Below are 121,896 nucleotides of genomic sequence, written 5' to 3' on the forward strand. Positions count from 1 at the left end.
GACTGCTGTACAATTTATGCAGTGTAAATTTGTTTCGTGATTTTAAGAAAACTGTCGATTTCGGGAATAATTATGATAGTAACTGTAAACCCCTGCAGCAGTTTTAGGTCGACATGTTAACACTCATGGCGGCACAAATGTTTTAATTTTCATAAAAGACAATATGAAAGAATATCGTCCTTTATGTAGCAACTTCTACCAGCAGTGTGGACGATTTGTCAATCTGAACCAGAAGACCAACTGACTGAACGAGTGCTAGTTTTACAGAATGGTTTAGTACCGATATCTGTGAAGTACTGCCTATTCAATAGAAAACACCAGTGAACCATTTAATATATATTATGATAAGGGTCATATAAGTTAAACTTGTCATAGATAGGTACACCATCTTTTGTACAATAAACTGATAAAGGGAATTACCCCCAGATAACTGTCATCGATATCACTCTGTGACATCAAATACTTAATTAAACTGGTTTTAGCATTTCCAAGCTGTAAACGTTTGTGTTCGACACTTTTATGATGAATGTGTTCTGCGCATATGTCCTCAGTGTATTGTACTATGTAGTATAAAGTGGAGTGAATTGCGTGCCCCATCCATTGCGCGCCTGGTACCATTCGTTATCATTCATACACTCATGTCCGTCATTTCATAATACTGTCAATTTAATTTAACTTTGATTCCAGATATGCTATGACCCCAAACTCATTTTTAACTAATGTGCCTTCACGTAAATAGTCGTGTATATGTAAATAGGATCAAATTAAGATTTCAAAGTTGATAGGTATTGTGCCGACACAATGTGCCTAATTTTCGATGAAACATTGAAAAGGAAAATTAAATACCTGTTCTCAATATCGATATAATATATTATATGGTGAATATTATTTAACTTGCAATTGTCAAACGGTGTTTTGTGGACCGCCAAGGTGTCCCGTGCCTAGCACTCAAAGGGCTATCACTTCCCTATCAACCCCACACGTAATGACGTCACAAAATGGGTAGATGACACCGCTATTCTGACTTTAAGTTCTTAAAAAACAAAATTCATAGTCTACACGAAAATATTGCTCGGTGAAACGCGCACATTGAATATAAAGTAATAACGAATAGAAAGAAAACTGACGAGATGCTACTTTAAAATGAAATTATGATATCCATTGAATTTGTCGAAGTTGAAGTTTTTTTCCAATTGTCTTATAGATTTGTACACTTTATGTTAAGGAACAAAAGCTTGTTTTTTCAAAATATGTTTAGACTTTGGCATTCACGTCAAGCACTACTCATGCTAATATTCTTAGTTTGGGAAATGTAATACTTAACGCTAAATCGTGCAAAGGTTTTGGAATACTGTTATGGCGTAAAGCCTGATGCATCTATTTTTCGCATGAAGAAAGAATTCATTAAGATAGTGAAGTTGGCGAAGAGACGATAAAAAATATCAAACCAAGGAAGAAATATTGAACAAAAAAAATCCAATTCAAAACAAGTACGCGAAGATAAGCATTTGCGGATTCAAATATATGTTTTATATATTAGTTTACCGAGATAATTCTTCGCAACTTTTTCTCTGATCGCGAAATTCTCGAAAATGAATCGTACGCGAAAAACAGTTGGTTTACAGTGATCATTTAAACTCCTTCATCATCATGATATAACACAGTAAACATCCAATCTAGAACACATGACAACAAGAGACAAAGCAGGCACGTGTGTTACTGTGTACCGCTGACGAATAGCTTTTCGCTATCAAACACAGGAGCAGACAAACTAGGAATTTTCTTCAGTTACAACAATTACTTACTCTACACCATTGCCTCCGTTATTTTACTTTAAGATTTAAATATTAGAAAAATAATTAATTGCGTCCCGAAAAAACTCCGTGACGCTATGTCCTATATGGAATTACGTACTGATTGCGCATCCACCAAGAGCAAAATAAAAATTATTTCATATGTACTTTTATTTCAATTAGACACATACATACACAATCAAACATCAGTTATTGTGAAAATAATGAATATTGTCTGAGGTGGAGCATCTTTAAAAAACTTTACCTAGGACTCTCTTACATTATTGTTCTAAATCGTTTTGAGCAATTTTACCTATAAAACGAAACACAAATCGATATCGACTATATTGCACAACATGTTATCTAATTAACTGTATGAGTTATGAAGCAAAATGCTACTGAATCGTCAAGACCATAAAACTTAGATGTACGCCTTACAATGCTTGCACTTATGAATATAAGTATGGTATCAGGTTGTCTACCCCTCAGATCCAAAAATGGCATTTACCAAGCTTGGTCAGATCTTTATATATATTGCTATAACCATCAAAGTCTTACAAAGGCCAGGGTGCAGTTCGCCCCGTGCAATTACGTAATCGTTGTACGTTTTCCTTCAATAATATTATAATAGACAATTTTCTTATTTTTTCTTTTTCTTTTTGGTTACATCAGGCACTTCCTGAGGTGTTCAATAGTGTGTAATTCCGTGGGTCTATTGCAAATTGGTATCGTTGTTTACATCAGACACTTCCTGGCGTTTTAATAGTGTGTCATTTCGTCGGTCTGTTGAAAATTGGTATCGTTGTTTACATCAGGCACTTCCTGAAATTTTTAACAGTGGGTCATTTCGTGGGTCTGTTGAAAATTGGTATCGTTGTTTACATCAGGCACTTTCTGAGGTTTTTAACAGTGTGTCATTTCGTGGATCTGTTGAAAATTGGTAATACTTCTATTGATTTCGTGTATAATATAATTTTCATAATTTTATTTCCTGCAAATCATGTGGTAAAATAAAAACGCCAGATAAAGAATCGCGTGCATATCAAATTTATTGGACTATCTGTCATTTTATTTTATCACTTAAAATCCATCAAGATGGATATGTTCCCTTGATAACTTTGTTGAAATGAAAAGATACATGCAGACAATTTTGTGTTCATGACAGTTATGATACATTGCGCATGCACCGATGTTTAGGGGTAACCAATTCTGATTCAACAATCACGTGACATGTGGACCAGGGGAGCTCCCATAGAGACGGGTACCGCTGAAATCTCGTGAGGAAATCTAACATTATTTCATAACTACAGTTTCGAAGGCGCCAACAGAACCAATTGTTCCGATATTTGCACCGTGCATGCCACGATTCCTTGGTTTAGTCTCGCCATTTCGGAGGTAAATAGCGTTAGTACTGACATTTCAAAATTGGTCGCTGCTTCTTGAAACAAACAAAACCTGATTAAATGTAAATAATCGCCGCTGGCATCACTTCGTGGTCGGAGATTGGATTTTGATGCTTACTCATGCATTTTCACATGCTCCGCGTTTTGGTTGTTGATAATAAATCATGCTATCTAAACAGAGCAAACAAAACGCAAAAGTGATAAGCATTTGGAATTAACAAAAGTGCTTCAATCAATTGATACAGTCACATAGGTATACATTCCGATGGATTCATTTCTAAATTGATACAGGATATCGGTATGATATCGGAGATGAGATTTTCTGTTCACCCGATGTCGTGATAATCCACACGCTACCTATCACGGCCTGACACAGAACTTGTAATAATGAAGGTTCAAAAAGCAATCAAAGTCATCAAGATTATCAAAACAACATTAATTAATTGTTTTAGGAGATATTTGATTGTGAATGCTACGACTGTAACCATCAGCAATTAAAATAATATCGAGTGTCACGAATACCGATGGTGTTCTCCTCCGAGACTTACAATTGTACCACCAGATGACACCACGATTACCCGGATGTTCTTTCTTTCTTCAACCTATGTGACCATAGTGAGTACAATGTGAGTTATGTTTGACCGTGGTGCGCACCTGAACACAAATATTAAATTGCATCAAATTAACAATGTTACGCTTTAATTATATAATATAAAACAGGCGGACAATTGCGTATCTGTTCCAACAGTAAGAGAATGCATGATAATCCTTCAGAAACCTATCGACGGGCTATCATACAATAATGTAGTTATCACTATAAGTTGGAATAACTTGTTTTAAACGAAATACTTTAACGTGAGTTTTGGTTTTGTTGGTTTTTAGTATCGACAATGGTAAATGTAAGAATTCTGCGACACTGCATGTTATATCGCTTATCATTGCAACAAATAACAATACCAATGTGAAGGTAGCATTTCATTTTAGAGTTGTCAGAAATCAGTCATCTAGAAAACTAGCACAATTATTGGTCGCTTTCTAAATGAAAGTGCTAGAATTTTACATGAGTCCGTTTGATCATTTGGATAGTTTAGTAAAACAGGGCCATGAATGAATTTGTAGTTGGGGAAAGACCATCCGCTTCGTGTTTTGCAAATCAACCATAGTCCAGTAAGTTTATTTTAAAAATTTCAAATACTGTATCTGGTTTTTTTTAAAATTATATTCCAGCCGTTTTTAACCTACAGCTCGTCTAAATCACATTTGGGGATTTGCAGTAATCAACATTGCACGACTCTTGAAAATGGTTTAAACTTAAAAAATATTTTGAACAACTAAAAGTGCTGTTCTTTTTCCCGGTAATTTAAAGTTATAATACAAATTTAAATAGAACATTGAAATAATTGGTGCAGTATAGTCAATGACGAGCAGGGAAACAAGGAAGCACGGGGTAGTTGTTTCATCTGATTACATATTTTGTATCGTATGAAATGATTTAAAGGGACACTACCTTTCCGAAACGGCTTTTAATTTTTAAAATAGGAATGTAAAACGAGATCAATAATTTTGTAAAGTCGCAGAAGTTATTAACTATACGTTTACTAGCACACTTATCATCACCTTCAGAACTGTTTAATTAGAATAAATAAAATGTTAATTTTCATAACGCGGGTCGTTTTATGTTTCCCGCCGTCGTCCTAAATGCCGCGCGGTAGTTGACTATCACTGCGCCAGACGGCAAAACAGCGAAATGAATCTCCACTTTTATCGTACATTAGACAGGAAATCTTGCATATGTTTGGTGTTGTAACCTCATCTTAAGCCATCGATATATATTTTCTTTTTTATTAAAGGCCCACTACCTTTCCGGAGCAAAATATAAAGATTTCTTAAAAACATTAATTACCTCCGAAAAAAATATACCGATGGCCTAAGATGAGGTTACAACACCAAACATATGCAAGATTTCCTGCGTAATACATGATAACAATGGAGAGTCATTTCGTTGTTTTACCGTCTGCCGCAGTGATAGTCAACTACCGCGCGGTATTTAGGACGACGGGGGGAAACATAAGACGACCCGCGTTATGAAAATCAACATTTTGTTTATTTTAATTAAATTGTTTAGGAGGTGATAATAAGTGTAGTATTAACGTTATGTTAATAACTTTTGCCACTCTACAAAATTATTAATCTCGTTTTACATTCCCATTTTAAAAATCAAAAACCGATTCGGAAAGGTAGTGGGCCTTTAATGTTTTTAAGAAACCTTTAAATTTTGTTCCGGAAAAATTTTTGTTCTCGTGCACGTGAGGAACGGGTAAACCAAATGTAGGACAGTCGCCCAGACGACCCCGGGACGGGCAATACACAAACTGATCAACTTCATGTTGGTTTTTTGAACGTCTGCGGGTTAAAATCAAAGTTAAATAACCCTGATTTTCTGTCTTTGATTACAGAATATGACATTTTTATGTGTGTGGAGACGAAAACCGATAACCTTGATGAAATTGTAGTACCCAATGGTTATAATTATCATTTGACAAATAGGATGAAGTGTAAAAAAAAGTCCGGAGGAATTATTGTTATATATAAGCAGATATTGGCTGATGTTTTGCATTTTCATAAAACCGAATCGGAGTTTGTACAGTGGTTTGAAATAACTAAAAACAAATCATTAATACATAACAATGTTTTATTTGGATGTGTGTACATTCCTCCAGAATATTCCAAATATTCGTCAGAAAATGCCTTTACCGATTTGGAAGATGAATTGATAGCACTTTCTAAACATAATCATAACATAATATTAACTGGTGATTTTAATGCAAGATCAGCGACATTATCTGATTATATTGTACCGGATGAAAATCTTTTTGGTATACTAAATATTTCTGATAATAATAATGATAGCAATAACATGTATTCAATTCAACAGCTTCTTGATCAAAATGTTCCTTTAACTAGATATAGCATGGATAACAGTAATCCAAACAGGTATGGGACACGACTTATTGAGTTATGTAAGCGATGTTCTATATTTATAGCTAATGGACGTATAGGAAAAGATATATTTATAGGAGAAACGACATGTCGAGATGTAAGCGTGGTAGACTATCTTCTTTTGTCAGCTGCAAGTTTTAAGTTTGTATCTGACTTTGAAGTCTGTGAATTTAATCCGATGTTCTCCGATGTTCATAAACAACTTCACTTCAAAGTAAATATTAACTATGAAATTTGTTCGCAATCTAAAAACCAAGTAAGTAATTGTCCTAGTATTAAGTGGAATTCTATGAAAACAGACGATTTTGTATCTGCTCTTAATTTAAATTCGAATATTGAATTACAAGATATTAATGCAAAACTAAATGAAATAGTGACACTTACTGATGTAAATCATACAGATATTAACAATATTGTTGAGGACTTGAGTAAAGTTCTGACGTCTACAGCGTCAAATGTATTTGGTGTAAACCAAGCTCACAAAAGTAAAGCTTGTAGTAAACTAAGTAAGCCATGGTTTAACAAAGAATGTAAAGTAGCCCGTAACGCATTTAATTATATTAAAAATATCTATAAAAATAATAAGTCGAGAGAAAACAAAACACAATTAAATAAAAAGGGAAGAGAATATCGAAAGACAATTCATATTAATTTTAAAAAATATCAAGAGAAATGTGCGAAAGAACTGAGAACGCTATCAAGATGTAGTCCTAAGGCTTTTTGGAAAACTTTGAATAAATTTAGTCAGTCGACAAAGAAATCCCCTTGTATTCCCTTAGATATTTTCTATAGATACTTCAAAAAGATTAATCGTGGTGATGATGATGATGATGATGATGGAAGTGTGATGATGATGATGATGATGATGATGATGATGATAATGGTGATGATGATTATGATGATGGAAGTGGTGATGATGATGATAATGATAATGATGATGGTGATGGTGATGATGATGATGATGATGATAGAAGTGGAAGTTATGATGATGATGATGATGATGATGATGAAGTTAGTAGTGATGCTGATGATGATGGTGACGTTGATGATGATGGTGATGATGATGGGGATGATGGTGATGATGATGATGAGGATGATATATTGAATAGTGAAATAACCGAACTTGAATTACGTAATGCTATTAAACAGTTAAAAAACAATAAGGCCCCTGGTATTGACATGATATTAAATGAATACTTAAAAAACTCTCCGCCTGAACTATTAACTATATATTGTAAACTTTTTAATGTCATTTTGGATACAGGATTATTACCTGAGAGTTGGACTATTGGTATTATAAAACCCATGTACAAAAATAAAGGAAGTGAGCAAGATCCGGATAATTATAGAGCAATAACCCTTATAAGTTGTCTTGGGAAATTGTTTACTTCTATCATAAACACAAGGTTGAATAAATACTCTATTCAAAGAAACCTCATTTCAAAAAATCAGGCAGGATTTAGAAAGAATCACTCCACGATGGATAATGTTTTTATTTTGCAATCTCTGATATCTCTATATCTCGCTAATAATAAAAAGCTGTATTGCACTTTTGTTGATTTTCGAAAAGCATTTGATACTGTGTGGCGTGTAGGTTTATGGAAAAAGATTAGGAAAAGCAAAATAAAGGGAAAATGTTTTAAAGTAATTTATAATATGTATGATAATATAAAATCTTGTGTACAATACAATGGTCAAATATCTGATTGTTTCCCGTGCCTAGTTGGTGTCCGCCAGGGTGAAAATCTATCCCCATTTCTTTTCTCAATATTCCTAAACGATTTAGAACAATATATGGAGGTTGCAGGAGTTAGCTCCCTTGAGACTATCGAACAGAAAATGTCTGATAAATTAAGCATATTTTTGAAAATATTCATATTACTTTATGCAGATGATACTGTATACTTTCCGAAACACCAGAAGGTATGCAAAACGCACTAGATATTTTTCAACAGTATTGCGATACATGGAAACTTCAGGTAAATATTAACAAAACTAAAGTGTTAGTTTTCAGCAAGAGGAAAACTAAACAGGTGTATAATTTCGTGCTTAACGGTCATGTCTTGGAAACAACAGATACTTTTACATATTTAGGCATCACTTTTAAATATAATGGTAATTTTTCCAACGCTATTAACAGATTGGTTGACCAAGCCCAAAAATCAATATTCGCTATATATAAAAAGGTGCGTAACCAAGCTATTCCAATAGATTTACAACTAAAATTATTTGATTCGTTAGTTGAACCAATACTGCTATATGGTTCCGAAGTTTGGGGGTATGGGAATTTAAAGTCAGTCGAGCAAACACACCTGAAATTCTGCAAACGAATACTTAAAGTCAGAAGTAGCACTCCAGATTTTTATGGTGTATGGGGAACTGGGAAGATTCCCACTCGAAATAAATATCAAACTGAGAATGCTGTGTTTTTGGAATAGACTTATACAAAATGAAAATAAATTAAGTAGTATACTTTATAAACTAATCTCGAAGTTACATTTCGAAGGAATATACACATTTAAATGGATATCTTTCATTAAAAATATTTTTGATGAATCTGGTCAGTCAATTGTCTTCCTCAATGAAATACAAATGATTAACAGTTTTTATAAAAGTTTTATGAAACAGCGCCTTCAAGATCAGTTTATACAAAAATGGTTCTCAGATGTGGAAAATTCCTCAAGAGGGCAAACTTATCTAATATACAAAAAAGAATTTGGATTTGAAAATTATCTTATAAAATTATCGGAAATGAATAGAGTATACATAACTAAATTCCGTACATCAAATTTAAAAATTCCAATTGAGACTGGAAGATGGCGTAATGTTGAGAAACGTGAAAGAATATGCCATTTATGCAATGAAAATATCGGGGATGAATTTCACTATCTTTTTGTATGTAAACACGAAGAAATAAAAAATATACGTATTAAATATATCCCACAGTATTATTATAATAATCCCAGTCTTTATAAGATGGGTGGCCTTATAGGTATTTGTAATATCCAATTATTGAAGAAGGTGTCTCTATTCATTAGAAAAATGATGGTATTTTTGTAAATGTGAATAAAAGCTATGATAGTAGTACGGTATAAATATTGTTAATTTCCAAATTAATTGTCCATATTTTAGTAATTGGTAATGATATATATTGTCCATCCTGCCACGTGCAGTTGAAAATGTAACTTGTAATTTTATAATCCATGTAACACATTTTAATGTGTCTGGGAGACTATAATAAAATCTTTGAAATCTTTGGAAAGGTAGTGGGCCTTTAAGAGTTATAAGAAAGCATTAAGATGTCGAAGCACAGTAATTACATTAAGAACTATCCACGCTTCCTCAATTTTAGAGAAAGTTGGAAACATTGCCAATGTGTTCAATAACCGTGCCTCACACTCACATGAGCCTTTCGTCATCGTTCCTTCTGAATGAGACTCGTAAATACAAAACTATCCTGGTACTGTTACACAAGGTTTTTTTAACTTGTAAACTGTAATTGTGTTTTTTTTTCAGAAAGGGGTGTGGTTATCGTTGACAAAAAGAACAGCCTTCGGCATTCATTGTTTAGGCCCAGTATCATTCTCAATATATCTATATCATCATAGTTTATTGTGGAAACATAAACAATCTCAGAGAAGACGTAAAAGTATAGAATTGGTTATCCAATTGGTTCAAAGTAATAACTTAAAGAAGAACTGAACTGAAGTCGAAATGGTCAGTTAATGTTGTCAGTACAGCAAACGACTGTGTACATAATTATAATCCGCGAATTCAGACAGGAAAGTTATTTTTTCCTAAATGAACTTGTATAACAATAACTCGATTAACTGACTTTCCAGAGTGCCAGTTTCACCGTGCAAGAAGGACCGGTCAACGTTACTTCAGGCAGCCTATGTTCTACATATCGTGACACCCCGATGCTGCAGTTTTCAACCTTATGATAAGTCTAGCAACTGTCCAGCGTCAGTTTTAGAATTTTCAAAAATTCAATACAATGTTCGTTTGGTATAGATTAATGTAAAGTTTACTGTTGTATTTTAGATTCATTTATATGTTTGGATTATTACAACTGCCTTTACCTTGACCTAGCTAGTATAGGTGTAGTGGTACGCATGTTGCCATGACGACCATCGCGTCCATGTTCACCTTATCTGTTGATCGTGAGACAGCTTTTAACATCTATAGATACGGTTTTGTTCCTTTGAAGATGCGGCAATCTATAATTCATTATAAAACGAGCAGTAATCACCGCTCATCTACAGCCAATGCATAATAATGAGCAGAACAAATCTCTGGCTAATTACCAAGCACGTGACTTTGGCCTTCTGCATCTGCGCACTGACCGTTTGGTTGCAGAGGGAGGCGATTGTGCGTGCTGACCCGCTAAAAAGCAGGATAACGCGCTCGGACATTTCCCGTGTCGTATACGTGTTGCGATGACCCCGAGGGACACGTGCGCGTGCAGACATTTTATTGGTACTTTCTAATGTCTACATGACTGTCTCAATGGGAGATGGCTTTGTACAGTTGTGAAAATGAAATGAAGCAGGGAATGAACCATAAAATTAACAAAAGAAAACAAAAAAGAGGTGTTTTAAAAAGACAACAAGGCTACAGTAGTTCCTTATTTGTAAGAAAATCTCAAAGAGACTGAATGGTTTTTAAAGAAAATATAGTTTCGATGAAGATGTTAGCATTTATGAAAAGCGGAAATTAGTACACTCTGCATGTATCAGTATGATGTGTTATTGAAAGTTGTGTTATAATGTGTACTAGCATCTGTGTTTAACATTGAAGCTGTGTTCACGTTGTCCATATAGATACAATTGTGTAATGCTTTTAATCAACGTATTGTACGTAGGATATCTAAAGCATATTGTCAATTTTTCTTGTATACAGAATAACCAGCTTTAGGTATACATTCATTTTCACAAATACCAACAGCTAATAAAGATAGTAAAAAAAGCAAGCGTCCTTTGTTTCATCTTCATAACTTGCCACTTCTGGAACAGAGAACAGATTCCAGGTGAGTGTTCTATAAAAGGCATTCAAAATAATTAGGCAAAACAAGCCTTAAAATAGGCAGGTTTAGCGGACTATCTGCCGACCCGCCACGACTTCACACATACATGTAATAAACAAATACAATAAGGAGATACGTGTATTCTTACGTTATAATGTAGGTTAGTGTTAACACAGAGTGGAGAGAATTCCTCCGCGATATATCACTAACACAGAGTGGAAAGAATTCCTCGGCGATAATCACTAACACAGAGTGGAGAGAATTCCTCCGCGATATATCACTAACACAGAGTGGAGAGAATTCCTCCGCGATATATCACTACAAAGAGTGGAGAGAATTCCTCCGCGATATATCACTAACACAGAGTGGAGAGAATTCCTCCGCGATATATCACTAACACAGAGTGGAGAGAATTCCTCCGCGATATATCACTAACACAGAGTGGAGAGAATTCCTCCGCGATATATCACTAACACAGAGTGGAGAGAATTCCTCCGCGATATATCACTAACACAGAGTGGAGAGAATTCCTCCGCGATATATCACTAACACAGAGTGGAGAGAATTCCTCCGCGATATATCACTAACACAGAGTGGAGAGAATTCCTCCGCGATATATCACTAACACAGAGTGGAGAGAATTCCTCCGCGATATATCACTAACACAGAGTGGAGAGAATTCCTCCGCGATATATCACTAACACAGAGTGGAGAGAATTCCTCCGCGATATATCACTAACACAGAGTGGAGAGAATTCCTCCGCGATATATCACTAAACAAAGAGTGGAGAGAATTCCTCCGCGATATATCACTAACACAGAGTGGAGAGAATTCCTCCGCGATATATCACTAACACAGAGTGGAGAGAATTCCTCCGCGATATATCACTAACACAGAGTGGAGAGAGAATTCCTCCGCGATATATCACTAACACAGAGTGGAGAGAGAATTCCTCCGCGATATATCACTAACACAGAGTGGAGAGAATTCCTCCGCGATATATCACTAACACAGAGTGGAGAGAATTCCTCCGCGATATATCACTAACACAGAGTGGAGAGAATTCCTCCGCGATATATCACTAACACAGAGTGGAGAGAATTCCTCCGCGATATATCACTAACACAGAGTGGAGAGAATTCCTCCGCGATATATCACTAACACAGAGTGGAGAGAATTCCTCCGCGATATATCACTAACACAGAGTGGAGAGAATTCCTCCGCGATATATCACTAACACAGAGTGGAGAGAATTCCTCCGCGATATATCACTAACACAGAGTGGAGAGAATTCCTCCTCCGATATATCACTAACACAGAGTGGAGAGAATTCCTCCGCGATATATCACTAACACAGAGTGGAGAGAATTCCTCCGCGATATATACTAACACAGAGTGGAGAGAATTCCTCCGCGATATATAACTAACACAGAGTGGAGAGAATTCCTCCGCGATATATCACTAACACAGAGTGGAGAGAATTCCTCCGCGATATATCACTAACACAGAGTGGAGAGAATTCCTCCGCGATATATCACTAACACAGAGTGGAGAGAATTCCTCCGCGATATATCACTAACACAGAGTGGAGAGAATTCCTCCGCGATATATCACTAACACAGAGTGGAGAGAGAATTCCTCCGCGATATATCACTAACACAGAGTGGAGAGAATTCCTCCGCGATATATCACTAACACAGAGTGGAGAGAATTCCTCCGCGATATATCACTAACACAGAGTGGAGAGAATTCCTCCACTTTAACACAGAGTGGAGAGAATTCCTCCGCGATATATCACTAACACAGAGTGGAGAGAATTCCTCCGCGATATATCACTAACACAGAGTGGAGAGAATTCCTCCGCGATATATCACTAACACAGAGTGGAGAGAATTCCTCCGCGATATATCACTAACACAGAGTGGAGAGAATTCCTCCGCGATATATCACTAACACAGAGTGGAGAGAATTCCTCCGCGATATATCACTAACACAGAGTGGAGAGAATTCCTCCGCGATATATCACTAACACAGAGTGGAGAGAATTCCTCCGCGATATATCACTAACACAGAGTGGAGAGAATTCCTCCGCGATATATCACTAACACAGAGTGGAGAGAATTCCTCCGCGATATATCACTAACACAGAGTGGAGAGAATTCCTCCGCGATATATCACTAACACAGAGTGGAGAGAGAATTCCTCCGCGATATATCACTAACACAGAGTGGAGAGAATTCCTCCGCGATATATCACTAACACAGAGTGGAGAGAATTCCTCCGCGATATATCACTAACACAGAGTGGAGAGAATTCACTAACCAAGTGGAGAGAATTCCTCCGCGATATATCACTAACACAGAGTGGAGAGAATTCCTCCGCGATATATATCACTCCGCGAATATCAACACAGAGTGGAGAGAATTCCTCCGCGATATATCACTAACACAGAGTGGAGAGAATTCCTCCGCGATATATCACTAACACAGAGTGGAGAGAATTCCTCCGCGATATATCACTAACACAGAGTGGAGAGAATTCCTCCGCGATATATCACTAACACAGAGTGGAGAGAATTCCTCCGCGATATATCACTAACACAGAGTGGAGAGAATTCCTCCGCGATATATCACTAACAAAGAGTGGAGAGAATTCCTCCGCGATATATCACTAACAAAGAGTGGAGAGAATTCCTCCGCGATATATCACTAACACAGAGTGGAGAGAATTCCTCCGCGATATATCACTAACACAGAGTGGAGAGAATTCCTCCGCGATATATCACTAACACAGAGTGGAGAGAATTCCTCCGCGATATATCACTAACAAAGAGTGGAGAGAGAATATCACTCCAGAGTGGAGAGAATTCCTCCGCGATATATCACTAACAAAGAGTGGAGAGAATTCCTCCGCGATATATCACTAACACAGAGTGAGAGAAGAATAATTCCTCCGCGATATATCACTAACACAGAGTGGAGAGAATTCCTCCGCGATATATCACTAACACAGAGTGGAGAGAATTCCTCCGCGATATATCACTAACACAGAGTGGAGAGAATTCCTCCGCGATATATCACTAACACAGAGTGGAGAGAATTCCTCCGCGATAATATCACTAACACAGAGTGGAGAGAATTCCTCCGCGATATATCACTAACACAGAGTGGAGAGAATTCCTCCGCGATATATCACTAACACAGAGTGGAGAGAATTCCTCCGCGATATATCACTAACACAGAGTGGAGAGAATTCCTCCGCGATATATCACTAACACAGAGTGGAGAGAATTCCTCCGCGATATATCACTAACACAGAGTGGAGAGAATTCCTCCGCGATATATCACTAACAAAGAGTGGAGAGAATTCCTCCGCGATATATCACTAACACAGAGTGGAGAGAATTCCTCCGCGATAATATCACTACAACACAGAGTGGAGAGAATTCCTCCGCGATATATCACTAACACAGAGTGGAGAGAGAATTCCTCCGCGATATATCACTAACACAGAGTGGAGAGAATTCCTCCGCGATATATCACTAACACAGAGTGGAGAGAATTCCTCCGCGATATATCACTAACAAAGAGTGGAGAGAATTCCTCCGCAATATATCACTAACACAGAGTGGAGAGAATTCCTCCGCGATATATCACTAACACAGAGTGGAGAGAATTCCTCCGCGATATATCACTAACACAGAGTGGAGAGAATTCCTCCGCGATATATCACTAACACAGAGTGGAGAGAATTCCTCCGCGATATATCACTAACACAGAGTGGAGAGATATATCCTCCGCGATATTATCACTCACTAACACAGAGTGGAGAGAATTCCTCCGCGATATATCACTAACAACAGAGTGGAGAGAATTCCTCCGCGATATATCACTAACACAGAGTGGAGAGAATTCCTCCGCGATATATCACTAACACAGAGTGGAGAGAATTCCTCCGCGATATATCACTAACACAGAGTGGAGGGAGAATTCCTCCGCGATATATCACTAACACAGAGTGGAGAGAATTCCTCCGCGATATATCACTAACACAGAGTGGAGAGAATTCCTCCGCGATATATCACTAACACAGAGTGGAGAGAATTCCTCCGCGATATATCACTAACACAGAGTGGAGAGAATTCCTCCGCGATATATCACTAACACAGAGTGGAGAGAATTCTCCGCGATATATCACTAACACAGAGTGGAGAGAATTCCTCCGCGATATATCACTAACAAGAGTGGAGAGAATTCCTCCGCGATATATCACTAACACAGAGGAGAGAATTCCTCGCGATATATAGTACAAGATGGAGAGAATTCCTCCGCGATATATCACTAACACAGAGTGGAGAGAATTCCTCCGCGATATATCACTAACAGAGTGGAGAGTGGAGTGAGAATTCCTCCGCGATATATCACTAACACAGAGTGGAGAGAATTCCTCCGCGATATATCACTAACACAGAGTGGAGAGAATTCCTCCGCGATATATCACTAACACAGAGTGGAGAGAATTCCTCCGCGATATATCACTAACACAGAGTGGAGAGAATTCCTCCGCGATATATCACTAACACAGAGTGGAGAGAATTCCTCCGCGATATATCACTAACAAAGAGTGGAGAGAATTCCTCCGCGATATATCACTAACAAAGAGTGGAGAGAATTCCTCCGCGATATATCACTAACACAGAGTGGAGAGAATTCCTCCGCGATATATCACTAACACAGAGTGGAGAGAATTCCTCCGCGATATATCACTAACACAGAGTGGAGAGAATTCCTCCGCGATATATCACTAACACAGAGTGGAGAGAATTCCTCCGCGATATATCACTAACAAAGAGTGGAGAGAATTCCTCCGCGATATATCACTAACAAAGAGTGGAGAGAATTCCTCCGCGATATATCACTAACACAGAGTGGAGAGAATTCCTCCGCGATATATCACTAACACAGAGTGGAGAGAATTCCTCCGCGATATATCACTAACACAGAGTGGAGAGAATTCCTCCGCGATATATCACTAACACAGAGTGGAGAGAATTCCTCCGCGATATATCACTAACACAGAGTGGAGAGAATTCCTCCGCGATATATCACTAACACAGAGTGGAGAGAATTCCTCCGCGATATATCACTAACACAGAGTGGAGAGAATTCCTCCGCGATATATCACTAACACAGAGTGGAGAGAATTCCTCCGCGATATATCACTAACACAGAGTGGAGAGAATTCCTCCGCGATATATCACTAACACAGAGTGGAGAGAATTCCTCCGCGATATATCACTAACACAGAGTGGAGAGAATTCCTCCGCGATATATCACTAACACAGAGTGGAGAGAATTCCTCCGCGATATATCACTAACACAGAGTGGAGAGAATTCCTCCGCGATATATCACTAACACAGAGTGAGAGAATTCCTCACGTGGAGAGAATTCCTCCGCGATATATCACTAACACAGAGTGGAGAGAATTCCTCCGCGATATATCACTAACACAGAGTGGAGAGAATTCCTCCGCGATATATCACTAACAAAGAGTGGAGAGAATTCCTCCGCGATATATCACTAACACAGAGTGGGAGAGAATTCCTCCGCGATATATATCACTAACACAGAGTGGAGAGAATTCCTCCGCGATATATCACTAACACAGAGTGGAGAGAATTCCTCCGCGATATATCACTAACACAGAGTGGGAGAGAATTCCTCCGCGATATATCACTAACACAGAGTGGAGAGAATTCCTCCCCGATATATCACTAAGACAGAGTGGGAGAGAATTCCTCCGCGATATATCACTAACACAGAGTGGAGAGAATTCCTCCGCGATATATATCACTAACACAGAGTGGAGAGAATTCCTCCGCGATATATCCCTAACACAGAGTGGAGAGAATTCCTCCGCGATATATCACTAACACAGAGTGGAGAGAATTCCTCCGCGATATATCACTAACACAGAGTGGAGAGAATTCCTCCGCGATATATCACTAACACAGAGTGGAGAGAATTCCTCCGCGATATATCACTAACACAGAGTGGAGAGAATTCCTCCGCGATATATCACTAACACAGAGTGGAGAGAATTCCTCCGCGATATATCACTAACACAGAGTGGAGAGAATTCTTCCGCGATATATCACTAACAAAGAGTGGAGAGAATTCCTCCGCGATATATCACTAACACAGAGTGGGAGAGAATTTCTCCGCGATATATCACTAACACAGAGTGGAGAGAATTCCTCCGCGATATACATGTATCACTAACACAGAGTGAAGAGAATTCCTCCGCGATATATCACTAACACAAAGTAGAGAGAATTCCTCCGCGATATATCACTAACAAAAAGTGGATTTAACGTTTTCCACTTTTTCTTCTCAATCCTTGCTAAATTGTTTCTACTGAACACTCTTAGAGAAATTGAATAAAGTTGATATCAATATGATGTTGTGTGGGTTTTGATGTTTGAGAACTCGGTCATATTAGTCGAAGACCTATGTCACACAAAATGTTCATGGTGTTTTATCAATTCGGATATTTTGCGACGGAAGAAAGAAAATTGCCATCTTTTTTTTCTTTTTTTTTTTTTTTTGGTTTCCCCCTTTTTATCTTTTTTGTTTTGTTTCTCAACATTTTTCACCCCATTTTTACATATTTAGCGAAAATTGTGTTGTTTATAAAGCACAATTGTACCCATTATCGCATATCAACAAGTATGTATATTATGAATGATTCCTTTAATTTTGTGCCCAAGAGACGATGTTTTGAAATAATCTCTCAATATTAACCATACGATAGAGATTTAATGATCACTCTACATCCATTTAAACACGTTTGGCGACATGAAACTGGCATCAAATTATAATATATATCTTGTTCGCGTCAATTTTACACATGACATTCGGTGGTCTCTTTGATGGTTCGGTGATTTATCGCTGCCATTGTCACTTAAAAAATAACTAAAGCACAATATTAAATTTTCTTGCCATACCTGTGCAATGCAGATTTCAGAATTCGAAGCTAATTACTTTTGACCGCTGGTCATCGCTTCGGCCAATTGAGGGCGAAAGATACGCGACTCTGATAAGATCCGATGGAATGTCAAACTGCCCCGGAGAATGGATGTTTAAGGATATAAGAATGTCGGTAAAACGACGCACCCCGGGGCAGCCTAGGGTCGGGCCGTCACGGTTTGTTGTATAGTATTCCGATGAACAATGTGCTAATTAAGGTATTCGGTTTGACTTTAAACATTCCTGTCTAAACAACAACAAATGTGAGTCACTGCACGAATACATTTCGTAATGTTGCCAAAAACCAGTTAAACTTTTTTGAAAAAATAGTAAAAGATCTTTGATTGTATTGTATTTTGTGAGCTCTGTGGAACTCTCACATTGTGTGGTGTAAAGGTATGCGTTAATCTGGGCACTTGATATGGGAACAAGGTTCGAACAGATACCTGTGGTATACACTTCGTTAAAAGACAATAGGCTGTCGACAGCGTGGCCACGACAGAGTATCGGCTAGTTACTTCCTATTACCTAACACGGAAACAATACTATTTAAATGGGTTTTACAGGGATTCCGAGAACTGCATGTATTATAGACATGACCACAAATACTGAATTAAGAATGGTGACATATTTTAATGAACAGTCATTGTCTTATAAATCTTGCTATTGATTAGTTAGATCTTTTAATTTAGCTGATATTTGTATGAATTCACTATTGCATCATTCTGTAAATATCTGTTTTTGACTTTCAATTTTGATGTTTGAAATTAGTGACATAATTTAGATAATTATATATGAACCTTGAGATCTAGTTCTATGTATATTTACATGTATGTGGAGTTTTATCATATTAATGAATGGGAAGAGGGAGATGCCATGAAACACTGTCGGCCTATCGTTTTTCCTTGTTTTAATTTTTAACCCTCGTCAAAAAGGTGGCGGAGACATATGAGATAACATTATACAGAACAGGGTTTGGAGGGATTGATAGGCACATATCCGTGGGTTCCATTTCCGGATTCGTACCAGCTGTCCTTGATTAATACGGCACCGCAAAATGGAACACATTTGATTTTTCCGTGATGGCGGCACCCATCGATGTTAACAATAAAATGTATATAAAAGTAATACCCAAATAGTTTCGACATACATCGAAATAAATAATCCATGTAATTTCATCGGATGTAAATGCTCTCTGTCTTGTTTTTCAACAAAGAAAACATGTCGACCACAAATGAAACAACTCGAGTCCGCCATCTTGGATCCATGTGGTACGTATCTGAAAAAGAACGAATCGTTGCAGATTCGTATCGACATAGCTTGTACGAATCTGTAAATGGAACGCACGGATATATAGGGATTTAGGTTGTACATATCTAGCCATGACAGTGTTTTCAAAATTGACCGTTGCCAGAGTTTTGTGAAACCAGTTTTACATTTCCAAATCACAGATGTAAACAAACGCTAACATTTACCGCTTCATCCTCACTAAAATATCGCTTTTGTTTGTCGATGGTTTGATTATTTAACGTCCTATTAACAGCCAGGGTCATTTAAGGACGAGCCAGGTTTGTTGGTGGAGGAAAGCCGGAGTACCCGGAGAAAAACCACCGACCAGCGGCCAGTACCTGGCAACTGCCCCACATGGGATTCGAACTGGCGACCCAGAGGTGATTGTCGGGGTGTTTTATATTGGAACAAAAGATTGTGTTGAAAACATGGTCAAAGTCACTAGGATACGATGAATTATATGAAAATATACAGACAGGTACGATTACTAAAAATGTCCATATACAGTCGAAGATTGTTTCTAGTTTCAACTTTGAAAATAGATTTCCATGGAAAATTGTCCCGAGGTCAGTTCAGTCTCAGCATTGAATGTCGTTTAAAGTAGAAAGTTGATAATGTCTAGGATAAAGTTTCAACGGAAGGTCTGTTCAAAAATCACCTTTGCATGTTATACAAGTATATGTATCATTTAGAACGAGTCTGACGAAATGCAGCACCATTATCTGTCTTGAAGTGTTTTTAGCTGCGCTATTGCAGCTACTAACATTGAATGGTCTTTTGTAAATAACTATTGAAATGGTCGTGGTACATTATACAATTATTGACTTCTGTACAGGTGAATATGATGAGATATGAACTGAAAAATGGATTATGAACCAAGGCGGATCCGAGGTTTATTTCTTTTGCCGTTCATATCACATATTTACCAACACGAAAGTCTATATCTTACTGTTTCATTATATGTAAGAACCGTAAAAACAAAGTTAATATTCTGAATTTATCAAACTGTTAATAAAACGGCATAAACATTTCAATATAAAGAAATTTGACGAAATATCTGAATAGTGTCGCCTTGGCTATGAACATTTTGTTTATCTTAGCATGGTTTAATTTATTTAACAAGCTCTTTTTAACATTTTTTACAATGTTTACAATTTCAATCATAACCTTCATGTATCTCTGTCGCCGTAAAACTTTTGAAAAATGTGCGAGTAAAATGTGTATTGGATAAAACCACAAACTTTACCGAATTACTACGTTTAACATAAAATTTACATTGTATAAAAAGCGGCCTTCTGTGTTGTCATTTAAATTTCATAATCATTGCGATTAAATTCGATATACGCAAACAAGCATTTTTGTCTCTAGGTGTTTTGTAATCACAATAAGTTTTATATTTTAGGCGCCTGGGTGCTTATTACCCAAAATATGGCACCTCAATTTTTCAAATAATTTTCTAAAATAACCACTCCGTTTGTCCATTATTTATTTTGTTTTTTATTTTTATATTATTTTACCAATCATATTACAAAATTAGTTTCAGAAACAAGTATAAACAGTTATATGTAGTAATATAAACATTGAATTCACTTGAATAATATACTTCATGGAGATTAATTCAAAGTAAGTATTAGATTTATATATATCTTTTGCTTATGATATTAATTCATTTGAACTTGCATAATTAAGCAAAGTATTAAGTTCAAAGGTGCTAGGCGTTTCTTTTATAATATTTAGATATGTACTTCTTTGTACTTACAGTAATCTGATGAAAGTAAAACACTAACTAACTTTAAGCTCATCGTGCAGAGTTTGTTACGTACAATTGATGCAAATAATGTGTCTTTTTACATCATGTAAAATGAAACTACCTTATGAACGAGGAGTTTAAGTCTATCATGAAGATATTCTTTCCATGTTATTATTCGAGTTTTTGTATAACAACTCGTAGGGCTAGTGAGATATAGGCCTCAGGAAGGAAAGCCATTGGATACGGTGAAGGAGCGACAACTCAGAAACTAGTTCACAATAACGCGATACATCACTTTCAAAATAAAAGGTCGATTATTTTTTCAAACATGCATCAATTTTGAAAATCCGGTGTTATTTACGAACGAGGTGAAATGGCTAGTTTATATCGTTGTCTCAATACTAACACTCAAATTAAAAATAATTAACGGAGCTCGTTTTCAAAATATAGGTTTTGGAGCGAAATGATATCTACGACGGTAATCTGATTAAAACAAAACTGGGTCTTTTTACTGCTTTTGTAGAAAATTCTTAATCTGTCACGTTTTATAATTTTTGTTTTGATGACTAAAATGTAAAAACAAAATTGATAAAAAAACGTAATATTGATCAGATTATTAGAAGTATTTGTTAATATTTACAGCATTGAAGTCTGTATTCAGTCATGAGTTTCATGAATAGTAATATAATCACTGTCCTTGTCATATTTCAATATTTCTAAAGAAAGTTTTTTCTTAAAATTTACAGCATGTATAATTATGCTACCGGTATAATAGAACATGTAAAAAAATGTATTTAATGAGGGAAATATGTCCTTATGTGCTGAGAAAGAATATCAATACACATTTTGAAAAAAAACCAAAAAAAAAAAACAACAAAAACCAACACAATATTGCAAGAATGTCCAGTGTTTCTATTCGATTAAATTCGGTTCAAGTTATATCTAATATTGATATCAAATGATGAAAATAAACAGCGAGTCAGCATCAGCAAGTCTACAGATGTTTTATAACAGATGTTATTACAAATGAAAATTTAACAACGTTTCAAGACTTGTTGTTTATTCTTGTAGATGTTGATATACGTAATTTTCTTTCATTTAAAATGATAGGATACATTTTTTTCATGACACGTCATTTAAATACATGATATGTTTTCACTCTTTTTAAATGTTTATTTATATTGAATTTTGTTCTCAATATCAATTTTACGTTTTATCGATACCGTGTAGATTCTTCATCCTAACATGTTAACGTTCGTTGATGCCTTTAATATAATCTGCCATCATAATGACTTCTTTTTTAAATAGCTAATCAACTTCTGTGGTTTTATTACATATTATATATATATATATATATATAATTTATTACACTTTTTTAAACCATCTTGCTAGCCCTAGTAGGCATAGTGGAAGAAACTTTGTGTTTGATGGGAGACAACTCTCGAATTTTAAGGGGTTTTTTTCTTACCTCCCTTGTTATAGCACTCTCTAACGTGCATGTGTATTTTGTTTACAACTTGGCTGACGCAAGGAAGACATCTGCTGCAATATTTTGAATGTTTTCATCACATTAATTTTCACTTATATATGGACTGAAATCATGTCAGGAAATATTGAAAGGAATCTACAGTACCATTTGACTGTTTGAATTTAACTTCAAAAAGCGAATATTTTTACTAAATCTCCAAAATGGACACTCAAGACGTTTTGAACTGTGTATTTTCTGCATGGTATCCGAAGTTCAAAGACATTACAATTAAGAGGTTTGTTTCAATAAGTACGTTAACATGGTAAATCAAAATAAACATGAAGATATTTTCAGTCTTCACGTTTCTGCTACTTTCAGTTGACTTTAAGAATTTATACTGTTAAATATAACAGTTATAAGTGAGAAGGATTCGTCACTGTCTCTTTACACCACTAAACACCACGCGAGACGCCTATGAACCGGGAATAAAACCCGTTCTTCTCAACAAATACTTGTCTTATCGAGTCCAACGAAATACCAATGTAAAGTTAATTAAATTTCACAACGTTTAGTACTTGCTTTAAGGACGGAAGAAATTCTAAAATTTTCGTTAAAAAATACGACAGCTTCTGAAATGACAGCACGCTTCAGAAAGTAAGACGGTAACCCTCGCAACCGCAAGCTTCATCAAAGGCTGTGCCGGTTGATATAAAAGGAAAATCAGTCATCGCCCAACATCACGGTCAGTGCAAACACAAAAGCTCCTGTGCTCTACATGCCCAAAACCCAGTGTGACTTATCCTTCTCATATACGTCCTTACTGTACATGATTGACGAGTCAGTAGGCATATACAAGTTCCTGTTGGAAAGACAATTATTGAAAACCTATTTATTTTCCTGTGTACATACATTTATCTTAAAGTTTTAATATATATAAATCTTAATTCTATCATCTCATCATTATAAAGGCATTACGTTTGATGTATTGCATCACAATCAGTAAAATGACATCAATATATAGAATGAGAGATATCATATCGAAACTATAATAGAAATATTATGTGGTACCTTACTGGACAGAGAGTATAGGAGTAATAGGACTGGCTTCAGTGGGTGATAAAGGAGTTCACATACAGCAGGCTTTAGCCCAAGAACCTTGTCAGAGATGGCAGGGGAGATACCATCTGTCACTAATCTATGGTAAACGTCTGCGAGTGGCGTAACCATGCCACCTAGTGTCAACAATTTGACCTAGATGGACAGTAGTCATCGAAAGCTCGCGGTAAAGTTGTATATTTAGGTTGTGTGTAAGAGTTTATAAATATCTTTTACAAAATGAAAGAGTACATTTGTACATGAAATCTAATATGTTTTCTAACGATAGATTTAATGTTAACTTTTATCTTGTTCTCTTTACTAGCCACATACTACCTCTCCCAAAGGAATTCCTCGACTACTTACAAGCAGATGGTGTTGTTCTTCCTGAACAGTAAGTAAAAAAATAAGTAAAAACAATAATAACATAAATAAACATATATCGATGGCCTAAGATGAGGTTACAACACCAAATATATGCAAGATTTCTGTGTAAATATATGATAGCTGTGGAGAATCATTTCACTGTTTTGCTGTCTGGCGAGTGATATTCAACTACCGTGCGTTATTTTAGACGACGACGGGAAACATAAGATGACCCGCATTATAAAAATTAACATTATTTATTTTAAAGATGCTCCACCGCTGACAAATGGTATTTTTTCACTATTGAAAACAGGAGCAGACGATTTAGTATTTTTCTTCAGTTACAAAAGTCACTTACTTTAGACCATTACCACCATTGAAAAGTTTGAGCTTCTAATTTTACTTCAAATTAAAAATATAAAAAATAATTAATTGCATCCCGAAAAAATTCCGTGCCACTATATCCTATATGGAATGAATTACTGATTGCGCATGCACCAGAGGCGAAGTAAATTATTTTATATTATATTTTGTGTTAATTATATATATATATGCACGATTAAACACCAATTATTGTTCAAATGATGAATATCATTTATGCTCTGTCGGCGGTGGAGCATCTTTAATTAAAATTTTCAGAAGATGATGATGAGTGTTGTGTTAACGGTAATTTTTGTGGCTTAAGATCTACAAAATTATCAATCTCGTTTTACCTTCCCATTTTAAAAATCAAAATCAGTTTCGGAAAAGTTGTATGCCTTTAATAGTAGTTGATATTGGTTTTAATGATTTAATTCTGTTGTAGGTCTGTGACAGCAAGTGGAAAACATGATGAGGACGATATTGAAGGAGAAGAGGTACAATAAAAAAAATGGCATTGTATTTAAAATACAGTGGTAGAATTATAAAGTATCGGCTACAGTGATAGTTAAATACACACATGTGCAGACGTGTCTTTTACACAACATAGACAGTCATGTGCTGTTGTTTTTGTTTTGTGTTTCTTTGTTTTTGTTTTGTGTTTCTTTGTTTTTGTTTGTTGAGATTTTTTTACGAAATTTCTGGTGGATTTTCTATCATTATAATATACAGACCATGTATTTTTTCTGCATGATTTCGGGATGAGTGAATATGGCCCAATTCCTAAACCTCTAATTTTTTTCCCATTTGAAGCCTTAAATTTCTCTAACTTAACATTACTTAATTATCGAAACAATTTGGTTGAGCTAATTATTAAATTCACATTTTTTCCGTATTATTGCTTCAGAAACTTTCAGAAACTTATGTACTTAAGCTGTGTTAGAAATTTATAATCCTATTCATCACTATGTGCTTTACATTTTATCATTTTTCCCAAAACTAAATTTTGTCACACATTTTCAAAAGTTCAAACCCATAGGCCCCATTCCCAAAGTTTCGAAAAAAAGTGCTACAAAATTATATACTATAAAGCAACTAGCTTTACGGTACACTGTACAACAAAAATAGGACAGTTATCTCCCTTTACCTGTATGGTTTGGTTACAGAAACAAGACTTGATAACGATCCATGTGTAACTCCGTCAGTAAGTTAGATTGATTGTAGAATTTTTCCAATCTAAAATAGCAGAAATAAAATCTCAAATAGCTCAAATGAAAAAAGAATTTACAAAAAAAAAAAACTAAAACAAAAAAAGACAACAAGAATCAATAAAACAAGTATTAAGTGATGTGAATTACTATCAGTTTACTCTATGAGTTGGCTAGTGTATTTAAAGATGCTCCGCCACGGACAAAGCATAAATGATATTCATCATTTGAACAATAATTGGTCTTTAATCGTGAATATATGTGTATGATTAACACAAAAAATAATATAAAATAATTTACTTCGCCTTTGGTGCATGGGCAATCAGTATTTCATTCCATATAGGATATAGTGGTACGGAATTTTTTCGGGATGCAATTAATTATTTTTTTTATATTTTTAACTTGAAGTGAAATTAGAAGTTGAAACTTTTCAATGGTGGTAATGGTCTAAAGTAAGTAACTTTTGTAACTGAAGAAAAATACTAAATCGTCTGCTCCTGTTTATAAAAGTGAAAAAATACCATTTGTCAGCGGTGGAGCATCTTTAACTAATGCGTAAAGAAGCTAAAATATTTATCTTGCAATTATATTTAATAGCTAATTACATATTCATTCATAATGAGTACATAGTTAATTTATGAAAACTGGATGTACATATTAATGATAATGTAGAGGTTTGTGAATACTGATCGATATTTCTGAATACTGATTGATATGTTTGAATACAGATTGATATTTCTGAATACAGATTGATATTTCTTAATACTGATTGATATTTCTGAATACTGATTGATATTTCTGAATACAGATTGATATTTCTGAATACAGATTGATATTTCTGAATACTGATTGATATTTCTGAATACAGATTGATATTTCTGAATACTGATTGATATTTCTGAATACTGATTGATATTTCTGAATACAGATTGATATTTCTGAATACTGATTGATATTTCTGAATACTGATTGATATTTCTGAATACAGATTGATATTTCTTGGTCCTGCTTTTTTGTAGCTTGATGTTGACTGGGATGCAGCTGACAGCTCAGAGACAGAGGTAAGAATATGTAGACAAGAAGTTCTACAAACATTCTTCAAGCTTATAACCTGCATGTCCATATTTAAAAGTTGAATTTTTCATCCAAGATCTTTTTAAAGTTTCATGTTCATTAAGTTAATTCTCAATATTATGAGTTACACAGTTTATTTGCTATACAAATGTATTGCAAAAAGCAATATTATATGAATAAGAAGTTGTGAAAGAACTAACCATATTTTTCAGATGCCGAGTTTTCCTGAATTTGAGAGTTTGATGAAGAAAATCATCAAGACTTTAGGAGGATCAGTGTTCCCAAAGTTAAACTGGAGTGCCCCAAGGGTTAGTACGTCTTCCTGTTAACTGACTAATTTTCTTGTGTGATTAATGGAAATTATCTCTCTTTACTCTGAACTCGCAAACATTAATTACAAGTGTCTGGGACTCCTACAGACCTTTACATCCCATGTACATTTCCTCAATTTTCAATTGTTGAATTACCTTTACCAGACACCAATACATGTATAATGCATGTAATTACATCCCTCTTGTTTTCTTTTCCTCTAGGATGCCACATGGATTTCCTTTGATAAGACATTAAGGTGTACGTGTCCTAGTGATGTCTACCTCCTGTTGAAGAGTTCCGAGTTTATCACACATGATCTTACACAGCCGTAAGTAACAAAATCTATATGTGTCCAATGTTCAGAGAAGCTCATTTTTTTTATTCCACAAATAACATATATGTGTATAAATGTATTTGACATATTGAATTATGCAACCCAATATCACAGTGAAACTTCATTGTTTCAAAATTCAAAGAACCGACTAAAAGTAAAAACCTTTGACATAGATCAACTGTGCACTAGCAATCCAAGAACTCGATGTATTGGATCATTTCAAGAATATATACAGTAATTTTATAGCTAAGCAATCATTGTAGCATGTTTGTCAAAGCTGAAATGGAGACAATGACGGATAATATCTCTTCTAGGCCGGGACCGCCGTGAGAGCGATCTCGCTTGTGCGGATCCTTGGCAGGTTCCAGGCAAATTCGCTTGAATGTTGCTTGTCTCTTGCGGAGCAATTTAGTTTAATTTAATTATATACCCTCCCGTCTTATACATCTTACTTACAGGTTTCTTCATTGTAAGGAATACATCTTACTTACAGGTTTCTTCATTGTAAGGATTGTCACAACAGAAACAACATCACAGTTCAGTATGAACTTATTCTGAGAAAATGGCAGAACCTAGCTTCAGGAATGGAATTTCGATGTTTTGTCAGAAATGGAAAGTTAATAGGTGAGACCTATACATCAATGCTACATGTAAACATAAACTGGACATTTCATAGTGCAGTACGACACAATGCTTGTATCACTTTGTAATATATATATTTTATGCCTTAAAAGTTTATTCATTGTCTTATTAGATAATCAAATTTGTATATGTAAGATCTGCCCACGATTTCTCGAAACAAACTTCAGTCAAAAACTAAATTTTCATATGAGTTACATAAGGAGAAAAACTTAGGTTTTGACTAAAGTCTGCACTTTTGTTTCGAGAAATAGGGGCCTGGGATCTGTAATTCTGAAACATGAATTATATACATATTGAAAATCTTCTTTCCTCAGCTATTTGTCAGAGGAACCACACAGAACATTATGAGTTTATATCCATGATGAAGGAGGAGATTGTATCGGACATTAAAGCTTTTTTCTATCACATGGTGGCAGGGAAGTTCCCCAGTAAAAACTGTAAGTGATTTGTAACACTACCCAAAAATATCACCAATAAAGTCCTTCTCCAGGTACTCCAGCTGTGCCCTACCTCCAAACCTACGCACATTTACATGTATTTATGATTGATCCTGACTCTTTATATAAAGGTGTAAAATGAGTGGGTCAATGATTGATCCTTACTCTTTATATAAAGGTGTAAAATGAGCGGGTCAATGATTGATCCTGACTCTTTATATAAAGGTGTAAAATGAGCGGGTCAATGATTGATCCTTACTCTTTATATAAAGGTGTAAAATGAGCGGGTCAATGATTGATCCTTACTCTTTATATAAAGGTGTAAAATGAGCGGGTCAATGATTGATCCTTACTCTTTATATAAAGGTGTAAAATGAGCGGGTCAATGATTGATTCTTACTCTTTATATAAAGGTGTAAAATGAGCGGGTCAATGATTGATCCTTACTCTTTACATAAAGGTGTAAAATGAGCGGGTCAATGATTGATCCTTACTCTTTATATAAAGGTGTAAAATGAGCGGGTCAATGATTGATCCTTACTCTTTATATAATGGTGTAAAATGAGCGGGTCAATGATTGATCCTTACTCTTTATATAAAGGTGTAAAATGAGCGGGTCAATGATTGATCCTTACTCTTTATATAAAGGTGTAAAATGAGCGGGTCAATGATTGATCCTTACTCTTTATATAAATGTGTAAAATGAGCGGGTCAATGATTGATCCTTACTCTTTATATAAAGGTGTAAAATGAGCGGGTCAATGATTGATCCTTACTCTTTATATAAAGGTTTTCATATAAATTCAATGATTGATCCTTACTTTTTATATAAAGGTGTAAAATGAGCGGGTCAATGATTGATCCTTACTCTTTATATAAATGTGTAAAATGAGCGGGTCAATGATTGATCCTTACTCTTTATATAATGGTGTAAAATGAGTGGGTCAATGATTGATCCTTACTCTTTATATAAAGGTGTAAAATGAGCGGGTCAAATGATTGATCCTTACTCTTTATATAAAGGTGTAAAATGAGCGGGTCAATGATTGATCCTTACTCTTTATATAAAGGTGTAAAATGAGCGGGTCAATAATTGATCCTTACTCTTTATATAAAGGTGTAAAATGAGCGGGTCAATGATTGATTCTTACTCTTTATATAAAGGTGTGTAAAATGAGCGGGTCAATGATTGATCCTTACTCTTTACATAAAGGTGTAAAATGAGCGGGTCAATGATTGATCCTTACTCTTTATATAAAGGTGTAAAATGAGCGGGTCAATGATTGATCCTTACTCTTTATATAAAGGTGTAAAATGAGCGGGTCAATGATTGATCCTTACTCTTTATATAAAGGTGTAAAATGAGCGGGTCAATGATTGATCCTTACTCTTTATATAAAGGTGTAAAATGAGCGGGTCAATGATTGATCCTTACTCTTTATATAAATGTGTAAAATGAGCGGGTCAATGATTGATCCTTACTCTTTATATAATGGTGTAAAATGAGTGGGTCAATGATTGATCCTTACTCTTTATATAAAGGTGTAAAATGAGCGGGTCAATGATTGATCCTTACTCTTTATATAAAGGTGTAAAATGAGCGGGTCAATGATTGATCCTTACTCTTTATATAAAGGTGTAAAATGAGCGGGTCAATGATTGATCCTTACTCTTTATATAAAGGTGTAAAATGAGCGGGTCAATGATTGATCCTTACTCTTTATATAAAGGTGTAAAATGAGCGGGTCAATGATTGATCCTTACTCTTTATATAAAGGTGTAAAATGAGCGGGTCAATGATTGATCCTTACTCTTTATATAAAGGTGTAAAATGAGCGGGTCAGTGTTGTTTGTACACATTAAGGTGTAAAATGAGCGGGTCAATGATTGATCCTAACTCTTTATATAAAGGTGTAAAATGAGCGGGTCAATGATTGATCCTTACTCTTTATATAAAGGTGTAAAATGAGCGGGTCAATGATTGATCCTTACTCTTTATATAAAGGTGTAAAATGAGCGGGTCAATGATTGATCCTTACTCTTTATATAAAGGTGTAAAATGAGCGGGTCAATAATTGATCCTTACTCTTTATATAAAGGTGTAAAATGAGCGGGTCAATGATTGATCCTTACTCTTTATATAAAGGTGTAAAATGAGCGGGTCAATAATTGATCCTTACTCTTTATATAAAGGTGTAAAATGAGCGGGTCAGTGTGGTTTGTACACTGTTAAATGTAGTCTCTGTCACTCAGCTCATGGTGCGCATATGCTTCTTTGGCTCGGTTAGTAATTTTAGATTTTCACACCGGAGACCCAGGTTTGATTCTCTTCGGGCCCTGGACTGGAGTGTATGGTTTTCCCTGTTCTACAATGGCATTAAACAAAGACATGGAAACTACAATGCTTTAATTTTTACTCAATGTTTGTGGAAAGTGTTGGCTCTTAATATGTTGATTACATGACATATCTAACCATGAACAACTGTGTCCTTATCAACTCTGCTTAAATCAAAATTGGTTAGAATTTTTCTTGTTTTGAGATAGGCTGTAATTTGATATAAGCTTTTTATAATTTCGTACAATTCTTTACTTTCAGATGTATTTGATGTCTACAGGAGAGACAAGGTGAGTTTAAAATACATTTGTACTTGTAAGAGTTGAGGCATCAAGTTCAAACCTGTATGCAAAATAATAAGAAACTTTTTAGAACATACACCAAAATTAACATTAAATGCTATAATGGCATATTATTATCAAAACGTTTTATCTTCCAGTACATAAAAATACATTAGGTAGTATCCAAGACAGAACAAACTAGATGTACGGTATGTACCTTTTTAAAATATTGCTTACCTAATTGACAAATCACCAGGTTGTATCTTGCCACACCACGTGTTCAGAACCACGTGTTCAGAAGGGCTTGTACTTATTTATGTTGGAGCATATCCAAAACAAAATGTGAAGTACATGGATGGTTTGACAGCTAGCAAACCTGCAATTACCCTTGTATCAACTGATTAAAAGATGTGGCTTATTATATGTATATAAAAGTAGTGGCAAGGTAAAAGTTTCTTCACTCTTGAATACGTTATTCACTATGAATTTGTGCACAGGGGAAGCTACTCTTGATAGACTTTAATCCATTCGGTCCTGTGACAGACGGTTTGTTGTTTACATGGGATGAGTTAGAGGGACTGAAAGGTGAAAGACAGGAAAATGATCAAACACAAGAATCAACAGCTGTGGAGACATCTGGGGAAACTTCAAAAGACCAGGTAATACACAAACAAATATTATCATGAAACATGTACATGTACATTTTATTTAATAAAAGAAATCTAATAAAGGTATTCATGTTTATTTCATACCACCTTATCTAGCACTGACAACATTTTAAAATACTAATTCCTTATATTGTTTATCAGGACCTGGTTTTTCGGTTCGTTGAACAGCCTGAAGGTGTACAGCCTCACCCCTACTCCTGCTTTGGTATTCCTGAGGACATCAAAGACCTTACTAGTGGGGAGGATCCTTACAAAATGATGGACCTTCTTAACCTGGTAAGTATACTACATAGTACTTAACTGAATCCACTTTATGTGGGCCACTTATTTCCCCTTATTGAAATGCAGTCCACTTTATTAGGGCCCCTTATTGCCCCTTATTGGAGATGCAGTTCACTTTATTAGGACCCATTATTGCCCCTTATTGGAGATGCAGTCCACTTTATTAGGACCCCTTATTGCCCTTATTGGAGATGCAATCCACTTTATTAGGACCCCTTATTGCCCTTATTGGAGTTGCAGTCCACTTTATTAGGATCCCTTGTTGTCCCTTATTGGAGATGCAGTCCACTTTATTACTATCAATTATTGTCCCATATTGGAGATGCAGTCCCCTTATTGTCCCTTATTGAAGATGCAATCCACTTTATTAGGGCCCCTTATTGCCCTTATTGGAGATGCAATCCACTTTATTAGGGCACCTTATTACCCCTTATTGGAGTTGCAGTCCACTTTATTAGGATCCCTTGTTGTCCCTTATTGGAGACGCAGTCCACTTTATTAGGACCAATTATTGCCCCTTATTGGAGACGGAGTCCACTTTATTAGGACCAATTATTGCCCTTATTGGAGATGCAGTCCACTTTATTAGGCTTCTTATTGTATATGCAGTCCCCTTATTGTCCCTTATTGGAGATGCAGTCCACTTTATTAGGACCCCTTATTGGAGATGCAGTCCACTTTATAAGGACCCCTTATTGGAGATGCAGTCCCCTTATTGCCCCTTATTGGAGATGCAGTCCACTTTATTAGGACCCCTTATTGGAGATGCAGTCCCCTTATTGCCCCTTATTGGAGATGCAGTCCACTTTATTAGGCTTCTTATTGTATATGCAGTCCCCTTATTGTCCCCTATTGGAGATGCAGTCCACTTTAATAGGATCCCTTATTGTCCCTTATTGGAGATACAGTCCATTTTATTAGCTCACCTGGCCCAAAGGGCCGGTGAGCTTATGTCATGGCGCGGCGTCCGTCGTCCGTCGTCCCGTCGTCCGTCCGTCCGTCCGTCCGTCGTCCGTCTGTCCGTCAACATTTCCTTTAAATCGCTACTAGTCATAGAGTTCAGCATGGATTTTAACCAAATTTGGCCAGAAACATCCTTGGGGGGAGGGGAACAGAACTTGTATAAATTTTTGCTCTGACCCCCCGGGGACAGGAGGGGCGGGGCCCAATAGGGGAAATTGAGGTAAATCCTATAAATCGCTACTTGTCCTAGAGTTCTGCATGGATTGAAAACAAATTTGGCCAGAAACATCCTTGGGGGAAGGGGAATAGAACTTGTATAAATATTGGCTCTGACCCCCCGGGGGCAGGAGGGGCGGGGCCCAATAGGTGAAATTGAGGTACAGTGTAAATCCTATAAATCGCTACCTGTCCTAGTGTTCTGCATGGATTGTAACCAAATTTGGCCAGAAACATCCTTGGGGGAAGGGGAACAGAACTTGTATAAATTTTGGCTCTGACCTCCCGGGGACAGGAGGGGCGGGGCCCAATAAGGGAAATTTAGGTAAATCCTATAAAATCGCTACTTGTCCTAGAGTTCTGCATGGATTGTAACCAAATTTGGCCAGAAACATCCTTGGGGGAAGGGGATCAGAACTTGTTTAAATTTTTGCTCTGACCCCCCCGAGGACAGGAGGGGCGGGGCCCAATAGGGGAAATTAAGGTAAATCCTATAAATCGCTACTTGTCCTAGAGTTCTGCATGGATTGTAACCAAATTTGGCCAGAAACATCCTTGGGGGAAGGAGAACAGAACTTGTATAAATTTTGGCTCTGACCCCCCCGGGGACAGGAGGGGCGGGGCCCAATAGGGGAAATTTAGGTAAATCCTATAAATTGCTACTTGTTCTAGAGTTCTGCATGGATTGTAACCAAATTTGGCCAGAAACATCCTAGGGGGAAGGGGAACAGAACTTGTATAAATTTGTGCTCTGACCCCCTGGGGACAGGAGGGGCGGGGCCCAATAGGGGAAATAGAGGTAAATCCTATAAATCGCTACTTGTCCTAGAGTTCTGCATGGATTGTAACCAAATTTGGCCAGAAACATTCTTAGGGGAAAGGGAACAGAACTTATATAAATTTTGGCTCTGACCCCCGGGGGCAGGAGGGGCGGGCCCAATAGGGAAATAGAGGTAAATCCTATAAATCGCTACTTGTCCTAGAGTTCTGCATGGATTGAAACCAAATTTGGCCAGAAACATCCTTGGGGGAAGGAGAATAGAACTTGTATAAATTTTGGCTCTGACCCCCTGGGGGCAGGAGGGGCGGGGCCCAATAGGGAAATTTAGGTAAATCCTATAAATCGCTACTAGTCTTAGAATTCTGCTTGGAGTTTAACCAAATTTGGCCCAGAAACATCCTTGGGGTTAACAGAATTCCTATAATTTTTGGCTCTGACCCCCTTGAGCAGAAAGAGTGGGCCCAATAGGGGAATTAGAGGTAAATATTCAAATTCCTTCAGAAAAGAAACAATGAACCTTACTAGGCATTACAAACCAGGTGAGCGATACAGGCCCTCTGGGCCTCTTGTTAGGACCCCTTATTGGAGATGCAGTCCACTTATTAGGCGCTTTATTGGAGATGCAGTCCACTTTATTAGGACCCCTTATTGGAGATGCAATCCACTTTATTAGGCTTCTTATTGGAGATGCAGTCCACTTTATTAGGACCCCTTATTGGAGTTGCAGTCCAATTTATTAGGCCCTTTATTGGAGATGCCGTCCACTTATTGTCCCTTATTGGAGATGCAGTCCACTTATTGTCCCTAATTGGAGATGCAGTCCACTTTATTAGGGCCCCTTATTGCCCTTATTGGAGATGCAGTACAATTTTTTAGAACCCCTTATTGTCCCTTATTGGAGATGCAGTCCCCTTATTGCCCCTTATTGGAGATGCAGTCAACTTTATAAGGCCCCTTATTGCCCTTATTGGAGATGCAGTCCAATTTATTAGAACCCCTTATTGTCCTTTATTGGAGATGCAGTCCCCTTATTGCCCCTTATTGGAGATGAAGTCCACTTTATAAGGACCCTTATTTGAGATGCAGTCCACTTTATTAGGACCCCTTATTGTCCTGTATTGGAGATACAGTCCACTTTATTAGAACCCCTTATTGTCCATTATTGGAGATGCAGTCCCTTATTGCCCCTTATTGGAGATGAAGTCCACTTTATTAGGACCCTTATTTGAGATGCAGTCCACTTTATTAGGACCCCTTATTTTCCCTTATTGGAGATACAGTCCACTTTATTAGAACCCCTTATTGTCCCTTATCGGAGATGGAGTCCACTTTATTAGGACCCCTTATTGGAGATGCAGTCCACTTTATTAGGACCCCTTATTGGAGATGCAGTCCACTTTAATAGGATCCCTTATTGTCCCTTATTGGAGATACAGTCCATTTTATTAGCTCACCTGGCCCAAAGGGCCGGTGAGCTTATGTCATGGCGCGGCGTCCGTCGTCCGTCGTCCGTCGTCCGTCCGTCCGTCCGTCCGTCCGTCCGTCCGTCCGTCCGTCGTCCGTCTGTCCGTCAACATTTCCTTTAAATCGCTACTAGTCATAGAGTTCAGCATGGATTTTAACCAAATTTGGCCAGAAACATCCTTGGGGGGAGGGGAACAGAACTTGTATAAATTTTTGCTCTGACCCCCCGGGGACAGGAGGGGCGGGGCCCAATAGGGGAAATTGAGGTAAATCCTATAAATCGCTACTTGTCCTAGAGTTCTGCATGGATTGAAAACAAATTTGGCCAGAAACATCCTTGGGGGAAGGGGAATAGAACTTGTATAAATATTGGCTCTGACCCCCCGGGGGCAGGAGGGGCGGGGCCCAATAGGTGAAATTGAGGTACAGTGTAAATCCTATAAATCGCTACCTGTCCTAGTGTTCTGCATGGATTGTAACCAAATTTGGCCAGAAACATCCTTGGGGGAAGGGGAACAGAACTTGTATAAATTTTGGCTCTGACCTCCCGGGGACAGGAGGGGCGGGGCCCAATAAGGGAAATTTAGGTAAATCCTATAAATCGCTACTTGTCCTAGAGTTCTGCATGGATTGTAACCAAATTTGGCCAGAAACATCCTTGGGGGAAGGGGATCAGAACTTGTTTAAATTTTTGCTCTGACCCCCCGAGGACAGGAGGGGCGGGGCCCAATAGGGGAAATTAAGGTAAATCCTATAAATCGCTACTTGTCCTAGAGTTCTGCATGGATTGTAACCAAATTTGGCCAGAAACATCCTTGGGGGAAGGAGAACAGAACTTGTATAAATTTTGGCTCTGACCCCCCCGGGGACAGGAGGGGCGGGGCCCAATAGGGGAAATTTAGGTAAATCCTATAAATTGCTACTTGTTCTAGAGTTCTGCATGGATTGTAACCAAATTTGGCCAGAAACATCCTAGGGGGAAGGGGAACAGAACTTGTATAAATTTGTGCTCTGACCCCCTGGGGACAGGAGGGGCGGGGCCCAATAGGGGAAATAGAGGTAAATCCTATAAATCGCTACTTGTCCTAGAGTTCTGCATGGATTGTAACCAAATTTGGCCAGAAACATTCTTAGGGGAAAGGGAACAGAACTTATATAAATTTTGGCTCTGACCCCCGGGGGCAGGAGGGGCGGGCCCAATAGGGAAATAGAGGTAAATCCTATAAATCGCTACTTGTCCTAGAGTTCTGCATGGATTGAAACCAAATTTGGCCAGAAACATCCTTGGGGGAAGGGGAATAGAACTTGTATAAATTTTGGCTCTGACCCCCTGGGGGCAGGAGGGGCGGGGCCCAATAGGGAAATTTAGGTAAATCCTATAAATCGCTACTAGTCTTAGAATTCTGCTTGGAGTTTAACCAAATTTGGCCCAGAAACATCCTTGGGGTTAACAGAATTCCTATAATTTTTGGCTCTGACCCCCTTGAGCAGAAAGAGTGGGCCCAATAGGGGAATTAGAGGTAAATATTCAAATTCCTTCAGAAAAGAAACAATGAACCTTACTAGGCATTACAAACCAGGTGAGCGATACAGGCCCTCTGGGCCTCTTGTTAGGACCCCTTATTGGAGATGCAGTCCACTTATTAGGCGCTTTATTGGAGATGCAGTCCACTTTATTAGGACCCCTTATTGGAGATGCAATCCACTTTATTAGGCTTCTTATTGGAGATGCAGTCCACTTTATTAGGACCCCTTATTGGAGTTGCAGTCCAATTTATTAGGCCCTTTATTGGAGATGCCGTCCACTTATTGTCCCTTATTGGAGATGCAGTCCACTTATTGTCCCTAATTGGAGATGCAGTCCACTTTATTAGGGCCCCTTATTGCCCTTATTGGAGATGCAGTACAATTTTTTAGAACCCCTTATTGTCCCTTATTGGAGATGCAGTCCCCTTATTGCCCCTTATTGGAGATGCAGTCAACTTTATAAGGCCCCTTATTGCCCTTATTGGAGATGCAGTCCAATTTATTAGAACCCCTTATTGTCCTTTATTGGAGATGCAGTCCCCTTATTGCCCCTTATTGGAGATGAAGTCCACTTTATAAGGACCCTTATTTGAGATGCAGTCCACTTTATTAGGACCCCTTATTGTCCTGTATTGGAGATACAGTCCACTTTATTAGAACCCCTTATTGTCCATTATTGGAGATGCAGTCCCTTATTGCCCCTTATTGGAGATGAAGTCCACTTTATTAGGACCCTTATTTGAGATGCAGTCCACTTTATTAGGACCCCTTATTTTCCCTTATTGGAGATACAGTCCACTTTATTAGAACCCCTTATTGTCCCTTATCGGAGATGGAGTCCACTTTATTAGGACCCCTTATTGGAGATGCAGTCCACTTTATTAGGACCCCTTATTGGAGATGCAGTCCCCTTATTGCCCCTTATTGGAGATGCAGTCCACTTTATTAGGACCCCTTATTGGAGATGCAGTCCCCTTATTGCCCCTTATTGGAGATGCAGTCCACTTTATTGCGACCCCTTATTGTAGGTGCAGTCCCCTTATTGTCCGTTATTGGAATTGCAGTCCACTTTATTATGCCCCTTATTGCCCCTTATTGGAGATGCAGTCAACTTTATAAGGGCCCCTTATTGCCCTTATTGGAGATGCAGTCCACTTTATTAGAACCCCTTATTGTCCCTTATTGGAGATGCAGTCCCCTTATTGCCCCTTATTGGAGATGAAGTCCACTTTATTAGGACCCTTATTTGAGATGCAGTCCACTTTATTAGGACCCCTTATTGGAGATGCAGTCCACTTTATTAGAACCCCTTATTGTCCATTATTGGAGATGCAGTCCCCTTATTGCCCCTTATTGGAGATGAAGTCCACTTTATTAGGACCCTTATTTGAGATGCAGTCCACTTTATTAGGACCCTTATTTGAGATGCAGTCCACTTTATTAGGGCCCATTATTGTCCCTTATTGGAAATGCAGTCCACTTTATTAGAACCCCTTATTGTCCATTATTGGAGATGCAGTCCACTTTATTAGGATCCCTTATTGCCCCTTATTGGAGATGCAGTTCACTTTATTAGGACCCCTTATTGTCCCTTATTGGAGATGCAGTTCACTTTATTAGGATCCCTTATTGTCCCATATTGGAGATGCAGTCCCCTTATTGTCCCATATTTGAGATGCAGTCCACTTTATTAGGACCCTTATTTGAGATGCAGTCCACTTTATTAGGACCCCTTATTGAAGATGCAGTCCCCTTATTGCCCCTTATTGGAGATGCAGTCCACTTTATTAGGACCCCTTATTGGAGATGCAGTCCCCTTATTGCCCCTTATTGGAGATGCAGTCCACTTTATTAGGACCCCTTATTGGAGATGCAGTCCCCTTATTGCCCCTTATTGGAGATGCAGTCCACTTTATTGGGACCCCTTATTGTAGGTGCAGTCCCCTTATTGTCCGTTATTGGAATTGCAGTCCACTTTATTATGCCCCTTATTGCCCCTTATTGGAGATGCAGTCCACTTTATTGGGACCCCTTATTGTAGGTGCAGTCCCCTTATTGTCCGTTATTGGAGATGCAGTCCACTTTATTTATTAGGCTTCTTATTGGAGATGCAGTCCACTTTATTAGGACCCCTAATTGTCCCTTATTGGAGATGCAGTCCCCTTATTGCCCCTTATTGGAGATGCAGTCTACTTTATTGGGACCCCTTATTGTAGGTGCAGTCCCCTTATTGTCCCTTATTGGAGATGCAGTCCACTTTATTAGGCCCCTTATTGCCCCTTATTGGAGATGCAGTCCACTTTATTTATTAGGCTTCTTATTGGAGATGCAGTCCACTTTATTAGGACCCCTTATTGTCCCTTATTGGAGATGCAGTCCACTTATTGCCCCTTATTGGAGATGCAGTCTACTTTATTGGGACCCTTTATTGTAGATGCAGTACCCTTATTGTCCCTTATTGGAGATGCAGTCCACTTATTGCCCCTTATTGGAGATGCAGTCCACTTTATTAGGCCCCTTATTGCCCCTTATTGGAGATGCAGGTGCTCAAGCCTATAGAGATCACTGTGTGTCTCTATCTGTTAAGTCTTACTTGTCTGTCTGTAATCACAATTGGTTTCCCGAGGTTTCCGATTGGCCACCATGACACCTAAAGTGGTCAAAATTTTAATATTGTCCAATATAAAGTGTTTTGGGGATGTATACCATAATTATAGTTGACTACAGTGGCCTCTACGAGAATCAAAATTTTAAAATAATTTGATTTAAATGAGAATTTGTATTAAAGTGTGACTCTCTTTTACTCCAGATAAGGGTTGACTGGGACGGTTCTTTCTGATATATCAGTTTTCTAGTTTTTGTCCAAAAAAGAATATTCCATTCATTCAAAACGTTGTTATTTTTTGTTTTCATAGAAAATTCAGCGAATGGGTGAGGATCAAGAGCATTCATCTGATGAGGGAGATTGACAAAGATAGATAATGATGGTAGAAAAGGCCAATTGGTTGTAAAAAAAAAGTCTAATGTTAAGCTGAACAAAACGTTAGTGGAGTCTTACCATCCTGAACGTTAGTTATGATGTTGTACCCCACCAGGTCAGCCTTACAGAGAAGCCTTATCAAATGAGAAAAGCTGAAATTCTAGTTTCACTTGTGTGCAAGCACTCATTGTTTGATACGGATTTTTTCAATTAAATTGTAAAAGTTGTTTTATATCAATATTAAGAATAAAAATTGACAGTATTATAAGTATTCCGTCTTTTCATGATATAACGTCACATATGAGATGGAAAAGGAAATCTCAAAGGTCAAACTGATAGGGATAGGGTGCCAGGGAGTATGGATATAGTAAATACAGCAGGCAATCTTAGTCAGACATCTGAGTATGGATACGGGGAATACAGCAGGCAATCTTAGTCAGACATCTGAGTATGGATACGGGGAATACAGCAGGCAATCTTAGTCAGACATCTGAGTATGGATACGGGGGTTACAGCAGGCAATCTTAGTCAGATATCCGAGTATGGAAACGGGGAATACAGCAGGCAATCTTAGTCAGATATCTGAGTATGGATACGGGGGTTACAGCAGGTAATCTTAGTCAGATATCCGAGTATGGATACGGGGAATACAGCAGGCAATCTTAGTCAGACATCTGAGTATGGATACGGGGGTTACAGCGGGCGATCTTAGTCAGACATCTGAGTATGGATACGGGGGTTACAGTGGGCGAACTTAGTCGGACATCTGAGTATGGATACGGGGGTTACAGCGGGCGAACTTAGTCGGACATCTGAGTATGGATACGGGGAATACAGCAGGCAATCTTAGTCAGACATCTGAGTATGGATACGGGGGATAGAGCAGTCAATCTTGGTCAGACATCTGAGTATGTAAACGGGGGATACAGCAGGCAATCTTAGTCAGACATCTGAGTATGGATACGGGGAATACAGCAGACAATCTTAGTCAGACATCTGAGTATGGATACGGGGAATACAGCAGGCAATCTTAGTCAGACATCTGAGTATGGATACGGGGGTTACAGCAGGCAATCTTAGTCAGATATCCGAGTATGGAAACGGGGAATACAGCAGGCAATCTTAGTCAGATATCTGAGTATGGATACGGGGGTTACAGCAGGTAATCTTAGTCAGATATCCGAGTATGGATACGGGGAATACAGCAGGCAATCTTAGTCAGACATCTGAGTATGGATACGGGGGTTACAGCGGGCGATCTTAGTCAGACATCTGAGTATGGATACGGGGGTTACAGCGGAACGAACTTAGTCAGACATCTGAGTATGGATACGGGGGTTACAGCGGGCGAACTTAGTCGGACATCTGAGTATGGATACGGGGAATACAGCAGGCAATCTTAGTCAGACATCTGAGTATGGATACGGGGGATAGAGCAGTCAATCTTGGTCAGACATCTGAGTATGGAAACGGGGGATACAGCAGGCAATCTTAGTCAGACATCTGAGTATGGATACGGGGGTTACAGCAGGCAATCTTAGTCAGACATCTGAGTATGGATACGGGGGTTACAGCGGGCGAACTTAGTCGGACATCTGAGTATGGATACGGGGGATACAGCAGGCAATCTTAGTCAGACATCTGAGTATGGATACGGGGGTTACAGCGGGCAATCTTAGTCAGATATCCGAGTATGGAAACGGGGAATACAGCAGGCAATCTTAGTCAGACATCTGAGTATGGATACGGGAGTTACAGCAGGCAATCTTAGTCAGACATCTGAGTATGGAAACGGGGGTTACAGCAGGCAATCTTAGTCAGACATCTGAGTATTGAAACGGGGGTTACAGCAGGCAATCTTAGTCAGACATCTGAGTATGGAAAGGGGGGATACAGCAGGCAATCTTAGTCAGACATCTGGGTTTAAAGAGGACACTGGTGTTTTTTCCAATGTCATCAAAGCCAATCTAGAGCAATGTATTTATGATCTGGTCAGAGCAGGCGATTAGTCATGGTGGAACTGACAGTTCCATGGAAGGAATGCTGTATTGAGATACTTGGAAGGCAGAAGGGGATGACCTCATTTTAACATCCATGCAGCCTATTCAAGTAAGTTCATTATACAGAGTTTTAAATATAGTTCAGCAACATTAATCACGCTCCAATACGCATCCTCGATGCTTCACGGATTACAATCACTTACTACATATCCACCTCTGGAATGTCATAGCAAAATTGAAGGCTCTTTTGTACACTACCAGATAAGCAGATCCTTTGCTGCACATGAATTTGAGTAACTGTAAACTGTAGTTGACTTTGTGGCTATGACGTTGGGAGTCGCTGCCTCTGTAATGTTCACATGAAATCCGGTACAGGCTGAAATATGTCTGTTTTGTTCTGCTGAGCAGCCTTCAGCTTTTTTATGACATGTTCCAGGGATGGATATATGACAATAACAGTAACCCCTAGAGTATCGAAGATATCCAAGATGAAAGAATTTGCCATATATAGAGTATACATTATTTTTTGTCTCTAAAGTGCGTCACATAGTGCAGTGACTATATATATAGTCAGGATGCACTGAACGATATCAAACAGATTACCTTGTTTCACTTCAAATTATAATGTATATATATGTCGCTGGTAAATGTATTTACCCAAGTCTTAAACTAACATACACTACCTATATCCTTTTTTTTAAATATCTTGTGATACATCCACTTTGAAACTCCAATTACAGTAATATTTTGTTAATAAAAGATACTAAAAAGGTTCATGTTGCAAAGGTAACTTTACTTAGCAAGAGAGACATTGAAGAAAAAAGAATCTTTTGAACTGTAGACATAAGCAAGTATGCTTACTTAGTAGTTTGATGTATAATAACACAAAAAAAGTCTTTTAATGTTCTGAAAATTGACATGTGTATGAAGAGTTTTAAGCATTATCAGTTATAGTCTGTGGCTTGAAGATTAAAATGTAGGTTTTAAATTGGTGAAGATAAATCCTCGAAATTCAAGTACTCTTCAGTTGTCCTAAAGAAACGTTAATGCATGACAATGATTGTACAGCAGTCTATCAGCAGCACTGACCTTTGAATTGACACTGAACTTATAACATTTAGTTCATGTATCATTTTGTAATTTAAACTCAAGACATTTAATTCGGCAGTACACCATTTTAATGTACATTTGTGATATACATAAGCAAGAATACAACACATTAACATACAACAACTGTATAAACCATGAACGACTAATACTGCAACATATACAAAGGGACTTGTATACTAAAAATGCCATTTGGTAGCACCAACAATAATGTAAAAGCTTCAGCAAAATACACGCCTAACAAACATTTAACAAGCATTAACAATATAGCATAATAAAACATACACCAGGTATCTATACAAAACAATATTGTGGAGAAACCAAATAAAACAGGCGTCATTTGATTTCTTGATCTTTGGAATTCCGACAAATGCTGCTTTAATATCAAAACATACTTCCCTTTAACGATAAGAAATTAATAACTGACTGTGCCATTTTCAAATGAAGAGACAAATGGAGAACTACTGGACAATTTAACGTAAACTATTGGTGCCAAAAAGGTCATGTACATGTACATTTGCAATTTATGATTCAAAACAGCCTAATAACGGCTTGACATATGGAATGGCGAGCCTGAAGCTACCATAGGAAAGTGGACTACAGGAAGCCAAAAACAACTGGATAGAGATATAGAACAGAATACTAATAGATCTAAGTATTGGCATCAAACTTCCTCTGGCGATGTGTGTCTTCATTATCACCTGGCCCGAAAGAATAGGAAACTACAGGCAACATCGACTCAAATAGTACTATTGAGAACAAGTCGGCTTGAAGGTGAAGAATGTTGCCATCTACAAGAGAGTAGTATCATTTATTATCTAGCACGGTTCAGACTGTTATTGTGCCATTACTGAAATATATATCAGAGGTATACAATACGATTAAAGAACAACGATCTATCTAAAATTACACGAACTAGTTTTACAAACAAAGTAGGATATTGCATTTGACCATACAACTGTTACATGAATGAAAATATGATTATACTGAGTCTGCTTTTAAAGGACGATTTCACTTTCTTCAGCATAAATGTTCCATATTGTATATTACAAATATTGTAATAAAAAGTGTTTAGTTAGATCGTATGACTAATTTAATGTGTTTATATCTAAATAAAGCAAAGAAGCTTCAAGAACGATAATTACCTATATAATAGTATGTATAATGTGTCGAGTATCCCCCTATAAGGTTCTTTGTTGAATCACAACTGTATGTGTATGTATGTACCAACAACAAAAAGTGAGGATATATCTGTACAAAACGAAATGCTAAGCAGATTTTCAAGTGCTAAACACCCATCACCCACCAAACGGACACATATGACAAATTACTCTAGCTAATTATATAATACTTATGATGTTTAAAGTGAATAGTTGGGCAAAGAAAACCAGTCTAAATGCGTTCATTGGCCTTCCAAAAGTTCTCACATATTAATACGACGGTCAAGTTCTGCTTAGTTTCCCAGTTCTGACCATTAAAGTAAAGAAAAGTTGAAAGCATCGAAAGCGAGGCTGTGTGGAAATGTAACCACGGACATAGTGAGCCGGGAGGACGTTTTAGAATTCCCATACTTTTAATTAATATCTTCGTACGCAGACAGATTTTGATGAGAGATTTTATTTTTCCATTTCATAAGAAATTATACTGGATACATTCACACCATTTTTACCGACTTTAGCCATTCTTGCCCGACTGTTCACTTTAAAGAAACATTCCAATATTTACAAGTATTGTTGCTTTCACCTACCGCAAAAATGGCGTTGGATGAACTATACATGATGTCCTTGATTTCTTAAAAATAATATGATATACCGGTGTCACAATTTGATTTTCACATCGATGAATCGAGTGTTTTTGTAATGTCTCCATAACTTTAACACAAGTTAATACAATGTAGGAGGAAGATGTACATTATATATGATATACTGTTAACTATTAGCTTCGGACACAATATTCTACGCTAAAGTACAATACAAAATCCTACCTATACTGTCCAGATTTTAGTAGGGACCTTCACCATCGTTACTTATTCACAACCAGTGGATACTCACCACGTACAACATCAGTATACAAATGGTTTCACAAAGTATTATGGGTTTTATGTAATTTCAAGAATCACGAAAGAAAACCTGGTGTACATCATGATCGATTGTCTGTTAACTCAAGTTCAAATACAGTACCGGTTTTATTAACATGCTTGTTGTATAATCTATTAGATGCACATGTTGCTATTCTGAGATGTAAATTTATACTGTAATATAGCTATATGGCAATGTCATGATTCTGACAGATAAATCCACGTCTAACTTGTTTCTTATAAATTTAGCGCTTACTCAGCTTCCGGATAGGATTTTAAAAGAAACTAATATTAATACAATAACTTTAATTTTACTTCCTTCCCAGGGCCGGTAAATAAAGGGGAAGCGCAAGTTACATGAATTATATAATTGTAATAATAGTGCAAGGTGTCAGAATCTCTTAAATGACTATAAATTCGTCAAAAACGAAATATGTAAATATTATAACTAGTTATTTTTAAATATGTTAAAATTACTATCTAAAATTAATATTCTACTGATAATTACACATAACATTCTTCTACATGTATAACAATCTATTGAAGGTGTCCAACAGTTGAATGTAATCCTAATATGTTTGCTAAATAAAGCTGTTTAATTATGGCTTTACTGTACTGGTGTAACAACATAAAAAGAATCCACAGCGTACGTAGCTGTTCAATTCAATACAACGAATACTACACACAAATAGAATGCCTCACACAATACTTAATGCTGTTCAGGAATTTTGACATCTATGTGACAAAACAACCAGTCACTTTTAAAAAATATGCCATAAAATTCGAATGATACAAATTATGATAAAATCAAATAACTGAAAATTATACTTGTATGCAAATAAAACCATTTGCATAAAATTAAACAATAAGTATACATGCTGTATAATTAAAATCAAATATTATATCTAATATCATGTAAAATAACGGGAAAAATCATGGAAAGAGCTACATATTCTGCTCATGTCCACAAATCTAACAAAGAACTAAACAAAATAAAACAATAACATCAATACACTACTCCCATTGTTTTCTCTCCCAATAGACACTCTCTTTGTTCCAATTTCATCCTACCGTTAAACTAAGTAGGTATCTCAGCGTTCTGACTTTCCTTTCTTTGCCTTTCTCAGATGTCTTCAATGCTCAGAATCTTGCGCATTCTCTGACACTTCACCAAATAGCACTATCAACTCCCCTTGACAAGTTGACATACCGGTACTTATAAGGGAAATAAAATGTAATTAACGGCCTGTCTTTCCTCATTATTTGACAATATACATGCCTCATCATGAGAAGTCTTCCCAGCAATCCCTTTCCCATTGTCCTACTTTTTCTTCCCCAGTCGCCTTTCACGCTTTCCCGTTGTGAATTCAGTACTTTCAAAACGTTTTGTGTAGTTTCCCTCGATGTATTACATGTACTAGTACATGTATTTTGTGTCTTTAATTTAGCATTACCTGCTGTCATACCATTAAAGATGCTCCACCGCCCACAAAGCATAAATGATACTCATCATTTGAACACTAATTGGTGTTTAATCATGTAAATATATATATGTCTAATTAACACAAAAAAATTGCATAAGATAATTTGTTTTGTCTTTGGTGCATGCGCGATCAGTACCTAATTTCAATAGGACATAGTGCCAAGGAATTTTTTCGGGATGCAATAAATTATTTTTAGTATTTTTATCTTGAAGTAAAATTAGAAGCTGAAATTTTTCAATGGTGGTAAAGGTGTAAATTAAGTAACTTTTGTAACTGTAGAAAAATACCAATTTGTCTGCTTTTGTTTTTTCTTGAGACAAAATACTATTTGTCAGCGGTGGAGCATCTTTAAATAAACTTTGTCATTTCTCCTCTTTCTCGAGTCTCATTTTGACACGCATAATATGCTCATTTTATGACAACACTACATAATCTGCATCGTATTGCTTTCTACTAAAAATTGAAATGTTACCACCATAAAAATTTACTACTTGGTATCAATAGGTCATTTGAAACGAAAATGGAAATGTTTGTAAGAGTACCAAATGTATGATGACATGATCTTTCGTTTTTCCCATGTGGATTATCCACTAATGCTTATGTTTTACTTAAAGTGAACGTACAACACCGTATGACAGTTCAACCACACAAATCCATGATGGCAAAGCAGTTTATGGTATATATATATATGTATATAGATGGAAGATCGGGTACTGGTTACCGTAATGTATTGCTAATGTAAGAAAATAAATACCTTGGTCTAGATATTATGTAGTTGGTCACAAATTTCAGACAGATAAATAAATCGTGTTACTAAGGTAAGGATTTCACCCCTTCCAAGTTATTGTTGTGTCAGGAAGTTCTAGTAGTATAGAATGTCGGGTAATTCCTAGTAAACCCTGAAGGGATTCCCCAGTACTTAGTAAAACGTGATTATCTCGTTCCTCCTCATTGTGTGTTTATACCAAACTAAATCATAAAGAGTTATTGTGTGTTATTTGTTCCGTCATCTCGATGTCGATTTTTACACCACCATTATTGGTTGCTTAGAAACACAAGTTGTTTTTATAGAATTTATCAATGGTCGAATGAGATCAACGATACAAAATATGCATTTGCTTTACCTATCTAGTATTTTTCCCTTTTTGTTGTCCTTGATTTCCGGCTTTTTGTAAGCGCTGGACCAATTGTTTACACGGAGGAGGAAGCGGAGAGCCATCCCTCAACTGAAGCACAGATTTTTGCATGAAATTGTATGTGTTGTGGAGAGTCTTCGGATATTGCATGTTAAACACCCAGTACGACGCGAACAGAGTTGCAAATGCTATGGTGAATTCTTCAAACTCCTGAACGATCTCTTCCTCAACAACCAATACAAACTCATCACTGTGAAACAGTGGACCCTTGGACACAAGTATGGGCACGATTTTCCCTTTGGGATCCACACTATCCTCTTCCCCGATCTCGCGAACCATTTCGACAAGGTTCTCCTTGAGGAGAAGCGGCACCAGACACAGAGCGGTGACCATGTCCCAGTATTGTTTTAGTGCTGCATTCTGTTGTTTGATTGTCTCCGCCTGACGGAGAATTGGGTTAGAGCCAGACACGTGCTTGGCGATATCTATTATTGCATTAGCGTACTTGACACAGTACTCCTGTATGGTATGATCGATGTCTATGTTGGTAACTCGCTGGAACTCGGCTAACATCTGACGCCCCTGAAACAGTTGCGGATAAGTCTCTTTCAGCGTTGCCACCGTTGGCATCTCCATAGTAATGAATGTCCTTCGAATATCAAACGTCTCCTCCATATACAGCTGAATTTCTTCTGGACTTTTTTCTTCGCCAGAAGAACTGGATTCCTCAGATGAAACTTTGGCTTTCTTTTCCGGAGATATTTCAATGTTCACAGCTTCCTTCACGGTGCGTTCTAGCGCGGTCGTCGACGGACCGGGCACAACTTCAGCAGTCATCATGGCGGTCTTTCGCTTTGCTCTCTGGGACATGACCTTGACAAGGCCTGAAGTACTACAGTCACGTCATATGACCATCTGCAAAATCAACAAAATATTATCTAACTGTTTTATAACTCAAAACATGTTATAATGATTCATTTCGTAACGACATATATTTTCAATCGCTGTTGCTTTGTACAGATTTCTCATTTGAAAAAATAGAACAAGGTGATTTCATTTAAGAATAATGTATTGTATTATCTAAAATTATGAATTTATAAGAACAGGATATACGAAGAGATATTCCATGGCTATCTACTAGTTTGCCATGTTTGGTATTTGCTCAACATCTTGGCCTAATGATTTATGTAGGAACGTTTTAGAACATGTAATATAATTGTGAATTTTATATGAGAACGTATATTATTATTACAAACATGTAATAGAATCGACATTACAATGTTTATTCTACAGTAAAAATAATTTGGTTTCAAGCATAACGCTTACCAACTATAGGTTCATAACCTGCTTGCTAATTAAGTTGTTATACGACAAGTAAAATGTAAGTAAAATCGCAGTAAACATTTGTCAGATAATAGCGAGAGTTGATGGTATTAAGTCCATACGAAAGAGAGCATGAACTCCCACTCAATTAGAAGATATCTGTATAGTTATGTCTGTCTGAAGTTTAAACGAACACACCACCTGTTGAATCGGTGAAGAGCGCTGTACATGAACAGTTTTATAAAAACAACAATATAAACACTGAGTATGATTCGAGACATACTAAGACACAAATGGAATGTACATTACATAATAAGCGCACAACGTTTTAATGTAGTTCTATGTGAATGAAGTGGTTAAAATTGATATGCTACACTGAGTTTGAAAACAAGTCTTTGCCTGGTTTGAATAAAGGCGTGGTACATCATACATGTGTAGGCCTACTATCCCGTGTTGGCAGCCAAATGTTAGGTAATGTACTGAAACATGCATACTCAAAATCCAGTGGTTACTATCACTGTCGTTATATACACCCATGGACCATGTCATAGTAAACCTGAAGGATCTGTGTGATCACTGTATGGCTTAGAGCCTTTGAGTGGTCAGGTTTTCTCTCCTGAAATGCCCCGAGTTTTACTATGACATAGTCCACTCCAGGGGTGGATATTTTATACCCTTGATATTCCAGGGGCTACTATTAGTCACTGACAGTAACCCCTAGATAATCAAGTATTTAAAACATAAATACAGAAGTCTGGGTGTAAACTTTTAAAACATTATAGTTTCCATGTACATAGTAATATAAATCATCTTGGAAGTTTTTTGTACAATAACAAACAAGCAAAACTGGGTAAACAATTGACATGTTAAAAAAACAACTGTAAAAATCATTCTAATACACTAACAAAACTGTATAATGTCTGATAGACATTAATAATTACAACACATAGTTTTTGCCTGTAAAAGTTATTGTTTTTATGCTTTATGTATGTGTTAATGAAAACATCTGCAGAAGTCACTTTACGATTACTAATAACATTATAAAGATGTGAAATGAAATCGTACACCACAACTTGGATTCATGATCTGACCATATGTACTCATTTCACTGCACTGTAGGCGTCAATACAATTACTTTGGCAGTACTGCCAAATCTTATTTTGAGTCTTATTTTTTGTACAAAATTAAAACTTACGCATTGCAAGTATTGTAATTCTCCAAATGTTGATATTTTTGGTGTTGAAAAACATATTAAAAGCTCTAAATTGATTCGTTAGTATGAAAATAACTGCACATACAACTCAAATCATTTCTAACCACCTCTCTGCCAATATCTAAACAACTGTCACAGGTGTACCAGCACTCTCCCAATGTCATTCGCCAGCATTTGTTTAGAAACATAAATCACGTTTGCAAATACATGTATGTCCCTCTCCATGGTTGATTCATATCAAGGCATTCCTTCGATCTATACATAATGGCGAATGAGAATTGTGCCAAGTATCGCATCATATCGAGATGTCATATTAAGCTACTGAGTAGATATGACATCATGGTTAGTAACTAGATATGACATCATTGTATGATATGACAAGCAGGTTTTAAAATGTTCAATCATTCAGCATCCCAAATAAATGTACAATTAAAACAGATTACGCAAGAAGAGTGAACGTGTTTTGAGCTCGACTTCCCAATTACCAATACCTATAAACAGGGTATATAATACAAAGACATCTGACCTGGATATACTTACTGTCACTGAGCAGTATCGGCGTATAACGTCCAGATCTATCTGGTTATATAGCAGACTTCACATTGTGTTTACACTAGTGATGCCCCCTGTACAATATCATGTATCCAACTGCGTAGTAGAATAGCATTAAATGTTTTACATTTTCATTACGTTGTCGTTTCGCTTTGAAAGCCATTAGCAACAGAATATCACATGTATATTGGTACATTAATGATACAAAGCACAGGCATAGAATGGACAGGTCTTTAACACTCACATAGGTGTTAGTATATGTAACTGATGTTCTTGCTTAAAAACGATTAAAAGACTATCATCATTAGAAATCATTGCATCATCTTACATATATAAAAATCATATCCTCTATAGAAACACAGATTAGATATAAATATCAGCGTATCCAATGTGTCTGTTCATAGTACATGTAATTGTTCATATGTTGGTATAGATCGCTACACACTGGAGTACTCGATGCATTCACTGCACTGGTTTCATCGATTAATTGACACTTCTTAAGCAAGGGAAGACAACTAAGAACTCTAAGTGGCAGACTTTTAAATGCTGGGACCGGGATGCTTCTAGAGGAGTAGGAAATCGATAAAATGGTTATTCCAAGCAGCTGTGGTATGTATGAGCTGTTTTATAGTGGTATTCTGGACAGTGTGTCGTGTGTGTAGCTGAACTACTGGTCAGTCCATATCTCCTAAGAGCTCCGTAAGTGAGCTTCGCTCTTGAGAACATAAAAAATCTTGTCGGGAGTACATTATGTACTTTACTTAACGACAAAATACCATAGATTTGTAGTTACCTACAGTTGATGAACTAAATGATAAGGGGTCTGTATTTAAACATTTACAGGAACTGATGTACTTATAGGTGGCTATAGCAATGTCTGTTCTGGTGCAAGTCCGTTATGCATTATATTGTATATGCAACTGTGAGCAATAAGCATGAAGCTCATTTATTGTTTTCAGTCAGCCCTTATGTACACTTTCTGGTAGTTCATATACTATTGGATCTAAGTAGACCCACATGGTATACATGTATTCTTTTTGTTTGTTTGATTAATTAACGTTCTATTAACAGCTATGGTCATGTAAGGACGGCCTCCCATGTATGCAGTGTGTTGAAATTGGAAGACTGCGGTCTATTCATGTTATGTCTTCTTGTATAGTAGAACCGTTGCCCTTTTTATAGTGTTATATCACTGAAGCATGCCGCCGAAGACACCAAGCAACACACCCCACCCGGTCACATTATACTGACAACGGGTGAACCAGTCGTCCACATTTATTGTATGCTCTTTCCGTCTATCTGACTTCTAAGGTCCTCGGTCTACATATATACATCCAAATTCATTTTTACTGCATAGTATAATAACTCGAGAATAAAATATGTTTTTTGTGGGGGAGGAAGGGTTGGTACTGTAAATCACTTATGAGTACTTAATTTTGCGAGCTTAGTTTTAAGACTTATTTGCGAATACATAATTTCTCAATTTCAAACCTCGAAGTATATTCCTTTTGTGTGTTGTAATATTGGAATTCTTGTCCTGTTTATTTGTGTTAACATTAGGAGGATGACCTAAAATCACAAATGTATTTGTCTTGGAGAGAGTCTGTCTATACTATGTTTTCATCTCCATCTTAAGACAAAGTTACTACGAATACGTAAAATTAAACAATACTTTATTCATTGAAAGTAGGTGCGTACAATTACAATACAGTAATTCAGTGAATATTTCCATTTCTGTAGCGGTCGTTTGTCACGACTTTTTTGGCAGACTGCTAAAGAATACTGATCAGGGTATATTACTTTCCAGTACTGATCACGGTAATTACGATTACTACACGTGATGTATGAACATTCATTACAAATATACAGTATAACGGTTTATTTTATCCAGTGTCTAATTTCTGCTATGTTCGCTATAACATACGATAGCTTGGCGAAATATTAACGGGCGGATATAATTAGCTGAGGTCCCATAATGGGTGTACGTAATTAATCTATCCTTGTACAGGCTGACAACTTATAACATTTGTGTAAATGTCATACAACGAAACATAAACAGAATATCGGTAAGGTGACTAAGGTCCTAGATAAATGTCCATCTCATTACACACAGGTATGGTGAGAAATATAATAGGCCTTTAAGTTCAGGTTCTCATTATACGTGAATAGCACAGTTATACAAATAGACACATTAAGGACTGTATTTATACATACACGCATGTATATACATATATATTAGGTTTGGGGTATCAAATGTCATATAATTTTATATAAAAACTCCTATAGCTAGCAGTCTCATAAATGATGCCAAGAACTTGTCTTTGTGTTGGACTATATCAACTAATGCCACATCCAGAGTAGCATCATTGACCAGACTCCACTCTCAATAAAAACCTACCATAATTACATAATGATTATACAATGTATGATTAGGAATACAAGGTAGAGTAATTACGATGTTAGCATAGATGTATTGAACTCTTTGGAGCGATAAGGAAAAAATACCACACAGGGCTTTGTTCTGGACCTGGTATACTTTGTTGATGGGGATCGACGCAGTCCAGAAGCGCTACATTTTCCCCCGTTACCAAAGACTTTAGCTACAATATTGTAGCTCAAAAGACTTTTAGATAGAAAATGGTGTCGTCGAAAAGGTATAGTAGGTCGGGTACGTATATTCGTTCTACATAGACTTCGCCTCCCAAGAAACAATCTACAATACGTTTTCGTGTATTGTGATTATCTAACTTGGAACTAGATATCAAATTTAACAAGAGCTGGACGATACACAGCCAGACCTGATTTCGAGCCCGGGACCTAACATTCGTCTAATGCTCTCTACTGAGCTATTTGGTTCCGGAACCGCTACAGCTCTGTGGTATTATATGTGTGATGACAGTTGAGACCTTCGTAAGTCTGTATCATGAATATTCAAAAGACATGTCATATAATTAGTAATTATTCCGTGTACTTTTCAAACATCAACCCCGAAATATGTCATAGCGAAAACTGAAGGCAGTTTAGGAGAAAAAGACTGACCCATCACAGGCCAGACTTCCTTCAGAGTTTCACAGAGAGTGACGCCCAACATCAGAGTTTCACAGAGAGTGACGCTCAACTTAAGAGTTTCACAGAGAGTGACGCCCAACTTTAGAGTTTCACAGAGAGTGACGCCCAACTTTAGAGTTTCACAGAGAGTGACGCTCAACTTTAGAGTTTCACAGAGAGTGACGCTCAACTTTAGAGTTTCACAGAGAGCGACGCTCAACTTTAGAGTTTCACAGAGAGTGACGCTCAACTTTAGAGTTTATACAGGTTTTACTGTATGTACGAAACTTACCCTATGTATTAATTTAAACCTTACTCGTCATATTATACCTCCTTTTATCATAAGGTATGGTATATGTGAGCTATGGTTTGACATTCAGTCACAATTTTATCAAAACCATCGTCACCCAACAGTATGAATATTTAAATAGTCGTTTGGACATGCTTTGTTTACAAAATAAACTAGATCCAAAGCTTTATAATTTTACTTACCAGATCTTTACATGTTGTGTATTCTGCATTTACATATTACATTTATCTTGCACTTGCAGGTAGGTGTAATGATTGTGTACACAATTTCTCGGAGAAAATGATGTGAATTAGTTTGTGCTCATTCTAAAATAATCAATCAGTTCTCAATGGACTAGCCTACCTGCAAGGGAGCGACTTATTTTAACTTACATGCAATAGTATATTCGTGATATATTTATAACTAAATGGCGCCTTGTGGTTGAAGTACACTAACTACAAAACGTAATATACTATCTTCTTAATGAGAGTTTTATAGTAATTGATAACTTACTTGTCTACTAACATTCTGTTTCATCAAACTTAATACTTATTGTTATTATCTAAGTGTTTCTTGTATCCTACAATTGTTGTAATGACGGTACATAACTTTAATTCTGAGACGTACCCAAGGTTATTTATTCTTGTTCTTGTTATAACATGTACAAGCTATTGACTTTTATCTACATTTATAATCTTCACCTATTTGTTAGAGCACTGTATTCTTTATATCCCCAATTCTCTTTATTTAAAACACAGCTCTTAAAAATCTGTTTATTACCTCTACATATCATATATCACTTAATTTGGCGAGCTTACACAATGTATTAGAGGTATTTTAGAGCAATTCTAATATCATTCCAATCAGTGTTCATCTGCAGATGAAATTATGCATTATCAACGCTTACTATGTATATTTAGTTAAGATTTTACATCTGCTATTATGTGTTTATAGCTGATGAGCTCTATACAGCTTATGAAGTATCATTATGAAATTGAATAGTATGAATTAATGCTGTTTTTGCTCTCTTTTGTTTTTCTCTCTCAAACTTTTCTGTTTAGTTCTGTTATATTCTTTTCTCTAATTGTTGAAAAAGCTTATATCTCAGTATTTATCGTCTTTGTTACGCACATTTATCTGTGATTTGTCTACGAGTATAAACATTCACCTGTACAGTTATACTAGCTTTTATATATATATATATACTATATAACAATATATATGTATATATATGGGGAGAAAAAACTGTTTTTAAATAGTTGGTTTTTTTTATTATCATGGGGAGAAAAAACTGTTTTATGAGAGTTGTGTTTTTTATGTATATGGGGAGAAAAAATCTGTTTTTATATTGTGTTTCTTTTTATGTTATAGACAAGCCCATCACATGTACAGTGTTCTTTTTATTTATATATATATAAAAATAGTATATATATAAATATAGTATATATATACACCTGTAATAACCGTAGAAACATTTATTCTGAACATACAGATGGCAACCTCTGCCATTTTTCACGATCGCAGTAGACCAATTCTGTATGTGCTTAGGTTTTTGTAGATATAGCGGCTTTAGATTAATTATATAACAAGGGAGAATACCTATTGATTATTTTACAAAAGGCTACAGTAATTTTACAGAATGGTTTGAGTACGATTTCGGAAACCATAGAAAACCAAATGAATAAATTATCTTATCAAAGCTAACTAAATACTAAATTCCTATTTCGGTTTAAGAAATAACTGATATACAGAATAAACCGATGTAAATTGGAGTCAATATTCTAAACTTTACAAATATTATACATATAGTATCTCAAAACTTAGATCGGACCAATTGGTCCTATTCTCAAAACATGATGATATATTTATCATGTTACCTTAAGGTATTGAAGCGAGGATCTCAATATACCTATGCTTGTACAGTCAAAACCTACACATTAAAAGAATGTTTTACTCTAAGTGTTGTATAATCTTGTCCAATATTATATCAGGTTTTCTCCTCCTTTCTTGCTCTTGAGGCAAGCCCTATAGAAAGATAGAAAAAGGGAAGAGGTGCCAATTATCAATGTACTAGGTATGTTTCAAGATGTTTGATATAGAACATCAACCAAAAAGCAAAAACTAGAGACTTTATGTGAACTGAATGAATCTATAACTAAATTTAAAACACTGAAAAAAGTTACAGTTGGTTGTGAAGGCTGTACTGCCAATATGTTAATAACCATGAGCTATCAATAAATTCAAAATAACACCCCTTTGAGAAGCGGCGTTCCACATAAAGCAACGTTTTGTACTAAATGCTTTGTCAACAATAAACCGATGGTTTGTTTTTCAATTTCCAAGCGTTTGAGTTTGCTCACAATATACAGATTACCTGCCGGTTCCACATGATACAAAAATGATGTTCTTTTAATCAAAGAAATATTGGTTATTATTCAAATTGCGAAGGAAAATATTCTGCCTTTGATAGAACCTTAACAAAAAGTACAATTTGGTAATAATTGGCTAGTCCTCTATGACACTGCAAGGTATTATGCTTAAGAAACATTTTACCAAGGTAAACTAAAAAAAAAACAAGTCTGTCATTAAATCAGGATATTACGGACTAATTACTTGGTATTAAATTACGCAATGCATGATTGAAGATATAATATTAGCAATATCCCGATCTCAGGGGGGGTGGGGGGGGGGGGGGGTGGGGGGGTTGGGGGGGGGGGGTAGCAATCTTATAAACAATATATTGTCCTGAATATCGCAAACTAACAATCCGTATTACTCCAGTGACGATACTATATGTAAACAGAGTGATTCTAGAAACAATAACGTACATTCACTATTCAAAGAGGTGATAATAGTTTTCGTTGATGTCCTGTTGTTAACAAGTGCATGATATGTACCTCAATATTAAGATTTGATCTTAAATTGCATTAATAATGTTATATGTGCCAAATATAAATATTCGGATATTATAAATAACCAAGAAAAAATTTCTACGCCATATCCTGTATAAAACTTAAAACTACAGTAAATGTTCGTTACTGTAATAAAAGTTTAAATGTATAAAACTGGGACGCCTATACCGGAGGTCGTGAAGGAACAGTGGTCGTGATTTAGGAATTGCATGTCCCGAAACATATTATTTCCACATAAACAAAAAACGTCATCATGAAGTATGCGTTAACAGCTCCAGACATTCGAAAAACTGGACGCACAGTAGTATATGCACACAATCACTACTACTGTGTTCCGACATGACTACTGATTGGGTCACCAGTATGTATTTCAATATTAACAGGCATAGGATAAAACTAATATACAATATTATAAAAGTTAGATATTTTATTCTTTAGTTGCAAATTAAAATCACGGTTGAATATGTGAAAAAAATGTATTACAATCTGATTTGCAGTTTAACCTAAAAACGTTTAGATAAAATGTTAAACCTCTTTTCTTAAAAAAGTTTTATCATGATAAGTTTAGATCGATTTCCGGTCTTATCGAAAAGGTGTCCATCTTTCTATTTATATATACCACTGGGTCTGGCTTTGTCATAATAACCCAATGTTGTTGAGCTATTTTACACAGAATGTTTATAAGCCTACGTTTATTACGGTTTATAGGAACGTCTTGGTTTTCTTTATATGAATTAATAAAATCACATTTTTTTTATTAAATACATGTTATTGTTTCATACAATGAAGTATGACATTTTAAATATATATCTACACAACAGATTTAAGTGTATTATTGTCAAAATCAGAAATAAAATGTGAAGAAAAAACGATGTTGTTTGAGTGACTGTTACAACCCATAATGACAACAATGTACTACTCAAGTGTGAACCTAGCCTCAACCTCATTGTAATTAGGTCATCTGTAACGAAGGGTCAGGAAGACCAATTGTTTTTAAACAACTTCTTGTCAATAACTAAGAGGCCTAGAGATTGATATTGAGCTTGTGACATGCTGGAATAAAGGGCTACCAACTTGTTCCAATGAATTTCCTTGACCTTCATTCCATATCGGGGGTCAAAAAGGCTAAAATCTTTAAACAACTTCTTGTGAATAACTTAAGACAGGATATTGGGCATGTGACATGCTAGCATGAAGAGTTACCAAGTTTGTTCAAATGAATGCCCTTGACCACCATTCAAGGTAACATGGGTAAAAAGGGCTAAAACCTTTTGAATAACTTCTTATGGATAATTATGAGGCCTATTGGGCCTGTGACATATTGGCATGAAGTGCTACGAATTTTGTTGAATTGAATGTCCTTGACCTTCATTCAAGGTCACAGTGGTCAAAATGGTTAAATATTCAAACAACTTCTTTTGAATAAGTATGAGGCCTAATGACCAGACCTGATATTAGGCCCGTGGCATGCTGGCATGAAGTGCTACCAAGTTCAAATGAATGACCTTGTTTTGCTTTGAATGTCACATGGGTCAAAATAGCTAAACTATTTAAACGACCTCTTTTGAACAACTAAGAGGTCTAGAGACCTGATATTGGGCCTGTGACATGCTGGAATTAATGGCAACTAATTTTGTTGAAAAATGGCCTTGACCTTATCATCAGATGATGGACTGTTCTAATCGCCTTTCGTCCGTGATCCATCCTTCCGTTCGATTTGTTACTGCTATTTCTCAGGAAGTGCTTAAGTTTTTTTCAAATTTCATTTGTAGGTTCCCCTAGGGCCTTAGTTGCGCACATCGCATTTTGGGACCGATTAAGATGGCCGTCAAGCAGCCATCTTGGATCTTGATTGTTAAAAGTTTGTTACCGCTATTTCTCAGAAAGTACTGAAGGGATCTGTCTCATATTTAATATATAGGTTTCTCTAGGGCCCTAGTTGTGCATACCGCGTTTTGGGAACGATCGGTGAACAAGATGACCAACCGGCTGCCATCTTGGATTTTGGTATTTGAAGTTTGTTTACGCTATTTTTCGGAAAGTACTGAAGGGATCTGTCTCAAATTTCATATGTAGGTTCCCCTAGGCAACTAGGTTGCTCATTTTTGGATTGATCGATCTTAGATATGGCCGTCCGACTGGCCTCCTTCTTGGATTTTGATGATCAAAGTTTGAAAAGCAAAGGCAAGATCCCGCTTTCAATTGTCAGACAAACATATATATCATTCTTAGGTGGGCGCCAAGATCCTTTTGGGATCTCTTGTAATATAGAGTGGAATATTTTTTTCTTTACTTACTTTTAAAAGCGGCCAAATAAATCCTTTACGTGCTCACGTAAATATCTTGTTTATGACCAGAAATATTTTTATGTAGGATAAAAAATATTTATTTTCTTAACATGTTTATGTAAACCGTTTTGTGAAGAATGAGATTTGTTTTATTGTGCACGGACAGTCCGTAGAGTAAAAATACACGCGTATGTTTACGTAGTGTGGACACTCTTTTCTTCTACATGAGCACATAATGCGTTTTAGATGAGCATGTAAGTTTTACTTGAGTACGTCTTTATTTTACCGATGCGGGATCTGAACATAGATCCTTTTTACATTGACATATTAAGTAATGGATGAAAGTGACATTACTTGAACCTTGAACTTTTATTTTATGTCAGTAATTGCAGATGAACTCCTGCTTTTCCCAACGCTTTTACAGCCTGTTTTTACAAACGTTTATTATTGGTGCTAAAACCACAAACGACAGGTCGAAAAAAAACCCGGCATGGATATGTCAAAACACGACGTGAAAAGGATATGAATCTTGTAATGATGATGACTACTAGTCTGTGTTACATTTCTGATCACATCATGATACGGGATGTATTCACACTTTCTTTGTATCCAAAATTCAGTGATTTTGAACGATAAAATGATACAGGCAGATACGTACAATGTCAGCAGCGATTAATCTTAACCTATTTTTGTATCTTTGTATCTTTATCCATTTCAAGTGTGCAATTATCCAAAATGTTATCATTATCACTTCGGGTATTTTTAATCCATAGTCTAGATAACGTCTTATGCTACTCTAATACTATTGCATTAGTAGCCAGGGATCCACGAAGGGAAATTTCGAATCTGAGATCACTGGTAAGCAATCGGGAACCATGGATACAAACTATTTATCCGAGGCCGTATATTTGTAGTTCAATGCCAAGTATTAGAAATTCAGTTATCCGACGATGCTGGTTTAAACACAAGGTATTAGGTGTCCTTCACGGTCTTTTCACTATACCTGTACTACTAACTATAGCTTTGGTAAGATTATAACGCTTTTATTTACGAAATTTGTATTGAAGTTTTAAGTATCAAAAGCTGTTCATATGCTGCCGGTTCTTCTTTCTTTGCCTAATGAAAGGAGATTTGAGTTCTTACTTGTACGGTACCATACTCGATACTTCAGGGGTGGACATAACGAATTGCGGATGAGCTTTTTCGTTATTTCGTATCTTACACTTTTAGCACTTCTTTGAAGGCATATATCTTCATCATGGTTTAAACGTTAAAACCCCATTTATGTGGCATTGAAAGGCCCACTACCTTTTCAAAACGGCTTTTATTTTTTTTTAATTGAAATGTAAAATGAGACAGATAATTTTGTAGAGCCGCAAAAGTTATTAGCTTACCGCTGATACTATACCTGTAATCACCTTCTAAACAATTAGATTTAAATAAATTAAATTTTAATTTTCATAACGCGGGTCGTATTATGTTTCCCGCCGTCGTCCTAATTACCGAGCGTTAGTTGACTATCACTGTGACAGACGGCAAAACAGAGAAAGGTAGTTTCACTGTAACATTGCATTTGTTTGGTATTGTAACCTCACCTTAGGCCATCAATTTATATTCCCTGATGTTATTAACGTTTTTTAGAAACTTTAGTTTTTGTTTCGGAAAGGTGATGGGCCTTTAACCTTCCAAGCTACAAAAATCTAGCGACTTCAAGTGAACCTGTATCTTAGCAATAAAGTTTTCGATCACGGAAAAAAATGTTCAGAAAAAGGCATACAAACTGTAATTGAATTAAAAAAACTTAACAAAATGGACAAAGCACAGAATATATTTTGGTGTATCTTACAAGCATATTTTCTCTAGATTTCATGATCATGCATTGAATTATATAAATGAAATATAGAATTTTTTATTGCAATTCTGAGGCTTCCCAACGTGCGATCTCTCAAACGTCACGACTGGCCAACAATGATAAGATCCGTGTCTTCGTTTATGTTTTCAACCTTGCCATGCCAACTTTGACAGCTGTATGTATTGGTGTACGGATTCTGCTGAAAAGAAAACGCGAAACATGACTCACTATTCAATGGGTAAGCATTCAAAATAACAGAAAAAGATTGACAATAACAAGGTATTTATACCATTCCAATCATGTGAGGTTTTATTTCAAAGGGCATTTTTAACAAACAATGCAAATGTGACCATGAACCAATTTTATCAAAACTAAATGCTATATGTAGCAATGTACACACACACTAGACGTATTTAAAACTAAATCACCATCCTCGGTGAGTTTCATCATAAATGATCTAAAGTACAAATTTCATAGCATCACTTATATTTCATTTTATGATTTAACTTTTACAACTTAGCTTATAGATGACGTTTAAGTTAAAAGACATTTTGATCAGCTAGCATCCAAGCAAACAACTGAGTTAAATTACGTAATGAAATACAAATATATATAGAGATGAAACGTTCATCTTAGTGTAGCCTGTATACAAAATCATCAATAGACGAAAGTGAAGTCATACAAATACCAAACAAATTCCAAACTGTAGTTACTTACTTACCGTCTTGTGCTTACATGCTTTCGTTTGACCCTATAACAACAGAACAACCATAATTATAACATAGCCATATACAACGTAGGATTGAACTATTTGTCAGATAAATTAAAGGAAAAATATGGTTTGTAAAACTAGCTGATATCTTGCTTTTACATGGATTTGTCGTGAATTTGATTGTCGAATTTGCCGATATATTACGTTTACGTGAATTTCATTAAATAAAGTTACCTTCACTGGTATCGGAGCTCTCATCATCTAAACGTTGAATGCAAAATTGAAAAATCTGATTTACAACAAGTATTAATCTTCATACATATGCAAAGTGACTGATATTGAATATATCTCATAATAAATAAGATCATTAAGGCTTTGTCCTTTCTGGTTTCTTATTGGTTATACATGGACATGTATGTCAAAATTATTTTAAAGGGACAATTCAGTCCAAAAAAAACATTAAAATTTGCATATTTATCGGAAACAAATAGGTTTTAATGGAGATTAGATTAGTTGGTTTTACTGTGATATGCCAGAAAAGCACATTGTAGTGAAATGTATGTGAAATGTTCAAACTCGCTTGCTGTCCGCCATTACACATTTCACCTACTCCTCAGTGGTTATGTATAATATTGCACTTGCTTAACGTGACTTTGGCTCGGGTATGGGACTGCATACATGTTGTACGTACTTAATCGTATTGATCAACGATTTGGAATTTCAACCGTATCAATTAAAACACTTAACAACGTTGTGAAATTTATCAATATTTCTTGTTATATAAGGAATGTTTCATAAGGAATGTAGTACAAAACAGTCAAATTTTGCTTCGTGGTTATGTAACAGATTTAGTCTCACTGAATTGTCCCTTTAAAATGATTCGTTGGATATCGTGCAAAAGATATACTAAAATTGATAATACCCTTATAAACAGCGACTTCTAAATGGTTTATTCAAGATTTATTACAAATAATATATTTGTTTTGCTATAATCACATACTTCATAATGAAACAAGATTATATTTAAGAGAAATCACGTACTGATTTTTTCCTATGTGATTGTCAACATAGGTATTTCAATGCATATCCCGTAACAAATCCACTGAATAAAAGTCATTGAAATTGGACAACATTTATAAGTCTTAAGAGTGCGAAAAAGAACCGATCAATCAGGATTGAGGGTTCCAATTATTACGACTTTGCGTAAAATTTAACCAGGACAACGTCAGTATGATTTTTTTTCTCGTGTATCCCGTGATATATCTACTGAACATTGCCTTCATATCGGTCAATATTAGAGAGAGGAAACAAAAACGTGACCGACGTATGAACAAACCCAGATGGTGTGAAAGCGGGGGATAGAATAGAAATACGATAATCGTCATCATCTAACTAATACTCACCATCAGTGCTTCTTCGTTTTCTGGACATATCCGAATCTGAAAATAAGAAACGGCATGTTTTAACTGGTACTAATTTATATATATATATCATTTCCCTTTGTTCATATACATAACTTGTATGTTATACTAATAATAAATAGGATGAGTCGTGTGTGTATGTCATCACATAGGTAAATATTTCGCATGTCTTCTTCATTTAAACAAGGTGAGTTTTGGGTTATATTAGTTTAACGTCATATTAACAGTAAAGGTCATGTAAGGACGTGCCAGGTTAATTGGTGGAGGAAAGCCGGAGTAATCGAAGAAAAAACAACCGGCCAGCGGGCAATACCTGGCAACTGACCCACAGGGGAATCGAACTCGAGACCCAGAGGTGGAGGGCTTGTGGTAATATTTCGAGACATCTCAACAACTGGGCAAACCGCGTCCCTTTCATTTGAACAAACATAATATACACAGCTATGAAATACGCGTTGTTGTTGTTTCAATTTTGTGAATCTTTTCTTAGACTTTTAAATGGATTACTACACAATACATGTATATACAAACATTATATAGCCGACACTTCTCCATTTCATACTGGAATCAAAATATCAGTTTTTATATCTAAGTGATGGCGAAATGGCTTTACTTTTAATAAAATATCATTACCTGCACTGCTAATGGAGGTCTCGTCACCTAAAGATAAATACAAAATCGAAATTTCAGATTAAGAACTGGCATACATTCATATACATATACACTTAACCCGTATAACTCAAACTGCAAGGGACAAGATCAATAGTTAAAGGAATACAGGGTATTCGACTCATCCGATGTTGGTCACGATCGATTATCGATAAATTTCTCAAGGACCGAACACCTGTTCGACGAATATATGGTTTAATACTATTTATTTAATGAAACGAGGATTTATTTCTGTTCGAGGGGAATAGGGGTTAATCAACAAATAGATGTTCGAGATATCCGGAGTTTTAATACATGCAATATAGGGACACTGTCAGGACCGTACGATCAGTTCGACGATTGGGGAGTGTTCGAGGAAGTTTCCTAAATGGTTCCTCAAACTTTATTACAATGCAATATCTCGTAAAAAATCCATTGATCAAAGTTCGTTGAAATTGGTTAATATTTAGAATTCTTAGAGTACGACAAACAGCTGACCAATCAGGTTTGAAAACCCCCACTTATCATGACTTTGCGTAAAAATGTATGCAATGATAACGTTAGTAAGAAAAAAATTCTCATGTAAGCCGTGATATGTCTACTGAACCTTTCCTTGATAACGGTTACTAGTAATATTGACAGTTTTTAGAGAGCGGAAACAAAAGCGTGACAGACGCATAGATAAACCGGGAGATAAAATAGATACATATGGTTATCGTCATCACCTAATGAATACTCACCATCAGTGCTTCTTCGTTTTCTGAACATATCCGAATCTGAAAATTAGAAATGCATGTTTTAACTGGTACTAGTTTATACATATCAGTTTCGCTTTGTTTATAGACATAACTTGTAATGTATATTAAAGGACTAATAATAAATAGGATGAGTCGTGTGTGTATGTCATCACATAAGTAAATATTTCACATTTGTCTTCTTCATTAAACAAGATGAGTTTTGGGTTTTATTAGTTTAACATCATATCAACAGCAAAGGTTATATAAGAACGTGCCAGGTTTGTTGGTGGAGGAAAACTGAAGTACCCGGAGAAAAACCACCAACCAGAGGTCAGTACATGGTAACTGCCCCACATGAAATTCGAACTCGCGAGCCTGAGGTAGAGGGCTTGTGTAATATGCCGAGACATCTTAACCATTCGGCCAAAGCGGCCCTTTCATTTGAACAAACCTGATATACACAGCTATAAAATACCCGTTGTTATTATTTCAATTTTGTGTGAATCTTTTCTTAGACTGTTTTTATTAAGAAAGAGCTTAATCTATCAAATGTATTATTACACAATATGCACAATTACAAAAAGTATAGAGCCAAGACTTCTGCGTTTCATACTTGTACCAAAATATCAGATTTGTATCTAAATGATGGCGATATGGCTTCATTTTTATTACAATATCATTACCTGCACTGCTACTGGAGCTCGAGTCACCTAGAGATAAATACAAAATTGAAATTTCTTATTCAGAACTGGTATTAATTTTTATGCATACATAACATCAATGCCATTCGATCTCTCATAATAAATCACATCATTAATGTTTTTTTTCCTTTCTATTTTCTTTTTCCTAGATGGTTCCTTCAAGCTGTATTACAAACAATGTACAAGTGTATTTGTATTGCTATAGTCACAACCTTTCCAATCACACAGAATTATATTTTAAAGAAATTATATACATGTACCGATTGTCAACAATAATATTTCAATGTATTTACCCGTAACGCAGCCATTGGTTAAATGTCGTTAAAATTGGTCAACATTTAAAAGTCTAATGGAGTGCAAAAAGGAACCGACCAATCAGGATTGAAGGTTCCCAACTAAATATTGTACATGGGTAACATCAGTAAGAAAACTTTGTCTCCTGTAACCCGTAATGCGTCTACTGAACACTGGCGTCATATCAGTTTTAAGACGGAGGAAACGCAAGTGTGAAAGCGGGGGATAGAATAGAAATATGATAATCGGCATCACCTAATAAATACTCACTATCAGTGCTTCTTCGTTTTCTGATCATATCCGAATCTGAAAATACGAAACGCATGTTTTAACTGGTACTAATTTATACATATCATTTTCACTTTGGTTATAGACATAACATGTAATGTATGTTACGGTTGATTATAAATAGGATGAGTCGTGTGTGTATGTCATCACAAAGGTAAATATTTCATATCTGTCTTCTTCATTTAAACAAGATGAGTTTTTGGTTATATTAGTTTAACTTCATATTAACAGTAAAGGTCATGTAAGGAAGTGCCAGGTTTATTGGTGGAGGAAAGCCGGAGTAATCGCAGAAAAAACAACCGACCAGCGGGCAGTACCAGGCAACTGACCCATATGGGATTCGAACTCGCGACCTAGAGGTGGAGGACTTGTGGTAATATTTCAAGACATCTTAACAACTCTATGAAATACGCGTTCCTATTGTTTGAATTTTGTGAATCTTTTTTCTTAGGCTTTCAAATGGATTACTACACAATAAATATACAAAAAGTATAGAACTGACACTTTTCAGTTTCATACTTGTATCAAAATATCAGTTTTGTATTTTAATGATGACGATATGGCTTCATTTTTATTACAATATCATTACCTGCACTGCTACTGGAGCTCGAGTCACCTAGAGATAAATACAAAATTGAAATTTCTGATTTAGAACTGGTATTAATTTATATGCATATATAACATCAATGCCATTCGATCTCTCATAATAAATCACATTATTTATGTTTTGCCTTTCGATTTTCTTTTTCGTAAATGGTTCCTTCAAACTGCAGTACAAACAATGTACAAGTGTAGTTGTATTGCTATAGTCACAACCATTCCAATCACACAGAATTATATTTTAGAGAAATAATATACATGTACCGATTGTCAACAATAATATTTCAATGTATTTACCCGTAACGCAGCCATTGGTTAAATGTCGTTAAAATTGGTCAACATTTAAAAGTCTAATGGAGTGCAAAAAGGAACCGACCAATCAGGAGTGAAGGTTCCCAACTAAAAATATACATGGGTAACATCAGTAAGAAAACTTTGTCTCATGTAACCCGTGATGTTTCTACTGAACACTGGCGTCATATCAGTTTTAAGACGGAGGAAACACAAGTGTGAAAGCGGGGGATAGAATAGAAATATGATAATCGGCATCACCTAATAAATACTCACTATCAGTGCTTCTTCGTTTTCTGATCATATCCGAATCTGAAAATACGAAACGCATGTTTTAACTGGTACTAATTTATACATATCATTTTCACTTTGGTTATAGACATAACATGTAATGTATGTTAGGTTAATTATAAATAGGATGAGTCGTGTGTGTATGTCATCACAAAGGTAAATATTTCATATCTGTCTTCTTCATTTAAACAAGATGAGCTTTGGGTTTTATTAGTTTAACGTCATATTAACAGTAAAGGTCATGTAAGGAAGTGCCAGGTTTATTGGTGGAGGAAAGCCGGAGTAATCACAGAAAAAACAACCGACCAGCGGGCAGTGCCTGGCAAATGACCCACAGGGGATTAGAACGCGCGACCGAGAGGTGGAGGGCTTGTGGTAATATGTCGAGACATCTTCACCACTCGGCCACCGCGGCCCGTTCATTAGAACAAACATGATATATACACAGCTGTATATATATAAAATACGCGTTGTAATATTGTTTCAAATTTTATTATTTTCTCTTAGACTTTTAAATAGATTACTACAGAATATATAAAAAAATTATACAGCAGACACTTTTCCGTTTCATACTTGTATCAAAATATCAGTTTTGTATCTCAATCATGGCGAAATGGCTTAATTGTTATCAAAATATCAGATTTGTATCTAAATGATGACGATATGGCTTCATTATTATTAAAATATCATTACCTGCACTGCTACTGGAGCTCTCGTCACCTAAAGATAAACACAAAATAAAAATTTGATATTTAGAACTGGTATTAATTTATATAGGCCTACGTATACAGTAAAACCCATATAACTTGAACAGCAATGAACCAGATCAATATATATAGTTAGAGGAATACAGGGCATTCGACTCATCCGAGGTTGGTGATGATCGATATTTCTCAAGGGCCCAACACCTGTTCGACGAATACATGGTTTAATACTATTGATTTCTGTTAGATTAATAAGGGGTGTATTCGGCGAATAGCTGTTCGGGCTATCCGGGGTATTATTACATGTAATATATAGGGACACGGTCGGGACCATATGATCAGTTCAACGTATGGGGGTATTCGAGGAAGTTTACTAAATGGTTCCTCAACTTTATAACAATGCAATATCCCGTAGTAAATCCATTGATCAAAGTTCGTTGAAATTGGTCACCATTTAGAATTCTATGAGTGCGACAAACAGTTGGCCAATCAGATTGGAAAACTCCCATTTGTCGTCATCACCTAATGAATACTCACTATCAGCGCTTCTTCGTTTTCTGAACATATCAGAACCTGAAAATAAGAAAATAAGAAACGAATGTTTAAACTGGTACACGTTTTTATACATATAATTTTCAATTTGTTTATGGAAACAACTAGTAATATTATATGTCGGGTTATTTCTTACCAAACCTATCGTAGTGAATATGCTTACCGTTCTGTCACCCATATAACCACAAGCCTTTTGATTCTGTTTAGACTGATATGTACATACTTGATTTATGGTATTATAAATGGCGAGTAATTCATGAAAGCTAAAACGTCAGTACATTTGAAAAACTTCTTGAAAACATCTATATAGAGTAAATGATGTTTGGCTTTTTGATATATGATGATGCATTTGATATGGTTTGATGTGGGAGCTATGAGAAGAATTTCGAAAAGGTAATTGTAAAGAAATGTAGCTGTCATTTAATGCTATTAATTAGTTCTAACCAAGGCTGAAAATTTGAAATTTTTGAGCAAATTTGTTATCCATGAAAATTCATGTTGCTGCGACATTTATAATGTTATATTGTCCAGTACAAGATAAGGAAACGTGAAGTATTCACAGTAAGATAACTGCCTTTTGGGGCTCTATACTTTAAAGTAGTGTAAACCATGTTATTGTCACGTATGGCTGGTAAGTACATTTTTTGTAATTGACTTTTATACAGTTGCGAAACAATTGAATTCACATTTCAGTTCTCTTGTGAAATTACGCGAAGTTTTGTGTATCGTGTAAATAATTAAATTGTGCTTGAAACAAGCATTTACATTTACTTTGAATTTACTTTACATGTATCAGCCCATAAAGGAAAATATGACGTCACCGTTGGTAACATCGCTTCTGATTGGCTGAGACAATGGCGTAACGATTTAATAGGAAAAAGGAGTCCCAAACTAAATTTGGAATTCCACATAGAGTATATATAGTATTGAATTATAAGGATTAATTTGAATATACATGTATGTTTGATGTTACGGAGATATAACACAAAAACCTTGAACCGGTTTCATTAGAGTAAACTAAAATTTTGGTGTTATTTCTCCATAACATAAATCATATATTCAAGGTAATCCTTAGATGCAGTAACTTTGAGAAGTGTTGAATTGTAACAAAACACCAATAAACAATAAAAATGGGTGTGTTGGGAGTGGTTAAATATCAATTTTAAACTTCTACAAACTACTAATATATACATGTACGTAACCATAAAAGGAAAGCACCACTTGTAATCAGAACCACTATAGTTGACTGGGCTTCAGCATGTCAAAAAACTGAATTATTGTCCATAGAATTGCTCTTTAAGTACTTACCTGTCAATGCTCTATCTGAACTTTCGCCCTGTACAACGGCCATCTGTAGAGTACAGTGAGAACAGTTTATTAGATATCGGCCTTTATCATATATATTATTTGTTTTTATTTCTCCCTTCTCAATATCTAATTGAACACAATTATTATGATGTAACCATATCTCGGGTTACCAATCCTATTTATTTGTTTGTACTTGGACTCGAATCATTGTAAATTAATTTTTTTGAAAGTTTTCTTTTACCTTACAGACCTTGCTTTCTTTCAAAATCCAATATATAATGTTATCTGATAATTTTCCATTTTAATATTTGCTTTAGATCATCCACATGCACAAAACATAGTATTTATAACAGATAGGTTATCTGTTTAAGCCTAACCTGAGTTAACATTGATATAATGGATGAAACAAAATACTATAATGGAAAAGCATTTGTGATAGGATCTGATCAATATAATGACCTAAACTAGAATTTAACGGTCAAAGGAGATCTGTCAAATACGATATTTCAATAATATCGAATTGGAAATATTATTTCTAAAATGTTTTGGTTAATTTATTCTCTCCAGTTTAAAACGAGACTTCGACTCGATAGAATTTGAAACATCATCAGAAAAAACTAATAAGACACTTTTAGATAACCACAATTACGTGGAATGTTCTAAAATGAATTATGTTGTTAAATGTCCAAATAGGTCAAGAGTAACTGTTGAAGATATCAAATAGCAGAGACATTTGTTCTGTATGTCTTTAGTTAATCAGTTAGCATCAAATAGAAAACCAACATTTCTACCAAACTCTCAATCATTTATTATTAAAATATCGCTTTTAAATTAACATTTAAGATTTGTATTCACTCATGACATATGTACATATGCAACAAGAGGTCAAAAGGAACAAAAATAATAATTATAAAAATGAAAATAGAGAAGGAAATAATAGATGGACACAGTCATCAATAGACAAATTTAAATACAAAAATTAGGATATTCTATGTACTCACTAATCTTCCGCCTCTGATTGCCGAGGACCTGACGTCGATAAAAATCGCAAAGCATACAAGGACAGCGAAGACAAAACATGCCAACCTCATCTTGCAAATTCGGTGTGACGTACAACGTCGCCTTTACTATCTAAACTGTAAGAGAAACAACGACTTGTTATCTGCTTCAGAACGATTTCATATTTAACACAGATTCGTTTGCTATTTATATGTGAGTGCTTGTTGGCACCATTCCATAATATTGAGGTTTTTTATTGTTTTTTTTTTTATTGATGCCGGTTAATTATATACATTTTATCACATTTTTTTACCTTTTGTTGCCAGCAGCATATATACTACATACATATGTAATAATCGGATACCCTGTGGGATAGATATGTTTTGAGATGTGATTTTAAGATATGATAAATCCTAGGCAAACATGATTTTTTGCACTTCTAGTTTATATTATTTTAACACACAAACAATCCAATGACCTCCCTAAAAACAGTACTGGAGTTTTTTCTCTCGCTGTTTATTGCTAATCACTTTTTGTGTTTCGAACTTGCCAAAAGCTGTTTGTCTTGTGTAATGAAATCCTTGAACCATTTAAACTTCAGTGCCCAGCGTATCATGATTAAAACACCGGGTTTCAAGATATTCTTCTGGGTGAGATTTTTGTTTGCTTAATTAGTTCTTATGTTATTACAAATTTAGTTTCATACTTTTGTGGTTTTTTCTGCTCTTTTTGAAACTAGTTTTTGGTGTTCAGGATATTTAAGTCATTCTTTTCTGTTTTATGAAGAAACATGTTAGCGATTGGTAAGCGAAAAATGACGTAACTTGAATCAGGGATTAATTAATTGATTAATGGATGGTGTCCAATTAATTTGATGTATATATACTACTCAAAATTTGCTAAGGATCACTTTTATTTTGTAGTATATCAAATTTATTTAATTGTAAAATATTCATAAAAATACTTCAATGATGTCTTTAAGATGTCTAAACACAGGTTCCAACAGCAAAACTATGGAATTTTCACGAGTGCTCGATACATTACTTGCGAAACAGAGCTACCCCCCAAAATGGCGCCGACGCATGCTCGCAATTAAGTCCCGTTTCCGGTTTTGCTGGATGGATGCCCATTCCTCTTGCAGGGCCTGTTCCATGTTTTTTTTCAGTGACCTTTGATAGTAAACGCGGGAAGAAATGGATAACTGTAGCATGTCCTACACATGCTCTATCGGATTTAGATCCGGGGAACGAGCAGGCCAGTCCATGCGTTCGATAGTTTCCCTCTGAAGTTTTCGTCGTCAGAGGTTTAGTAACGCTACGTCACTAAAAAATGACTTCATAAACGCCACTGGAATTCGAATATCTACGCAATCTGTACATAATCATATAGACTGAGGTTCCGTAGACCTACAGAGAGGATTCCCTTGACTGGTAGGCATGCTCAGGCTACACTTACATGGGCCCACGATCATGCGAGATGGACTATCAGAGACTGGAGCCCTGTTCTGTTCACAGACAAGTCCAGCTTCTGTCTCGACTTCACAGACAGGCGTGCTAGAATGTGGAGACTACCAAATGAACGATTTCCTACAACCAACTTCTCCGAACACGACCGACATGGCGGCGGGTCTGTGATGGTCTGGGGCGGTATAAGTGTCCAAAGAAAAACAGATTTCCACGTCTTCCCGAACGACAATTTGATAGCCAAGAGGTACTGCGATGAAGTCATCGATGTCTACATTAGACCATATGCTGGTGCTATCGGTCCGGAATTCATTCTAATGGATGATACCTCTCACCCACATAGAGCTCGGGTCACTGTCGCCTATCTTCAGAGGAAAACTATCGAACGTATGGACTGGCTTGCTCATTCTCCTAATCCAAATCTGATAGAGCACGTGTGGGTCATGCTACAGGAATCCATTTCTTCCCGCGTTTACCAGCCAAGGTCACCGCAAGAACTTGGAACGGCTCTGCGAGAGGAATGGGCATTCATCCAGCAAAACCGGAAACGGGACTTAATTGCGAGCATGCGTCGGCGATGTCGCAGTGTTATTGAAGTTAGGGGACGTCACACAATATGCTGAAATGAAAATTAAAGGAGAAAACTGTTTTAACGCGAATTTCATTTTCGCTCCCATTGCCGTGTTTTTGTGATTTTGGGGAGGGGGGGGTAGCTCTGTTTCGCAAGTAATGTATCGAGCACACGTGGAAATTCCATGGTTTTTCTGTTGGAGCCTGTGTTTAGACATCTTAAAGACATCATTAAATATTTTTTATGAATATTGTACAATTACATGAATTTGATATACTGAAATATAAAAGTGATCCTTAGCAAATTTTGAGTAGTATAATAGCAACAAAATCTCTCTGAAACTGAAATTGGTAAATAGAACTACAGACTGATTTGAAAAAAATATATTTAATTCATATTCTTTCTTCTACGTATTCTGCCTATTTCTATCAGACTTGCGTATATTACAAAGCGATCCTCGATACTCCAGGGGTTACGATCTCTACACCCTGGACTATCTCATAGTCAAACTGAAGGCAACTCAGAGGGGAAAATCTAAACCACTCACAGAAAGATAAAGATAAAGATCTACAGAAAGATAGGAGAGAGAGAGAGAGAGAGAGAGAGAGAGAGAGAGAGAGAGAGAGAGAGAGAGAGAGAGAGAGAGAGAGAGAGAGAGAGAGAGAGAGAGAGAGAGAGAGGAGGGGGGGAGAGAGAGAGAGAGAGAGAGAGAGAGAGAGAGAGAGAGAGAGAGAGAGAGAGAGAGAGAGAGAGAGAGAGAGAGAGAGAGAGAGAGAGAGAGAGAGAGAGAGAGAGAGAGAGAGAGAGAGAGAGAGAGAGAGAGAGAGAGAGAGAGAGAGAGAGAGAGAGAGAGAGAGAGAGAGGCCAAATTCAAAACCACACAGTGCCCCGTTATTCGATTCGTTTAATATACATCAAAGGATCAAAATACCTGTCTCTCTCTCTCTCTCTCTCTCTCTCTCTCTCTCTCTCTCTCTCTCTCTCTCTCTGTGATTGGTCAGTGTTTTTTCTCTATTGCCTTCAAATTTACTTTGAGATAGTCCAGGGGTGAATAAAACGACAGTGAAAGTAACGTCTATAGCATAAAGGATAGGACCCGGGCGATGCACCAGACCCTGGGGCCTCTGCGGTCATCAAGCCCTGGGGCATGGGCGGTTTACCAGACTCTGAGGCCTGCGCTGTTCTCCAGTGTACATGTTTCCGTTTCAATGATGACTTTTCAAGGAGTAATTCTTCAACTTGAACTTGTACATATTTTGTAAATTTCTATTTGCTTTGTTTTGTTTCTTGTTTTCGTGTTAAATGTCATTCTTTATGTAATCTTCAATTTTGGAGGAAATAAAGATAATAATCATGGGTCATGTAAGGACATGCCAGGTTTGTTGGTGGAGGAAAAGTGGAGTACCCGGAGAAAAACACACAGACTAGTGTTCAGTACCGAGCAACTACCCCACATGGGATTCGAACTCGCAACCCAGAGGTGGAGGGCTTGTGTTAATATGTCGAGACATCTTAATAGAGAAAATTAAATTGTATTAGCTAATTTAATCCATTATATTCTTTATTATACTAATGTTATGTTGATTGTGTTCAAATGAGGCGTTCAAGGAGAAAAGCACCGTTTTCCCTGTTTGTGAGGAGCATTTCAAAGACCCCGTCCCAGAGTCTCGCCTCAGACGCAACACGGTGTCCATGACAATATATATGATGCTGTCAAAAACCAATCACATGTATGCAGGCAAGTCTGAGCACATCAAAATTAAATGTCTTGTTACTTTCACACCCTAATTGAACGTATGAAATAATAATAAAAAATCGTGTACAATAATTTCCAGAACAATAATCGATATTTACAATTACGCAATCGGTGATGTTTTCCAATGTTTACTTCGAACTATTCATAAGCTGAGTGTGTGTTCTAAAAAATCACACACAACGCCTTCTTTTATTCCTCCGCAGTATATTTTTTTTAGTGTATCTATCTAATCAAAAGTTACAAAATTGATGTATTGATACACATGCAAACATGCCATGTTGGTTTTCTAAAAAAGAAACCAATACATAATTCTGAAATCGTAATACTTCTGTTACTTTTTTCGAAAATATTCTTAAATGAAGTGACTATTTAGATTTGGATATATTAACTTTTTTTTTCTTTGAAGAGACATCGATAAATTGAAAATCGGTATTTTTAGTAATGATTAATTAGCTAAAAGAAATGGCACTCGGATTCTTACCGGATTTATTGGTGTTTTTAAATAGTTATTCAGAAAAAGAAAAAAAAATTAAAATTGCTATAAATTTTATTTCAGGCATTTCAGGAAAATAAGTTATTCAACTTATTGTTCTTGAATCAACTTTAAATGCCATAAAAATAAACTAAATAAATAAATATCTTTAGTTTAACTCCAAAGTTCAACATTGTATAGTATATACTACAATATGTATACTAAGTACTTAATTCAATATAAATGGTAAACCTATTTCTTTATTCCTTTGTTGGAGTCCTTCATTCCCAGCAGTTATGTGTTGTCTTGTTACTTTGATTTCTACAATACTGGTCCTAAAATGTACTTTGCTTTAACCTTAACTCTATCTTGTGTGTTACAGATTCAACCAAAACCCTTGTAACAACTCGGCGCCAGTTCAGTTTTCGGAACAGCGGACCTTTTGTCACTGTATAACACGACAGTGAAGATAAGTCAGCAGACAGTTCCTGTTATCGTTCAGTGCTCCCGAGATGCAGACAACATAGACAAACTCAAATGATCAAGACGTGAGTATCCTTCATTGATTGATTTTTTGGGTGTGCTACCTGACTTATGTGCATTCAGACAGTATGTAAGCTATCGTGCGTCTTTCGTCTGTTACAGGAGTCATACGGACCTGATAGAATAGACGACAGGCGACCACCATCGTTTCCCTGTGGGTCAGCCTTCATTCCTTTGACAGGAGTCCCACCACCTTCTCCTCTCGTCACCGGACTAGGGAAGTCGGCCGATTCAAGGCGTCGAAGAATAAGGTGGCCTCTGCCTCTGGAGTGGAGTCAATCAAACGATGCTTCCGCGGTAAGAACGCGGAACTTTCACAGTGGCTCGACTGTAATTCTTACGTGGAGGCAATCATACGCCTATGCAGGACTTTTCCGTCACCAGTGACTGAAGATGCAATGAGCATCTTGTACCATGTGGACCATGATGGTGCAGGCATAAAAGGCGATCCGCGACAAGGTCCTTGAGAACCAGCAGATCATGTCGCAGACACAGATTCAGCTTGTGGAGATCAATGTCACCAGTGGTTAGTAATATTTATATATTTCGTGTCTATACAGTACTACAAAGAATATTGAAAAGTGAAAAGTAGTTTTTTTTACTTATTGTGAAACTATTGCATACATTAAAAACAAATTGATTTTATTTTTCGTTTCTGTATTTTACAGGTTCAACAGAAGAACGCGCAGAAATAGGATCTCAGTGTGTTGGAGCAAGGGTTACAGATCGAGATATCGAAGGAGAGCGGAGAAGTTTCATCCACCCCCGTTTTAACGTGTAAACCTCATCGGTCAGGTATCCCAAAGCCAGCAACACCAGTTTGATTTGCCACCCAACACCGCAGGTCAGTCACCAACACGGAAGTGTCATCAGAAGTCCATATTGCCAACGAGCAGCGCCACATCGACTTCAGTTATCACGACTGTTGTCTCTGTGCCAGTTTCTGTTATTTCTGTTCCGGTTCCCTCTGCTTCGGTTCCTCAAGAATACCGTTCCTCTCCTGTTACATATGCCTAGTCCAGGTCAGTAGTTTGTTCCGATACCAATACATCCATCCCCTCCTTAACAAATCCTCTCCATGTGGTTCCTCAAGACAACGCTCCGACTCGACAGTTCGTCCCTTTACAGATACAACCGTCTCCTTGTGTACGAAGTCCTGTCCAGGTGGTTCCTCAAATCACCTTCGACTCAGCAGTTCGTCCCTATACAGTCGTTCTTTTCTCATGTCACCACTACATCACAGCAGTTTGTCCCGATTACACCACATGAATCCACGATATCGCGTTTACCATCACCATTTAGTCCGTTATCATCCACCCCTGGCCAATCCCGAAGCGGCAAGTCGTACTACAAACATCAAAACGAAGACATTGAGAAAGGCAGGCTGTGAGGTAGAAGCCAATCCAATGTGGTAAGGAGGGACAAGGAGAATCACAAACAGTTCTTCGGCAACTGGTTTATTGCGCGAACTGTAATACTGTGATTTGAAGAATGGGTAGAGACGATGAAGACTAGACAATCCCAATAAGTAGAGTAGATTTAGGGATCCCTGATCTCCGTTTACATATACCAAGTGTTGGACAACAAGGCACATGGGGGATATAAATATTTCTAATGCTGCCTAGCAACATTGCTAGAATGTCCCAAGCCCTTGAAAAAGCATAGCAGAAATATTTGTATTCAAAAGAAAAATAGCAACAAACACTGTGGTAAATATGTAGTGTTGATAGCGATTCACATGGTGAAGTGGCTTTCACACTTGTCACTATGTGGCTGGAGACCTGGGTTCGATTCCCGGTGGGAATTTCAGCACAATTGGTTTGTTACAGCTTTTTTGGTCATATTTTGATATCTAGATTCATAATTATTTTGTAGGGTCATTCAAAGATGACATTCTGGGTTCATTTTGTGAATTAAATTGTATAATTTTATATGAAATTCTCAATCTGGCTTCATTTTGCAAATTAAATTGTGTAACTTTATGTGAAATTCTCATAATTCATTTCTTTTCAATGGAAAAAAAAATCTCTGTGATAAATCATGTAGTGTTGATAGTAAATCCTATGGTGAAGTGGCTATCACACTTGTCACTGTGTGGCAGGAGACCCGGGTTCGATTCCCGGTGGGAATTTCAGCACAATTGGTTTGTTACAGCTTTTCGGTCAGATTTTCGTTTCTTAGAATCTCCGAAACAACACTGACACTTTTTTACTCTTTACATACTGAATTATTAAGAATTACGCTCTGGATCTAGCTTGTTTTTTTCCATTAACTGAATTTATTATTTTTTTTAGTGTAAAAATCGCTCAAAAATAAAAATTCCAGCATCAAATGTTTGTAAAACATAGTTAATCCTAGTAGTGCTGAACGGGTATATATCTAATCCATCAGTCGGGTGCTGAGTATTGCCGAGAGTTCTACACCGATTACAATGATGTTTACACAACAATGACTTATAATTAGACAAACAGAAGAAATAAATAGCAGGAGAGAAAATGGGTTTTATGCCATTCAGGCTCTATAGCAGATGAAACTCATTTCCTTAAAAATGTGTGACACTATGTGCTAAAGGTTCGGAGTTCGAATCCTCACTAGCTCGCTAATTATATGTCATATCAAATAAATATAACCAAAGGAAAGTGTAAGGTAAAAAAAAATAACCGCATTCAAATCTCCTTATAATAAACGATAAAATGTAAATTGTAGACAATGTGTCACGTTAACCTTGGTAGGGAAAGAATCCGTATGGATTAGTGATTCATATAAATGTACTTTAATTCCACACCGAAATAGATATCTAATTGATTTAATGTTGAATACTGCTGAATTTGCCGTTTATTATGCGAGCAATACAATAAGTCATAGCAATCTATTTTGGATATAGGATATTCAAAATACTTCATGTGACATTTTACCTCTAGTGTATTTTTTTAGCTCGAGCAACAGTTGTACGCGGCCTAGGCCATGCCAAGCTGAAAGTGAAAAGTTGTGTTGTTTTTCTCTAGTGTATTTTTTTAGCTCGAGCAACAATTGTACGCGGCTAAGGCCGTGGCAGGCGGAAAGTGAACAGTTGTGTTGTTTTATAATACACAATTTTATCAATTTCACCATTCTTGAGGAACGGATCAGTAAAGTGGAAAACGAGAGAGATATGGCGCGAGCAGAGTGTGAATATCAAAGAGAGAAAATAATAGAACTGCAAAATAGATCTATGAAGGACAATTTGTTGTTCAGTGGCATCCCCCGAGACTGGTCAAAGTGAAGATTCAGAGGCAGTTCTTCAGGCTTTCCTCAAGTCAGAGTTAGGTATTGAGAACGATATCCAATTCCAAGTTGTCCATCGGCTTAGAAAACGGTCTGATGGTAAGCCACGATGGTGGCGAAATTTACGAGCAGGAAGGAACGTGATATTGTCCTCAATGCTGCACCCGAGAAATTAGCCGGTAAACCACAATTTTCAATAAATGAGCAGTATCCTCCTGAGGTGAATGAACGGCGACGACTCTTATACCCTGTGTTTAAGGAGGCTCGTAGACGCGGTCAGACCGCTAGAATGAAAGCTGATAAGCTCTATATCGATGGAGTTCTGTACGATCCTCCTCCTCCTCATCATCCTTCGGGTACGAATGGTTCAGGGAGCTCCCGCTTCGGATCACAGGACCGAAGATGGTCCAATCAGCCTCCTGGGCGACGGATCGATGATGGAGCTCACCAGGGCCATACTCAGTCAGCGACATCTGGCGGATGGGATTCGCGCCCTCGTCACAGCAACCGACCGTAGGAAAACGCTACGAGAGGTCGAAACCGAGACCGAGACTTTAATACAACGAACAACTTAAACTTTACGTTATTAAATATATGTGGTATAAAATCGAAGATCAATTTACCAGAATTTTCTGACTACTTAAGATCACATGATATTCTTGTATTTGTTGAAAGTAAAACAGATGACTTGGATGTATTACAGATACCATCTGAGTATGAGTATGTTGCTAAGAATCGCTCAAAAGCGAAAAAAAAAGTCTGGCGGTATAGTTGTTGTGTATAAAAAGGAATTGAAACCTTTTCTACATTTTTATAAAACTGATTCTGAGTATGTACAGTGGGTTAAACTGTCCAAAGATGTTCTTTGTGTTGAACATGATATTATAATAGGATGTACATATATCCCCCCCCCCCCCCCCGAAAACTCTAAATATTCGTCTATAAATGCATTCGACGAAATAGAGGATGAAATGAAAGAACTCCAAAAGTCGACATGTAAGGTAGCTTTACTTGGTGATTTTAATGCTAAAAGCAAAGTTCTACAAGATTCCATAGAACCAGACGATTCTCTAATGAATATGTTAGATATTGAAGAAAATGAAGATGTTCTTAGTTATATGTATGACTTCGAGAAACTTATCCAACAGGATGTACCCTTATTGAGATAAAGTCAATGCAAGTGTAATGTTAACAATTTTGGCTATAAGTTACTGCAATTGTGTAAACAAAATAATATGTACATTGCAAATGGAAGAGTCGGAAGGGATAAATCTGTTGGAAAAAACTACTTGTAATGACACAAGTGTAGTAGACTATTTAGTAGTATCATCTAATTTCTTTGAATTAATCACTGATTTTGATGTAATGGATTTTGACCCTTTATTCTCTGATGTACATAGTAGAATTGTATTTCGTTTAAGTAGTAAAAATAATACTGAAACTTCGCCAAGAGATGATGATCTAAACTTATCTAAAGATAATGCTTACATTAAATGGAGAGCTGATAAACAACAGTCCTTTTATAATTATGTACAAGAAGACTGCTGTGAACAATTAAATATTATAAAATGAACAGTTAGAATCCTCAACTGAGAAGGAGAATAACAATATCACATCTAAGGATATCGATAATGTTGTAAATAATATCAGTGATCTTTTAAAGACATCTGCTAAAAAGGTATTTGGTACAAAAAATAGTGCAAAGTATATTAGCCAAACCAATGATAAACCTTGGTTTGGGAATGATTGTCATAAAAGGAGGAAAGAATTTCATGCAGCTAAAAATAAATATAAAACATTGTAATAATTCAGACAATAAATCAACGTTAAAACATGCGAGCAAAATGTATAGACAAACATAAAATAAACATTTTATGATGCATAAAGAGAAGAAACAGAATGAAATAAGACATACTGCGAAATCTTACCCCAAAGCATTTTGGAGGTTTTTAAATGATATTGTAGGTAATTCAAACGAACAAAACGTTGATATTAAAATTGAGGAACTATATGATTATTTTAAAAATCTTAACAAGGGAGATAATACAGACGAACATTTTGACTTCGATGATGTAAATAATGGTTTGTTTGATGATATATTGAATGATGTAATTACTGTGGATGAAATAAAGCATGCAGTTAAAAATCTTAGTAATAATAAGGCAGGTGGTATAGACTGTATTATAAATGAATACATAAAAACACATTGGACCTATTTTTAAATGTCTATCATAAATTGTTCAATATTGTTTTAAATACGGCATGTATCCCAGAATCGTGGAAAATAGGTGTAATAAAACCTTTGTATAAAAACAAAGGAGATCCGAAAAACTTAGATAATTAAAGAGCGATTAGCCTGGTATCTTGTCTAGGAAAAGTGTTCACATCTATTTTGAATACCAGACTTAATAAGTTATCTGATGAACTTCATATCATTAGTGGTGCTCAAGCTGGCTTTAGAAAGCAACATTCTACTGTTGATAATATTTTTGTTTTACATACCCTTATATCTATATATATATCACTCAAGAAAAAATTATACTGCTTTTTCGTAGATTTCAAAAAAAGCTTTCGACTCTGTTTGAAGAATAGGATTATGGAAAAATGTTAAAAAAAAGTAACATAACCGGGAAAATTTTAAAAGTCATAATCAACTTATATACCAACACGAAAGCGTGTGTCAAGAAAGGGAATGAACTGTCAGGATTATTTGATTGTAATATTGGTCTAAAACAAGGGGAAAATTTGTCACCTTTTTTATTTGCAATTTATCTAACTGATTTAGAAGACTTTTTTGATGAAAATGACGTCAGTTGCCTCCAAACTATGAAAAGCTTGAGTGATGATGTTGGATTGTTTATTAAGATGTTTCTTATCCTTTATGCTGATGACACTGTTATTATTTCCGAATCAGCAGAAGGACTACAGAATTTATTGAATGTGTTGGAAATATACTGTAATGAGTGGAGACTTACAGTTAATATGCAAAAAAACTAAAGTTGTTATATTCTCAAAACGGAAGTGTCAAACACGTTTGCGTTTTTTATTTTGCAACGAAGAATTAGAAATATTGGAATCTTTTACATACTGACTTTTGACACTCTGGTACAACCTATCCTTTTATATTCTGTTGAAGTATGGGGTTTTGAGAATATTACTATTATTGAAAAAAATCACTTGCAATTCTGTAAACGTATCTTAGGTTTGAGACGTAGTACACCCAACTTTATGGGCTATGGTGAATTGGGTAGATATCCGTTGAGTATTGAAGTGAAATGTAGAATGGCCATGTTTTGGTATAATTTAATTTCCACTGATAAATAGTCAAGCAAAATATATAAACTAATGTACCAATTGCATGTACATGGAAACATAAGTTTTAAATGGATCGATTTTGTGCGAAATATTTTTTATGAGACAGGCTTAAATTTTGTATGGAATATACAGGAATCTTGTACATTGAACAAAATATATTTAGAATTTACCATTAAACAAATACTTAAGGATCAATTTATTCAAAGGTGGTTTAATGATATGAATTTGTCATCAAAAGGTAAAATGTATACAGTTTTTAAAAACGATATTCAAAAGGAGAATTATCTATTGAAACTGAATGAAAAAGATAGAAAAAATATTGTTAAATTTCGTACTTCTAATTTACATTTGCCCATAGAAACGGGACGATGGGCTAATATACCACGCAATGAAAGAATTTGTCCCCTTTGTTCCAACGGTATTGGTGACGAATTTCATTACTTATTTAATTGTACTCACCTATCAGTTCATCAAATTAGGCAAATACATATACCAAAATATTATTTTACGAACCCTAATCTAACAAAAATGAAAGGTCTAATCTCACTGTGTAACTACGTATTCTTTCGCAACTTAGCAGGTTTATTGAGAAATTAGAGAAATTAATTTATAATGATTAGATCAATTAAGTCCATTATATTCTGTATTATACTTATGTTGTGTTGATTGTATTATACTAATGCTATGTTGACTGTGTTCCGTCATGTCAAAATGTAATATACTGATTTGACCTCTTTGTTACACACGTAAGTGTGTCAGAGAGTAATAAAGAAATCTGAATCTGAATCACTAGAATTACAACCTGATAATGCATTTTGTATATTTTTGTAAAGAGAAATTCAAATATACTTACTCAACATAAATGTGCCTTGGAATCCTTGGTGCAGTTACAGTATAATTCAGCTGTCAATGTAAGTTCATAACAACTGTTATGTAGGCTTGTATCATCAATAACGTCGATATCCCTTCAAAGTTTGTTTGTTGAATATCCTAATCAGAAGGTTGGTCATGTTGTTTTGGTAACGATTTAGGTAAAATGTCCACATACATTTGCACATGGCCCGTGTTGTAAATCGAAAGTGGCTGTCCTGGTCAGGAAATACCCTACTACTATAAATAGATATCGCTGTCGTCAGCATCATATAATTCTTGTTCTTCGTCAAACAATGTTTTAAAATTCATTATTCTAATGATAAATTTAATATATTTCTTGTGTAAATTTTATCTTATATTTATATCGTTTGAAAAAATCAACTCAGAATCGATGCCCATCTTCCTCGCACAGGTGCTTGTTTTGTACCGATGACGTCAACATATTAGAAATTGTACCGGACCGCGATTTTCGTCGAAACTACTAGCAGCAGATTTGTAGAGGCAATAGAAAACTTATTTCGGCATGTAATGAATTACAAATTTGTGTATTTTGACCAGTGGTTTCTCGGCTTTCTTGGTATGTATGGTAAATAGACATTTTGCTTATTTTGTATTAGGATTTCGTCGAAGTTTACTGTGTAGTACACATGGTACTTATTACATGTACTAATGCTACGAGAAAAAATAATGTTAGAACGAATTTCTTTCAATATAATTAGTCACACATAAAATTGACATTATCAACTACAAAATCCGTGAAATACAAGTATTATTTCTTGCTACTTGTTGCATAATTCGAGATACAATGTCGAATCTTCGCTCCGGCGATTACGCCGTCTGACACACGACGTCAACAATTTAAAAATGCTCGGAATTAAGTTGGCATGAATTTTTAACTCATTGAAAGAGAAAAAAGACGATGCCATATGATTTTTTTCTCAGAACAAAAGTTGTCGGCTATTTTCTGTAGTTTTACAGGATGTAAACAGTATCCCGATAGCTCAACAAATAAGGGAGATATTGCGATTTTTCTAACACCGACACGAAAATGCGTAGAAATGCGTAGTTGGGAGTTAAGGGGTTAAACAGTAATTTACCACTGGCGGTACTGTAACAGTGTGTAATGTCCATAAAAAACGGTATCATATGTGTTTAATCACAGGAGTTTGACCTTCTGTCAATAAGATATAGTATCATATATATAAAATACTCCAGTATACTTAGTGTTCTTAATATAGTTTAAGGGTATTTATTTTTATAGATACATATATATATACTATATATCAATGAAAGAACGTCAAACTGCTGTTGGTTTAATTACACCTAACGTTTACTGTTTTTGTACATGAAACTGGTTATTATCAAGTGGACTGATTAATGACAGCTATATTTATAAACGTACCTGTGACTTCCTCATGCACCCTTTACATCATGCTGTTGTTAGGCACTAGGTCTGAATGTGGAACCATATCCAATGTAAACAATCCGATACCGGATGTACACATCATGATCAGTCAAAGAGCGATAACTCTAATCAGATTACAGTTTAATACGTATATATATATATATGTCAAATGTGTCTTGGAATAATATGTTTTTTTTTCAAGGAAGGAATTAAACTCACTACATTTAACATGCAGCCTCAAAACAGGTAGCTGAGACACTGGTGACTTTGATGGTTTTAAAATAACCTTTCCGTTTATATTGTATGAGAATGAGTTTTAATTTAGGCCTTATGTCTTGGTACATGTATGTTACAGTTCTTATAATAACATAAGCTTCTGATTTATTACAACTCATCGCAAAGATAAAATGAATCGGATAATAAACATTTCTTTAAAGAAGATGCACGAGTTACACTCACGTCTTCCTTTATTATGTATACTCTCAGTTATGCCACACCCATCCTATATCGTGAAGTTGGAACTATTTGCCACCCAGTGATCATGTAAAGAATGAAAAACTCGATTTTATCAGAAACATTCATATTAGAGAGATTGACAAAACCGCCATTTTTACGATCGGGGATTTTAGATAAAGGTCTACTTTTAAATAGTTTTAAAATACAGGAAAATAACTCTGATGTGTTACAAAAGTTCAGTAATTTCAGATGGTTTGAGTACGTTTTTTCGAAAGAAAAATCATATTATTTTCAACTTATATACTAATAAAAAACAAAATGTACTTCTGGTTTTGATTGTCATTTTCATGCTTTCAAAAACCATCAATCATTCCGTTCAATAACCATGATATAATGTTTTAAACTTTGTATGGAAGATGCATATAATATCGTGTTTAAATAGTTAACCAAGCCATTGAAGGGAAAATGTGTTTATGTATGCCTATTGTATGTATATGTCGCGGTGTTTGAATTCACTGTGTACATAAAATCTATTATATTAGGTCTTAAAACTACATGCGTTGTGTATTGTCTGAATTTACATGTCCCTGTGTCATGTAATGTCCTGTACATGTAAAATCTGTGTGTATGTAAGTTGTTATGATGACGTGTGAGAGGTGAGTGAATGGATTGGTTGAGTGTGTCACATTGACCCTGCATGACCCTGTCCTTGCATGTGCACGCCCACTCTGGTGGAAGCGTGTCCACACAGTACACGGAAAATAGGCACCGGACATGTAACAATACGCATGCGTGAGTGTGCGGGTGTCGTTCAAATTTAGCTCCGTAAAAATTGTTGTTATTTGTGTTTCAAAAAAAACTTTCTACTTGGAATTTTAAGTAGTGTTTTGTCAAAACGTATTCCGTCATCTTATCTCCTGGATACTGGTAAGACCGAAGTTTGGGAACTTCCAATTTTCCAAATCAAGGCCTGAAGACTGAGACGGTGGAGTTGGTGAGCAGTCCTCACCGGTCATAGCAAAACATACTTCGTGAGATCTGAACTGAAATGTCTCAGGTGGTGGAATCCGATCCAATGAGTCGAGAGGGAGCTTCAGACTTCGTTAAAAATGTAATGTCAGAAAATTGTATCACAACAGTCGTTGATATACATGGATCAAAAGACAATCGTATCAAGGACTGCTCAGCTCCCCGTGCACACCGTCAAGGTGACGAACGCAATTCTGGTCCACGCAAACGTCAGTTATCGGAGATAGAGTGTCTGGAGGAGACGCAAGTTAAAAAGGCTAAAGGCCCACATCTCAACATATCGTCCGATTCTCCGTCACGTAACATGTCCATGGAGGAAATGTTTCACAAACTCTCAATACAAATTCAAACTATGTCAACGTCGTTGAACAATCGACTCGACAACATTGAAGCTGACATTATAGACAAGGTCGTATCACGGGTTGTTGAGGTTTTAGAAGAAAACATCGACATTAGAATAGATGAGAGACTTAAAGTTGTTAAATCTGATGTAGATGTCCAAATTGATTCAATGAATACGAGATTGAACAACATACAGTCGTACGCAGAAGCCGTTAAATCACAGCAACACGCCAAGGATAGGTCACGCAACGTCATTTTCCGGAACCTAGCGGGTGAGAACAATACGCGGAAGTCCGACGAAAACGCCGTTTTGGCAATTGTACGTGACATTCTGAAACTAAAGGATGTAAAAATTGAGGAAATCGATAGAAAGCAAAGTTTTAACGGTAAACCTGGAGTCATTCTGGTGACATTTCAAACACAAGAACAAAAAGACAAAGTTCTCGCCAATAAAAAAGCCTTAAGGTCTACCGACCTATACAAGCATGTATATATTGAACAGGACACGGACAATGAATACAGAAAACAGCAGTCAAATCTGAGAGTCATTGCTAGCCATCTCGGTAGCGCCTACAAAGTTGTCAATGGAAGGATTGTGAAGGATCGTGAACACCGCTCACATGCCCAGAACGGAAACCACACCAAGAGTTCACGTACGTCGACGCCGTATCATAGCCATGGAAGTTACACAAGTGATTACTCTTCACAACGGGGTCGAGACCTTACCTGGACAACGGTCAAGTCACGTGATCGCCGAAGGACATTCTCTGGAGAAAGAACGCGCACGTCAGGCAATCGCTGGAACGACTCCTCTAGGAGAGAACAACGTGAGCGTTTTAACGGTACCAGCGAACATGGTGGATCCGGAGTTCATGTCAATAACCGACATTTCGACAACAACCGTTCACACACATAGGATACAATCCGGCTTGGTATGTGGAATGTAGGAGGATGGTCGCGTTCAAATATAAGCTACAACCCAAATTCGATTTTCAGGGAAAGTGTTTTTAAGGCTTACAATTTCGATATATTCTGTTGTGTCGAAACTTTCTGGAAAGAGAACGACTATGCTACGATTAGCGGTTATACATGTATTCATCATAATCGTACCAATTTAGACACCAATGCCAGAAGAGGAAGCGGTGGCGTCTGTGTATTCATAAAAAACGAGCTGGCCCATTCGTATAAACATGAAATATTAGACAAATCCAGGGAGGGCATATTATGGATTAAATTTTATTCCTCTGACCAAGTATTTTTAATCTGTGTCTGTTATTTACCGCCAAAAGAATCGACGAGACCTGTGGATTCTTCGTTATTCTTTTCCAACATACTGGATCAGGTTTTTACCTACCAAACCATAGGGGATATTTATATAGCGGGCGATTTTAACGCACGATGCGGGAATTTATCCGATTTTGTGGAAGGTGTGGACAATATTATAGACAGAGAAGTTCTTGACACTGTAATAAACGACCATGGGTATCATTTCATTGATTTCCTGTCCGACTCCAATTTTGTGATGGTCAACGGAAGAAAGGGAAAACAGAATTTCACCTGTGTATCTTCAAGAGGGCGGTCTGTAGTCGATTATTTACTTGTTCCACAAGAAAATCTAAATCTGGTGACAGACTTCAATATTTTTACAATGTCGGAAATATGTAATTTATTTAACTTTGATGAGGAAAACACGTCTGATCATTCGTTGATATCGTTTTCTATCAAAACTAGCACTATTCGGCACCAGGTAGAGGCGGTGTCCGGAACCGGAACTGATACCACAAGCTACAAATACAACACCAGGAATATACCGGAAGACTTTATGTTAGATCACGAGGCTATGTTATCCATTTTATCGACTATAGACACTATTGAAGAAGCCATTGAACACAATAATGACATGAATACAGCATATAAAAGTTTTATAGACCTTATACATGGTGAAATGGAAAACAAACTTCCTAAAGTGCAATCAAATCGTCACAGGAAAGGCAACAACATGTTAACCAAAAGAAAACCATATTGGAACAGTGATTTAAAGAGACTATGGCAGATAAGGTGTGATAGTGAACGCGAATGGCTCAACAATAAAACGTGTTCAAATCGTCTAAGAAAACAACTTCGCGCAACATATAAAAACGACATGGTAAAACATTTGACCGGCTCTACGGCGCGAAAAACGTCGCTTTCAGTTTGTTTAAGCAACATGGAACTACAGATATCTAAGCAAAAGATTCGCCCAAAGATTGTTGCTGGAAAAAATATCGTCAACTGAGAGAATCTCCCTGATTAGATCGTCAAAAATCTTTCCCCACAAAAGATATTTAGTCGGTCCGACGGAGAGAGAGATTTAGCATGCACTGAGACGATGAAACAGATGTCTTAAGAAAGGGCAGCCGAGTAGTAAAAGATTCTTTACAATGTAGTCGGTCAGACTCGCACGTAACATATTCTGTTGGATTTATGCTTCGTCAGTCGCATGGGCCCAGGTGTTCTGGATACAGACACTTCAGCTTTCTAAAAGCAACCCTATTATTTTTAAGGAAGTTTGAGGACTCTGTATACGAGACTAAACTCAACAAGGCGTGTCAGGTCATGGAACGTTATTCAAAGCTCTTGGATCTACTAAGAAAATCCAGCCTGTATATGAACATACTTTTTTACAAGGAATAATCGATTGTATTGCTTTCCGGTTAGGTTTCAGATTCCGGACCTACACATATGGTGATGAGAAGGAGTATTGATAATTCCTAGTAGTGATAAAGCCGGGGAGGAAAGGATCCAATGGGGACCACTTCAGTTACAGAGGGAACTTTTCCCGTTCCTATCCGCACGCGCCCAAGTCTCCCCCCCCCGCCTAAGATATACGCGGAATATAGCTTGAAGCAGCAGTTTATATGATGTGTGTTCTTGGGGCTAGGATAGTGTACAATTATTCTTTGACTGACGAGCAATACAAACAACGGGTTGATTAGGGAAACATCGCAGGCATGTCGTGATCACCAATATTGACCTTATGAAAATAGTACTAAACAATCGGCTTATAATTAGGTTACAAATCATCACTCTCACACTGTGTTCGGGGATATGAAAAAGGCTTTCGATTGTCAATTGATAAGGGGAGAAGTCATGGGTATTATATGGATGAAAACCTAATAAAGTCTTACGGAATAGACGGAGAACAAATTTCCAAACGAGCAATCCAATCCCTTGATGGTAAATAATGTTAGCAGGGTGAAGTTAACAGGAAGTTTACATAACCATCGAGGTCTTTAAAAAGGACTTTAAACAAGGCTGTAAAGCTGTCTCCGACACTTTTCTCTATCTTCATCAATGACTTGGCAAAGGACATAAATTCGCTTAGTTGTGGTGTTCATATAGACGACACGATAGTTTCAATATTTCTGTATGCAGACGACATAGCCATTATAGCTCCGAATGAAACTTTAATGCAAAAGATGCTCGACAAACTGTCGGAATGGTGTAGTAAATGGAAATTATATATCAACAAAGACAAAACCAACGTAGTTCATTTTCGTAACCCCGCTTCGCCACTAACACAATTCAAATTCAGATGTGGTGATGCCAACATTGACATTTGTTCTAAATACAAATATTTAGGTTTATGGTTCCAGGAACATCTAGATCTACATCACGCGGTACGCGAACTGTGTAAGTCAGCGAGTAGGGCCCTTTATGCCCTTTACGCAAAGTTTAGTCAAACTGAAGGCAGTTTAGGAGAAAAAGACTGACCATCACAGGCCAGACTTCCTTCAGAGTTTCACAGAGAGTGACGCCCAACTTTAGAGTTTCACAGAGAGCGACGCTCAACTTTAGAGTTTCACAGTGAGTGACGCTCAATTTCAGAGTTTCATAAGAGCGACGCCCAACTTTAGAGTTTCACAGAGAGTGACGCTCAACTTGAGTTTCACAGAGAGTGACGCTCAACTTCGCGAGTTTCACAGTGAGTGACGCTCAACTTGAGTTTCACATAGAGTGACGCCTAACTTTAGAGTTTCACAGAGAGTGACGCTCAACTTTAGAACGCCCAACTTTAGAGTTTCACAGACAGTGACGCTCAACTTTAGAGTCTCAGAGAGTGACGCTCAACTTCAAAGCCACACATGTTATCGTTATTCAATTCCTTTGATGTACATCAACTGACCAAACTACCTGCTCATCCGTTGTCGCACATAGTCTTCAGCTTTGCTACCGCATATCCCATGGGTTGATACGACAGTGATAGTAACCCCTGGTGTACCGAGGATGCATGGACTGCGTTTCCGGCTATATTCCCAAGGAATACCAGGTAGCCCTCTCATGATTGCAATGCTATTTAAATCCTACATATCTATATATATACAATCTGTCGGGAATGTAACGAATCAATTCATGTACATGTATACACACGGTGCAGTATACAACCTGTCGTCTAAGCGTCTACACTTGTACTGCTAATGGTAAAACTACACATCAGTCATACATATGTGTTTGGTATAAGTTTTCTTTGCGTAACGTTGTGATCTTTGCCATTATACAAGAAGACACAACATGGAAATACCCAGTCTCCCAAGACACCCACCACGCAATTCATACAAACTAAACACCCATGTACATGGGAGGCCGTCCTTACATGACTCTGGCTGTTAATGGGACATTTTCAAATTAAATTAAATTAATCAAACAAACAAATCATTGTCATTGTTAGGGACCAACATAGATGTGTTAGAGCCATGACTACTGTAAATATTATCAACCATGAGAAACTCGTGTATGATGCTCTGTAAGCAACAGGAGGGGTCCTATATACTGCAGGAAACTTCGACGACAAGACATGTGCACCGGACATATGGGGTACAAATCTAATCTGTAGACCCCCGTGTATTCAACTCTGTTGGTTACACTTTCCCTATAGATATTATTACAGTTACCGACATTCGAATCAAATCGATTCAGGTAAAACCCGCCTTCCGTCAGCATTTCTTTTAAGTTGTTACAAGACATAGATTTCTTCCAAATTTGGCAAAAAACATCCTTTGGGAAGTTTGTACAAATCTCGGCTCTGACCTCCGTGGAGCAATCCAGAGTGACGTGGCCCAATTTGGGTAAACAGTGGTAAATACTTTAAATCGCTACTAGTAATAGTGTTATACAAGGATTGTAACCTAATTTGTCCAAAAGTATCCTTGGAGGATGAGGAACAATTGGGAAAACAGTAATAAATTTAATTCGTTGTTAGTCAAGTAACTAAATTTCCTAGTAAACTAAAATAACTAAAACTAAAAATGGGGATAGAGTTTGCAAAAATCGTAGTTATGAACCCTATGGGACAGGAGAACACTGAACCTGGATTCCGAACATTTCCGTACATAATACACCAGGTGAACGATACGTGCCCTCTGGACCTCTTGTTTCCACTTCAGTCACAGTTACCGAGACAGTATTTGAAGTCGTATTTGAATTGCTTAACACTAAGAATCATTCTCTACATCGCATTAATTCAACCGAGTTGCCGTAGCAACTGTGTCATATTTCAGCCGTACACAATTCACGACCGTGTGGAAAACGTTACTCAGATTCCCGGATGTTTTGAGAATAAGCCCCAACTGAAGGCTAATGCAATGTCAGCTATTGGGTAGTAACTAGATTTTATGAAAATATAGAGCTCACAAATAGAATGTATAGATACGGTTATTAAATATGTCTCCACACGATCAATGATGCATTTTTTCTCTACAAGCACATTGTTTTCCTTTGTAGCAGCATTAGGACTACTGTTAGGCGGGCGTGATAACAAACCTGGACTAGCAGCAGGTGCGTGTATATCGTATTTTCATCGCATTTCGCTCAAATCTAACAGTTGTTGATAAGCCATATTTTCTCCTGTTTGTTCTTAAGTTGTTAAAATTTACCTACCCTCAATAACCTCCAGGACCTACGTATCCATGAAGCACTGGGTAGCATCCCAAACATCATCATTCGCCATCATGGTTTTGCCATTAGGAGCACGCGCTGTAAACGGATGCACTTGGATTACGCTGTACAGTAGAGTCAAAATGCAGCAACTTGTGTTGTGCCTTACTCTGTGTATATTTATAACACTATAAGAAGATTACAATTATATTCGATACATGCCTCCATATTCTGTATACCGTTGTATGAAAACAATAGTACTGAAGATTGAGTTACCGGAAAGAGAGTGTGCAGTCGGAATACTATATTTCCAATAATATAAAGTAGTGACAACGAATTATAGCAGTGCCACTAGTGGCGATTTTAATGTCTGAAAGCTATGTACATAAAGTGAGACCATTTTTACTAAGCTATTATAAAGGACGAGTATCACTTTGGGCCGTTTTACGACTATTTAGGCCTAATGACAAGTAAAATAGTTTACATGAAAATACTTTTTTTGAAAACAACGTCGATACATATTGTATATGCTATTCTGGGTTCATGGTAATTCCAGGGGTCAAAAGTTACAGCGTGACAATTGATATTTAATTAATAAAATGTTACAGTAGAATTGATATTTTTGCAGTCATTGCCTGCAAATTACGAGTTAATGAATTTCAGTTCAGAATTCAGATAAAAAATTTAAAGGCCCACTACCTTTCCGGAGCAAAATTTAAAGATTTCTTAAAAACATTAATAACAAAAGAAAATATATGATGAGATGAGGTTACAACACCAAACATATGCAAGATTCCCTGTCTAATGTACGATAACAGTGGAGATTCATTTCGCTGTTTTGCCGTTTGGCGCAGTGATAGTCAACTACCGCGCAGCATTTAGGACGACGGCGGGAAACATAAAACGACCCGCGTTATGAAAATTAACATTTTATTTATTCTAATTAAACAGTTCTGAAGGTGATGATAAGTGTGTTAGTAAACGTATAGTTAATAACTTCTGCGACGCTACAAAATTATTGATCTCGTTTTACATTCCTATTTTAAAAATTAAAAGCCGTTTCGGAAAGGTAGTGGCCCTTTAAAAGAAGTAGGTCATAGTGACCATGACTTAGTTAAGTTTTGTTCTATTTTGTCTTTAAAACCTTTAATATTTTCCCCGAAAACTTTCATTTTACAACGATTTGATAGATTGGGATTAATATTACCTTTCCCTACCTTGAAGGTACAATGTAGGACAGAGAAGTCTCTACCCGAGACGGATATTCGCGACTGTCTAACCAGAGGCTCAGTGGTAATGTACCACTTTAAAGGCACAGTACCTTGTCAAAGCAAAATTTAAAAGTTTCTAAAAAATATCGATGGCCTGAGATGAGGTTACACCACCAAACAAATGCAAGTTTTCCTGTGTAATATATTATAACAGTGGAGATTCATTTTGATGATTTGCCTACTGTCGCAGTGATAGTCAACTACGTTTACTGCGATGTATTTAGGACGACGGCGGGAAACAAAGACGACCCGCGTTATGAAAATTAACATTTTATTTAAGTTTGTATTTGAATTGAATTGCTCAGAAGGCGATGATAAGTGAAGCATTAACGGAAATTTTGCGATTCTATAAATTTGTCGATCTCGTTGTAACTTCCCATTCATAACAAGAGCTGTTGGAGAACAGCAAAGCTCGCCTATTCAGAAGAAGTTGATTTTCAATTATTTACTATTTAAAAATATCAATCAATGACAAAGTAACAGACTCAAAAAATCCCTTAAGGGCCCCAAATTGGTTGTATTATCACGTTCAGCATCCATACACATTAGAAAAATAAAATCACAAACATTCATGATGACTTAAGCTTAACCAATAGACAAAATAGAAACTTGCTCAAAAACTTTAACATGGAAATATGACAAATTAACAGACTAAAAAAAACCTAAAGGACCCCAAATTGGTTGTATTATCACGTTCAGCATCCATACACATTAGGAAAATAAAATCACAAACATTTATGATGACTTAAGCTTAACCAATAGACAAAATAGAAACTTGCTCAAAAACTTTAACATGGAAATATGACAAATTAACAGACTAAAAAAAAACCTAAAGGACCCCAAATTGGTTGTATTATCACGTTCAGCATCCATACACATTAGGAAAATAAAATCACAAACATTTATGATGACTTAAGCTTAACCAATAGACAAAATAGAAACTTGCTCAAAAACTTTAACATGGAAATATGACAAATTAACAGACTAATAAAAACCCTAAAGGACCCCAAATTGGTTGTATTATCACGTTCAGCATCCATACACATTAGGAAAATAAAACCACAAACATTTATGATGACTTAAGCTTAACCAATAGAAAAAATAGAAACTTGCTCAAAAACTTTAACATGGAAATATGACAAATTAACAGACTCAAAAACCCCCTAAAGGGCCCCAAATTGGTTGTATTATCACGTTCAGCATCCATACACATTAGGAAAATAAAATCACAAACATTTATGATGACTTAAGCTTAAACAATAGACAAAATAGAAACTTGCTCAAAAACTTTAACATGGAAATATGACAAATTAACAGACTCAAAAAAATACCTAAAGTGCCCCAAATTGGTTGTATTATCACGTTCAGCATCCATACACATTAGGAAAATAAAATCATAAACATTTATGATGACTTAAGCTTAAACAATTGACGAAACAGAAACTTGCTCAAAAACTTTAACGTGAAATGGGACGCCAACGCTGACGCCGACGCCGGGATGACAACATTAGCTCCCCCTATTCTTCGAATAGGCGAGCTAAAAATTAATTCCGTTTCGGAAAGGTAGTGGGCTTCTAACACTGCAACATATCTCTCAACCTGCTTAAACTCATCTTCACATGTCAAAGCAAGACAATCCATTACAGATCACAACGTATGTTGGTATCGCTTGGTAGGCGAAGGTGGCTTAAAATGATAATACACAGACATATCGAAAGGTTATTTGTAGGGTGTTAGCCAAGGGTATTAGGCCGATTCTGGCTAGCGAAGTTGTATACACAGGGATCTGAGAAATAGTTACAATTTATATAATTATGGACCAACCAGCGTGCCCTTGCACCCTTTTAATTATTTTCAACATATATTTTTTTTTCAATTTGATAATATATATTAATAATGTCCATTTCGAATAAAAATTGAGATAACCAAGGCGGAACGACTTCCGGTATGTATCGTTGTCAGGGTAGTGATGCGGTCCGAAATGAAGCGAGCCGCCATATTTGATTTTCAACCGAGGAAAGTGACTGTGATAAAGCCTATTGATGGTATGACCGTTGAGCTGCTGAATGTTTGTCATGTATGTATCGGTCTAAGAACGCGATATACACTAAATTCTTCGCAGTCATGACTTTTATTTTATTGTACGGAAGATAGACAAGTGTTTGCGTGTGTGTAGACCTATTTTGAATGCAAAGACGGGGCCATTTAAGCTGATGATACTGTTTCGGATAGGCTACCTGTAATTTTTTTTCTGGAAACCTGTATATGATCTGTTAACCTATTGTTCGCTTAGACGCTCCCAGAATTATTCACCGACAATCAGATGTTGTGTATATTTAGGTGAGATGAGTGACCGTACACACATGTACATCTGAAGTAACTATGGGATTCCCCGAACATTCCTGAGGAAAGCCCCCCCGGTTGTAGCCCCGACCAGCGATTCATTTTGTAGTTTATTACCGTTACACGTTCATTCTCCACTAAATGTACAAATTCCATTATCAAGTGTCCTCTATCAATATCGGGACTTAAAAACCATGTTTGTATATCATGTTTGTTTCAAACGTAAAATATATTGATTAATCTGACCAATTAAGATTTTTCTCCTCATCACATTAAATATGGCTCTCGTGACGAATTTCGACTGTCCTCTTAAGCTATAATGTATTTCATAAATCAACTGTGACTAAGGAAATGGGTAAATGTTACATTTTTTTTCTATAATATCATAGATATTAGCATACGCAATGAGAACTGAATAGACAAGTATTGGCACACAAAATGCTTAGATATTTTTTATATAAATCATTTTATCATTGTCACAAACTATGCTGGCAGATACGTTACAAACAAATAAAATCATGTACACAATTAATGTATTATCAAATGTCCACGTTTTCTCCGTGATAATGAACTTTAATATGTGTAACAGGAGAGGAGAAAATGTAGCGGCCAGACCGGGATTCGAACCCGGGACCCTCAGAATACTAGCCGAGTGCTCTACCGACTGAGCTACCTGGTCACCGATGATCGACCCAGTCCAATCCCGCTACACTCCTCCCTCCTTTCTCGAAGTCTTCGCCCCCGAAGACATACGAGACCCTTCCAAACACCACCACCGTGGGTTATTTAGTTGGGCGCCAATTCTGTAACAGGAGAGGAGAAAATGTAGCGGCCAGACCGGGATTCGAACCCGGGACCCTCAGAATACTAGCCGAGTGCTCTACCGACTGAGCTACCTGGTCACCGATGATCGACCCAGTCCAATCCCGCTACATATGTATACTAACTTTTACCTTTATGACAAGGACACATCCATTAACAATTAAATGGACAGGTGCGATCTAATCTTGAAAATATACATGTTACGCAACGACATCAACAGATACGTTACTACTATGTACTTGATTACCTAAGATGCCACTTTCCCACAGAGATAAATTCACATCACAGTTTGTAAAGTATATAATACTAAGTGTTACAATGTTTGTGGTTTGGTCGACAAGTCACACGGTGTCATTTAAATGATGGGAGGGGTTAGTGTCGGTCAGTACGTTACCGACAGATACGTTATGGAAAAATACCCATATCGACAGAAATTCTCACGCTTGTCATAAAACAATAAAATTAGGGCTGAAACGATTAGTAATTTTTGTATTCGATTATTCGGTCACATGTAATCGATTACTAATCGATTAATCGTTTGAATTGAAGGCAACTATATTGTTTCACTACTGACTACTGAAAACGTCCGCCATGTTTTGTTATCAACTAATAATAACACCTACCGTATAATATGACAGAGGACATGCCTTATATAATATAAGCCTACCAACAAATAAGAATAGATTTATTGACAAAACAAACGTATTTTATCCCAAACAAGCTCTGAATTCCGTTCCTGTATTGTCTTCCGTAACATCGTTTAAATCAAGTCTGCTAACCCGCTGTTTTGACATGACCTTCACACCGACGACTAATCAACCAAATCTGGATCGCCACGGAGCGACATGACCAAATTTTCGTCAATGAACTTTTTTTTTTATTTCCGTGATCAAAAAAATAAAATAAATCAACAACTCTTATATTCAATTAGAATATGAACAAAAACATTCTTTTTATATGATAAACACATGCAATAGTAAAATCTAAATGTTCAAGATTACTGCTCCTTCCGCTCCCGAGCATCCCGGCGGCGATTAGGCCTCCGTGACGTAACAACATGGAGTCGATCGCTAGTGAAAATTGGCGAACAGCGTGTTGCAAGCTTTCTCATGACATCCACTTTTTCATTGATTAATGACTTTAACTTCCACAGAGACGTAATTTAACAAGTATTTCTCACATCATATATGCTTTGTTGAGTTCAAAACATGTACATAAAGAGATGAAACTCCAGTCGGAATGGCTTACTCAGATATCCATGATCTGTCAACGTGTTTAGTCAGCTTACAATGCACTGGCTATGCATGTTACGATTAACGATTAATAAAATCTTTAATCGATTATCAGCAATTAGCTTCATTAATCTAATCGCCTCCGATTATTCGACTAATCGTTTCAGCCCTATAAAACATTCGAAATAAGCTTAACCACGTGACAAGTGTCCGAGAGTTTGTCAATAGTTTACAAGCGGGAAGATTCGTTGTGTTGCCAGTGTTGGGAAACTCGAAATAAGAAAAACCTTTACTTTCCTTTAGTATATACCTGTACATAGTAACATATATATACATTTCTGATAATAATCACGTGATTTCTAACACTAGTTAGCTGTATTGATTAAGCTATTAGGTATATAATTAATTGTTAAATGTATAAATCACATATCAAAATAGTAACGTATCTGGTATGAAAGATCACGTATCTGTTTATTTAAAGATGTACCGTTAGCTCTAATATTTAGTGTAAAACTAATAAAAATACTGTGACATCGACTAATTCAAATACATTTTATAGCCAGATATTGTTGGAATGTTTGTTATACTAATGATACGGTAATGTGATATATAAACATGGAATAACGTATCTGTTTATTTGGTAACGTACCTGTCATATTTGGTAACGGATCTGTACTTTTGTACGTAAACCTTGATTTGAGTGAACTTGGTTTCATTTGTAGCAATTTGTTTCAGACTAGATATGGTCAAAAAATGTAAGTTTAGGGTTGTTTGTGGCAATCAAGTATGACGGAGACTGATACGTTTCTCAGGCGAAGGAAGGCGAGGACAATGAGAATGAATTATTCCTTTTCTTCATGTCAAAAAACATCAACAAAGGACAAGTGAGGTTTCGTTGGCCAATAATATCAGACGAACTGTTTATCCTGAGTTATCACATCTACCTGTCAGCCGTGCGGGTCGTTTTTTTTTCTAATTAAATGACAAGAACGCTGAAACCATCCGCAGTCAATGGGAATCGGTGTAGACAGATACGTTACCAATATGGTACAAACATAATCATCTCTTCTTCGACGCCGTTTTCAATAGTTTTGATCTATCGTTTGATAATATCGATGTTGCAGTCTTGACTACAAGTTTTGAAGCAGATTCGTGTTATTGAATTCGTTTATTTTCTAATACTTCATAAAGACATATACCAAGAGAACAGATACGTTATCGCTGCTAATTTAGGCAAAATTCATCTAAAGTATTGCAGAGAAGTGAAACCGCTGAAAAGTATGTTTTCTTTGATGCATTTTGACGAATTTATGAAACAGAAAAACATAATAATCCTGTCAGATTTCTACAGTCATATATTCAGTATGTTGTAACATATACGTTACTGTTTAAAGCAGGATTTTAATGTCCTATACAGTAATTTGTGATTTATACAAATACAAAATTACTGACATGTACTGATGCAGATAAAGGTACAGTTTGATAATAAGGAAAAATATAGAAACAAAATACTTTGGTACTATTTTTATATGAAACTATTCGAACACACTTATGAATCATACAATGAACTTTTCATAACTGCAATTGATAAAGACAAGTTGCTTTCGAGACGGACAAATGGCTTTGAATGGAAAGAAAAGTCCAAAACCAAAGCAAAAATTCTGTTAAAGTGTATATTTTCAATTATTTTGTGGCATTTCTAATGACAAACCTCAATTTAGTTCATTTTAACAAAGTCACGTATCTGTTATTTACCAAAATATGACGGTTGACTGTAACAATTATAACTTTTCTTTGAGTAAAGATAGGAGCCAGCCCTTTTGGATTTAAAAAGTAGAGATATTTGCCAAAATAATGACAATACATATAAGAACTTTGTTTTCAATTTTCATATTTTATGTTTTCATTTCTGAAAACATGCAAATTAGTGGAGAATGAACGTACAATGCTTGAACACATGTTTTGTTTTGATGTCAAATACATATTTAATTGGATCTAATAAAAACTCTTTATTGTTATTTTAAAAACCGTCAACTTATGACGCAAAATCTTATCGAAGCGTGAACTAGAAGTAGTCCGAACCTGCACTGCGTTTGTATTCATACGTCATTGCGTTTACGCTAATTTGAACGCAACTCCCCTCCCGTTGACTATATAGGGGCATATGTAAATATAATATTGTACATGTATTATATACAGAGTGTAGAGGCTGGAGGAACAGAGGTGAAGGTAAGAAAGATGTTGTCGGAGACTTGTATTGTGAACACATATCGCTAACTCTAAAACATCAAATTAAATTCACTTAGTCATTATTATTTATCCTTACAATCTATATATATTTTATGTATGTGTATGTGTGTGAATGAGTAAAAATGCCAGCCGTATACATATACATTTGTACAATTTATTTCACTTCCTCGTCCGTTGAAGCAGACACGACCGAATACATGATTTAGCAATATTTGTACTTCCGCCTTCTGAGGATGTTTTGGCTTTTGACTATATGCGTGAAATGTCGTGTGGTAGTAGAAAATGCATGTAGTATAACCAGAGAGAAAAAATCATACGTTTCTAGTGGTTAGAAGTTTTAGGTTAATTTTGCATTGTCTGAAAGAATTGTACAAAAAATGTACACTGACGAGGAACGTTTTCGCGGGAAATTTGAAATTGGGCACAGTCACTAGTACATTGGTAAACTAAACGCAATTAGGCGCTCGCTTTTTTTTTTTATTTCATTTTTATTCATTTATCTTCTTTGTGATAATAAACGATCATCGACACAGGATCACTCTGATACAGTGAGAAGACGTAGTCCGCTAAACCTGCCTATATCATTAGACTTTAAAAAAATGCCTTATAATATAGGCAGGTTAAGCGGATTAGAGAAGACGCTGTGTGTGTAGATTGCCAAGTTTTGAATTTGGACAGTCCAATAGAACATTACATTTTTAAACCATAAAATTATATGACTCATTACGAGTCGCTTCATATACACCCATATCAATGAAAACAATTATATATATGATATATACAGTATATGATGTGGATTGGAGAGCGAGACAAACACCACTACTCCGACTATCGACAAAGCTTCAAGGTGTGCACAGCACTTGCAAGTTACATCCAAATCTTCCAGGTAATTCTGAACGGAAACAATTCATCAACGTTAAGGATCCGCACCTCTGAGGTTTCAGTCTCGTTTCAAATAAAATTTATCAATATCTGTATAGCAAGTTGTTTGAAATTTTGTCAAGAATTAGACTTCTATTTTTTGTAGATTTTTTTATACAGTGATTTTAAATAATGACCTATTTGGCGGTCATTTGGAATATGTGTCTTTCTTTCCTTTGAGTAGAACCATTTTGTTACCAATTTCCTTATCACTTAATCATCATTTCGACAGCGATTTTAGCTGTATTTTAGCTGTAATAACTGCTGTAAGTCTTTACTGGGTTCATTGTCATCGAGATATTATAAGCATTAATGTGGGAAATGATACACTTTTGTCACGTGTAAGGGTAATAAGAGCACTTTTATTCTTTACACTAAAATATTGGAAAATTAAAAAAAATTAAAGATGCTCCACCGCCGACAGAGCATAAATGATATTCATCATTTGAACAATAATTGGTGTTTAATCGTGGATATATATATATATAATTAACACAAAAAATAATGTAAAATAATTTACTTCGCTTTGATGCATGCGCAATGAGTACTTCATTCCATATAGGATATAGTGGCACGGATTTTTTTCGGGATGCAATTAAAGGATTTGTGCAGCCAAAAAATTTTTTTGATAATACGTCAGGATATTGCTTTGGGTGAATGAAAAATTAAGTTCCACCCAACGAATGGCCTAGCTAGTAGCGCTATCGGTTGGTTTTGGTCGTGATTTACGGGTAGTGTCGACTACGGTTCAGAGATAATGAGCTAGGTGGTCACGTGGTCTTGTGATGTCAGAGTAGTCCGCGGCTACACAAGGTAAGCCTCGTACTATACATGTAAACAGCATATATACGTATACGTTAGATCTACGATTTGAGTTTTTCGAGTAAATGGTTATTCTAGCTTTATGATGTAGATATTTTCAGTTTCAAAACATTCCAATTACACCATTTCAAAAATTCAAACAAGCACATATCCAGAGATTTAAATATTAATACTATTTAAATTTCTGATATATCTAACTTTAGTTTAGATAATCAGTCCAATTTGATAGCGATATCAAAATGATGTTCGGTTCAGTCTGGACTGAGATTTAGATAGCATATGATGTAAATTTCAGTGTAATAAAAATTTTGTTTGTTTGTTTAGTTTTACGTCCTATTAACAGCCAGGGTCATGTAAGGACGTGCCAGGTTTGTTGGTGGAGGAAAGCCGGAGTACCCGGAGAAAAACCACCGGTCAGCGGTCAGTACCTGGCAACTGCCCCACATGGGATTCGAACCCGCATCCCAGAGGTGGAGGGCTTGTGGTAATATGTCGGGACATCTTAACCACTCGGCCACCGCGGCCCTATTGTAAAACAGTATAAAACATAAAAAACAGTATAATGTAACACTATCTTTATACGAGTAAAATCCCAAAATTTAGCATTTATATATCTAGAAACCGTGTTTTTATTTCAAACTTCTGCTATAACGATGCTAACACGGCACAGTTTTTGAGTAAAAATAAAATGTGGACGGTTATCAGTTATGATTTCAAAGATTTCAAAGATTTTATTATAGTCTCCCAGACACATTAAAATGTGTTACATGGATTATACAAATACAAGTTACATTTTTAACTGCACGTGGCAGGATGGACATTATATATCATTACCAATTACTAAAATATGGACAATTAATTTGGAAATTAACAATACTTATACCGTACTACTATCATAGCTTTTATTCACATCTACAAAAATACCATAATTTTTCTAAATGAATAGAAACACCTTCTTCATTAATTGGATATTACAAATACCTATAAGGCCACCCATCTTATGAAGACTGGGATTACTATAATAATACTGTGGGATATATTTAATACGTATATTTTTTATTACTTCGTGTTTACATACAAAAAGATAGTGAAATTCATCCCCGATATTTTTATTGCATAAATGGCATATTCTTTCACGTTTCTCAACATTACGCCATCTTCCAGTCTCAATTGGAATTTTTAAATTTGATGTACGGAATTTAGTTATGTACACTCTATTCATTTCCGATAATTTTATAAGATAATTTTCACATCCAAATTCTTTTTTATATATTAGATAAGTTTGCCCTCTTGAGGAATTTTCCACATCTGAGAACCATTTTTGTACAAACTGATCCTGAAGGCGCTGTTTCATAAAACTTTTATAAAAACTGTTAATCATTTGTATTTCATTGAGGAAGATATTTGACTGACCAGATTCATCAAAAATATTTTTAATGAAAGATATCCATTTAAATGTATATATTCCTTCGAAATGTAACTTCGAGATTAGTTTATAAAGTATACTACTTCATTTATTTTCATTTTGTATAAGTCTATTCCAAAAACACCGCATTCTCAGTTTGATATTTATTTCGAGTGGGAATCTTCCCAGTTCCCCATACACCATAAAATCGGGAGTGCTACTTCTGACTTAAGTATTCGTTTGCAGAATTTCAGGTGTGTTTGCTCGACTGACTTTAAATTCCCATACCCCCAAACTTCGGAACCGTATAGCAGTATTGGTTCAACTAACGAATCAAATAATTTTAGTTGTAAATCTATTGGAATAGCTTGGTTACGCACCTTTTTATATATAGCAAATATTGATTTTTGGGCTTGGTCAACTAATCTGTTAATAGCGTTGGAAAAATTACCATTATATTTAAAAGTGATGCCTAAATATGTAAAAGTATCTATTGTTTCCAAGACATGACCGTTAAGCACGAAATTATACACCTGTTTAGTTTTCCTCTTGCTGAAAACTAACACTTTAGTTTTGTTAAGGATGTAGTCTTCTGTGGTTTCAGTCCCGTTAAAGTCTCGTTTCGACATAGATCAAAAACGTTATGAGATTTTCAAATACGATTTATCAATATCTGTAGCATGTGGTCTGTAGCAAATTTTATCAAAAAATTACATTTCTATTTTTAGCAGATTTTTTTACACAGCGATTTTTAGAAATGGCCCATTTGGCGGCCATTTTGAAATTGTGTCTTTTTTGGCTTTGAAAAGAGCAATCGTTTTCCCATTTTTTACTTAAATTGTTTTTACTTAAATCATCACCGCGTCAGCATTTCAGCTGTATCGAGTTAATTTTTGCTGTTAATCTTCACTGGGTTCATGTTAATTAAAACATTGAACATTAATGTGTGAAATGATACACTTTTGTCACTTTATTTTTACATTTAATGGTAATTTGAGCACTTTTATTTTTTAGTCAAAAATATTGAAAAATAACATATATTTAAATGGGGCAAAAAAGTAAGCACACGGACACCCCATTTTTCTGCCTGATTTAGAAAGAACAACCCTTTCCCTATTGATATGCAAACTATTGACAAAAGTTTAATACCAGAACTTTTTCTATAAAGTATTAAATTTGACAAAAATGGCTGAAAATGGTGCATTTTGGAGCTCAAAATTAAGGGTTAGGGGTAGCATATGTTGTTATTTTGAGAAAAAATTTGACTCTTATTTATCATAACTGATATATTTTTAATGAAGACTACTGGAAAATAAATTCTACAAACATCCATACATATCAAACACCTCATTAGGAAATTATGGCTTTAAATTCTAGTGTATGTGGTCAAAACGGCGAAATTCCAATAAAATCCACTATTTTGTCATTTTGGTATCTTTGAGTGACAATAACTCAAAAACGAGCACACGGACATATGTTTTTTCTTCCATTTTCTTTCATGGTATGAACTCCTCTTTCCAAAAATTCACATGAGAAAAAAAGAAAATTTTGACTTCTCAGAGGAGTACATCCTTAATATTTACCTGAAGTTTCCATGTATCGCGATATTGTTGAAAAATATCTAGTGCGTTTTGCATACCTTCTGCTGTTTCGGAAAGTATCACAGTATCATCTGCATAAAGTAATATGAATATTTTCAAAAATATGCTTAATTTATCAGACATTTTCTGTTCGATAGTCTCAAGGGAGCTAACTCCTGCAACCTCCATATATTGTTCTAAATCGTTTAGGAATATTGAAAAAAGAAATGGGGATAGATTTTCACCCTGGCGGACACCCACTAGGCACGGGAAACAATCAGATATTTGACCATTGTATTGTACACAAGATTTTATATTATCATACATATTATAAATTACTTTAAAACATTTTCCCTTTATTTTGCTTTTCCTAATCTTTTTCCATAAACCTACACGCCACACAGTATCAAATGCTTTTCGAAAATCAACAAAAGTGCAATACAGCTTTTTATTATTAGTGAGATATAGAGATATCAGAGATTGCAAAATAAAAACATTATTCATCGTGAAGTGATTCTTTCTAAATCCTGCCTGATTTTTTGAAATGAGGTTTCTTTGAACAGAGTATTTATTCAACCTTGTGTTTATGATAGAAGTAAACAATTTCCCAAGACAACTTATAAGGGTTATTGCTCTATAATTATCCGGATCTTCCTCACTTCCTTTATTTTTGTACATGGGTTTTATAATACCAATAGTCCAACTCTCAGGTAATAATCCTGTATCCAAAATGACATTAAAAATTTAACAATATATAGTTATTAGTTCAGGTTTTTACATTTTACATTCTTTGTTAAACCATGGCTTACTTTGTTTACTACAAGCTTTACTTTTGTGAGCCTGGTTTACACCAAATACATTTGACGCTGTAGACGTCAGAACTTTACTCAAGCCCTCAACAATATTGTTAATATCTGTATGATTTACATCAGTAAGTGTCACTATTTCATTTAGTTTTGCATTAATATCATGTAATTCAATAATCGAATTTAAATTAAGAGCAGATACAAAATCGTCTGTTTTCATAGAATTCCATTTAACACTAGGACAATTACTTACTAGGTTTTTAGATTGCGAACAAATTTCATAGTTAATATTTACTTTGAGGTGAAGTTGTTTATGAACATCGGAGAACATCGGATTAAATTCACAGACTTCAAAGTCAGATACAAACTTAAAACTTGCAGCTGACAAAAGAAGATAGTCTACCACGCTTACATCTCGACATGTCGTTTCTCCTATGAATATATCTTTTCCTATACGTCCATTAGCTATAAATATAGAGCATCGCTTACATAATTCAATAAGTCTTGTCCCATACCTGTTTGGATTACTGTTATCCATGCTATATCTAGTTAAAGGAACATTTTGATCAAGAAGCTGTTGAATTGAATACATGTTATTGATATCATTATTATTATCAGAAATATTTAGTATACCAAAAAGATTTTCATTCGGTACAATATAATCAGATAATGTCGCTGATTTCGCATTAAAATCACCAGTTAATACTATGTTATGATTATATTTAGAAAGTGCTATCAATTCATCTTCCAAATCGGTAAAGGCATTTTCTGACGAATATTTGGAATATTCTGGAGGAATGTACACGCATCCAAATAAAACATTGTTATGTATTAATGATTTGTTTTTAGATATTTCAAACCACTGTACAAACTCCGATTCGGTTTTATGAAAATGCAAAACATCAGCCAATATCTGCTTATATATAACAATAATTCCTCCGGACTTTTTTTTTACACTTCATCCTATTTGTCAAATGATAATTATAACCATTGGGTACTATAATTTCATCAAGGTTATCGGTTTTCGTCTCCACACACATAAAAATGTCATATTCTGTAATCAAAGACAGAAAATCAGGGTTATTTAACTTTGATTTTAACCCGCAGACGTTCAAAAAACCAACATGAAGTTGATCAGTTTGTGTATTGCCCGTCCCGGGGTCGTCTGGGCGACTGTCCTACATTTGGTTTACCCGTTCCTCACGTGCACGAGGTCGTCCTCTGTCATGGTCGGGTCCATTCCAACGGACTTGCCTATTTGGTCGATCGGGTGGTGGCGCGTTCGATGACGAAGGGGCCTCATACGGGGTGCCATTAACAATTAATGTGTCGTACACCAGTTTAACCCGATTACCATTGTGTTTGAGCTCCCTCATTTTAGGGTACAAGTTGGCTCTTCGTTGCGCGATCTCAGGTGGGAATTGTTGGAAGACAGAATACTGTCGCATATCCCTAAGGTTTTCTGGCGCTGCTTTTAACACTCGCTCACGGTCCGCGAACCTAACAATTTCGCTTTAATTCCCCTGGGCTTCCCATCGGAGCGGGGACGGAGTCGATGTACATTGTGGAATGGAATGTCATTTGCGTCTTCTAGTTTTAGATATGTCTTGACAAATTCTTTTAACACCAATTCTGTTTCTCGTCCATCGTTTGTATTTTCTGCCTGTGTCTCTGGAATACCGTTGAAAATTTAATTGTATTTCATATTGTGTGTTTGTTGTTTTAACCCTTCTTTCAATGTGAAATTTTCTTATTCCAAGCTTTCATTTGCACGTTCCACATGCGCCACAGGGACGTGGCACGAAAATTTTTAACCAATAGTATACATATATATATTATAGTATCAAGGGTATGAACTCGGCGGTCGAGAAAAAATGACCTATTATTTTAAAACCGTGATTATTTTAATAAATGGGTTCTATACAACATTGACGGATATCTTACCTTAAAGAGAAATAATTTATCTTTCCATTGATTGCTTGGTGAACAAAATTGGCCAAGTATTGACGAAGTTATGGCTTGATGAATCGGGAAATTTACGAAAAATATGCTAGGTAGACATTTCCCTGTCCGGTCGAAATGTCGTCTCGGCTCTAATGGGCACATCAAAAACCAAGCCAAAATCACAAAATCTACGCTTGTGGTGGTAAACAGTACCCATAACTGTGTTCATCCACAATCTCCTTTGGAGGTGTCATGACCCACAGGGACTTGTAACGTAGGTTGTGAGAAAGTCTGTTGTGTATACATGTGTACTATATACTATATAAAAGGACAAGGGAACCAACGGCTCGCTTGGAAGAGGTACACCTGCCTCTACAAAAGTCGCCCGTATTCCGTCAAACATGGATAAATATGTACATATATAATACCAATACATTCTTAAATAAATTTTCGACATGGAAAACACAACTTCAATCACGATATAATATATAAACATACCTTTATTTCACTATGAACGTGGAAAATGCAGTCAGATTTCCTCGCTGTCGTTTTGCTTGTCCACTGAAATCTAGGTTAAACACGTTTGAGTGGATATTGTGTACCCCATACCCGGACCCGAACTGGAAACTTCATATACACAGTGCCTGTATACTAAAAGCTACAATATTAATGTGGTAACGGTAAAGTAAAGATTAGAGTCTCGACTTAAGTTAGATTCTTCAATTAATGATACGTGTATTTCAAATAAAGGTACTTCTAAGAACCTTAACCATGAAACTTAATTTATACAGAGTCTGGGTACAGAATTTCAGTGCAGTAGCGGGTAAGGGCGAGTACGCTAAAAAGGTACCCATCATCAATTACAATATGGCGGATTATACGAACAAGAGTCGAGTGCTGGATAAGAAAAGTGTGATTCCTCGCTTAGTTGTTGGATTGGATTAATGAAAGTGTTATTGGAGATAGCCTATTTGTATTTGCAATGGGAAAATATCACCAGAAAGTGAAATGAATGCATACAAAATTTGTTACAAGGGAATATGAGTGCCTTTGACCTAGATTTCACTGGACAGGCATAACGACAGTGAGGAAATCTGACTGCATTTTCCACGTTCATAATGAAATAAAGGTATGTTAATATATTATTTCCTGTCTGAAGTTGTGTTTTCCGTATCGAAAATTTATTTAAGAATATATTAGTATTAAATATATACATATTTATCCATGTTTGACGGAATACCGGCGACTTTTGTAGAGGCAGGTGTACCTCTTCCAAGCGAGCCGTTGGTTCCCTTGTCCTTTTATATAGTATATAGTACACATGTATACACAACAGACTTTCTCACAACCTACGTTACAAGTCCCTGTGTCATGACCCGTACTTTGTAGAAACTCCATTTAAACATCGTATAGCTCACTTACTTTACCGACACCGCCATGTTCATTTTTCTTTCGGAACGCTTCTCGACTTTACATATCGTGACTACATTATGCAAATTATGTTATGTTGTGCTTGTCGCTAAATTCGAGAAGCGTTCCGAGAGAAAAACGGACACGGCGGTGACGGTTGAAGTAAGTGAGCTACACGATGTTTAAATGGAGTTTCTACAAAGTAAGGGTCATGACACCTCCAAAGGAGATTGTGGATGAACACAGTTATGGGTACTGTTTACCACCACGGAACACATCTAGTATAGCGGACCCCATTTTTTCCGCGAAATATCACGAGTTTATTGACGGCGACCTGTATATATAGAGACCGCGTGAGCGGGCGGTCAAAAATTAAAAATATGGGTTTTTATGCAAAAAAATGTTAAAATTTGAGCTGACCATGTCCTTTTTTGGTTAAAAACTGAAGTTTTCAACAAAGTTTTTAACTAGGGATCATGCGGAAAACATTGTAGACTGTACGAGAAAAAAATTCGGGATTTCGTTTTGGTTGTTAGCCGAGCACGCGCTGAACATGCGCAATGAGTGATTTTACGGACTTTGATTTTATTTGTAAACACAAGTACACGTGTAGTTTACGATGGTGACGATTCGAATGAATGATATATGACAGAAATAATGAAAACGTGGCAATATCCATCCACTGGCTTATTGAAATTGGATCATTATTCGATCAGTTTGTCAGGTAAATATTGCTCAACAGAGGAAAATTTGGCGTGGAAAAGACAGCGACTCAGTGTTCACATGTGCTGGCCATGGTCCAAACATTATCGAAGATCACACTGAGGCCAAAGTTCCTTTCAAACGTCCTAGAATTGTTTTTTTTAGATATTTCAAATGCTACAAAAACAGTTAAAATGAGTTCAAGATGTAAAATTGAGTTGTTTTTTTCTTTTCTCGGGGGTTTCACCCCCGAACCCCCGTCGGCTCTTCGAAGCGGTGATTCAAAATGGCGACATATTTACATGACCCGTAGCAACCTCTGACATGCGCACTGATTATTATGTTTCTAAACTTCCGGGGTCCGCTATACTAGAAACTTCCCACCACCACAAGCGTAGATTTTGTGATTTTGGCTTGGTTTATGAGGTACCCATTAGAGCCGAGACGACATTTCCACCGGACAGGGAAATGTCTACCTAGCATATTTTTCGTAAATTTCCCGATTCATCAAGCCATAACTTCGTCAATACTTGGCCAATTTTGTTCATCAAGCACTCAATGGAAAGATAAATTATTTCTCTTTAAGGTAAGATATCCGTCAATGTTGTATAGAACCCATTTATTAAAATAATCACAGTTTTAAAAAAAATAGGTCCGTTTTTCTCGACCGCCGAGTTCATACCCTTGATACTATAATATATATATGTATACTATTGGTTAAAAATTTTCGTGCCACGTCCCTGTGACATGCGCTATTCTGTTTTCCACTTCATAATAGTCCCTCTTGTTTTTGTAACAATTTGTCTTGTCTAGTTACAGTTTCTTTTAAGTTTTCTATTTCACATGTCATGTTTACAATCGTTTTCTCCATTTGCTCAAATTTTTGGTGAATTTGTTGTAATAAATCCAGTTTCGGTAACTGCTCACCCATAAAACTGTCAATTTTTTTCTAACTTGTCACTGAGTATCTGAATATTACTAAATATCATTTGCATTGCAATATCTGGGACTGCAGGTGGTGTCGGTGGTGGTAACTGGAATCGGGTAGGTTGTCCGGCCATATATGGTGGGTACATGATGGGTCCGGGGTGCGACACAGGCGCTTGTTGAATTTGAGGTGATATAGGAAAGTCAGAATTTGACGGGCTGGCGCCAAATAGAGCAGAGTGTGCATGGGATATCGTTTGAGATAATAGTGGCGACACTTGACTTGAGACTTGATTGACCGGTGTCGCGGTTACTGAGGAGGCTACTGATGTGGACGGTGTAGAGGCGCGTGGAGACGCCATATTGTCATGCGGAATGTGTGTAGACGTTACCTGTATTTTACTAGGTGGTGTAACTCCCGTCTTTCCGTTTCCTCCGTTTAGTCCGTCCGCCGTGACCCATAGTTAATAAACATATTCACATCACACAAGGCTTTCTTCATTGCTCGAATAACACATTTTTTTAAACATTCTCCTCAGAGTATAGCCCCTGAGAATTTAACACGTCAATCTTGCCATCTTGTGATATTGGAGTAACAGTACCGAACTTATACCGAAAATAATATGTATATCTATATTGTTGCCTTTGAAACTTTATCCATAACGTTAACGTTTACTAAAAAGCAGAAATACATCAATGGTATTTCTGATATATGTTCCTAAATTACAGTTTAAGTGTAGATTTAAATTTATTATTTCAAAATTATACTAAATCCTTAAAATAGGATATTCATTGTAGACCGTTTTGTATATCATTCCGAGATTTAATAGTATGATATATGAACATTTATCGTATAATCCAAAAAGTAACCACATAAAGTGTTCAAATGGAAATTGAAATTACTTGTATACATGCATCATAAATAAATATAATATCTTGTTCCTTTTTAAAAAAATATACTAAGTGATATCTAAATAAGTATATTTAATATGATAATGTTGTAACCCTTCTTGTATGACTATACATGTACATTTAGATTTGAAACTGTGAAAATACATGCTTAGAATTTTTACTAATCCATTAGAAATTACGGAAGATTGCTATATGCCACGATACCGTAATTACAGTACTAGACTGGAATAATTTTTAAGGTTAAACCTTTAGTTGAAATAGTTCTTAGAACCATTTTTGTTTCTGAATAAGTCACCTTCCATTTTTGTTTTACCTGTGTACGACATATATATATTTGTATGTAATATATATTCCTAGGTATGATCAGGTATATTTTATTTCCATTTGCTTTTACATCTTCATTTTAAAAATGGAGGTGCCAATAAAAAAACCTAGAGCATAGATGTACGGGGTTTCCATAATTCAAATCACAATCCAATTAACGGATGTCCTAACCTGATTGACAGTAAGACAATAGCAAATACCCGATATAGTCCACCGAATAGCAAATTGTCCGCGGCCAGGTAATTACAGGTGAGTTCGATGAATGGCGTTGTGTACAGGTAAACAACATCCTGGTCAAGGTATTACATAACCATCAAACCAAAGACATGGCTAATTACATATCTATAATATCGGTGTATCTACTTGTATATCGATTAAAAATTGAAAGCGACCGCACGGTCTGAAAAAATAGTTTGTTTTGCTCAAGGATTTGCTTAATATCTCAATTATTTGATCTTTTATAATATCAAAAGTAAATTCTTTCTACCACATGTTGAAACGTTTTACGGTTTGCAATAAATGTATCTCGATTTATTCGGTTAGCAACACACAACACAATGTTTGTAATAATCAATCATCGGTGTGTACGTATGTCAAGCATCATATCATTGATGCTTTAATCAAGGATTTCTTAAATTGTTACGTAAAATTTCATTTTACAGTCACAAACTTTGCAATTCACAATGTATCAAAGATACAGACTACAGGAAAATATTATGTTGCTGAACTCCTCGACAAAAAATCTGAAACTTTTATTTCTGTGTGGATTTTCTTTCATAATTACACGAAGATACCTGCTATTAGAGCATAAATTAGAGTCTTGAAACATCAAATTTCACTCTTTTAGTTATTTATATTCGAGCCAAAGTTATTGTACGATTAACTTCACTCAAAAGTAATCATAAAAAAATGTTTGATTGACTTTTCCTGTGACCGTCGATGTAAGTGATAGCACATCAGTTATAGTACAGCTATAAGCCACGGACTATTATGACGTCACACGGTTTAGAGCTAGAAAATATGCATAATCGGGTGGTCAGAAAATTTGACCTCGATATCGGCGGTTTACAGGTTATTCCGGTCGCGGGCGGCACGGTGAGGTTTCTACACGGTCTAATAAAGCCATTTCCAGCATAAACTGAAATTATAATTTTTGACTGCACAAATCCTTTAATTATTTTTTATATTTTTTAACGTGAAGTAAACTTAGAAGCTCAAACTTTTTCAATGGTGGTAATGGTCTAAAGTAAGTAAGTAACTTTTGTAACTGAAGAAAAATACTAAATCGTCTGCTCTTGTTTTTAATAGTGAAAAAATACCATTTGTCAGCGGTGGAGCATCTTTAAATGGGGCAAAAACGTAAGCTTGATTTAGAAAGAGGAACTTTTCCCCAATCAATATGCAAAATATCTCTTAAAGATTAATACCTGAAAATGTCATACTGTTGTCCGAGAAATCATTTTCCATGTATTTTTAGCCCACCATCATCAGATGGTGGGCTATTCAAATCGCCTTTCGTCCGTGGTCCGTCGTCCGTCCGTCCTTCCGTCCGTCCGTCCGTCCGTCCGTTAACAATTCTTGTTACCGCTATTTCTCAGAAAGTACAGAAGGGAGCTTTCTCAAATTTCACATGTAGGTTCCCCTAGGGCCCTAGTTGTGCATATTGCATTTTGGGACCAATCGGTCAACAAGATGGCCGACTGGCGGCCATCTTGGATTTTGATAGTTAAAGTTTGTTACCGCTATTTCTCAGAAAGTTTTGAAGGGATCTTTCTCAAATTTCACATGTAGGTTCCCCTAGGGCCCTAGTTGTGCATATTGCATTTTGGGACCAATCGGTCAACAAGATGGCCGACTGGCGGCCATCTTGGATTTTGATAGTTAAAGTTTGTTACCGCTATTTCTCAGAAAGTACTTAAGGGATCTGTCTCAAATTTCACATGTAGGTTACCCTAGGGCCCTAGTTGTGCATATTGCATTTTGGGACCAATCGGTCAACAAGATGGCCGACTGGCGGCCATCTTGGATTTTGATAGTTAAAGTTTGTTACCGCTATTTCTCAGAAAGTTTTGAAGGGATCTTTCTCAAATTTCATATGTTGGTTCTCCTAGGGCCCTAGTTGTGCATATTGCATTTTGGGACCAATCGGTCAACAAAATGGTCGACTGGCGGCCATCTTGGATTTTGATAGTTAAAGTTTGTTACCGCTATTTCTCAGAAAGTTTTGAAGGGATCTTTCTCAAATTTCATATGTTGGTTCTCCTAGGGCCCTAGTTGTGCATATTGCATTTTGGGACAGATCGGTCAACAAGATGGCCGACTGGCGGCCATCTTGGATTTTGATAGTTAAAGTTTGTTACCGCTATTTCTCAGAAAGTACTTAAGGGATCTTTCTCAAATATCATATGTTGGTTCTCCTAGGGCCCTAGTTGTGCATATTGCATTTTGGGACCAATCGGTCAACAATGATGGCCGACCGGCGGCCATCTTGGATTTTGATAGTTAAAGTTTGTTACCGCTATTTCCCAGAAAGTACTGAAGGGATCTTTCTCAAATTTCATATATAGGTTCCCCTAGGGCCCTAGTTGTGCATATTGCATTTTGGGACCAATCAGTCAACAAGATGGCCGACCGACTGACGGCCATCTTGGATTTTGATAGTTAAAGTTTGTTACCGCTATTTCTCAGAAAGTACTGAAGGGATCTCTCTCAAATTTCATATGCATGTTCCCCTTGAACCCTAGTTGTGCATATTGCATTTTGGAAGTGATCGGTCAACAAGATAGCCGACTGGCGGCCATCTTGGATTTTGATAGTTAAAGTTTGTTAACACTATTTCCCAGAAAGTACTGAAGGAATCTTTCTCAAATTTTATATGTAGGTTCCCCTACGACCCTAGTTGTGCATATTGCATTTTGGGACAGATCGGTCAGCAAGATGATCGACAGGTAGCCATCTTGAATTTTGATAATTGAAGTTTGTTACTGCTACATATCTCAGAAAGTACTGAAAAGATCTTTCTCAAGGTTCATATATAGTATGTAGTAAAAGTTTGAAAAGCAGGGAAAAGATCCCTCTTTCTGTTGTCAGACATAGATCATTCTTTGGTGGGCGCCAAGATCCCTCTGGGATCTCTTGTACATGTATGTATTGTTTTAAACGTTTGAAAGACTAATCGAACTCATTATCTACATGTACATACGCTGTACATACATGGTAATGTGACAGCATTGGACAACGAACCCGCCGACTTGTTACACACAGAGAATATTCCTTGTTTCTTGATGAATACCATTTACATTTCATCGGGTGGTGTTCAAGCTAATGTTAAAAATCCCATAGAAACTGCCCACAACCCAATTTTCTTGAAACTTTGCATATTGTAAGTACTTCTAGTTGTCCCTTTAAAATAACACTTTTTTCTTTCCTTTTGTGATTTTAAAAAGGCCCAAAGGGCATGAATTCTTTGTACTCATTTTCATTAATACTACCTGCACAAACATGCCAAAAAAGCTTATCATTTGAGTAGATCGTATACTTTATATTTAATTCATTTCTTTTAGATTTTTAACGGAAATTTGAAATAATATTTTTTACGAAAAAGTAACACTTTTGGAAAAAAACGAAAACGAAACATTGTTCTTTGTTATCTCATATCACCCTGTTACTGGTTTTGTCCACAATTTTACCCCCAATTAAAAATACTCCCATGACATTTTCTGTCTATGTGTAAAATAAAAATCCGGGAAAACGGTTTTTGAGTGACTTAAAAATATAAAGTGCATGTAGCAACGGACCGCTTCTTTGTTAGTATACCTAGTTACACATTTCCATTTTATGATTCCAGACTCCGATATAAGTGAAAATCAGTGTACAGCAATAATTTCAGGTGCTAAATATCATGGTAACACCTTTTAACATATTGGTTGCCATGGTAACAAAACGGATACCTCTGATTGACTGAAATTTAAATGGTGTCAGAATTAAGTGAAAATTGGTATAACATGGTATCACTTTCAGAAAGATTGGTTGTCATGGAAACAAAATGGAGGTCTCTGATTGGCTGAAGTTTAGATATTGTTAGATTTAAGTGAAAATTGGTATATAGGGGTTATAAAATATGCTGAGTAACATGGAATCACTTTTTTAAAGATTGGTTGCCATAGAAACAAAATGGAGGTATCTGGTTGGTTGAAATTTAGATATTATTAGATATTAATGAAAATTGGTACATATGGGTTATGGAGTATGCCGAATGAGATAGTAACAGTTTTAAATACATTGTTGCCATTGCTTCGAAATAAAACTGTCTGATTGGTCAAGATTAAGATTGTAGCCTTTGTGGTGCTGGTATTATTTTTAAAGTATACATATTTTATTTGGAAATCAATTGTAACTCCGTTTCCCTCTTTAATCATTTTTAATTCAATTTAAAATAGTTTTTATCTACATAAGAGAGATGGATAATCTTAATTTGTATCTTTTGCGTTTAAGTTGCTGACGAAAATATATTTCTTTCCAATAATTATTTTATTTCTGATATGAAAAGAGAGACTATTTGTTTCACCCAAGAGCATATCAAGTTGTTAGTCTTTTTTGTACTGTTTGGGAAAATGCTGGAATAAAAAAAAACAATAATTTTAGAGTACATATGTTAGTTTACAAAAATATCTATCACTAACTGTAGTTTTATTATGGTGTCTATGATCAATTTTAAATTTATGGTCAACTAGGACAAATATAGATTTATTAGAAAATTCCCCTCGCTACATTTCAGTCTATGAAATGCTATTTTCCCGGATTTCAATTTTTTTGAAAAAGTATCTATTATAAGATTATACATATAGCATGTTTTTAAAATGGTTTAAAAGTGTGAACAAAATCAATAACATGCCAAATATTTCGAGCAAACCTATCCTGACAAAAATTTGAGATTTTTTGCTTCAAAATCAATTTGTTGTAAAAATAATTCGTAAATATCATTATAAATGGATATAAAATAAAGAATGAAGTATCTTTTATTATCAAAAATAATTAAAAAATAAAATATATGTTCAAAAGATGGACACAAAGGGTCCCCTTGCCACATGCCCAAAGTAATTTTAGAAAACATCATTTCAGGCCCTTTATGCTTTTTGAAAAAGTAAAAAATCAATAAAAAGCACATAAAAAGTAATTATATACCTAGACCTTTAATACTGCAAAATTTGAAAAAAAAAATCGGTGCATGGGCGGATTTTACAACCCCACCTTTTGATATTTTTCACGAGTGCGAAGCACGAATACATTAGATGAAATATTACTAGTGATTATCAAGTAACGAGGAATAGTCTATTTATAACATTTGTTTTCTCGCTTCCATTTATAGGAGACCATCACTACTAGTTCCGCCAAATTTACTGACTTGCGTAGATCCAAATAGTATGGGCCGGACTATAGCAAGGCTAACAGTACCGCACAGATCTAGAGGCGTAAACTAATTACGTCTTCTGAGAAAACCCGTTACACATGCGTAAACAAAACACACATTCACACTTCCTTGTCCGACAGGTGTGAGATACAGGTAAATATAAAACTTTATCAGTTTTTAATGGCACTGTGTACGCTGATTATTGTAGAGAAACAGTTTTCTGACACACATGATCTGGACACAATTGAAGTCAGTGTCTGGGTTAATTTGGTAGTGTATTTCTGTTTGCATGCACGTTGTACATGTCAAATTCGGGTTTAGTTTGTGTCAAATGACAACTGAATAACGCAGCCCACGGGAGTTACAATTCCATTAATTTCACACCCGAATACACATGTATTTATTTACTTTATACAATGTATTTATATATACAATGTATAACATTGTGAAACAGGAGAGGAGAAAATGTAGCGGCCAGACCGGCCCGGATTCGAACCCGGGACCCTCAGAACACTAGCCGAGTGTTCTACCGACTGAGCTTCCTGGTCACCGATGATCGACCAAGTCCAATCCCGCTACACTCCTCCCTCCTTTCTCAAAGTCTTCGCCCTCGAAAACATACGAGACCTTTCCAAACACCACCACCGTGGGTTATTTAATTTATTTTGGTGCCAATTCTGTAACAGGAGAGGAGAAAATGTAGCGGCCAGACCGGGATTCGAACCCTAGGGGTTACTATCACTTACATCATGTCCACGCCTGGACTATGTCATAGTAAAACTGGAGGCAGTCCATGAGACAAAAAACCTGACCAATTACAGACCGACAGAGACTTGCTTTGAAGATTACAGAGAGAGAGAGACCCAACTTCAAAGTAACAGTCAAACACAGTGTTCTACCTATGTATACAATTTCTTTGATGTACATCAAATGATCAAATTACATGTGTTGACTCTGTTGCATCCAGTTTTACAATGAGATAGTCCAGGGGTGGATATAACGTCAGTGACAGTAACCCCTGGAGTATGAAGGATGGATTTCAACCTATGCATAGTTCGACTGTCTTGTTGTGATATATCATGATATTGTAAAAATATCTATTTAAATTATTGACCTACATGTATAACTTGTCAAAACCGACCCTCGCCTAATCAGGACGTGTCAGACATTTTCCTTCTAACATTAAATTAAAGTTATTGAAACCTGTTTAACCTGCTGTTTAACTGGGAAAATTGGCTATAGTACACCGGCGCCAAATATGCTGGTCCCAATGACAAGTTACAATGTAGTGACTGTAGATCTGTACATTGCTCATCTATACATACAAATATATAAAGCATAATTTCAAAATATTGGTATTAATTTCCTCAACCAATTTTACCCCACAACTAATTGCGTAATGCATAGTTCTTAAGATTTGCTCTAGACAAAATGAAAGACCAAAAGTATTCACCAAACATTTCAAGTTATACATTATGTTGTCTAGAGTTTGGTGCAATTGCTTTTCATGCATTTAATTTTCACCAATACGACGTGTATACCTGTAATTTTGAGGTTTTAAATTTTATGATTTTTTTTATTTACTTATTTTTAGAAGTCCGCAACAATCCGAGCTGGTGAGATGGTGATCGTTTTAAAGCCTTAAGTCCTTGCCAGTCGTGACTGTCACAATGCAACAAGAGGATATCACCTGTAAACCGTACTACTTCTGTAACTTCAGGAACACTAACGAAGTAAGGATAGATTACCTTATTGGATAAAACATGATGTGTTGGTTAATATGTTGATTTATAGACCTAGTGTTTCTATTTTTATAAACAGCTATTAAAATCACAACTAGGTCAATGTGCACCTGTGATGCATGACCTTTGTAGAATAGAAAAAAATGGACTTCAAGTTTGCCTTGATATCTGTCCTGACCTCGGCAAAGGCTCATAGAAATAAATAGTAGCCATCTGAAACAAAACTTCAGATTTATGGAATCTTTGGTGATTGGCAAATTGGTAAGGGGATGTTCCATCCTTCTTCATACAAATAAATAAAATGTAAATAAACAGCATATGCACATGCATGTGCCATCAAATGTAAAGTGTATATTAATTGTGGGTGCAGTGTTGTAAATAAATGAAACATTTTAATAGATAGATGTCAAGGATAGTTTTACACTGTTGTTTTTGTATTAGACAAGATACAGGAGCTTTATTTATTTAGGTTTCAGAGTTTTTGAAGCTGAAGTCCAAAGGAACAGCTGGGGTGTTTCTGGTGCGGCCAAGTTTCAAAAATCCTCAAAATCTCACTGTATCAGTGGTGTAAGTATTGATCTGTTATTCATTGATATACATGTACATGGTATCCTTCAAATAGTTTGGAGATGGTCCTTGCTTATTTCTAAGGAATTGACAGCCATTTTAGTTAAATATAGATTCAGCTAGGTTGAAGTAAAAATGTTTGGTTCTCCTCAAAACATATAATGAGCAAACTTTTTAGATTTGTACTTGCCGCAATTAATAGAAAAAATGAAAAGAATCGTACCTGGGGGTGACTGTCACCTACAATGTTAATTACATTGTAATACTATATTGCTATTGGGAGGACTGTGGTGGTCGAGTGGTTAAGATGTCCCAACATAGTACCACAAGCACTCAACCACTGGGTAGGGAGTTCAAATGCAAAGTGGGGCAGTTACAAGGTACTGACTGCTGGTTGGTGGTTTTTCTGTGGGTACTCCGGCTTTTCTTCACCACCAAACCTAGCACCGTACCCCCTTACATGACTCTGGCTGGCTGTTAATAGGGCGTAAAACTGAACAACCCAAAGCGCTCTCGGGAAATCACTATATCGAGAGTTGATCAAGAGGATCACGGTATAGTGTACAATTAAAAGAATCATGATATCTTCCTGTCAATTCAAGGTTTTGTTAAAATCTTGTTATTTTGATATTAAAATATACCTGATATACCATAGTGTAAAGTGATTAAAACAGCTAAAGCATTACATAACTTCTGATCATTTTATATTACTTAACAGTAACATACATTTATAAAGATGTTAATATGCATAAAGTAGAAAATAAACAAAGACATGTACAACTGTATTGAAAATATTGTAAAGAATGTTTGAGATAGGTATTGTGACCTGTATCATATGTAATGACTGGTTCGTACCTTGTTTTACAGGGTGAAGGATAAGACTGTCAGACACACCAACATCATAGTAGACAACTCAGGAAGCTGCAGGACTTATTACTTAGTGAAAGAAAAGCAGTTTTGCACCGTACAGGATTTGCTGGATTATTACAGGACAAATGATGTGAAGAACCTTGAGAAGGTGAACCACGTACGCTTTCTGAGCCCTGTGTTGGCCCCCAACAGATCAGGCAGTTTTCAGGATGATAGCTCGTCAGGTTCCAGTAGTAGTAGATTTTACCTACCACCAAACTCTGCCGCTCCTCCGCCTCCAGATAAACCACCTCTGCCAGAACGTCCTCGTACCCTCCAGCGTCGCCACGGCAGCAATAGCAGCCAAACCTCATTATTGACTACAACATCGTCATTGCAAGAGTTATCTCCCATGGGGTTCTCTATGGCCTCACCACAGGGGTATCAGGGTTCGCCACAGGGATACGGAGCTACTTTTGACCCGTTTTCAACTTCCTTACCTGGTACAAATGATGACAGGCCCCCTGCTCCTCTTCCCGGTGGGCATAAAACAGGGGGCCTATATTATTCTACTCCGAGGGATGTGACCGAGGATATCAGTGATAGACTGAAGGAAGTCTTAAAACAGAATGATCGTTGTGATTGTGGAATTCCTCGAGATATGGCTGACATGCCATTAGGATGGACTGTGCACAAAAGTAAGGACGCTGGTACCTATGGTAGACTGTTTTTCCAAAATGTCCAAGGTGTGACGACCTGGAAGATTCCTCCTGAGGTTCAGAGATCTATGACAGTGCAACAAAATTATAATATTACAAAACTAACTGAAATGTTTTCAAACCAGCACTCGATGACTAGACAGGCATCGTACCTGGAGTCCCCTGCCAACTCTGTCGGCAGTGATATCAGTGACTTTCGGCCTGATGCTGCTCGTAGGTCTACCATAGCTGTGTTTAACGGTCAGAATCCCAACAACATGAACTCAACTCAGTTCTGACCTGATGATGCAATATTTGTTATAATGGAAGCAAATTCTTCAAAGAAAGGATGTACTGGTTGTATATTGTTAATTTTGTTGTATAAATTCTACAGTTTGTTCACTGGTTTTTGCTGATTATTAGTATTCACATTTGCTCATGTCATTTTATTGTAGAAATGAGGCGGCCACCCATGCACATACAGTCTGGGGACATACCGGTACTAAAGTGTTTGTCACTTGTTTTCGTGAATTAAGTTTCATTGGCCATGGACCTTTTTTTCAACAGATCTTCCAATATACTGTCTAATTTGATGAATTTTTACACACAGAGAGAAAGTGCCCTACGCATAATACCATTTTCTAT

The 121,896-nt window shown here is 36.3% G+C and overlaps 4 protein-coding genes and 1 long non-coding RNA gene across 8 annotated transcripts; 2 read left to right on the forward strand and 3 right to left on the reverse strand.

Moving 5' to 3' along the window:
* The first annotated feature begins 22,790 nt into the window (after positions 1-22,790).
* On the forward strand, positions 22,791-40,347 carry LOC138336072 (cell division cycle protein 123 homolog). The gene is made up of 12 exons (XM_069285358.1): positions 22,791-23,055; positions 24,181-24,249; positions 25,027-25,078; positions 26,809-26,850; positions 27,076-27,171; positions 27,397-27,503; positions 28,003-28,133; positions 28,466-28,588; positions 31,185-31,213; positions 31,702-31,863; positions 32,014-32,148; positions 40,021-40,347. Exons 1-12 carry the CDS (start codon positions 22,982-22,984, stop codon positions 40,072-40,074), a joined length of 1,074 nt encoding a protein of 357 aa, XP_069141459.1. The 5' UTR covers positions 22,791-22,981; the 3' UTR covers positions 40,075-40,347.
* Positions 40,348-43,240: 2,893 nt separating this feature from the next.
* LOC138336073 (sterile alpha motif domain-containing protein 3-like) lies at positions 43,241-92,440 on the reverse strand. 2 transcript variants are annotated; one of them, XM_069285360.1, is made up of 2 exons: positions 92,318-92,440; positions 43,241-48,804 (listed from the first exon to the last, which is right to left on the reverse strand). In XM_069285360.1, the coding sequence occupies exon 2, from the start codon at positions 48,757-48,759 to the stop codon at positions 47,878-47,880; it is 882 nt and encodes a 293-aa protein (XP_069141461.1). In that variant the 5' UTR covers positions 48,760-48,804; positions 92,318-92,440; the 3' UTR covers positions 43,241-47,877. The 2 variants fall into 2 exon arrangements, with proteins under 2 accessions (XP_069141461.1, XP_069141462.1); XM_069285361.1 differs by lacking the exon at positions 92,318-92,440 and adding an exon at positions 50,966-51,147.
* LOC138336071 (uncharacterized) lies at positions 51,470-121,650 on the forward strand. 3 transcript variants are annotated; one of them, XM_069285355.1, is made up of 5 exons: positions 100,003-100,211; positions 117,354-117,548; positions 118,990-119,128; positions 119,607-119,704; positions 120,572-121,650. In XM_069285355.1, exons 3-5 carry the CDS (start codon positions 119,066-119,068, stop codon positions 121,548-121,550), a joined length of 1,140 nt encoding a protein of 379 aa, XP_069141456.1. In that variant the 5' UTR covers positions 100,003-100,211; positions 117,354-117,548; positions 118,990-119,065; the 3' UTR covers positions 121,551-121,650. The 3 variants fall into 3 exon arrangements, with proteins under 3 accessions (XP_069141458.1, XP_069141456.1, XP_069141457.1); XM_069285357.1 differs by lacking the exons at positions 100,003-100,211; positions 117,354-117,548 and adding an exon at positions 51,470-51,586; XM_069285356.1 differs by lacking the exon at positions 117,354-117,548.
* LOC138336091 (uncharacterized) lies at positions 61,355-65,590 on the reverse strand. The gene is made up of 7 exons (XR_011210389.1): positions 65,568-65,590; positions 64,888-64,923; positions 64,133-64,159; positions 63,482-63,517; positions 62,313-62,339; positions 62,088-62,117; positions 61,355-61,562 (listed from the first exon to the last, which is right to left on the reverse strand). It is a non-coding gene; the product is annotated as an uncharacterized lncRNA (long non-coding RNA).
* LOC138336532 (uncharacterized) lies at positions 66,070-71,053 on the reverse strand. The gene is made up of 7 exons (XM_069286045.1): positions 70,915-71,053; positions 69,914-69,956; positions 68,591-68,626; positions 68,043-68,069; positions 67,335-67,370; positions 66,757-66,783; positions 66,070-66,185 (listed from the first exon to the last, which is right to left on the reverse strand). Exons 1-7 carry the CDS (start codon positions 71,002-71,004, stop codon positions 66,070-66,072), a joined length of 375 nt encoding a protein of 124 aa, XP_069142146.1. The 5' UTR covers positions 71,005-71,053.
* Positions 121,651-121,896: the final 246 nt, after the last annotated feature.

The sequence above is a fragment of the Argopecten irradians genome, chromosome 12 (assembly GCF_041381155.1).
Source record: "Argopecten irradians isolate NY chromosome 12, Ai_NY, whole genome shotgun sequence".
Taxonomy (NCBI): Eukaryota; Metazoa; Mollusca; class Bivalvia; order Pectinida; family Pectinidae; genus Argopecten; species Argopecten irradians.

Coding starts and splice junctions, on each gene's coding strand:
- LOC138336072 (XM_069285358.1), top strand. CDS start 22,982: ATGGACACTCAAGACGTTTTGAACTGTGTATTTTCTGCATGGTATCCG. Junction 26,851..27,075: donor CTGACAGCTCAGAGACAGAG/GTAAGAATATGT, acceptor CATATTTTTCAG/ATGCCGAGTTTTCCTGAATT. Junction 27,504..28,002: donor ACACATGATCTTACACAGCC/GTAAGTAACAAA, acceptor TCTTACTTACAG/GTTTCTTCATTGTAAGGATT.
- LOC138336073 (XM_069285360.1), bottom strand. CDS start 48,759: ATGTCCCAGAGAGCAAAGCGAAAGACCGCCATGATGACTGCTGAAGTT.
- LOC138336532 (XM_069286045.1), bottom strand. CDS start 71,004: ATGAGGTTGGCATGTTTTGTCTTCGCTGTCCTTGTATGCTTTGCGATT. Junction 68,070..68,590: donor AAAACGAAGAAGCGCTGATA/GTGAGTATTCAT, acceptor GTTTATCTTTAG/GTGACGAGAGCTCCAGTAGC. Junction 66,784..67,334: donor AAAACGAAGAAGCACTGATA/GTGAGTATTTAT, acceptor ATTTATCTCTAG/GTGACTCGAGCTCCAGTAGC.
- LOC138336071 (XM_069285357.1), top strand. CDS start 119,066: ATGCAACAAGAGGATATCACCTGTAAACCGTACTACTTCTGTAACTTC. Junction 119,129..119,606: donor ACTTCAGGAACACTAACGAA/GTAAGGATAGAT, acceptor TTATTTATTTAG/GTTTCAGAGTTTTTGAAGCT. Junction 119,705..120,571: donor AATCTCACTGTATCAGTGGT/GTAAGTATTGAT, acceptor CTTGTTTTACAG/GGTGAAGGATAAGACTGTCA.